Here is a 106,722-nt window from a genome sequence, read left to right on the forward strand (position 1 = left end):
CTTGGCCTCTCTCAGAATCACACATACAAACTAGACTGTTCAATCATGAGCTGAGTTTCAAATATCACGGGCGCAATTCTCCCATCGGGAGACTAAGTCCCGGCGCCGGAGTGAAAACCGGAGTGTTTCACTCCGGTGTCGGAGGCCGCTCCCAGACCCCTATTCACCAGTCCCCGGGGGGCTATTACCGGCGCCGCGTCATCTACGCGTGCCGGGCCTTGCCGCCGCGTAAAAGCGGCGCTGTGTAAATGACGCGGCCGGCGGCGCGTACGTGACATCATCCGCGCATGCGCAGGTTGACCGGCGCCAACCCACGCATGTGCGGTTGCCATCCTCACCGCGGCCGCCCCGCAAGAAGATGTCGGATGGATCTTGCGGGGCGGCGGAGGAAAGGAGATCCTCCTTCAGAGAGGCCGGCCCGCCTATCGGTGGGCACCGATCACGGGCCAGACTCCTTTTGACCACCACCCCCCCCCCCCCCCCCACTGGTGCAGGAACCCCCCTCCCCCCCCACAGGGCGCTCCCCCAGCGTTCCGGCGCTGTTCCCGCTGGCAGCGACCAGGTGTGGACGGGGCCGGTGGGAAACTGTCGTGTTGGGCAGGCCACTCGGCCCATCCAGGCCGGTGAATCGCCGCTCGCCCGTTGCAAACGGCGAGCGACGATTCTCCGAGCGGCCAACTGTGATTCTCACCGTGCCGGTTTGGGGGGCTGGGTGCCGGGGCGGCGTGGCGGGACACGTCGGCGCCCCGGCGATTCTCCCACCCGGCGTTGGGGTGGGGGGGGAGGGGAGAATTCCACCCCACATCTTCTCCAATGGGAAGTCTATGGCTGGATTCTCCGCAGCTTCACACTGAAATCGCGAAAAGTGATCGGCCGGAGAATCGGCTCCGATGCTGAAATCAGCGTTGACGCCGGTTTGGCGGTGATTTTCGATTCTCTGAACCCCCCAACACGACGGAATCGTGGAGCCCGCAGCGCAGACCGGAGAATCGCGTGTGGTGCCCCGACGGCCGATTCTCTGGGGCCGAAGCGATTCTGTGCCCCAGATAGGCCGAAGTCCCGACGGCGTTGTCAAAGTCAATATTTTCCCGCTTCTGTGGTAGAAAAATTCAACACACTCGTTAAGACAGAATAACAAGCTTTATTTTCAAAAACAACTGCCTGCAGTAATGGCTGAAACTTGAAGTCAGAGAGCAGTCAACAAAACTGCTCAGTCTTTCACAAATTCCGCGCTTTTCGCGGAGAATTAGATCAATATTTATACATTATCTTTATCAAGATTATGTGACAACAGTATGGTCAGGAGTTTGATCGGAAATACAAACGGAAGCAAAGACCAGACCATGTTTGGTCATATCACTCATACCATTATTTAGTCCTCAGAGGGAACATTGAAAGGTCAGAATAGACTTGTTTCTTCCTGAACTTATCTTTGTTTTAAATTTCTACGGCCCTGGGTTATGACGAGTTTTATCAGGAGTTGCCGAGGTCCGGTGTTTTGGAATGGCTCGACCTTCGCTGATCTTTTCAGACTTCAAGTTATACATAGTTGGCCTATGGTCATACTAGTCTGAAAATGGTTATGGCAGCATTCTTTACCTGGGCCTGGGGAGCTGGAATGAGTAGTTTCAGTCTTTGTTGTACAGTATCAAACCTTTTGACCAATCTTCCCATTGACCAGTTTTCCCATCATGCCATTACTTAATTCGTACCATATCACATTCCCTCCTTTTGTCATATCATGACAACTAGTTAAATAGGTATATCCATGACTCGTTTGAAAATGCATTTACACAAGCAACCAAGCAATCCTATCCCTAGTAGAATTAGGAGTAGTAGAATGAAGGCCTTAAAGATCCAGTCAAATAATTCGTGACCCAACCATCCTAGCCAACCCGACGGGTTATAGTCATGAAATTCACTGCCAATCTCTTGAATTTGAGCAGCCTGTCTCTTAATATGGTCGGCCAGGTTAGTGATATTTTCAGAGCCATCTGGAATATAAGTACAGCACTCCTGACCTATGATGGCGCACGTTCCTCCCTGCGAGGCTAACAGATAATCCAAAGCCAGTCGATTTTGTAATGCCACGGTCCGAACAGCTACTAGCTCAGCTGAGATCTCAGCCAGTACCTGTCCAGTTTCCCTGGCTTCTGCTGCCGTTACGTTCGCCAGTTGTTCCAATGCTGTGGCCATGTGGATCAGCTCGTCGGATGCCTTGCCCGTTCCGTACAAGGGAAAGGCCATCATAAAGAACTGTTCCATTTTAGAAATAGTCCTTTTTGCTCGCGAGGGGGTGTGCTTAAGGGTGGGTAGGTGACGCATTTGAGGTACAACATATCCCAAAAAGCAGGATCCTGTCCAATCAATGGGGAGCCATGGATATGCTTTAGTGCCGCATATGAAATAGGTTCCATTATAGGCCGTAAAATCATCAGCTGATGTCATCCAGGGGATTGGGGACGTCTGTCCCCATGAAATGTTAGAGGTTATATTCCACACCCTGGACCAATCACAGTTAAACATGCCCTTGTTGGATATGCCTGGTACCGGTCCTTGCCAGTAAACTGTAAGGTTGCACCTACTTTGCCCCATTAACTTTCCTTTCCCTGATTTATTAAAACACATGGAACCTTGAACATTATACGAGTGGACAGTGAGGGAGGGTGGAGTCAAGGCATGATTATAGGTAGGTTGATACGAAGCTGAAAATTTAGTCATGTCATAGCCAGCAGATCTCCATATTTCCAGATCCCCCCTATCTCCCCTGCTCCCTGTTTGATTTTGTCGTAAAATCCATTCAACCGTCTCTGCGATATGAAAGGGGAGGGATTGGAGAGGTATTCCTTCCCTCAAATGAACGGGGATGTGGGTACAAACCCAACACTTGCTTACGTTCAATTTTTCGGCATAAAGATATGACAGATATAAATAGGTATTGGAAGGCAGGTCTCGTTTAGGTCGTTTTTTTACTACCGAGTAGCCATTAAGGCTAAATAGTCCAGAGAGTCCAAAAATTAAAATGAAGATCTTCATCCTGTGTTCTCGTCTGGGTTGGAGACGATCTTCTTGCAATCGGATAGATGTATCCAACTTGAACGTCCTTCAAGTTTGACAGAAGTCGGTGTAGTCAGCAGTACGAGGAAGGGTCCGCTCCAGCATTGTCCTAGTTTCTTTCTGTCCCAGTTTTTCACCAACACGTGGTCTCCGGGTTTGATCACTGGATATCGATGGACGGCTGTCCCTGACGTTACTGGGAGATGTGCCTGTTTTACCTGTGAGTGGAGAAACTTCAGAGAAAGTGTTAATTGCTTCAAATAGTTCTGCATTTGCTCCCCCATCACATGTAGGTCTACTCCCTCTAGGGGTTTTTCATGGGCATCACAGGGAGTCCTCATTGGCCGCCCATAGACTATCGCTGCAGCTGACAGTCCGGTCGGCAAATGGGCAGTCACTCGCATGTGAAACAATGCCAAGGGTAATACTTTTAGCCAATTTAACCCAGTTTCTTCAGTTAATTTAGATAATTTTTCTTTTAAAGTTCCGTTGGCTCTTTCCACAATTCCTGCAGCCTGCAGGTGATACGCGCAGTGCAGTTGCTGTTTCATTACGAGTGCTTCGCACAATTCAGTATTGATCCGAGCTACAAAATGTGGTCCATTGTCTGAGCTCACCATTTTGGGTACCCCAAAACGAGGAATGACTTCCGTTAACAACAACTTCACCACTGTATGTGCCGTACAATTAATGGTGGGGAAAGCTTCAATCCATTTACTAAACACATTGATTATTACTGAACAATATTTATAGCACTGTGCTTTTGGCAAATCGATAAAATCAAGCTGTATACAGGCAAAGGGCCACCTGGCAAGGGAGTGGTTCCTGGAGGGCATTTAATGCCTTTACCCTTATTATGTTTCATACAAATGACGCATCGATCCAGCCACGTTTGCGCTGCTGTATTCAAATCTGGGTGCCACCAAGTTTTCAGGAGTAGCTGTACCATTCCCTCCTTGCCAAGATGGGTACAAGAATGCAAATAATCAATAAGTACCAGCAATAAAGAATTCGGAATACAAACGTGACCAACGGGAGTAAGCCAGAGGTCTTGTGTCAAGGAGTGTGAACACCCCATTGACTTCCATAGTGTGCGCTTGGAATCAGAGGCGTCCCTCTGTAAATTTTGAACTTCAGTTATGTCTGGCATGCTCTTCGTTCCTAATGCAGGTACCTGGTTCAGAGCCTGATTAGCCACTGGGAACAATCAGAGAGGCTGATATAGCCGCAGCCTTAGCAGCCGAATCAGCACGGGCATTTCCTAATTGAACAGGAGTGTCCCCCTTTGTGTGCGCAGCACATTTAATAATTGCCAATTGATGGGGAAGCTGAATAGCATCGAGGGGATTTTTAACCCAAAGAGCATTTTGAATGGGAGCTCCCGCAGAGGTGAGAAAGCCTCGCTGTTGCCAGAGGCGACCAAAATCGTGGGTCATGCCGAAGGCATACCTAGAATCAGTGTAAACATTAGTACTTTTATCTGTGGCCAAAATACATGCTCGAGTAAGGGCAAATAGCTCGGCTTTTTGTGCGGAGACAGGGGTCACGAAGGCTGCTGCTTCCTTAATGTCAGTGTTGGTTACCACGGCATATCCTGACTGTGGGATGTGTTTTTTAAAACTCACCACTATTCTTAGAAGTCTCCCTATACCAAAAAGGGACGACATTCTAAATGGTGATCAGGGATTCTCACTCCCCGACTCCGATGCAAGCTTCAGTGGGTGCTATTCAGGTCAAACTATGTTTTCAAGTTATCCCCCGGTATAACCCATACCTTCACCAAAGATTTCATCTACTTACCACTTAGTAGCATCGATCCTGGGTCCCGCATTGCTAAGTAAGTAAAGTAGACTAATAACCACTGTTTCAGGTTAAAACTTTTAAGTTATTTTATTATTTTTTTTTTCTCTTTTTAAAAGATGCAATCACTGTATTTACAGAAAAGTAAAAATATCTTGCTTCTGGATCCTTCTGGTTGGTTGAAGGGACCTTCAGGCCCAACTTGACAATCAATCTTCTTTAAAGTCTGGTCTTCTTTAGATGTATTCGCTGGTTAGCTTGGTTGCTGTGCCCTATCTTTCCCATGTATAGAGCTGTGAGAGCTACCTCTGAGCTGACTCTGGTTCCTCTTTAAATTCTAGTCTTCCTTAGATGTATTAGCTATTTTAGCTCAGCTGCTTTGCCCTGTCCCTTTCCCATGACCGAGCTGACTGTAATCTGACTCTAGCTGCTTGTTCCTTCTCTGCTTCTCTCTCTCTCCCTCTGAGTTCTGGTTCTTGTTCTTCCTGCCCTGGTCTCTTGGTTTATATTCTCTTTCTAACAATTAAGTTTCTTTGACGTTATTGTAAAGTAACTCTTATTTTCTTTGATTGTAAAAAGTATCTTTGATCTAAACCTTTTAATCCAACTAAGTAATCATTTTGACATGACTTCACCTCATTGATCTGATTACATTGTTTCCTTTGTGATGTTCAAAATGCTTTGACTTCAAGAGGTGTTACTTTTAATTCCTGTCATTTCTATAGTTTTATTTTCCAATTGTGTCCTCAGCTCATAATTTTGACTTTGATTTTGGCTTTGAATTAAGTTTCTCGTAGACTGATAAACCTGGTATTAGCAAATTTTCACACGTAGAATTATCACCAAATTCAACTGAACCTCATCCATTCTTTTCCAGATCCTTACTAAGATAGTTACTTTCAATGAAGGTGTGAGCCATTGTTTTTGGCTTCATTCAAAATCCTGTTTGTCTTGTTTGCTAAGCCTGCTTGACCAAGGATATCTGCATTTTACAATCCTACCCTGGCAGCTGCTGTTAACCCTTTGTGCGATCTTTCCCTACATTCTCTCATGTTTCTCTCAGACCAGATATTGCCAGACTTCCATGTTTCAAATGGCACATCTTTCCATATTTTCAATAACAGATGCTAGTGAGAGAAATGGAGGAACTGCCATCAACATAAAAAATTAGATCTGGATTATCAATAGGCCGGTCCGTTAAATCCGGGCGAGGCGCGGTAAGGAAGTGATTCTGAAGCAAACAATTGTGTGGCGGGTCCGCACGGTTATCGGGGGGCTGTTCGAGGAACACAGCAGGATTTAAGGTAGAACAGTAATGAAAAGAGAGGTAGGGGTTTTGTAATAATGAAACCTCATAGCGGCTCAAGCGGGCTTGAGTCAGATGCTGAGTTTGCTGAGACGTTAGGAGAGCCACAATAGAGTGCGAGGTATGCACTTGTACTGGCTGGTGAAGGGTCAGATTAGAGGCTTCCTGTGCTAACAAATGGACAGCCGTAAGAATTTGGGTGCAGGGAGGTAGACCGCAAGCTACAGGACCCAATTTTGTAGAATAGTAGGCGACCGGGCAACGCCGGTCACCGTGTTCTTGTGTCAGAACACCAGTGGCACATTCATCAAGAACATTAACGTACACCTGAAAGGGTCTGTCATACATAGGTCGTCTTAGCGCTAACAAAAGATTGTTTTGCTGGATCAGGAAGTTCAAACATAAGAGGAGCATTTTGAGAGGAGTACGGAGTTAAATCTTTAGTATGGACAGTAACATTCGGAATCCACTGTCTGCAAAAGTTCACCAATCCTAAAAAGGCTAGCACCTGCTTGGGCGATGTAGGAAATGGGGTCCGCAGTATAGGAGTAATGTGTTCCTGAGTAAGGCAGCGATCCGTAGCACTTATTAGGACACCCAAAAATTTGACCTGCCGTTGGCCTTTATGAACTTTAGTGGGCGGGATCACATATCCCCATGAATGGAGATGGATGAGCAGGTAAACGGTGTCACGCTGGTTAGCATTGAAGTCAGGGCTGGCAAGGAGTAAGTCATCAACATATTGGATGATGGTGGAGCCACCAGGAGTTAATGTCGCTAACTGGGAGTGCAATGCTTGTGAGAAAAGTGTTGGAGAATGAATGAAGCCCTGTGGGAGCCTAGTCCAAGTGTATTGGTTGACCTTAAATGTAAAGGCAGACAAATACTGTGATTCAGGGGCGAGGGGTATCGCTAAAAAGGCATGTTGTAAATCAACAAGGCTGAAAACAGTTGCTTCCGGTGGGACATTACTAAGGATTGTCGTCGGGTTTGGGACAAAAGGATGTAAGGGTTCCACTATCTGATCAATACGTCGGAAGTCTTCGACCAAACGCCATTCAGATGGTCTTCCTATCTTAGGAACTGGAAGAATCGGGGTGTTACAGGGCGATTGGCATGGTACCACAATTCCCTGTTGAAGGACCGATTGAATCATGACCGAGACTCCTTCTTCAGCCTCGGGGCGCAAAGGGTACTGTGAATCGAGGGCAAGGGCATGTTAGGTTTAACTTTACTAACAACGGGAGGGACATTAGTGAGACCAACTTTGTGTTTGGAGGCCGCCCATAAATTTGCGGGTAGTTCAGAAGTCATTGATTGGACTGAATGATGGTGGTGCAGTGTGCCGATGAGGACAAATGGGCGTTGAAAATATTCTAAAGTGCCTGCGAGTAGGATTTGACTTCCATTAAAGAAAGGATCAGCTTATCCTCGCAGTGAAGCTGCCAGAAATCCCAAGGACTTGGCACTGTAGCCTTCGTTCACAGAAAGGGTCACATGGGGTGACCCAAGTCCCGACTGACGCCAGAGGCCGTGGGGTAAATTGACAAGAAAGGCAGACCCTTCTTTTCCCTTAGCGAGGCCAACAAAGGAAACGGATTGTAGTGAACCGAGGGTGTCTTGGTAAGTGCTCTCCAAATCAGGCAAGCATCCTGTATGATCGTAGCAAAGAGTGACATGTGGATCGGGAATATCTAAGGGAGGTGAAAAGTGTGAGGGATCAAAATCAACCGACCACCACTGTGGAGTAGTGAAAAGGGGAAAATTTCGAAGTTAGGCCTGCGGGATAGCTGATTTAGTAATGCCGTTATCAAGGCAAACAATTTCCACCTGCAAGGGACACAGCAAATCACGTCCGGCCAGGTTGACACCGAGGACGCGGGTAACTGTGAAAGGGATGCAACATTCCCGGCCCTCAAATTGAACAGAGAGCGGCTTCGTAAGCGGATAAACAGCACCTTCCCCCATGAAACCAGCAAGTTCCACATGCTTATCAGAAAGGGGAAAGCAATGTTTCTGAATTAATGTCCAGCCTAGCGTAGAATGAGTCGCGCCAGTGTCAATCAGGAAGGGGATAGGCACGCCCTCTATGTAAATCGTAGCGGTGGGTTCGTCAGAGTGGTCTGTTGAGGGGACCAGAAAGTTCGATCTGGCTAGTCAGTAGGGGTTAGAGGTAGTAAAGGGTGTCTGCCGACGGGGTTGAAATCTACCTTGTCGTAGGGGTGCTGGACAATCCCTAGCGTAGTGGCCTGTACGTTGACAGTTGAAGCAAGTGACATTATACTTGGCAGGAGGGCGACGCGGAGGAGCGCTGTCAAAATCCTCCATGTGTGGAGTGAAGGGGTAAGGAGCCTGTGAGCGGTAACCAAATTCCGGAGGGTCCGTGCAATCTGGGCGATAGTAACGTGAATCTGTCTGAGAGTTTTGATTTTTAGGAGCTCTTCTTTGAGAGGGACGTTGGATGAATTTGGATTTAATTTTGGGCGAAGTGTCTTTGTAACAGGTCTCACGGTTGCGGTCATTGCTCCAATAATAAGACACAGCACGTTTCATTTGAGGTTTAGAATTGTCAGACCAGTCCATGTTATTAGTTTTAATACAGGATGCTACGCGGTCAGGCAAAACCTGCATTAATAGTGCATTAAATTGGGGAGACTGTGTGCCTGCATTGAAAGCAATGTCCCCGGAGTAAAGAGTGTACACGCCACAAAAGCGGTCAAAAAATTCTGGACCATCTTCCTTAGAAGTGGGGGTACATTCAAGGAGTTTGGCGATGTCAACGGGTTTACGGAGAGCCCGTTTTAGTGCAGGGAACATTAAAGTACGCTGCTCGTCCTCTGTTTGGTGTGCGGCGCTGAAGGCCGTCCACGTGTCCCCATGAAGCCTTAATTCATTTTTCCATCTTGCCCCTAATTCTGGGGGAAGGGACGAATAAATCAGAGAATATTGATCACGTGCGGCAGCATCGTACACGGTCGCAGTTCTCCTCAAAAACTCAGTGAACCCCTTTGGGTCCTCTTTGCAGGAGGGACATTGGGCCATGATCAAACATAGCTCATGGGGTTTAAAAGCCTGCCACACCTCAATGAATGGGTCGTCATTATCACCAGCGTGGGGGTTAATAACACTCCTAATGGGATAATTTGCAGGGGGAGGTGGTGGCGGAAAAGTTCCCTCCTTCTTAGGTTGGAGTGATAAATTAAGAAAAGCCTGATTAACAGAGGTGAAGGGTTGTTCCATATTAACGGCTTGCGTATGTGACCGAGTGCGTGTTGCTACGGGGGATGCGTTAGCAGGAGTTTCATTGGCAGTGGGACCATAAGGGAGAGTCTGGACTTGGGACAGTGGAATTGTAGAGTCAGGGTGTGCAGGATGAGGGTGGGGTCCAGGGGTTAAATCCTCCTCCTCTTCCGTATCGCCTGAATAGGGAAACATTGGCATGCCAGAGCAACTGGGAGGATCCTCCTTTCATTTAATCTGCTGGGCTAGCCCTCTTTGCCCATTGGTTGGAGATTTTTTATTTTCACCTTGTTGTTTATGCTTTCTATCCCAAAGTTCACATTCTAATTTTTAAGTCTCCCAATTTTTTGCTTTACCATCCACACAATCATCAATCCCTTTTCTACGGGCGTTATCTCTCCAACTCATTAATAGTGATTGTTTATGGCGCTTAGTGGACTGCTTTTTCCACTCTGAGATTAAAAACTTCTACTTAAAACCGGCGTTTCTCTGCCAAATGATTTTCTCAGCAGAAATGCAATTATTGTAGTTCCAAGTGCCCCATAGTGGCCAAATATCGATACCCAATTTATTGTTCAGTGCTGCAGATAATCTTCGTAAATTACGTTCATGAGAAGGGTTTTCAGAGCACATGAAAAATAGTGGGGGATTGCCCCCGGTTTTGTCTAAACTCTGTCCCATAATGTCAATAAAATGTGCCCCTGGTTCCAAATCAAATTGCAGGGTCTCTGACCCAAAGTTAAACCTGTAAAACAAGCAAGAGGTCCCTGACCTAAGGCTAACCACAATTGGGGTCCCTGACTCGCAGTACTCTACTAACAATTTAATAAGTACAATTTAGATTCGAGCACCGTCACCTGTTTAGTTACTTCCGTCAGGGATGAGGGGTCGAACCACTGATCCGAGAGAGTGAGAGAGACCAAGGTTAATCTTACCTTGTGCCGGCGTCTGTCTCTTTCCTCCGGGTCTGGCTCGATCACTTCTTCAGTCCCCCACGGAATTCACTCAGGATATTGGTAACTGCTGGCAGCGCCAAGATTTCAAAGTCAATATTTTCCCGCTTCTGTGGCAGAAAAATTCAACACACTCATTAAGACAGAATAACGAGCTTTATTTTCTGAAACAACTGCCTGCAGTAATGGCTGAAACTTGAAGTCAGAGATCAGTTAACAAAACTGCTCAGTCTTTCACAAGTTCCGCACTTTTCGCGGAGAATTAGATCAATATTTATACATTATCTTTATCAAGATTATGTAACAACAGTATGGTCAGGAGTTTGATCGGAAATACAAACGGAAGCAAAGACCAGACCATGTTTGGTCATATCACTCATATAATTATTTAGTCCTCGGAGGGAACATTGAAAGGTCAGAATAGACTTGTTTCTTCCTGAACCTATCTTTGTTTTAAATTCCTACGGCTCTGGGTTATGACGAGTTAGTTTTATCAGGAGTTGCCGAGGTCCGGTGTTTTGGAATGGCTCGACCTTCGCTGATCTTTTCAGACTTCAAGTTATGCAGAGTTGGCCTTCGGCCTTACAGCTCTGAAAATGGTCAGGGCAGCATTCCTTACCTGGGCCTGGGGAGCTGGAATGAGTAGTTTCAGTCTTTGTTGTACAGTATCAAACCTTTTGACCAGTCTTCCCATTGACCAGTTTTCCCATCATGCCATTACTTAATTCGTACCATATCACAGCGTGGTTCTAACCATGTATACAAATTTGTGAAGCCGGCGTGCTGGCTGCTGCGGCAGCGGGAGGAAGTATGGGGTTGGCGTGGGGAGATCTCGGGCTCCCGTGGCTGCTGCGGGGGGGGGGAGGTGAGGAAGGAAGTCCTGCCAGTGTCGGGGGAGAGATGGGGCAGGGGAGGAACAGGCTGAGCGGCCGGGAACTCCCTGCCATGACAGGGTGCTGCCCACACAACGGACGCTATTACGGTGGCCATGTTGATGGACAGCCACCCCGAGCGCTGGGTCACCGCAGGCTTCACAGCCGTATGGGTGGGTGCCGGTCCCCTCACCGGCCACTCCACCTAACCTGCAGCTCCCACAGGGGGTACGACCCAGGGCCACACCCACGGCGGCCCTCAGTAAGTGCAGTGCCATCAAACTGTGACCCTGGTAACAGGGGCAGGCTTCAGGAGTGGGGGCACTGATGGGGCAGGAGTGGGGGGGGCATGCATGGCTGGGGTGCTCGCTGCCAACTGGGGCGACCAAGTAGCCCATGGCACCTGGTTGGGCGCGGGTGTATGTGCCATGATAACATTTTGTGCACGTCACCTCTGCAGACCATAATGTTTGGGCACCACCCAGCGATGCTGGCCGCCGTATCGGGGGCCGCTGCCCTGCATGCAGCCCTGTGAGTGCATGTGGCTCAGAGAGGAGGCGGAAGCTGCAGCAGAGGAGCGGGCCGCAAATGGGCAGATGGCAGCTGCGCAGCTTGGAGGGCTGCTTGCCCGACAGGCCGAGGAGGAGGAGGAACAAGATGAGGAGGAGCAACAGGACGAGGATGAGGAGGAGCAGGGGGAGGAGGAGTTGATGCCAAGGAGGCACCTGATGAGACCCGTGTTTACCGGCACCGCATGTGTTTTCAGGAGCTCCCGGACCGGGCATGCTAGAGATGAGCCAGGAAACCGTCGCTCACATATGCCACATGGTGGCACACCTGGCACCGCGTGGGACTGCGGGCCTGACACCCGCTACCGGTGGCCATCAAGGTGACGGTCGCCCTCAACCTCTACGCCATGGGGTCATTCCAGTCGCCTAGTGGGGACCTGTCCAGCATCTCACAGGCATCGGTGCACAGGTGCATCCGCGCCGTCACAGATGCCCTGTATGCCCTGGCAGATCGGTGCGTACAGTTCCCTGTGGACCGCATACCACCCTTCCATTATATATACCTGGGGGCAGAGGGTTGCCAGTGACAGCGGGTCTAGTCCATGGGATGGAGGATGATGCTAGCCTGATCTGCGATGAGCTCTGAGCTCCATATCGTTAGACAATTTCTGACCCATGCCCACAGTAACACCCTCCATCTGGGTGACCCCTGCATGCGAGCTGGACACTGCATCACATGGCCCTGCCATTTCACTGGGGACGGGGTGATGGGGACATCCGAGGGGGGGTTGTTTGGGGGTCCCTGGGTGGCACGCATGACCGGCACCACTCCCTGCTCCTGCAAGCGGTTGGACTCCTCCACCTGCATCAACAGGTGCTGGAAGCCGTCCGCCGTCCCCTTCTCTGGTCCCTGGGTCGCTGACTGCACCTGATCTATGGGTGAGAGTGGATATTCCAGGAACCCGGGACCTGTCTGGCCGGCAGCTGTTGCTGGGGCCGGGCTGCCCACCGAATGTCCGGCCCCTCGGCTACTCCTACCTCCACCTGCTGTACTGGAGTGGCTGTGTGGTGCTCACCATTAAGTGTCCTAGGTGCCTCTTTTTGTGAAGATCCCAACGGAGGTGATAGTCTCTGCGATGGTGGAGGGTGTAGGAGATAGCAGTGACGGGAAGTCTATGTCATCATCAGACCCGAGGTCCGGGTTCTCCTGTGTCGTGTTATGCTGTGTGTTGGTTTCCTGTGTCATTGTGTGCTCTTTGTCCATCCCCTGTGTCGTTGTGTGCTCTGTGTCTGTCCCCTGTGTGTTGGTCACCTGTGTCGTTGTGTCCTGGCTCGCATCGGGTGGAGGGCTGTTGTGACGGCTGCCCTCCCCGTCGGTGCTTGCTTCGCTGGGGGGCACCGGCCTTGGCACTGGCTGGGGGCAGGGGGCGCGATGGCCCGGGACTATCACCAGCTGGCCCTGCAAGACACAGAACAGCATGTATGGTTGGACAGACGGACGGGGGTGAGGCGTTATGTGGTGAGGGGATGGGATGAGGGGTGTTATGGGCCAGGGTTTAGAGAATCCCAAAGTGTATCATGGAGTTCACCTGACCCACAACTTTTAATAGATTGTGGTATGGGGAGGACACGGCCCACTCTACAGGTGTGGTACAGCAGAAATGGAAAAGTATTTTTTAAAGCAAAACAATGTTTATTCTATGAACTCAAGCTAACCTTTCCAAAACATACAGTGAACATCTGAGCAACCATGAATTCAAAAACAACCTCCAAAGAATACAACACTAAGTAATTCTTTAAGCTTTCCTTTTAACATACATAAGACTTAAAACACCTATGACCAGAAGTTCACTACTGAGAACATTTATAATTCTGAATACACCAAATGATCAAGAGATAGTCTTTTGATGGCAGAGAGAACAGCAGTACACCTGTTCTGTCTGGCTTCAGCTCCAACACTGAAAACTAACCTAAAACACACCCTGCAGCAAACAGCCTAAAACAAAAGTAAAAATCTGGCAGACAGCCCAGCTCCACCCACTCTCTGGCATCACTGCAGTAGTAAACACCATTTCTTAAAGGTACTCTCATTACAGATATTTATATACACACCCATTTATAAAGAACCCATTTCTTAAAGGAACTCTCACATGAAAGGGGGTAGGGTGAGGGGGTGAGGGGGTAGGGTGAGGGGATGAGGGGATGGGGTGAGGGGATGGGGTGAGGTGGTGAGGGGATGGGGTGAGGGGGTAGGGTGAGGGGGTGAGGGGATGGGGTGAGGGGGTGAGGGAATGGAGTGTAGAGGTGGGGTGAGGGGGTGGGCACACATGTTTTGTGAGGGACCGCAACCAGGAGGGGGGGTCTCACTTGGGCACGCCTTTGATCCCGGCATCGGCAACCTCCCGCTCGTTGGGTCCTCCAATGATGTCCAGTGCCCTCTGCTCAGGCATGGTGAGGGGACGCAGTTCAGGTGCTCCCCCTCCGGTTTTCTTCCGCTCCCTGTGGTTATGCACGGACCTCTCCTGGGGCGGGTGTTGGGGGGACAGACAATGCAGTCCATCAGTTGGGTCTATGATGACATCAGTGCGCAGGGCAACTGGCCATTGCCGCTGGCATGGGTGGCTGCAGCCATGTGAGTCAGGGCGGCGTGGCACTGTCGCCCTGGAGAGGGGAGGCGGCCACATGTGTGGGGGGGGTTGGTGCCAGGGGCACAGTGCTGGGTACTCACCCTGGCTGCCCTGAATGGGCCGTGCAGATTCTTCCTGCACTCGTCGGCTGTCCTGGCCACCGGCCCGACTGTGCTGACGGCCTCGGCCACCTCCACCCTCACAAGGCGAACAATGGTGCCTGGTGTCCTTTGGCTGGGCCCGGGGTACAAAATCAGCCTCCTCGCCTCCATGGCGTCCAGGAGGGTGTCCAGTTCGCCATCTCTGAACCTTGGTGCAGCTCGTCTGGCGGCCATCATGCCTGCGACGGATGTGTGTTGGGGGAGAATGGTTTTCAGCTGCCACAGTGTCGTGTCAATGACGCAAACCGCATATCAGCGGCCGCTTGGTGACCGCTCCCTCGGGCGTTTCACGCTGCTCCCATGCTGGCCCCTTGTGAGGGGATGGGGTGAGGGGGTGGGATGAGGAGGTGAGGGTTGGCACACTTGTGTTGTGAGGAGTCAACACTTAGCCCCATTATCGGAGAATCCCACCCCATTTATTTTCATCTCTGCAATTACTCTCTCCTCAGCCACTGATGTCCTTTCTTTTACCACCTCCATGTACTAAATTATTTCCATGCTCTCCTTGCTGGTCTTTATATCTACACTCCGTAAACCTTAACTTTCCCAAAATATATCAGACTGCAGACTGCAATAAACTCCAGTTGACCGTCACTATTTTCCTTTTGGGTCAATGCTGGCTCCTGCATTATATTTAAAATCCTCATCACCATCTTGAAGTGTCTCCGAGGCCTTTCTCCAGTCTATCTTTGGCATCTCCTCCAATTTATTCCCCTCCCCTTCTGCCGTTCTGGCTTCCGCTATGATTAGTGCTGAATTACAGAAATTATTGACAGAGCAGGGCTAAGGTGCATTGCATATGTACAGTGAGCACCAATCAATTGATGTGTTATACGATCGCTGTCTTGAATCCCCTTGGAGCTCAACTGCCTTGACTGGAGAAGAATTATTACATACAGCAGACATTTCTCTGGCTTTGCTGTATGATAATATTTACTGAAATCAATTTGTGTTACTTCAACTGGGGAACTACTGGTTGCACCAGGGCAACACGGTAGCACAGTGGTTAGCACTGTTGCTTTACAGCGCCAGGGTCCTGGGTTCGATTCCCGCTTGGGTCACTGTCTGTGCAGAGTCTGCATGTTCTCCCCGTGTCTGCATGGGTTTCCTCCGGGTGCTCCGGTTTCCTCCCACAAGTCCCGAAAGACGTGCTGTTAGGTGAATTGGACATTCTGAATTCTCCCTCCGTGTACCCGAACAGGCGGCAGACTGTGGCAACTAGGGGCTTTCCACAGGAACTTGATTGCAGTGTTAATGTAAACCTACTTGTGACAATAATAAAGATTATTATTATTATTACCTCCCTGCATCCCCCTCCCCCCAGCAACAGCCCCCACTCATCTCACTGCCACTCAGGTACCCACCTCCCTTTTCCAACTTATCGTCCCCCCACAAACAAAAAGTAAACACACCCCTGCTGACGACTCTGTACTCCTTAAAGAAGTCGATAAATAGCTTTTGCCTCAAGATGAACCCCTCCTCCAACCAAATCGCCCACACATACCCCCGCACACCACCCCCACACTTATCCTCCACCTCTAAAACAAACCGACTCATCCTGGACACCATTATGTGAATTCACGCTCGCACACTATGAGGATGCATTCATCCTCCGCTGAACTTCCCTCTACCCTCTGTTCACCAATGCCCGCTCCTCCTCCCATTTGCGCCTGACGTCTCCCATGGGAGCACATTCCCTCTTCATTAGCTCCCCATACATGTCTTCAACCCTCCCTTCCCCAATTTCATCCTTGGACAGAAACTTATCCTGGGGACAGCCATGTCGGAAAGGACGGCACCTCTTTCCTAATAAACTCCCTTACCTGCAGATACCTGAATCTATTCCTCTTTGGTAACTGGTACGTCTCCTCAAGCTCTTCCAGGTCTGCAAACGTTTTTCCCATGAACAATCCCTGAGGTACTCTATCCCCACCTGCCACCACCCCCGGAACCTCTCATCCAACCCCACCGGCGCAAACCATCGATTTCGCAAATTGGCACCCACAATGCAAAGTACTGTCGACACTGGTTACAAACCCTCAGTGCTGATACCACAACCGGACACGTGGAGTACCGAACCGGCAAGAACGGAAGGGGCACCAACAACAGTGCCCTCAAGGCCACCTCCATCTGCCCCCAAACTGACTGTTCTTCCACCGCCCATTTATTAGTCATCGCAATGTTTGCTGCCCAGTAATGATTCAACAAGCTTGACAATGCTAATCCCTCCTGCCCGCCCCTCCATCAATCACTCTCCAAGAGCACCCTCCTCACACACGGAGTCTTCCCCACCCACACATAGCTCAAATACAACCCATTCACTTTCCTAACAGTGGACTTCGGAGCAAAAATTGGGAGGTTATGAAATACTAAAACTTTGGCAGCACCATCATCTTCACTGTCTGAACCCGCCCATTCCACCTAGCACATCCCACCTCTTAAACTCCACCTTCATTCCCTCCACCAGCCACGCCAAGTTGAGCTTGTGCAGCTGGGCCCAACTCCTCGCCACCTGTATCCCAATAAATGTGGTAACACAGCCCCTTTGAGGAGGGGTGGGGCTCCACGGACCACATGACTGACTCGGGCCAATCGCACAGGAACGCACAAACTCCAGCCAATGGTAAATGTGCACGAGGCCCTGGGTGCAGAACGCTGGGCAGTGTGAACCAGGGAGCCAAAGAGTTAAGCACTGTTTTCTGCATGTTACTTAACTGTCTTTGCCTTTCATCAATAAACCCTTTGTTAATTATTAGAAGCCCCCACTGTATGTCTCAAGACATCACATCATGCCTGACAAATACATTAGAATGCTTAGAGGGGGTAACAAGCAGGATAGTTAAAGGGGGGTAGATGTAACGCACTTGGATTTTCAAAATGCCTTCAATAAGGTGCCACACAAATGCCTACTTAATAAGGTAAGAGGTCATGATGTTGGGGATAGGGGATTGGCTAACTCATGGAAGGCAGAGAGTTGGGATAAGAGGTGTGGTGATATGCCTGTGAATAGTATTGTACATAGTTAGCAACATGACCTCCAATCGACTGGTGGCGTCAGACATTGGTCACGTGACATGGCACGCTCGCCAGTTGGTAGTGAGGCATACAACAAGACAGTCACACATAGGGTAGGTCCAGGAGAGTTCACAGAACTCAAATAGTAGCCTAGTCTGTATAGCATTCTATTTATTATCTTTCCACGTGTTAATCAATAAATCATCATTCTAGGTAAGCCACCAATTGTCCTGTGTGGATCATTGCAACAGCAAAACATTTCATTTAAAATGTCCACCAGTTGGTCCGTCGACCATTGGGCAGGTAAGGCAGCCCCTCCGCCATCTTAACCTGTGTCGCACCAAGATTTTTGTGCTCCAACTGCTCCCTTCTTCTCAATCCACTTCTTGTCCGTGGCTCCATCCACCAGCGGAGTCAAACTTTCCTCCAGCTACCACGACACCTTTTTTCCGCACAACATCCACCCTAGAAACAGGGAAACCATCCGAAAAAAAACAATCTCGAGCAGCAGCTACCAAATGTGCGACCACTCACAGCGTTGCCACCATTGTAAGTGAGGAATTTATTCACAGTGAATCTGTGGAATTCTACACTCCTGAGAGCTGTAGAGGCTGGGTCGTTAATTATGTTCACGGCTGAGATAGACAGGTTTTTAATCAGTAAGCGAATTAAGGGTCATGGGGATAAGGAAGGAAAGTGGAGTTCAGGATTATATCAGATCAGTGATGATCTCCTTGAATAGCAGAGCTGACTCGATGCACTGAAAGGCCTACATCTTAAGCTCTATGGTCTTATTTCCAGTTTTTCGAAGCCTTGTGTTCTTTCTTACGAAAAACATATTTATTGGGCTGGATTCTCCTTTTCAGCAGCTAAGGGTCGGTTCAAACAGAGAATTCGCAGGGGTTTTACGACCAAAATATCGGCGCAGACCCCTCACCGATTCTAGAACCCCAGCTCCCGCGCCAAAAACGGCCAGAGAATGGCTGGGTCCCTAGCCACGCTTGCGCACAGTTGACAACCTGCAGCGGTCGTGCCATATAACATGGCGCCGGCCATGTGTGCACCCAACCCGCCATCTGCGGCCCCACAGATCACCCCTAGCAGTCCCCCCTACCCTCGTGGAAGGCCCCCCCCCCCCCGACCAGCGGCATGGATCCCGGCCAAGTGTGGCAGTGCTGGACGCAGCTGCTATGTCGGATTCCCGACCACTGAGACTACACATGACCGCACTGTCGGGAACTCGTCCCATCGGAGGCAGAGCATCGGAGAAGGGCCTGCCGATGATGCGCCAACGCCATTGCAATGGCGCGCAGCATGCAACGCAATTACGTCATTTCCGAGGAGGCGGAGCATGGCTGACTGGCATCAAACCAGCACCGGCCCCGCTTTGGGCGTTGGAGTCGATTCTCCGCCCAATCGCCGATTACAATATTGGCGTCGGCCAACAGAGAATCCAGCCCATTGTCGTTGGGTTGAGTTTTCACTGTCATGTTTCCAATTACTGAAGCATGTTTCTTGCCACAAGAAAGATTTTGAGGTAAATAAATACAATGGCAAAAGTGGAGCAAAGAAATACAAGCAGCGAATTGAAATGCTCCCACTGTTAAATAAGAGCTCAGAGCTGCCCCAACAAGAAGCTGCCCTGATGTAATCCTTTATTCAGAAAAAAATGAAATAAAACCAAATAAATGCAATAAAGAAAAATTTTCAAGGCGTCTGATTTGGATTAAGTTGAGCCAAGGATCACGTACAGCATGAAACAGCCACCTGCAGTTAAACTGTCAAGTTCCAGCTGAGCAGCAACACAGAAGCAATGGTTGAGGTGACTGCGGTACTCTGCTGGGGTTAAAACCTGCTGGACTAGGGCCCAGAGGTCCCTAGAATCAGCTTGATAAACTGAGATGGTAGTTCTCAGATAGTCCACAAAAGCAGCAGGAGATTTCTTCCTGTCTGGGATTGCAGCCAGAATAGCCATCATCTCACTGGGTCTCCTTGGGAAATAAATGTCTATTGTGGGCTGGGCTGCTGCTGTTGCAGCATCAGTGTTGGGTATTTTCCTAATCGGCAACTGTCTCAGAGTCTCACTAGGGGGCGCTTTAGCAGATTCCCCTGGCTCTTCAAAGACTTCGACGTCCTTCCCTTCCGATAGGCGGAGCTCCAGTTCCTCAGAACCATTCCCGTCCTCTTTGCTCTCATACTTTTCTGTCGTACCATATCGGTCTTAAGAGATCTAGGTGGTATGCGTACTTGTTTCTGGATAGGATCAGGCCCCTCTTTCAATGGAAAAGGGAAATATCATCTACATCTGTAACCCCAACCAAACTACAAGGACATTTCACTTATGCAGAGGTGACGTTCTTCGCTGCCCCCATATACAAGGACATGGTATTGACTCATGGAAGGTCATCAGGTTAACGGACAATGCAGGACTCATGAAGCAATTGCAACTGTCCTGGCGATGGGAAGGGAACATTGCATGGACATTGCCTTGTTTTTGGAGTACATGTAAATTTGATTTTGGATGTGTTAAGATTGGTGCCATACAGGTAAAGTCAGACCGTGCGGAGAGGGTAGAAAGAGGTTGTGATGAAGAGAGGGGGACTAAAGAGAGGATAGAGCGTGTGAGAAGGGGAGTACAACTGGAATGTAGGTTATCAGGAGATATACTTAATTCATTTAGGACCCAGAATGAGGGCAACCTGGGTAAAATGCAGGGTGCACTGGAACAGATAAACGCCCCTAGAATCTTGGCTGTTAGGATCCACGAGGGTGCAGCGGATGACGGGGTGCTGCAACAGGAATTGGTAATGCAGCGACAAATCTTCTTCGATGAGGGGCCGTAGCTACGGGTTGGACAGATAGGTTATCATGAAATGATAAAAGGAGGAAATGAGGAATTGAACAAACGAATGTGATATAAAATAGTTTGTTCAAATATTAGTTACAGTAATGTAGATGTGAGCCAGCCTAATAGTAGTGAGTTCACCAAGGACAAAGGAATTCAGAAAGCATGGCAAGGAAAGGGGGAGGGGTGGCTGGTGGAGGATGGGGAAAAGGATGCTGGGTAACAAGAGGACCAGGGTTAAGGAATACGAAGTGAGCCAATCAGGATGTATTGCCAGGTCAGGCGGTGTATAGGATGACCTATGGGAATCTTGTATGTGAAACTTGATGCCATTTGAATGAATTTGCAGAGAACTCTTTGTTTCCGACCTCACTCGGTTCCGGAGCTCCAGGAGACAGCTCGTGTGTTCTGGATCTCTGTGAAGCGAGTCAGCCTTGCAAGTTGGTTAAAATAAATAATACTATACCTACAAATCCATCTCGAGTTTTATTGAGGCCAGACTGACGGGTAAAGAATTCAATATTGTCAAAATGGGACATGAGCCCAGTAGCTTGTTCTCTTAAAGCTAAATGAGGTTGTGCTTGAGATTCTAGTTATACTTGAATATTGACTCAACCATATCACAAGGAAACATAGAGTCACATGAATCACATACCTGGCTATCACATGTTGGGTTGGATCAACAATATCAGGTTGCGCAAACCACAACCTGGTAACATTTTGCAAGGATATCGCACAGTCAATATATTGATTGTGTGTTCAAACACTAAAAAAATCTGTTTCGGAATAGCCACTGTTACATGTTAATATCAATTTATATGGTGATAATAAAGTCACTATGTTTACAAAAACAACTTGGAATCCTATGGTCGTGTGGTTTGATTATATTTTTCAGGTGCATGCCATCAATAGTTTTGTGAAATTTACACTCTAGTTTGTGTTTGAATTTTTGTTTCTTCAAATACCGTCTGGCCCTTGATTCCTTTCAAAAACCTGAGAGATGCACAAACATATTAGCACTGAACTTGGTACCAAAGAGCATATCTAATCTGTTTATTTTGAAAGCATCAGAAACAATGCATTATAAAGCTTCTATTCATGATATAGCATATAGCACCAGCTCAGTAAACTTGAATTTAACAGTTAAATGAATTTACCATTTTGATCAACTTAATTAGCAGGCTTTAGGAAAAAAATGACCTGAGTGTATGATTAATGACTATTAGTATATAATGAATATGATCTATTACAGTGATTGTATTAACATCATCAATACACATCAATCAAATGAATCATTTTTTGCATTTTGGTTTATGCTGTTGCTATTATCTCTGCTTCTTGCATGTAAACATTTTTTTCTTCATAATACAGTAGTACCATTGCTTCAATAAACCACAATAAAATTCATTTATCTCACATATCATGGATTTAAAAATAAATATATATTTATTTTAGTTCTTTCCATGATACATTTTTCTATGCTAACGGGACCAGTACAAACATGCCGTCCGGGATCTCTGCCATCATTACTCCATAAATCAGCAATAGCCAAAGTGGATAGTGAATTGCTTTCAAATCTTCTGTGTTTCTGCTGTGGCGTCTGTTTTTAGCCTCTATCTGGTATATACCTGCAGGGCAATGTTAGAAATTGAGAACACACCATGCAGCAAACAACTGATGTAAACCCATACAGGGTTTAGGGGAGATGGTGGCATAGTGTGGCTGTCTTGTGGCGCAGTCGTAGAGTCTCTACCTCTGAGCCAGGTCAAGTTCAACTCCAGGACTTGATGGCCATGGAAGATGCATTCATAAGGTGGCCAAACAGGTTGATTATCAGCTTGTAAATCGTTCCATTATACCTGATGCCAAGCAGGAAGAGATTCCTGTTGAGCCAAACTGTAGAAGGCAACAGCAAACCACAGCAGTAGTTTGTCAAGCATAATCTGCATGATCATGGATGATCAATCCAATGGAGGTCCATGGTTATTGACACTCCTCTAAGAGATGATGCCTGAAAGAGGAGATGGGGTAGCGGTATTTTCACTGGCCGAGTAATACAGGGACCCAGGCTAATGCACTGGTAGAATTTGAAATCAATTAATGAACTTGGAATATAAAGTTAGTCTCGGTAATGGGGGCCATGAAGTTATCGTCAATTATTGTAAAAACCCATCTGGTTCACTACTGCCCTTTAGGGAAGGAAATCTGCCTCTTTACCTGGCCTGGCCTACGTGATTCTTGACCTAGAGTAATGTGGTTGACTTTTAACTGCCTTATGACAAAGCTAATCAGTAAGGATGGGCAGCAAATGCTGGTAGGACACACATTCTTTGACAGAGTAAAGAAAAACATTCTCTCAATCTGCTGTAGAGTTTATTAAAACACACTGTGACACTATATAGTAATGCAACTTTCTATTTTATCATTCCCCTGCAAAATGTTCTATCACCTAATACTGTGTGCTCACCTCGAGAACATAGAACATACAGTGCAGAAGGAGGCCATTAGATAGCTAGGGCCATACATGGTAAGGTGCACATCACATGCAAGGAGGTGCAAGAAATGTAGACAGCAGTGAAGAGTCTTCTTCAAAGGACACAAGACACACCAAACTCTGACATAAATATTCAGTCTTGGGAAGGGTGTTTGCATTGATGAAGGTGAGGGAGGGGGATCCCTGCATTGGCAAATGTGAGGGAGAGGATGCCGTCGTTGCTGGCGGGGGCGGGAGATGCCTAGGGTCTCTAATGCCCCAATGCCAACAATGATGGAAGACTTTGAACTTCAATTTGAGATCTGGGAGCCCTTTTAAAATGGCACCCTGATCACTGTAGAGCCAGGCTTGCTGACATTTTTAGCCCATGTCCCTCAGAAATTACAGCACAAAGCACACTCCCCTGCTTTTTTCTGAGAAAGGGTCACAAGATTTGGAGAAAACCTGCCTGTTTCTCTGGGGAGAAACATGCTGGTTTTCAGTCAGAACTTGACACTTTGCCATTTTTTGGAAAAATTGCACCCAACATCTTGCTATGGCCGCTCATCACATCCAGCATGACCTATAGGAAAGAGTCAGAGAGGCATGGGTAGCCTTCGCACTATTTTGTTTCATTGCTGTAAAGATGCCCGCAGACATTCCTATCCTTAATGGGCTCCCTTTAAATAGAAAACCTTCCTTTGAAAGAGTGCAGGCATGCAGGTCATCAGAATGCCCGCACTCTGTCACTGGTCGGAAAACCCAGAAGTGGGATGTTAATACCATGGCTAAGTTAATGAGCCACATTAAAGTCCAGTGATATGTGCTCCTGATCCACTTCCCCACAGCAAATGGATATTATACAACCCATAATTTCCATCCTTGACCACTCCATAATTCTTCCCTCCTCTTTGCAGCTTCTCTTCTCCCTAACCTTGCTTCCACTCCCATCAGGAACCTTGGATACAAGAACAGCACGAAACAGGGGAGGCGGTGGCATAGTCACTGGATTAGTAATACAGAGACCAAGGGTAATAGTCTGGGGACCCTGATTTGAATCCCACCATGGTAGATGGGGAAGTATGAATTCAATAAAAAAACAAATGAGGAATTAAAAGTGTCCATGAACAGATTATGTTGCTCTTATTAGCCTTAGTTTTATTAGCTCTAATTCTGTCACCTATGCTCATGAGTCGCCAGGTATCTTTCTGATACCGCCACGTGGTTCAAGCTCAAATAATGATTAATAATACAGCACACCGCTTAGTAAATGTTAAATCAACGATCATTTATTATATACAGCAATCAATACTTATACAATAATCCTACTTCTAGATTTTTGCCTACCACTAAAGACCAATACTTAACTTTGGTGATGGCCCACCAGGTCAGGGAAACGAATGGCTTATCGAATTGGGTCTGGCCTGTGGGATTCAAAAAGGCTGGTACGGGTCGATAGTCTGGAACACCTATCTGGTAGCGATCGCTGGAGTAAGACTTACTTGTTCTTTCGTTTAAGGGTCTCGAAGGTTGCGAGTAGGAGAAGAAGGGTTGATCTGAACTTGGCCCCTATCTTTATAGTTCCCAAGGGCTTCCCGCCTCTCGGGGCGGACCTTGACCCTGGTCCCAAGTGATTGGACTTGGTCCCAATCACTGGTTCGATATACTCCAATAATGGGGCAATTCCTTGATCGGGACGTGGTCGTTCACCTTTCTTTATCTCGGCCACTGCTGGCGCCGAGAGGTCTGGATCGGCTTTCAATTGCTAATTTGTAGCAATTGTTCCCGGGGATAGCCGATTAAGCTGCAGATGGCTGGGTTGATGTGCTGCTAATGGTTGCAGGTATCGGTCTGGGCTGACTTCCCCAGAGCTGAATACACTGTTCTGTCTGCAGCTGTCCGTTTGAGTCCTGTTGGCTGATTTTCCCATCAGCCTTTTCAGTTCACCATTTTACATCGGGGTTTGGCCAAATTAATCAGGAATCAGCCATTTTAGGTGGCTACATTCCCTCCTTGTGATCCTAACATGAAGTGTGAAGGATCACATAAATTTGTTCTTTCCATTCCCTGACCGGGGGCGACACCTCCTACATGGCCACTGTTCTGACCCTAGCTATGCACAAAATTTTTTTACCTAAACAATTCTAAGGGCGCTATGTCAGGCAGGGGCATGCATTTACAAAATTAAAAAAACTTGGAACCTCTAATTTTACCTAAATACACTATACTCACTAAATATTGCATTATCCTACTTTCCTAAAACATACAACAATAATCACAACATTTAATATACTCTTTCCTGGCTTGGCAGTCAAGCTCAGGATCATACATTTTGTTTTGTTCATGAAAAGTTTTGTACATCTTTTTATTTACAGTAAAACGCAAGTGCATGTTCTTTATTATTGTGTTATAGGTCACGGGGGTCTGGGGTCTGGTCATAACCGAATATAGGGAATCGGATCCGATATACCGGGGTTCGAGCAGGTTACGCTCTCCTTCTCCATTTGCGGAGGCGCATAGTCTGCACTACACAGCAGAGTATCGCCAACGCTAACAGTGCTTCAATCACAGAGGACAGGCACATGAACCTGGCACACCAGGAAGATGCAGTGTCGCTGGTGACTGGGCTTTGGGTACTGCGGGGCAGTGAAACATTAACGGCAGGGAAGTTTGAAGTAATGGGGTCCGCGTTCCCGCGCAACCAAATGTTCATAAAAAAGATGTTGAGCACGATGAAGGGAGTCCTCATGGCTGTCCTCTTTCCTTTTCCTTCTTGTGTTCTTTTGTTTTCTCCGGTCCTGGAGCCTCTGGTGTTCTGTGAAAAAAAGCATAATATCTGTAACTACCTTGGTTTAATATCCGGTGTGTTAGTGTGTCTGTCCTTTGTGGGGGCCAACCTTATAATTGGTCACTCATTTTTTTTCTCAAACAAATTTTAGGACACGGCACACTTCCCAATGACGGACCAGTGCTGATTTACCATCCGAATGTTCCAGGATGTAAATAGCATATGGCAGCAACCTAAAGGTCGCCTAAACAAAATAAAAACCTTTTGAAATGAAAAATGTCAAATGAGGTGCGTATGGGCCGCGACAGGTAAGATTTGGATGGAGTCCCCGGGTAGGATGGCTACCATAAGACCATAAGACATAGGAGCGGAAGTAAGGCCATTCGGCCCATCAAGTCCACTCCACCATTCAATCATGGCTGACTTCAACTCCATTTACCCGCTCTCTCTCCATAGCCCTTAATTCCTCGAGAAATCAAGAGTTTATCAACTTCTGTCTTAAAGACACTCAACGTCCCGGCCTCCACCGCCCTCTGTGGCAATGAATTCCACAGACCCACCACTCTCTGGCTGAAGAAATTTCTCCTCATCTCTGTTCTAAAGTGACTCCCTTTTATTCGAAGGCTGTGCCCCCGGGTCCTAGTCTCCCCTGCTAATGGAAACAACTTCCCTACATCCACCCTATCTAAGCCATTCATTATCTTGTAAGTTTCTATTAGATCTCCCCTCAACCTCCTAAACTCCAATGAATATAATCCCAGGATCCTCAGACGTTCATCGTATGTTAGGCCTACCATTCCTGGGATCATCCATGTGAATCTCCGCTGGACCCGCTCCAGTGCCAGTATGTCCTTCCTGAGGTGTGGGGCCCAAAATTGCTCACAGTATTCTAAATGGGGCCTAAATAATGCTTTATAAAGCTTCAGAAGTACATCCCTGCTTTTATATTCCAAGCTGCTTGAGATGAATGACAACATTGCATTTGCTTTCTTAATTACGGACTCAACCTGCAAGTTTACCTTTAGAGAATCCTGGACTTAAGACTCCCAAGTCCCTTTGCACTTCAGCATTATGAATTTTGTCACCGTTTAGAAAATAGTCAACAAAGAACAAAGAACAAAGAACAAAGAAATGTACAGCACAGGAACAGGCCCTTCGGCCCTCCAAGCCCGTGCCGACCATGCTGCCCGACTAAACTACAATCTTCTACACTTCCTGGGTCCGTATCCTTCTATTCCCATCCTATTCATATATTCGTCAAGATGCCCCTTAAATGTCCCTATCGTCTCTGCTTCCACTACCTCCTCCGGTAGCGAGTTCCAAGCACCCACTACCCACTGCGTAAAAAACTTGCCTCGTACATCTACTCTAAACCTTGCCCCTCTCACCTTAAACCTATGCCCCCTAGTAATTGACCCCTCTACCCTGGGGAAAAGCCTCTGACTATCCACTCTGTCTATGCCCCTCATAATTTTGTATACCTCTATCAGGTCTCCCCTCAACTTCCTTCGTTCCAGTGAGAACAAACCGAGTTTATTCAACCGCTCCTCATATCTAATGCCCTCCATACCAGGCAACATTCTGGTAAATCTCTTCTGTACCCTCTCTAAAGCCTCCACATCCTTCTGGTAGTGTGGCGTCCAGAATTGAACACTATACTCCAAGTGTGGCCTAACTAAGGTTCTATACAGCTGCAACATGACTTGCCAATTCTTATACTCAATGCCCCGGCCAATGAAGGCAAGCATGCCGTATGCCTTCTTGACTACCTTCTCCATCTGTGTCGCCCCTTTCAATGACCTGTGGACCTGTACTCCTAGATCTCTTTGACTTTCAATACTCTTGAGGGTTCTACCATTCACTGTATAATCCCTACCTGCATTAGACCTTCCAAAATGCATTACCTCACATTTGTCCGGATTAAACTCCATCTGCCATCTCTCCGCCCAAGTCTCCAGACAATCTAAATCCTGCTGTATCCTCCGACAGTCCTCATCGCTATCCGCAATTCCACCAACCTTTGTGTCGTCTGCAAACTTACTAATCAGACCAGTTACATTTTCCTCCAAATCATTTATATATACTACAAAGAGCAAAGGTCCCAGCACTGATCCCTGTGGAACACCACTGGTCACAGCCCTCCAATTAGAAAAGCATCCCTCCATTGCTACTCTCTGCCGTCTATGGCCTAGCCAGTTCTGTATCCACCTTGCCAGCTCACCCCTGATCCCGTGTGACTTCACCTTTTCTACTAGTCTACCATGAGGGACCTTGTCAAAGGCCTTACTGAAGTCCATATAGACAACATCTACTGCCCTACCTGCATCAATCATCTTAGTGACCTCCTCAAAAAACTCTATCAAGTTAGTGAGACACGACCTCCCCTTCACAAAACCGTGCTGCCTCTCACTAATACGTCCATTTGCTTCCAAATGGGAGTAGATCCTGTCTCTAAGAATTCTCTCCAGTAATTTCCCTACCACTGACGTAAGGCTCACCGGCCTGTAGTTCCCGGGATTATCCTTGCTACCCTTCTTAAACAGAGGAACAACATTGGCTATTCTCCAGTCCTCCGGGACATCCCCTGAAGACAGCGAGGATCCAAAGATTTCTGTCAAGGCCTCAGCAATTTCCTCTCCAGCCTCCTTCAGTATTCTGGGGTAGATCCCATCAGGCCCTGGGGACTTATCTACCTTAATATTTTTTAAGACACCCAACACCTCGTCTTTTTGGATCACAATGTGACCCAGGCTATCTACACCCCCTTCTCCAGACTCAACATCTACCAATTCCTTCTCTTTGGTGAATACTGATGCAAAGTATTCATTTAGTACCTCGCCCATTTCCTCTGGCTCCACACATAGATTCCCTTGCCTATCCTTCAGTGGGCCAACCCTTTCCCTGGCTACCCTCTTGCTTTTTATGTACGTGTAAAAAGCCTTGGGATTTTCCTTAACCCTATTTGCCAATGGCTTTTCGTGACCCCTTCTAGCCCTCCTGACTCCTTGCTTAAGTTCCTTCCTACTTTCCTTATATTCCACGCAGGCTTCGTCTGTTCCCAGCCTTTTAGCCCTGACAAATGCCTCCTTTTTCTTTTTGACGAGGCCTACAATATCACTCGTCATCCAAGGTTCCCGAAAATTGCCGTATTTATCTTTCTTCCTCACAGGAACATGCCGGTCCTGTATTTCTTTCAACTGCCACTTGAAAGCCTCCCACATGTCAGATGTTGATTTGCCCTCAAACATCCGCCCCCAATCTATGTTCTTCAGTTCCCACCTAATATTGTTATAATTAGCCTTCCCCCAATTTAGCACATTCATCCTCGGACCACTCTTATCCTTGTCCACCAGTACTTTAAAACTTACTGAATTGTGGTCACTGTTACCGAAATGCTCCCCTACTGAAACATCTACCACCTGGCCGGGCTCATTCCCCAATACCAGGTCCAGTACCGCCCCTTCCCTAGTTGGACTGTCTACATATTGTTTTAAGAAGCCCTCCTGGATGCTCCTTACAAACTCCGCCCCGTCTAAGCCCCTGGAACTAAGTGAGTCCCAGTCAATATTGGGGAAGTTGAAGTCTCCCATCACCACAACCCTGTTGTTTTTACTCTTTTCCAAAATCTGTCTACCTATCTGCTCCTCTATCTCCCGCTGGCTGTTGGGAGGCCTGTAGTGTACCCCCAACATTGTGACTGCACCCTTCTTATTCCTTATCTCTACCCATATAGCCTCACTGCCCTCTGAGGTGTCCTCTCGCAGTACAGCTGTGATATTCTCCCGAACAAGTAGCGCAACTCCGCCTCCCCTTTTACATCCCCCTCTATCCCGCCTGAAACATCTAAATCCTGGAACGTTTAGCTGCCAATCCTGCCCTTCCCTCAACCAGGTCTCTGTAATGGCAACAACATCATAGTTCCAAGTACTAATCCAAGCTCTAAGTTCATCTGCCTTACCCGTAATGCTCCTTTCATTAAAACATATGCACTTCAGGCCACCAGACCCGCTGTGTTCAGTAACTTCTCCCTGTCTGCTCTGCCTCAGAGCCACACTGTCCCTATTCCCGAGTTCTCCCTCAATGCTCTCACCTTCTGACCTATTGCTCCCGTGCCCACCCCCCTGCCATACTAGTTTAAACCCTCCCGTGTGACACTAGCAAATCTCGCGGCCAGGATATTTATGCCTCTCCGGTTTAGATGCAACCCGTCCTTCTTATACAGGTCACACCTGCCCCGGAAGAGCTCCCAGTGGTCCAGATAATGGAAACCCTCCCTCCTACACCAGCTGTTTAGCCACGTGTTTAGCTGCTCTATCTTCCTATTTCTAGCCTCACTGGCACATGGCACAGGGAGTAATCCCGAGATTACAACCCTCGAGGTCCTGTCTTTTAACTTTCTGCCTAGCTCCCTGAACTCCTGCTGCAGGATCTCATGCCCCTTCCTGCCTATGTCGTTAGTACCAATATGTACAACGACCTCTGCCTGTTTGCCCTCCCCCTTCAGGATGCCCTCTACCCATTCGGAGACATCCTGGACCCTGGCACCAGGGAGGCAACATACCATCCTGGAGTCTCTTTCACGTCCACAGAAACGCCTATCTATGCCCCTGACTATAGAGTCCCCTATTACTATTACTCTTCTGCGCTTTGACCCTCCCTTCTGAACATCAGAGCCAGCCGTGGTGCCACTGCTCTGGCTGCTGCTGTTTTCCCCTGATAGGCTATCCCCCCCGACAGTCCATGCCTCTATTCTTTTTTCCAAAGTGCAAGACCTCGTACTTGCCCACGTTGAATTTCATCAGCCATTTCTTGGACCACTCTCCTAAACTGTCTAAATCTTTCTGCAGCCTCCCCACCTCCTCCATACTACCTGCCCCTCCACCTATCTTTGTATCATCGGCAAACTTAGCCAGAATGCCCCCAGTCCCGTCATCTAGATCGTTAATATATAAAGAGAACAGCTGTGGCCCCAACACTGAACCCTACGGGACACCACTCGTCACCGGTTGCCATTCCGAAAAAGAACCTTTTATCCCAACTCTCTGCCTTCTGCCTGACAGCCAATCGTCAATCCATGTTAGTACCTTGCCTCGAATACCATGGGCCCTTATTTTACTCAGCAGTCTCCCGTGAGGCACCTTATCAAAGGCCTTTTGCAAGTCAAGATAGATAACATCCATTGGCTCTCCTTGGTCTAACCTATTTGTTATCTCTTCAAAGAACTCTAACAGGTTTGTCAGGCACGACCTCCCCTTACTAAATCCATGCTGACTTGTCCTAATCTGACCCTGCACTTCCAAGAATTTAGAAATCTCATCCTTAACAATGGATTCTAGAATCTTGCCAACAACCGAGGTTAGGCTAATTAGCCTATAATTTTCCATCTTTTTCCTTGTTCCCTTCTTGAACAGGGGGGTTACAACAGCAATTTTCCAATCCTCTGGGACTTTCCCTGACTCCAGTGACTTTTGAAAGATCATAACTAACGCTTCCACTATTTCTTCAGCTATCACCTTTAGAACTCTAGGATGTAGTCCATCTGGGCCCGGAGATTTATCAATTTTTAGACCTCTTAGTTTCTCTAGCACTTTCTCCTTTGTGATGGCTACCATATTCAACTCTGCCCCCTGACTCCCCGGAATTGTTGGGATATTACTCATGTCTTCTACTGTGAAGACTGACGCAAAGTACTTATTTAGTTCCTCAGCTATTTCCTTGCCTCCCATCACAAAATTACCAGCGTCATTTTGGAGCGGCCCAGTGTCAACTTTTGCCTCCCGTTTGTTTTTAATGTATTTAAAGAAACTTTTACTATCATTCCTAATGTTACTGGCTAGCCTACCTTCATATTTGATCCTCTCTTTCCTTATTTCTCTCTTTGTTATCCTCTGTTTGTTTTTGTAGCCTTCCCAATCTTCTGACTTCCCACTACTCTTTGCCACATTATAGGCTTTCTCTTTTGCTTTGATGCATTCCCTAACTTCCTTTGTCAGCCATGGCTGCCTAATCCCCCCTCTGATAACTTTTCTTTTCTTTGGGATGAACCTCTGTACTGTGTCCTCAATTACTCCCAGAAACTCCTGCCATTGCTGTTCTACTGTCTTTCCCACTAGGCTCTGCTCCCAGTCGATTTTCGTCAGTTCCTCCCTCATGCCCCTGTAGTTACCTTTATTTAACACCTTTACATCTGATTCTACCTTCTTTCTTTCAAATTGGAGATTGAATTCTACCATATTATGATCACTGCCTCCTAAGTGCTCCCTTACTTTAAGATCTTTAATCAAGTCTGGCTCATTACATAACACTAAGTCCAGAATGGCCTGTTCCCTCGTGGGCTCCATCACAAGCTGTTCCAAAAAGCCCTCCTGTAAACATTCAATGAATTCCCTTTCCTTGGGTCCACTGGCAGCATTATTTACCCAGTCCATCTGCATATTGAAGTCCCCCATGATCACTGTGACCTTGCCTTTCTGACATGCACTTTCTATTTCGTGGTGCATTTTGTGCCCCCGGTCCTGACCACTGTTAGGAGGCCTGTACATAACTCCCATTATGGTTTTTTTGCCTTTGTGGTTCCTCAACTCTACCCACACAGACTCGACATCATCTGACCCTATGTCATTTAGTGCTATTGATTTAATTTCATTCCTAATTAACAAGGCAACCCCGCCCCCTCTGCCCACCTCCCTGTCTTTTCGATAGGTTGTGAATCCCTGGATGTTTAAATGCCAGTCCTGAACCCCCTGCAACCATGTCTCTGTGATGCCTACCACATCATACCTGCCAGTCACAATCTGGGCCACAAGCTCATCTACCTTGTTCCGTACACTGCGCGCATTTAAATATAGCACCTTTAATTCTCTATTGACCGTTCCTTTTTGTTTTCTTAGTGTGGTGGACCTTGGTTTACTGAGCCTTTCCATACACTGTGTCATATTTTGTGGGATGGGGACTACCGTAACCTCTCCTGAGTTTTGTCTTTTCATGCTTTTTTGTATTCCTAAGCAGCTACGCTTCCCACTGATTACTTCACCTCTTGGTTCCCTGACTTTCCCTTCCCCCCCAATCTTTAGTTTGCCGTATCTCCCCTACCCGAGCGTGTTTGACCAACGGGGGGGTCCCCAGGCAGGGCGGGTCTCACGCCGTTTCTCCATTGCCTGAGCAACCGACAAGAACGGGCAAAAATGTAGTCATCGTGGTGGGGCTGCTATAGTGATTCTATCCTTGAATCAGAAGAGCAGTTACGATCGGGCGTCTGGTGAGCAGGTGTCTGCTGAAGTGTCTGCAGACAAGCTAGTTCCACTGAACAAGTGTCTGGTCTGTTGACCAGGTATCTGTAGACATGTTGGTACCACTGAACAAGCGTCTGGCCGCGGTGGGTCTCTGAGGGCAAGTGCTCAGAAGTTTCAGGTGAATGGGCGTGTGGCAGTGAGAAAGAATTCTCCTGTCGGACGAACAACACAAAACAAACGAACGAACAACATAAAACATCCTGCAGGTTCCATCAGGAAGGACAAGACTTCTCCCAAGTGTTTCCTTTAAACATCATGTGGACACCTCAGTTCTCTGTTGCGAACAGGGTCGCAAAGGGGTTGGCGGCTTGGGAGTCTGACTCAAGGTCATCCCCTTCTCCCGGGTGCCAAACTCTGGAGTGAATTAGGGCTGAAAGGGCGGCGTGGTGTGAGTTGGGGTTGCTTTCGTCATTGTGGACGAGTCTGTAGGAGTTGTCGCAGTGCCAATGAGTTGTGTCGAGTTATGTGGGGACAAAGTCAGGGTCATCCGTGTGGTTCGGTGGTCGCTGGTGGGATTTGTTTAGAAAAGTGATCATGAAGGGATCACTGGAGTTGAAATCGGAGTCGCTGGGTGTGGGTCCGGTTGTGTGGGGATAGTAGGGAGGCGTGCTGTGGCAATCGTCTGAGTCACAGTCGCTGTCTCTGCTGCTGCAGTCTGTGGGCGTTCCGGGGCGGAGTGTATATTTTGGGGGTGGAGTCGAGGGCGAGTCCGTGTCTGGGCTGGACGTGGTGGGGGTTGGTCGGGTTACGTTGGCTGTGGGCGGGGTGTGGTCTGCTGCGTCGAACATGACGTGGTGGGCGTGGTTTGACTGTGTTCCATAAGCCTTTAACTGGTTTATATGAAACCACGCAGTCTTGCCATTTGGGTATTTTATTTTTCTACCGATGGGCTTACTTTATCCGTAATGGAGTACGGACCCAAGTATTTTGGAGACAGGAATGTGCTGAGGTGATGTACAGACAACATCACTTGCTGTCCTATATCATACTCCGTTGCATGCACTGCCTTATCAAAACAGGCCTTGCTCTGTTTCTTTTTGGTGCCCAATTTAACTGCGGCTGCTAACTGAGCCATTTTTACATTAGCAACTAATTGCTCAACGGCTTTCTTGTGGGTGAGGGCCGTAACTTCAGGGCTGGTCAGGTCTAAACCTAACAAGTATTCTGTCCCTTTCATGGGGCGTCTGGTCATAAGAGTGTGTGGGGTGTAACCTGTGGAGGTGGAAACAGTGTTACGCAAAAACATCAGCGCAAAAGGGAGGACTGAGTCCCAAGTGGTGTTGTTCTGCTGGACCATTTTTCGGAGGGTGGTTTTTAGGGTCCGATTCATGCGCTCCACTATACCACTCGACTGTGGGTGGTACGCAATGTGGAATTTTTGGGTCATGCCAAATATCGTGAGGACGTTCTGCATGACCCGTCCCGTAAGGTGAGACCCTTGGTCCGATTCATTACTGCGGGGGAGTCCCCATCTTGTAAAGATGTGGTGGGTTAGGATCTTGGCTATGGTTTTCGTGGTGTTGGTGCGGGCTAGAAATGCTTCCATCCACTTTGTAAAAGTGTCTATGACCACCAGAACATATTTATAGCCATTCCTGCAAGGGGGCAATGGACCTATAAAATCAATCTGGAGGTTAGTCCAAGGGCCATTAATGGGTCGGGTGTGGCTGAGTTGGGCCTTTTTTGCATATCTATCGGGGTTGTTCTGCGCGCATATAAGGCAATTCTCAATGTAATGGCTTACATCTTCCTTGAGATTTGGCCACCAACAAAGCTTTTTGAGGTGGGCTGTGGTGGGATCGATTCCCTGGTGTCCTTGACCATCATGGAATAAACAAATCACTTGGTTCCTATCCTGCTCAGGAACTACATAAAGGGTGTCCCTTAACACCACACCGTCATGTGTGGTTAGTGTATTTCTGAACCTCTCGTAGGAGGCTGGAAACTTCCCTTTTACGATCTCAGTGAGAGCGCTATCCTGCTTCTGGGCCTCTACTAGATCTTCGATCCTAGTCTGCGTGACCTGAACTGCACTCACTGGCGCACTCACTGGCGCGCTTTCGGGGCGTTTCCAAAAGTACCCATGCCTGGATCCTGCCTTAGCCAGTGCGTCGGCTTTTACATTTCCAAGGGGGGGAGGAACGATGGTGGCTGCGGACTTTAATAATCCCAAAGGTCCTGTTCTGGGCTTTTTGTAGAATATGGCGGAGTAATGGGCCTGAGGGGAGGGGTTTCCCATCCGCGGAAACAAATCCTCTTGTTTCCCACAGGGGCAGATATTCTGTGAGGCTGTTGCAGACATATAGGCTGTCTGAGTATATGTCTGCTGGGCTGGGGAAGGAATCTGGGTGCTCTACAATGTACGCGATGGCTGCAAGCTCTGCCGCCTGCGCGCCTAAGTGTCCGGGGAGTTTTAATGCTATCTCCTCGAGGGCGCGTCCCTGTGCGTCCTCAACATAAATCCCGCAACCTGTTATGCGTTGCCCATCTAATACTGTGGAAGATCCATCCACATAAATCTTAATGGGGTCACACGTGTCCGGGTGAGGGGGGCTCTGAGATGGATTACCTAGTTTCCTGGGAGGGTGTTTTTGCTATAAAGGGGCCTGTGTTGTGGTGTGGAGAGATGATTTCACACTCATGGGGGGTTCTGGGGTACTGTAAATTGTCCGCTAAGTAGGTGTTGGTCTTTGTCCGTTTGACTGTGATGTCCCGTCCTTGCAAGAGAAGGGTCCACCTAGCAGCGTGGATTTGGCTGACGGTACCGTCCTTAAGTCGTCCATCCAGTAATAGTTGGGTGGGGGTGTGCTCGGTCAGAATGGTGATGGGGTTCAGTCCGGTAATATAGGAAAAGTACTGGACTGCCCAGAAAACTGCGAGCAGGTGCCTCTCACAGGCTGAAAATCCCTGCTCCACAGCGTCTAAAATTCGGGAGGCATAAGCCACGTGTCTTAACTGGGCGTGCCGTTCCTGCAGGAGCACGGCTGAAAGGGTTCGGTCTGTGGTCGCTACCTCTATGGCGTAAGGGGAAAGCGGGTCTGGAACTTGTAGTGCGGGGGCGGCTATGAGCGCCTGTTTTAATGATTCCACAGCCTCCGTATGCTGCGGAAGCCATTCCCAGGGGGTTCCTTTCTTTAGGAGGTCTGAGAGGGGTGCTGCCTTGCTGGCGAAACCGTCGATGTGGTTTCGGAAGTAGCCAACCAGTCCTAAAAACGACCGGAGGGCTGAAACGTTCTGGGGAAGGGGCAATTTAGCGATCGAGTCAATCCTTTTATGCTCGATCTCGCGTTTGCCGTGTGTGATAATTGTACCCAAATATACCACTTTTTCTTCCAAAATCGGGGCCTTTTTGGGGTTTACTTTACAGCCAATGGAATGTAACAATTCCAGGAGTTCGGACAGAAGCTCAATGTGCTCTTCCTTTGTGTCTGTCTGCAGTAGTGGATCATCTACATACTGTACCAGACATTCGGGGCGAGAAAATTTTGCTAGTCCACTTGCCCGCTGTCGGTGGAAAATGGAGGAGGAGTTGTGGAAGCCTTGTGGCAGGCATGTCCACGTATACTGCTGAGCTCTGAAAGTGAAGGCAAATTTATACTGGCACGCCTTTGCCAATGGAATGGACCAGAATCCATTACTGACGTCCAAAACCGTGAAATATCGGGAATTGAGTCCCTGCTTGAGCATGGTCTCGGGACTTGTTGCTACGGTGGGGGCTGCTGCGGGGGTGATATTATTGAGTTCCCGATAATCAATGGTCAAGCGCCATGATCCGTCGGGCTTTCTCACTGGCCAAATCGGGGCATTATTAGTAGAGGCTACCGGTCTTAGTACGCCCTGCTCTAATAAGCTCTCTATATCTTTTAGGATTTCTCCCTCTGCTTCTAGGGGGAATCCGTACTGTTTTTGGGGTCTAGGGTCCGGTCCTGTTACTTGTACGGAGCCAGTCATCCGTCCACAGTCGTGCTTGTGGGTCGCGAATGCTGCCCTGTTCTTTTGCAGGACTGCCCTAACCTGCCGGTCCGTGCTGAGTGTGGTGGGGTTAAACCAAAACTCGCCTACTGCGCTAATTTTGTTCATATAGTCCCCTATGTTGAGCGTTGCGGAGGCTCTAGCGTATTTCGCCATCTTCCAGACACACACTGGTTGACTGGATCGAAGGATAGGTGGTGGGAATTCGTAGATTCATAGAATTTACAGTGCAGAAGGAGGCCATTCGGCCCATCGAGTCTGCACCGGCTCTTGGAAAGAGCAACCTACCCAAGGTCCACACCTCCACCCTATCCCCATAACCCAGCAACCCCACCCAACACTATGGGCCATTTTGGACACTAAGGGCAATTTAGCATGGTCAATCCACCGAACCTGCACATCTTTGGACTGTGGGAGGAAACCGGAGCACCCGGAGGAAACCCACGCACACACGGGGAGGATGTGCAGACTCCGCACAGACAGTGACCCAAGCCGGAATCGAACCTGGGACCCTGGAGCTGTGAAGCAATTGTGCTATCCACAATGCTACCGCGCTGCTCATAAAGTCGATTCCCAGAATATGTTCTGCTGTGTGGGGCAGGTCGACTAAAACTATGGGGTGTTTTGTGGTAATGTTTCCTATTTGAATGGGTACAGGAACTGTGATGTGTCCCTGCTGTGAGTGGCCTGTAAAGCCGTTGAGGGTGATAGTGGCTGTAGTGGGCCACGTGTCCTGACAAAGGGTGGAGGAATTTATGGTGGTGCGGGACCCTCCTCTGTCCCAAAGAAACTCGATAGGCTGTCCCCGAATTTTCGCTGCGACTACGGGTCGTCCTGACCTATCCCAAAGGGTATCGCAGACCCATCTGGGGGAGCCTGTACACCGTCAGTCCGTTCCGGTCAAGTCTGTCTGATCCGAACGGGCGCTAACGCTATGGATGGGCTCTGCCTTTTTCTTACTCAGAGTGCCTGTCTGTTGGGCTCTCGGTGGCTTTTTAGGGGCATTGCACTCTTTTGCAAAATGTCCCAACTGTCCGCAGTTGTAACATTTTTGCGGTTTTGTTGGGGGGCTGTTCTTTCCCTCATTTACCCAGGCGGGGTTGTGAGGTGTGGCTTTTACTGCCTGCATGTCTGCGGCGGCTTGCTTTTCCTCTGTGGTTTTATCAGTGGGTCGATTGTGAACAGACTGCTCCCAAACGCGGGACAATCTTTTAACCACCCACTTCTCATTATGAGCCTCCTCCGAGGGATCATAATTACTACAGGCATTCTGTCCTGCCTCTGTGGCATGGGAGATAAGGGTGCGGGTCCATTTGGCCATATTGTCTGGGGACAAATGGGCACGGTCTACATCTCCAAAAACGGCTTCGAAGTGAATCCACAGGCGTCCTGCGAACGCTGTGGGGTGCTCAGACTTCTTCTGCCTACACTTATTTAGGCCATCTACGGGGTCACCCCGGTTATACCCGATCGCATCCAGGATCGCGGTATGCATTTCTGCAAGGGTGCCTCCTCCTACGTTCTGTGGGTCGGGAAGGGCTGCTGCTACCGATGGATCTAGACTTAGAACCATGAGCTTTACATGCTCTCTCTCATCCAGGCCGTACATGGTCGCTTGATGTTTGACGGTGGCAAAGAAATGGTGTGGGTCTGAAGCGGGGAGGAACGGTGTGATTTTGGCACATGCATCCCGTAATTGGGTCACTGTGAGGGGGGTGGAATATAGGAATTCCGCTTCGTCTGCTGTGGCTGTGCGGTGGGTTGTTACAGGGTTCATCGGAGCCTGAACTACCTGCTGTGTGGGGGGGTGGGGGTGTTTTTCTCCTTTGGGGCTTTCCCTGCGCACATGTTCCCTGAACATATCTCTGCGCTGTTTCCTGTAATTCTTCCCAATCAGGGCCGTCTTCCTGGTCTCAACTTTCCCCAAAGGTTTCTTGGAATCCCTTTTGGACAGAAAGCAGTGATTGCAGGTCTGCAATTTGCTTCCGGCACTTTGCATGGTCTATGGTGCTCTGTCTTTGTTCTGTGGTTGCAGCGTGAAGCGCTCTCAAGGCTGCCTTGAGATCACTACATTGTTTCTGTAGCGTCTCCACCTGCTTCTCTGTTTCTTTCTTTACCAGGACTGCACGCTGCATGTCCTGATAAGCCTTTTCGTACTGGGACTGGAAACTACTCAAATGCGCCAGACAAGACTGGTGACCCCGTTTGGCGTCAGCCACCTCTTCTTCCTTTGCTGCTAATTTCCGCCTTAATTCCAGATTCTCTTTCTCCACCTCGCATACATCGACTTTACTCATACGATGTATGCCCTCTACTTCTTTGCGGAGCGTCCTGACGACCTCCTCTGTGCCTCACAATTGTGCCAGACAGGACACAATTGCCATCGGCTTGCGAGCTTTTGCTAAATTCTTTTTGTGGATTTCACTCATGTTCTCCCACCAAGTATGCCCTATACTTCCGGGACCTGAGTTGTCATTATTACAGAAATCATTCCACATGGGCCATCCTTTGCCCTTGAGGTATTTCCGAATTTCCTCTTCCAAGTGGGGCACTGTCCCACTCTACTGCTGCTGGTCGCTGCAACCGCAAATTCCTCGGGGTTCATGAGGCGTTGCATTGCCTTCATGGCCATCTCTCCTATCTGCTTGCTTTGGTTAAATTTGGAACAGGGGGCTAAGGTGGTGTCGTAGATGCGGGTACGGCTTCCGCTAATTTCCGAAAATACAGACTTCCGACAGTTTTGACGCAACAAAATCTATCAGTTTTACCTTATAGCCCTGTTAGTTACGCATGCAAACACACAATTCTGAATTGTGAATTATTAATCAGAACTGCTTGAACACTTGTGTTTTTTTTGTTTCCAATTGGATTCAAATTCAAAATTTCTTGGGTTCTCCCGGAGTGGTTTTCCACTTCTAGATCGGGTCCCGTCAGGATGTCGCCAAAATGTTGCTCTTATTAGCCTTAGTTTTATTAGCTCTAATTCTGTCACCTTTGCTCACGAGTCGCCAGGTATCTTTCTGATACCGCCACGTGGTTCAAGCTCAAGTAATGATTAATAATACAGCACACTCTTAGTAAATGTTAAATCAACGATCATTTATTATATACAGCAATCAATACTTATACAATAATCCTACTTCTAGACTATTGCCTACCATTAAAGGCCAATACTTAACTTTGGTGATGGCCCACCAGGTCAGGGAAACGAATGGCTTATCGAATTGGGTCTGACCTACGGGATTCAAAAAGGCTGGTATGGGTCGATAGTCTGGAACACCTATCAGGCAGCGATCGCTGGAGTAAGACTTACTTGTTCTTTCGTCGAAGGGTCTCGAAGGTTGCGAGTAGAAGAAGGGTCGATCTGAACTTGGCCCCTATCTTTATAGTTCCCAGGGGCTTCCCGCCTCTCGGGGCGGACCTTGACCCTGGTCCCAAGTGATTGGACATGGTCCCAATCACTGGGTTCGATATGCTCCAATAATGGGGCGATGCCTTGATCGGGGGGTGGTCGTTCACCTTGCTTTGTCTCGGCCACTGCTGGCGCCGAGAGGTCTGGATCGGCTTTCAATTGCTAATTTGTAGCAATTGTTCCCGGGGATAGCCGATTAAACTGCAGATGGCTGGGTTGATGTGGTGCTAATGGTTGCAGGTATCAGTCTGGGCCGACTTCCCCAGAGCCGAATACACTGTTCTGTCTGCAGCTGTCCGTTTGAGTCCTGTTGGCTGATTTTCCCATCAGCCTTTTCAGTTCGACATTTTACATCGGGGTTTGGCCAAATTAATCGGGAATCAGCCATTTTAGGTGGCTACAATTGTCGTAAAAACTCATCTGGTTCACTAATATCCTTTAGGGAAGGATATCTGCCATCCTTCCAGGTCTGGTCCAAGTTGACTCTTAAATGCCCTCTGAGATGGCCCAGCAAGCCACTCAGTTCAAGAGCAATTAGGGATGGGCAACTGTCGGCGCAGCCAACGACACCCACATGCCGTGGAATGAAAAAGGCAAGTTACACACTTCATGCAGTGAGTAACAAAGAGCCCAAAATTAAATTTAAGTTGCCAATTTAGTAAATGGAACAGAGTTTGACTGATTGTACACATTTCCGACCAAAAGTATTTCATGTATCAACTGTGGTTCAGTTCAGTGCCTCTAAGTCACAAATGTAGCCGGATGACCAACAACTAAACTTCTGCAATGCATGATAGGTAGCTAACTTTACTCAACACAGGGGCTGATTCTCCGTTTCAGTGGCTAAGTGCCAGCTCGAACAGAGAATTCACAGGAGTTTTGCGACCAAAAACCAGCGCCGATCCCGAACTGATTCCAGGACCGATGAGGGGCTTGCAGCAGCGGCGGGTGAAACTCCCTGCTACTGCGCCGAAATCGGCCATGACTCTGGCCACAGATGCGTACGACTGATGACCTGCAGCAGTCGTGCCATAAAACATGGTGCCGTCCATGTGCGGACATGACCCGCCATCCGCAACCCCACAGGCCACACCCCCCACCAGCCCTCGTGGAAGCCCCCCCTGATCAGCGGCATGGATCCCGGCCGAGTGCGGTGCCGCTCGACACTGTCAGCAACCACTAGGCCGGGGTCCCAACTTCTGAGAACACACGTGTCCCGCGCCATCGGGAACTCGGCCCATCGGGGGCGCAGTATCATGGGAGGGCCTGCCGATAACACGGCAACGCCGTTGCAATGGAGCGTAGTGCTCGCCACAATTACATCATTTCTGAGGAGGCGGAGCATGGCTGACCGGCATCAAACCAGCATCGGCCCCAATTTGGGCATTGGAGTCAATCCTCTGCCAAATCGCTGATTACGACATCGCCGTCGGGCAAGGGAATCCAGCCCCTTGTTTTTCCAAGCAAGTGTGATAAGATGTGTTGCACAGATAGATAAAGAAAGCAAGGCCAGCAGATGGGAGCTATTTTTGCAAACTAACATTGAGGAAAATTAGTAACTCGTCAGCCGTGTCTAAATAACTTTACCGATGCTGGAAGAAACTGGATAAAAAGGGAGACGTTAGCAGCCTCAGCAGAGATCTGTGGGGCCAACCATCAGGCAAGGAGACCGCCCAGAGTTTCAATCAGTAGAATGAAGAGCAGTTCAGTGTTTATCTGGTGTTTTAAGCATTAATAAAGTGATTTGTGCAAAATATTTAAGAAATGTTCAGTGTTTATCTAGTGTTTCAAACAGTAATAAAGTTGTAGTTGAACTATCTTGTGGTATGTCTTTGTCCGCCATGTCAGCTGATACCTGTCTGAGGGCAAGGTAAGGTTCTGGATTCATGTCGGAATTCAGTACGAAATCCAAGGCTGACACTCGATGCAATACTGATGGAGTTCTGCTCTGTTGAGGGTGCTGATGTTTGGCTGAGATACTAAAACTGAAGCCTCATCTTCCTCTGGTAGGTCTAAAAGATCTCATTGCAGCTTTTAAAGAAGTGCAGCTGAGGGTTGTGATGCCCTGGCCAACATTCACCCCTCGGTCAACATCGCAGAGAAAGCTCCCGTCACACTGTTGCTTCCGGAGGGCGGGAGGGTGGGGCCAGGGGACGGGAGGGTGGGCGGGGCCAGGGGACGGGAGGGTGGGCGGGGCCAGGGGACGGGAGGGGCCTCGCGAATGGTCAGAGGTCGAGACGGAGGAGCCAGGGAGCGGGGGCTGAGGGTCTGACCGGAGCAGGTATCAGCCACCGGCGGTCTGCGAGGAGGCGCCGTCGCCGCACTTGTTCCGCAGCTGCTGGTTTGGCCGGGCCCGGGCGGGGCGGGGAATAATCCGCCCGGAGCTCTGAGTCCGGGCCCTGGCTTCATCTTGACTACCGTTGGCGGACGAGAGCTGGGACACCGGAGCCCGGGGAGGGCGGACGCTGCCGTTCCCCAGCCCTGCCTGTCCCAGGAAGGGCAGCGACAACAAGCCTTTCCGGAGCGGTTGTGCGGGGTGCGCAGTGGGTGTCTCGGGGAGGAGGAGCTGGTGCTCCCCCTGGACGGAGCAGCCCGGTGCTGGGTGCGGTGATCTGACCCTCCCGGGGGTGGCAGTGCCGCTAGCAGCCCCCCCCCCCCCCCCCCCCCCCCCCCCAGCACTCGGCTTCCTCAGCCGGGCGGCCGGGCTTTGTGGCCCAGGCCGGCGTCTCGGCCTCCGGTCGTCAGGAAGTGACTTGGCTTCGGGAGCCGGCGGGGCGCCGCCTTGCACAACCCCCGCCTCTTGGCAGCGACCGCCCGATCGCTCCTGCGGCGATGGGCAGAGTGGGGGTGGGGGGCGTCTCGGAGAAGCTAAACCCCGTGGGTCAGTCTTCGCCCTGGGGTTGATGGCCGCGAGATTAAGTTTCGCTTAAGACCTTCAGCACTAAATTCGAAGCTGGAAGTGTTTTCTTTCAGATCAGACCTAAACCGAGGCCCTGTCTGTGCTGTTAGGGCGACCTTAAAAACTCCCATGGCATTATCTTAAAGAGTAGGGGAGGTATCCCTCTCGTCCAGGTCAACGTTTATCTCTCAAATGATTTCCTACGTGACAACAGTGATTGCACTTCAAGCATACTTAAATTTACTTTTAGATGTTCTGAAGAAAGAACAGTACAGCACAGGAACAGGCCCTTCGGCCCTCCAAGTCTGTACCGGTAATGATACCACCCTTGGCCAAAACCCTCAGCACTTCCTAGTATTTTCCATGTATTTGTTGAGATGTCTTTTGAACGCTGTTAATGTATCTGTGTCCACAACCTCCCCTGGCAGCGTGCCCCAGGCACTCGCCACACTGTAAAACAAAAAAAAACTGCCTCACAAAACTCCTCTAAACGTTGGCCCATGGACCTTAAACCTATGCCCCCTAGTGACTGACCCCTCCACCCTGGGAAAGAGTGCCTGCCCATCCACTCTATCCATCCTCTTATCAGGTTGCCCCTCACCCTCCGTCGTTCTAATGAAAACAGTCCGAGTCGATTCAGCCTCTCCGCAAAGCTAACACTCTACAGACCAGGCAACATCTGGTTAATCTCTTCTGCACCCTGTCCAAAGCCTCCACATCCTTCTGCTAGTGTGGCGACCAGAATTGTGTGCAATATCCCAAGTGCAGCCGTACCAAGGTTCTATACAACTGTAGCATGACTTGCCAATTTTTGAACTCCATTCCCAGTCCAATGAATGCAAGCATTCCATATGCTTTCTTGACTACCTTGTCCACTTGTGTTGCCATTTTCAAAGATCTGTGGACCTGTATGCCCAGATCTCTTGACTTTCAATATTCCTAAGAGTTTTACCATTTACTTTATATTTCCCCTCAATGTTAGACCTAATGAATTACCTCACATTTGTCTGGATTAAACTCCATTTGCCATTTCTCTGCCCAAGTTTCCAACATCTATGTCCCGCTGTATCCTCTGCCAATCCCAACACTATGTCACTCCACCAACCTTGGTGTCATCCATGAACTTACCCATCAGATCAGGTACCTTTTCCTCCCAATCGTTTATGTATCCCACAAACAACAGAGGCCGCAGTACCGATCCCTGTGGAACACCACTAGTCACAACCTTCCATTCAGAAATACACCCTTTACTGCTACCCTATGCCTTTTGTGACTGAGCCAGTTCTGTATCATCCTAAAGTTATGAAAGGTGCTGTACAAATGAAAGTATTTCATTTTCTGAGAGGAAAAAAGCATGATGGAAATAAATGAATCTATTCTGGGGGCAGTGGGGGACTAGAGGAGAGATGAGAGGAAGTAGAACATTAATTGTCTTGAACTTCTGTTTTTTTAAATTCTGGACAGTGAGTTCGTACTTAGAACTGATATTTCTAATAATAAGGTGCCAGAAATCAGAGTTGAGTTGTAACAATGATATATTCTGCACAGTGAGGAAGCATTGATCTAAATTCAGTGTAGTTTGAGTGTCTTATAATGAACCCTTGATTAGATTGCAACATTGAGGGGTGGCACAGTGGTTAGCACTACTGTACGGTGCTAAGGACACGTGTTCGAATCCCGGTCCTGGGCCACTGTCCGTTTGAAGTTTGCAGATTCTCCCTGTGTCTGAGTGGGTTTCCCCCCACAACCCAAAGATGTGCAGGTTGGGTGGGTTGACCACGCTATATTGCCCATAATTGGGGGGGGGAATTATTGGGTACTCAAAATTTATATTTAAAAAGTAGTTTGCAACATTGAATCTCGTTCCTTATGTTTAACTTTCTCTTTAAATTTATTTCTGTCTATACTGTGCTCACAACAATTGTGTCTCAGCCCCATATTTTCAAAATAAGATGCATGAAATCTGAATGCTGGAAGCTATAGTGTTGCTAGTTGCAGTTCCTGACAATTGCGATTGGTAATCTTTTACTTTGTGTGCTAGGCACTTGTTTTATTTTTGAAGGTTTAAGATTTTTGGTTTATCTTATAATGATTAAAGTAAGTAAAGTTACCGTAGTCCCAGATGACCATAGGCTGCTTTGAGGGGGAAGAGATGACTGGTGGTGATTTAACCTGAGGATCACCACACCACAGGAAAGGGACAAGGTTGAGAACGCAGAGCCTTCATGAATAACCTCAGCCAGTATGGGATTTGGACCTGCGCTGTTGGCCTCGCAATGCATCACAAACCAACTGTCTAGCCAAGTGAGCTGAACCTGCCTCCGTTTTACTGATTATGCATTAATGATTGCCATAAAGACATCAAGATTATATATTTCAGGGCAGCATAGTGGCACAGTGGGTTAGCCCTGCAGCCTCACAGCGCCGAGGTCCCAGGTTCGATCCCGGCTCAGGGTCACTGTCTGTGTGGAGTTTGCACATTCTCCCCGTGTTTGCGTGGGTTTCGCCCCCACAACCCAAAAATATGCAGGCTAGGTGGATTGGCCATGCTAAATTGCCCCTTAATTGGAAAAAATAAATTGGGTACTCTAAATTTACAACAAAAAAAAATTATATATTTCAAGTTTTGTTTCTTTCTGTTGACAGACTGAAATTGACATATTGAACTTCTCTATTTGCATAATCACAGAAAAGCTCACTGGCCGCTTAGTTCAAAAAATTACATCAGTGCCATTTGGCAATCTATCCTAGATGTGTACAAAATTAATTTATCCATTTTTGAAATGGGCATCTCACTAACATTTAAAAGAGCTTCTTCAAATGGCATTCTTAAACTGGCAGGTTATGAGAGTAATTTGTGCTGTGTGCATGTCATGAGTCAAAGGTAGGGTTTGCGTTGTGAAATCTTGTCAAGGTTGTAGGTGTCTCCAAATCCACAACTGACTAAACTTTAAATGGCTTGAGGAACTGGCACCAACTATTTTATTGATGCAACTGGCATTTGTGTGTTTGAAATAGTTTGATTTGCTGATAGCTCTATATAGGTACAAACAATGCAACATTATAAATTCAACATCTATACAATATAAATCTTCTCCCTGTCTATATTTACTGTCGTCACTGCCCTTATTGGTGCCATATTTTGTATTTTTCCATTGTCAATGGATATGTCCACATGTTTAATTTGTTTATGTCAGCTATCGCTTGTCACAGCGTAGTGTAACAATGAGACTATAGCTAATAGGTGATCCTGCATTTTGAATATTGGAATATAAATTCTGGTCTTGAGTTTCTCATCATTTGTCAAATTTTTCAGAGATTATATTTTTTTCTTTTAAAGCTGTTCTACTTGTGATCTTTGGTAAATAATTTATGAATGAAATTAATTTTGTATGGTCTTTATTTATTTGCATGTTACTATCCATTTTTAAAACCCATCTTTCTCCAAGCAAAATACTGCAATTCTGGAATCTGAAATAAAATCAAGAAATGCTGGAAATACTCTGGTCAGGCAGCATCTGTGGAGAGAGAAAGTGTTAACAATTCAGGCTGATGGCTGATCATCAGATGTTCTGATTAAAAAGACAGTTAAGTGAGTTGTTGAAAGAGGCTGCAAAAAGATTTAGTCCGAAAATTATGTTTTTGCAGACAAATGAGTAACTCTGGAAAGAATGCTGCTAGATCTGCAATGCAGAATTATTGCTGGAGAAAAAATAAGCTTTTTTTTGTTAACAGTGTGAAATAGTAAAGTTTTTTGGGTGAATTCTTTAAGCATTTAAAAAAAATTGAAATGCCCAATTCTAAGGCAGCCTGGTGGTGCTGTGGTTAGCACTGCTGCCTCACGGTGCCGAGGGCCCGGGTTCTATCCCGGGCTGGGCCACTGTCCATGTGGAGTTTGCACATTCTCCCGTGTCTGCGTGGGTCTCGCCCCCACAACCCAAAAAGGAGTGCAGAGTACGTGAATTGGCCATGCTAAATTGTCCCTTAATTGGGAAAGAAAAGAATTGGGTACACTCTTAAATTTATTTTTTAAAAATCCAATTCTCTCTCTCTTTCCAATTAAGGGGCAATTTAACGGAACTGCTTTAATAATCAGAGTATCCTACCCCCCCCCCCCCCCCCCCCCCCCCCCACAATCCCGTACGTTGGTACTGAGAGGAGGGTACCCTGTTCCTCCAACACAAAATTAGTGTTTGTAACGTTTTTTTACATAGAACATACAGTGCAGAAGGAGGCCATTCGGCCCATCGAGTCTGCACCGACCCACATTAATCCCTTATTTCCACCCTATCCCTGCAACCCAATAACCCCTCCCAACCCTTATGGACACTACGGGCAATTTAGCATGGTCAATCCACCTAACCTGCATGTCTTTGGACTGTGGGAGGAAACCGCAGCACCCGGAGAAAACCCACGCGGACACGGGGAGAACGTGCAAACTCCGCACAGACAGTGACCCAAGCCGGGAATCGAACCTGGGACCCTGGCGCTGTGAAGCCACAGTGCTATCCACTTGTGCTACCATGCTGCCCACTTTGGCTTTGTATATCTTTTTTACTGTTTTAATAAAAAGATATGGCACATCTTTGGGTTGTGGGGGTGACACCCACACAGACACGGGGAGAATGTGCAAACTCCACAAGGACAGTGACCCGGGGCCGGGATCGAACCCGGGTCCTCGGCGCCATGAGGCAGCAGTAGAATCCTTTAAGTATTGAAGTATGGATGAAGGAGTGTTTGTCAGGAGAACTAGGAGCTGCTTAGGATATCTGTATAAAGTTGCATTCTGATGTAGAAAACCCTGGTGAGGCAAACTAATTTGAAATTTAGCACCACTTTAGATATATATGTAAAGTTTGAGTCAGAATTATTTTTTTGTGGAGGAAGGGAATGGCATTGTAGTGTCTGGAGGTGTACTAGGAAATCTATAATGCAAACTTGTTGCTGGTTGGTTCCCTTTTTCAGCAGCATGTGAAAGTATATTTTCCCCAAACACTGATTCTCAGCTGAAATTGACAACTGAGAGAAAATGTGAGGGGGAAAAATATGCGTACATTAAACTCTGAATTGCACAGTTGATTATGTGGTTCACATTTGTATTTGATCTAAACCTGCCGCCTTTCCTATTTTTGAGAAAGTGTATATCGTGGACATGCCTTTCTGTGAGCCACACACATTTGCATGTTTTGTAGCAGCTGCTGCCTGTTTCGGGGATTTGTTTACTGCAGAAGGAAGTATATTAGCTTCCTCTTTTTTGAAACGTGTTCCTTAAAACTGAGTTGTTTTGAAAAAATGCAAAAAGCCTTAACACCGTGAAAGACAAAGCAAAGGTGATAACATAAAACCTGAGTTTTTTTGTATTTCGTTTACTATCAATTGGATAATTTTTATGAAGCTACGCTTTTGTAAAAGTGAAATTTATGCATAAATCTATATGAGGTTATCTTTGCCATTTTTGGTCTGTGGGCAAACTGATTTGCACTATGGTAGTCAACTCTATGTAAGCGTGGCCTGGCATGGCTCGGGAGCCTCAATACGACATGGCAGTCTCTGCTGCATTTGCTGCAGGGGAAGACAGTGGGCTGAGAAAGTGCACGATTCACTGGCCTACGCTTTCTCTGGGCCCTCTTCTCGGCCAGCTGAGCTCTTCATTTCTGCTTGCCCTCATTACCCTTCCAAACAGTCTGCCTCCAGGGGTCCCGGCAGTCACAGTATTTCCGCCTTTATATGTCGCTTGTAGGTATCTTGTAGCGGAGGTATGGACGTTGAGGTCGTGATCCAGTGGCCAATTTACCATGCAGAAGATCTTTGGGTGTGCATACAGCGGTTATCCACCCGATGGACATGGCTGAACTAGGTGACCTTTTAATCTTTGCAATAATAATGACAAACAGCTGCAGCAACTTTGTGACAGCAATATTGGCCCTTTCCAATACAGTTGTTAATTGTTTGAGTGTCTTTAATTCGTTCCTTGTTAGATTAATTTAGTTTGACACAAGTTTCCCAGAAGTATATTTGTATTGTCTCTGACGACAATGTAAAGAGAAACTTTCAGATGGCATATCAGTAGCCACCTGACACTCAATTGATTTGGCCGTGTTGTTAATCCGAAGTCCAGCCTGTACATTTTGTTGTATTTTCTGTGCTTGTGAATTGTGCAATTCCGAGCCTGATTTGTCAGCCTGAAATACTGTCAGAATTGCAATGCAATTGATAAATTTAAAGGAAGCGGCCATCAACTGAAAGTTGGGGAGTACGGATGTTTCATGGTAGGACACAGATTTTCAATGTAATTCTCAATTTGGCAAGTTTCTGATACTTTGTGGGAAACCTGAACTGATGTAAGAAGTTTTCATTCTGTAACATCGGGTTATCTGTCTTGCAGCAAGTCTTTTATTATGCGCACAGTGGTTATTTTCATTTTGTCTTCCATTTGTTTGTTGCATTTATATACCACCTTTCATGACTTCAGGATATCCCATAGTACCTTCAGCCAGTAAAATGTTTTTGGTGTCATCACGGTTATAATAATGCCGGGGTAAGCATGGCACCCAACTTTCACAAAGCGGGTTCTTACAAACTGCACTGAGGTAACTGACTAGATTGTTGGTTTGTAGTGATGCTGATTGAGGAACACGTATTGGGAAGGATGCGAGAAGAGCTCGCTAGTTTCTCAGTTCCTTCCACAGGATCCTAAATGGTTAGATGGAGCCTCAGTGTAAAGTTGCATTTGTAAAACTGTACCTCTGGCCAGTGCAACATTCCCTTAGTAGTTACTGAAAACATAGAACATGGGATCCCCACAGTGCAGAACGACGTTATTCAGCCCATTGAGTTTGCACCAACCTTCTGAAAGAGCACCCTACCAATCCCCTTCCCTATTCCTGCAACATCTTAACCCGCACATCCCTGGACACCAAGGGACAATTTTTTTTACCTTGGCCAATCCACCTAACCACCACATCTTTAGACAGTTGGAGGAAAACCGAGCACTCGGAGGAAACGCATGCAGACACGGGGAGAAAGTGTAAACTCCACACCATCACCCAAGTACGGAATTGAACCAGGGTCCCTGGTGCTGTGAGGCAGCAGTGCTAATCACTGTACGGCTGCGCCACCCAAACTTTGACCTAGATTATGTGGCTGAGTTTATAGAGTGGGATTTCACTCTACAATTGGGGTGAATGTTATTACTGAACCTAGGCTAATGCCCAATGCAGATAAATTACAGAAGCTCTTTTTGTGTGTTTTCTTCATTTTACCACTTCTGGGAGTTCAGAAATTTCTTTTGAATTTTTCAAATGTTTAATTATATTTATGATCCCTGATTTTGAATTTCTTACAAGTGGATAGATCTTCTGTACCCTATTTAATCCTTTTCATAATTTAATATTAATATATAAATATTATTTCAGCTGTTTTCCAGGTGCCAAAAATAATCCACACGTGAAGGTTATTTGAACTTCTGATGCTGGTCAACTGAATCTCTCGCTGGAGTTTAACTTAACCTGATAACCAGTCATGGCTTCTGGAAGAAATGAAGGCAGTTACTTGGGAGAATCAAATTTATCTTCAGAAGCACATCAGCTTGCTCAAGTAATAAGTTCCAACATCCAGAAGATTGCACAAAATTGTAAGTTACAAACTATCTTCCTTTGTTGGAACAACTTATTTATTTCCAATTATTTGTCATTGTAATCTCGCAAGAATGAAGAAACAGAATATATTATAGATGGCTAGTAGTATGGAACTTGAATATCGCTGAAAAGAGAGCCAAAACTTTTCATCTTGCACTCATCAGGACAAATGCAGGAATGCAAAATTTCAAATTGTCACAACAGTTTATACCATAAGAGAAAAGGGCACTGATTGGTTGGCATGTTGACTCTGGCCAAGATGTTGCTATTGAGTAAGCACAAATGAACTATAGACTCCATTGGGAGAGCCTGGACAAAGAACCATATAAAAGATTGATTAACAAAGTTGAAGCTAATGGAATGGGAGGATCAGTGCTCAATTAGATTTCAAAAATGGGTTAAGAACAGAAAGCAACGAGTCATGGTACTTGGTAGTTCTTTGTACTGGACGGCTTTTGTTTTGCTGTATATAAACAACTTAGATTTTAGAATACAGAGTAAAATTTCAAAATTTGTCGACTATGTCAAGTTTGCTGTACTCTACCAGAGGTTTTTATAAATGTTCAGCGTAACGTCCCTGTCTTTGCACTCAATGCCTACATTTATGAAGCTCAAGGTACAATATGCTTTACTGGGCAGCACGGTAGCATTGTGGATAGCACAATTGCTTCACAGCGCCAGGGTCCCAGGTTCGATTCCAGCTTGGGTCTCTGTCTGTGCGGAGTCTGCACATCCTCCCCGTGTGTGCGTGGGTTTCCTCCGGGTGCTCCGGTTTCCTCCCACAGTCCAAAGATGTGCAGGTTAGGTGGATTGGCCATGGTAAATTGCCCTTAGTGTCCAAAATTACCTTTAGTGTTGGGTGGGGTTTACTGGGTTATGGGGATAGGGTGGAGGTGTTGACCTTGGGTAGGGTGCTCTTTCCAAGAGCCGGTGCAGACTCGATGGGCCGAATGGCCGCCTTCTGCACTGTAAATTCTATGAAATCTATGATCGCTTCCTCAGTATGTCCTGCCACCTTCAAAGATTGATGCACATGCCCCCCCCCCCTCAGTTTCTGTTCTTTGTTCAGAATTTTGCCATTAGGTTTATATTGCATCATCTTATCCCTTTTGCAAAATGTATAAATTTATGCTTCTCTGAATTAAATTCTGTCTACCACCTGTCTGCTAATCTACATGTCTTGTTGCAGGTGATTGGTATCATCCTCACTATTTTCACAGTAACTTCATTGCAGTGTTAATGCAAGCCTGCTTGTGACACAAATAAAGATTACTATTATTATTTGATGTTGCTCCAGGTTTTGTATCACTGGCAAGTTTTTAAATTTTACTCTATATTGGGACTCGGGGACCCAGTTTAAATTCCAGCCTTGGATGACTGTCTGTGTGGACATTCTCCCCATGTGTGCGTGGGTTTCCTCCTCCGGATGCTCCAGTTTCCTCCCACAGTCCAAAGATGTGCAGGTTAGGTGGATTGGCCACGATAAATTGCTCCTTACTGCTCAAAGGTGTGCAGGTTAGGGGTTATGGGGATAGAGAGGGGGAATGGGTCGAGGCTAGCGGCTCTTTCAGAGAGTCGGTGCAGACCTGACGGGCAAATAGTCTCTTTCAGCACTGTCTGGATTCTGTGGATTCCAGAATCACAGAATCTTCAGCCTATCGAGTCTTCGATGACGCATGAAAGGCCCTGGCCTCCCCACCTAATCCCACTTGCCAGCACTTGGCCCAGAGCCTTGAATGTTATGATGTGCCAAGTACTCATCCAGGTACTTTTTTAAAGGATGTGAGGCATCCCGCCTCTCCCACCCTCCGAGGCAGTGCATTCCAGACGATCACCACTCTTAGGGTAAAAACGTTTTTCCTCAAATCCCCCCTAAACCTCCCATCCCTCACTTTGAACTTGTGACCACTCCTAACTGACGCTTCAAATTAGGGGAACAGCTGCTCCCTATTCACCCTGTTCATGCCCCTCATAATCTAGTACACCTCAATCAAGTCACCACTCCGTCTTCTCTGCTCCAAAGAAAACAACCCAAACCTATCCAACCTCTTTTTATAACATAAATGTTCCATCGCAGGTGACATTCTGATGAATCTCCTCTGCAACCCCTCCAGAGCAATTGCATCCTTCCTATAATGTGGCGACCAGAATTGCGTACACTACTCCAGCTGTGGCCTCACCAAAGTTCTATGCAACTTCATCATGACTCCTGCTTTCGTAATCTGTGCCCCAATTGATATAAACGAGTATCCCATATGCCTTTTTCACCACCCTATTAACCTGCCCTTCTGCCTTCAGAGATATATGGACAAACACGCCAAAGTCTCTTTGTTCTGCCCAGTGTCAGACCTTTCATAGTATACTTCCTTGTTAAATTACTCCTTCCAAAGTGTATCACCTCTCTTTTCAGGGTTAAATTCCACCTGCCACTTATCCGCCCCATACCTTCCTGTAACCGTAGACACTCCACCTCACTGTTAACCACCCGGCCAATCGTTTTGTCCTCCGGAAGCCCCCACATAGTCATCAATGTCATTTATATCATAGAATTTCATAGAGTTTACAGTGCAGAAGGAGGCCATTCGGCCCATCGAGTCTGCACCGGCTCTTGGAAAGAACCCCCTACCTAAGCCCACACCTCTACCCTATCTCTGTAACCCAGTAACCCCACCTAATCTTTTTGGACACGAAAGGCAATTTAGCATGGCCAATCCACCTAACCTGCACATCGTTGGACTCTGGGAGGAAGCCGGAGCACCCGGAGGAAACCCACGCAACATGGAGAGAAAGTGCAAACTCCGCACAGACAATGACCCAAGCTGGGAATCGAACCTAGGACCCTGGAGCTGTAAAGCAACTGTGCTAACCACTGTGCTGCCATGCCCCCTGCCCCCCCCATATAATTGACAAACAATAGGGGAGCCAGCACGGATCACTGTGGTACGCCACTGGTCACTAGCTTCCAGACACTAAAGCAGCCGTCTATCATCATCCTCTGTCTCCTACCGCTAATCCAATTATGAATCCACCTTATCAAGTCACACTCTTAACCCATGTGCATTTGCCACCTTACTAAGTCTGGCAAGTGGGACCTTGTCAAAGGCTTTGCTGAAATCCATGTAAACTAAATCAACTGCACTACCTTCATCTATACACTTGGCTACATGTTCAAAAAATGCAATCAAATTTGTTAGGCATGACCACCCTCTGACAAAACCATGCTGATTATTCCTGATCAAACTTTGCCTCTCCAAGTGTAGATAGATTATCTCCTTCAGAATCTTCTCCAGTAGTTTCCAACCACTGACGTGAGACGCACCAATCTGTAGTCTGGCTGGTCTCTACAACCTTTCTTAAATAGTGGGACCACATTAACTATTCTCCAATCCGCGGCACCTCCCCCGTGGCCAGAGAGGAATTAAAATCTTTTTATATTGCATAAAAATTGTTCCTGGCCCTGACCCCTGGGGGATACCACTTTCTGCCCACATCCAGTCTGGGAAAAAAACTATCCACCATGACTTGTTTTCTGTCCTTAAGTCAACTTTTTTATCAAACTGGATGCTGACCCTCCTATTCATTTCCATTTTTGAAATTAGTACTTTGTCAAATGCTTTCTTAAAATCCATGTAGACAACATCCACTTAATTCCCTTCATCTACCTTCTTTGTCACTGCATCAAAAAGTTGATTTAGATCAGGAAAACATGATCTGACTTTTACAGATCTATGCTGGCTCTCGTTAGTTAATTTAAACCTCAACAAGTTGATCTGGAGCTTGCTGCCTTTGAGGCTGGTGGGATCTGAAACTATCAATGGTTTTAAAATAAGGGAGTGGGTATTAGTTGGCATGGATAGAGATTTGGCTATGGGCAGGAAACAGCGAGTGAGGAGAAGGGATTATTTTTCAGGATGGCAACTTGTAACCAGTGGGGTTCCACAGGGAGCAGTGCTGGGACCGCAACTGCTTAGAATATATATTAATGACTTGGAGACACAAAAATAGGTGGAAAGGCACGTTGCAAGAGAGATACAGTTTGTAAAGAGATATTGACAGATTATGTAAGTGGGCAAAAAGTTGTCAAATGGAGTATAATGTGGGAAAATGTGAAGTTCATTTTGGAAGGGAGAACAAAAGAACAGTATTAAATGGAGAAAAACTGCAGAAAGTTGCAACATAAAGGGACTTGGGGGTACTTGTGCACAAAACACCGAAAGCTAGCACGCAGGTGCAGCAGGTAATCAGGAAGGTTAATGGAATGTTGGCCCTTATTTCAGGAGTTGGAGTATAAGAGTCGGGAAGTCTTGCTGTAACTGTACAAGGCACTGGTGACACCACATCTGGAGTACTGTGAGCAGTTTTGGTCCCCTTATTTAAGGAAGATATTATTTCATTGGAGGCGGTTCAGAGAAGGTTCACTGGAATGATCCCTGCTTTGGAGGGATTATTTTAGGAGCAAAGGTTAGACACGTTGAAACTTTACTCATTGGAATTTAGAAGAGTGAGATGTGATCGCATTGAAACATATAGGATTCATAAGGGGCTTGACAGGATAAATGCTGAGAGGATGTTTCCTCTCATGGGAGAGTCCAGGACCAGAGGGCATAATCTCAAAATAAAGGAGTGTCAATTTAAGACTGAGATGAGGAGGAATTTCTTCTCGAGTGTGGTGAGCCTTTGGAACTCTTGCCACAGAAAGCTGTGGGGGCAGAATCCTTGTGTATATTTAAGGCTGAGATAGGTAGGTTCTTGACCAGGAAGGGAATCAAGGGTTATGGAGAAAGGGCAGGAAAGTGGACATGAGGGACGTCGGATCGGCCATGATTCTATTGAATGGTGCAGTAGGGGCTGAACGGCCTACTCCTGTTACTATTTCTCATGTCTATTAGCGAAGATTTTGAGAATCAAGAGATGTGGTGGAATTTGGGGAATGAATTAGAGTGAAGGGTTTTGAGGTACCTGAAATCGCAGCTACTCCAATGTAAAGAAACTATTTTACATACCTGCATCAATTTTAGTAGAAAATGCTTTGACATCATGCATGTAATGACTAACTTATTCCACAACAGTGAACCTTTTGAAAATAATTTGTTTAAAGGAAGCCATCAATTCCTGACTATTGAATTAATTTAAGTTTATTCCCAGTAATGATAAAACTTGTAATTTTTCACCTTTTGGTTTCATGCAAAGAACATCATGTTGAAGAATTTTAATTGAGCCTCAGGCCCCAGTATAGTATAATTCTTGCCTTAATTTTTAAAAATCTGATCTTTATTTAGTTCCAAGATGGAATAGTTCAGTCAGAGACTTTACCTCAAGACTCTACCAGTGCTTAGAAATCTAGTTGATAAGGGGTACATAAGAATGGACAAATATGTTTTTACTCTCTCTTGAGATTATTTACCTCTGTCGACATTTTTGCAGTATATGAATGAACTTTGAGTTGATGTGAAGTGGTTCCTTGTTCACATCAATGTAAAAGTGGCAGTATAGCTCCAGTCAGATTGATGATCTCGCTGAGCACATGATGTGGAGAAATGCAAGATCACCTTCAGTTAGCTTGTATTTGTATTTGGATAGTGTGGATATGAAAGGAAATAATAATTTTTCTTAAGGGCATGATAAGTTACTGGTTATAGTACCAGGTTAACAGCCCTGAGGCTGCATTCATATTCCTGCCCAAGGCAAATTATGAAAATAGAAAAGTAAAACTGGTAATTTATTCACTTAGATGAAAATATATCATAATAGAGCGGCAATTATAGTTTGAATAGAAAAAAAACTGGTTCACTAATGTTCTCCGAGAAAAGATCTGACCTCCCATCTCATCAAGTAGGCCTCCATGAGGGCGGCACGTGACACAGTGGTTAGCACTGCTGCCTACGACACTGAGGACCCGGGTTTGAATCCCGGCCCTTGGTCACTGCCGCTTGGAGTTTGCACATTCTTCTCGTGTCTGCGTGGGTTTCACCCCCACAACCCAAAGATGTGCAGGTTAGGTGGATTGGTCATGCTAAATTGCCCCTTAATTGGAAAAAAAGAAATTGGGTAGTCTAAATTTTTTTTTTTTTAAAGCCTACATATGACCCCAGTTCCACACTATTTAATTTACCCAATGACCCATGGCCAAAGAGGGTGGTCATGCTATGCCATTCTTGTTGACATCTCATGGAGAAAATATTTTTTATGAGAAAGCTAAAAGCTTTACTAGCACACTAGATATTGGATACACCAGTGGAAAGTGTAAGTTTATATTAACAATTCACAGCAGTTCAGCATCTTGTATATTATTGCTCATACCACCAGAGGGTGGTAATGGTATAAACTTGGCAATTATAATTACAAAGTGATGTAGAGGAAAAGAAAAGCCTGGAAATGCATTCTGGAAATGTTCAGCAAATTTAACAGTACTGACAAAGAGCAAGGATAGGTTAACATTTGTGGGTAGAAATCCTTTGTCAGGAGGTAGTTGTCGTATTGTATCTTCACACACTTCGCTTCCATGATGCCACACATAAATTGGCTTTATCATTGTATTTAGTAAGGTCAGTAGCATTACAGGACACGGACTGAAGTTTGCAGCACATGGCCATAGGCTAACCAAACAAACAATCTGCTTTTTGCCATGCGCAAAAATTAAAATGCATATGTGTAAACATGACAAAATACCAATGAATGGTAGTGTCAGTTACTTGTGTTTAAATTTATTAATCAATACAATTTTACAGACCTCGATTCACGATGTTAGACAGCATTGCCATAGGTGAGTACTTGGATTAACTCCTGGTGACCAGCCAGGTGTGTAAGATAGATGTCTAGAATATGAATGTGACTGGCACGTCGCAAGCTATCTTAGTTCGATCCTTCTATATTTAAAGCAGATGGCCATTAAATGGCTGAAGAAATTTGGGACAATGGGCAGTGGAGGTGTGTGAGCCCAGATTTGTGAACATGTATGGATATATGGGGCACAATTTAATGGCTACATCGCACTTGAGCGGAAGTGTGACACAGCCATTAGATTGCTGGAAAGGCCAAATCGGGAACCGTGCCGAGCATCGATCGATTTGTGATCTAAACCGTCCGCTCCAGGTGGCGAAATCAGGATACTGCGGCGTGACGAGAAACTAATAATCACCAATTAAAGCCGGTCTCCATACAATTAACGGGAACAACCTTCTATCTAACAGCCTCCCTTGATCTAATCGCCTCCTCAGTAAGTGGTCACATGGGCGCCAATTAATACATCTTTTTAAAAAAGGAGAAGCTGGCAGTATGGCTGCTGTGGGAATTCGAGGAAGTGCATAGCCATCTTCGCTCCCGGGCAATGAGCCCGGTTGCTGCCCTTGGGGTTTGATGGGGGGGGGGAAGAGAGGGGTGGTGCTGGTAGCCTCGGGTGGTTTGGGGGGGGTCCTGGGCTGGGGATTTGTTGGGTGCCTTAGGATCCGTGGTTCTGCCGTGCCATCACCTGGATTGTGCGCACCCATAACAGGGGGCGGGGGGGGAACCCCCAGATTCTGCCTTTCTGTCCACCGACCACCCATAACTCCCACTGAACGTGGAGGCCTTTGACCATGCGGCTGAAGGCTATTGCTAATAGGAAATTGACAATCGTAGTTAAGTGAGCACTTCACTCCTCACACTTCCAAGTGCATTCCGGTGTCGCAGGTGGAAGTTACTGCCTAACGTCCCAACAGATCGTGAGGCCTGGACACTGTGCCTGAACACTGCAGGAAGCAAGACCATTGATGCAGCGGCCAACATCTAAACACCCAGCACCGGGGATATTTCCGCAACCAGAGAGTGGATGTGCGCACCAGGGAGGGGACCAGTTCCCGGTCCACGTAACGTTAAGAGCGAGTGTCTGGGGTACAGGGTCTGGTGACCAGGGGAACCTGCTGCGTTGGTAGGGCGTGTTGGATGTCGCCCTGACAGGGGATGTTTGGAGGGAGGGCGGGGGGGGGGGCGGGGGCAGTGAATGGGAGCCACGGGGGACTGGAGGGTCACGGGATCAAAGAGATTGCTCGTCGCCAGACTCCTACCCTTTCCAATTCCTTACAGATATTACATGGGATGGACATTATCTTGGATCCCTCAACAGCTGCCCTCACCGTTTTAGAGGCAGGCCAGACGGCCCATGTGCAGGGCCCCATGGCTGAAGAACCCACACCCTGAGGACCTGGCTGCCAACCCACCCGTGCGGCCCGGTGGAAGCTGTTGATCTTCTTACGGCACTGGGTGCCAGTCCCCTTGCTGACGTTCCCTAAACTGACTGACGATTCCTCCCAGGGATATTGGCTGCCCTGTAGCTGACCCTCTGAGCCCCTCAGGGGCATCGGCCATCCCATCTGGACCGCATCCAACAATCTGGTCAGGTCAGCATCCCCTAATTGTGGGGATGGTTCCTCTGTGACATAGCTGAGAGCTGCAGATGTTTGCTCTGCAGGATAGGTTTAAGTGCTGCTCCCCCTTGTTAATGGGTGCGGTTCCAGTGAGTCAGCCGGCGGGACCATCATTTCCAGCGTGAAGCCTGTGGAGCCTTGTAAGTGGATCATTTAACATAAGAACAAAGAAAAGTACAGCGCAGGAACAGGTCCTTTGGCTCTCCCAAGACTGCTCCGACCATGCTACCTACCCGTCAAACCTAAAACCTTTTGCACTTCCGGGGACCACATCCCTCTATTCCCATGCTATTCATGTATTTGTCAAGATGCTCCTTAAATGGCACTGCCACCCCGACAGCGAGTCCCAGTAACCCACTACCCTCTGTGTAAACAAAAAAAAAACTTCCCTCTTGCATCTCCTCTAAACTTTGCCCCTCGCACCTTAAACCTTTGTCCCCTAGTAATTGACTCTTTGACCCTGGGAAAAAGCTTCTGACTATCCACTCTGTCAATGCCCCTCAGAAATATTTCTATCAGGTCGCCCCTGAAGCTCTGCCGTTCCAGTAAGAAAAAACAAAATTTAGCCAACCTCTCCTCATAGCTAATGCCCTCCATACCGGTCAATGACCTGTAAACCTCTTCTTTACCCTCTCCAAAGTCTCTACATCCTCCTTGTAATGTGGCAACCGGAATTGGACACTATATTCCCAAGTGATTGATACCGGTAATGGCCTCGTCGTGTTGAGTGTCGGGAAGCTCGCAAAAATTCCCACTCGCTACGATACTTAGAAAGTTTTCCATTCAATCAACTGGAGAAACTCCTGTTTGCTGTTTGGTTTTGGTGTTTGTTTGGTTTGTTTATACAGCTAATACTGCTCAGAGGTTCCTAATATCTATTGTCCACCAAGCAAGTGATTATACAAATGCTCCTTGGTGTCATACAAACAGCCAGTAACAATTCTTTTTCAGGAAAGGAGCGATGCTTGATTTCTGGAATTGAACTGACTGGTGGTATACAAATAGTTGCTTGGTAGCACAGAACTTGAGCATTGATTTAGGAGAAAAAAGGGAGATGCTGTCAATGCTTTTTAAGCCTTGCACTTATCGGGACAAATGCAAGAATGCCAAAATTCAGAAGGAGCAAGAGTTGAAGTGGGTGCTGATTGGTTAGCAAGTTGGCTCTGACTTGCCGAGGCGTTGTCATGGAGAATGCGCCTGTCTGCAAGCAGAAAGAACATGGCCAGGCATTACGTCTTTTTTGAATTAAATAAAAGTTTGGAGGACATTAATTCCTTGGTGCATTCTCTGTGGCAATGCTTCAAACACTCGGGGTTGACTTGGCAATCATCAGCTTTTCTCCAGCAGTACAAATTGTTGCTCTCTTTAAATTTTGTCATTTCATGCATCGGTTCTGATGAGTGCAAGACGAAAATATTCACAACAGCATATCTCTCTTTTTATACACTTAAGAACTGATTGCCTACAAGATGACATGCCTTGCAATGGGAGATTAGAATTATGTAGATCTTGTGATGAAATTGGTGATCTGATGTGTGAACCAGGCATCAGGATGACTGACATTAGACAAGTCTGCCTGCCTTTTAAAGGAGAGAACCTGCGATTCCCACTTTACCTGTAAGTCATTATAATTGGTTGGTTGTATCTGTTGATTCTTTGTGCCTCCTGTAAAACTAGTTGTTCATTCAAAGCTATAATTTGCTTGAAATTGTTTATTTTCTCTTAATTATCTTAATTCAATATTTGATAACTTTTCACTTCAGCTGCAGATATCCAAAAGATTTTAAGCTACTTTGGCAAACCTCAGGACAATATAGAACTTCGACACCAACTGTGAGTATTATGGATAGCTATAAAATCTAGCTTCTTTCATCACAGCAATGAAAAGGAAGATATCAGAAAGAGGCTTTCGCAATTGGGGAGTTTTCGCAAGTAAATGGGGAAAAGCTATTTTCTTTGGTTCATGAGTTGATAACACGAGTGCAAAGATTTAGGTTAGTCAAAATAAAGAAGATAAGTGGTTAGAATTATTTTTAGATAGGATTTGGAATGACTTCCAAAAACTGGAAGCAGATAATCCATTGCAGCTATTAAAAGAGAAATCGACGTATTTCTGAAAAAGATGCGTTGAAAAGACAGGAGAATGGATTAATTGGCTCTCAGAAAACTGGCGAGTACAGAGATAATGGGCCATTGGCCTGTTTCTGTGGTTTATAATTCTGAGACATAGTAGGACGTCCTATGACAAGAGATTAAGACGACTAGGTCAATATTCCCTGGAGCTCAGAAGAATAAAAGATTTGAATTGAAATTTTTTGACAGGATGGATGGTGAGAAAATCTTGCCCTGACTCAGAAATCCGGGACACAGCCTCAGAACAAAAAGGTCAACCATTTATGACTGAAATTAGAAACTTCTGCACTCAGGACAGCACGGTGGTGCAGTGGTTAGCACTGCTGCCTCACGGCACTGAAGATCTGGGTTCGATCCTGGCCCCAGGTCACAGTCCGTGTGGAATTTACACATTCTCCCCGTGTCTGCATGAGTTTCACCCCCAGAACCCAAGGTGGATTTACGACACTAAATTGCCCCTTATTTGGAAAATGTAAACACAAATTAATTTCTGTGCTCAAATGGCTGTGAATACAGGGCAGCATGATGGCCTAGTGGTTAGCACAGCTGCCTCATGGCGCTGAGGTCCCAGGTTCGATTCCGGCTCTGGGTCACTGTCCGTGTGGAGTTTGCACATTCTCCCCATGCAGAGTAGGTGGATTGGCCACACTAAATTGCCACTTAATTGGAAAAAATAATTGGTTACTCTAAATTTATTTTTTTTAAATTTTAAATGGTTGTGAATACTTGGAATTCTCTACCCTAGGGAGCTGTGGATGCTAAATTGTTGAGCATATTCAAGAGTGGTCAGTATATTTTTGGGTAATAAAGACATTTGGGGATATGCGAATATGCAGGAAAGTAGAGTTCCAAAAGAAGATCAGCCAAGATTGTACTACATGGCGGAGCAGACTGGATACCTGCTTTGCATTTTTTATGCCATTAACCATAACTATGAAGTCTAGGTTTGAATTTTCATGTAAAAATGTGAATTTAAAAAAAAAAAAGTTCTTTCAAATTCTAACTTTGTAGGTCATGCTTCTATAAAGTTGTTTCATCTTTTTTTTCAACATGATATAAAATACGCTTCAATCTGATTCCTGACCTGTCGTGTCTTCGGTTTATCTTTCTCGGACAGGGTTTGCTTTCGTTACTAAAATGATAAAGGATATTGAAGATTGTAATCTAAGTAATATTTGTGCTTCAGGTGACCTTTACAAATTGCTCGGCTTCAGCACAATTTATATATTATTTATCCTTTTTCGTTTCTACCTATAATTCCTTTTAATATCGTAAATATTTCTATTTTAAATATAAATATTCCCAATATTTCTGTACCTCAAAGCTATGGCTTTATAGCACCAAGAAAGAAGAGAGCAGCAATATCAGGAGCACTATCGCCTCTAAGGTTCATCCTGGTATTCTGACTTGGAAGTAAGCTGCTGTTCCTTCTATATTGATGGGAAAAATCCTAGAATTCCATACCTAATGTCATTATGAGCAACACAGGAATTTGCAATAGTTCAGAAAGAAAGCCCATTGGCCTTGCTACCAATGAGCAATAAATATAGCCTTGCCAGCATCGCCAAATCTGGAATACAAATAAAAAATTATTGGATAAAAGTGCAGCTTTAGTTCTGAATATTGCAAACCATGAAATATATATCAATCATTTTGTTTCTCTAACCAATGTCAATAGGACTGTTAACTATTTTCTGTCAACGATTGCTGCTGATCCTTACTACATTGTTAATTTGTGTTCAATATTTCTTTCCAATGCTAGTCAGCAGAAGCAACAGCTGGTCAATCACCTTGCTAAAGAAACTGAGAAGAGCATAAAGGAATTTGGATCACTAAAATCTATAAATGACCAGGTAAGAGGTTTTTTGCCACGATAACTGAATTTTCTGATCTGATGGACGTATCAAACACCTCCTTGACATTCCTCTGTTAATTCTCAGCTATTAACCGGAAAATAAACACAACAGTCCCAAGTTTACAAACTTCGAAAATTGATGATGACTAATTATAAATACATTGCAGTTTTATTGACTTGATTTCAATATTTGTAAGTAAAAGTATTTTAAAAGGAGTTCTAAAACATTTGATTTTACCACGAAATTCCAACAATTAAATAGTAGTGAAAAAGGCTTTATCCATTTTCTCTCTAGTAATTTTGCACGTGTCTCTTAAAGCAGTTTATATTGAAAATAGAATGTCTAGGCTTCTGTGTAAACCACACTCCACTTACAAAATGGATTGTTTCATTTATGACTATTTTCAGATATGCCTTTTTTAGTACACTATTTGTTTTCTTTTAGCAGCGACACAAAAAGCTAATGAAAGATCGTTTAGTAGCAGATTTCACTACAGCATTGACCAGTTTCCAAAGAATCCAACGCGAAGTTGCCGAAAAGGAAAAAGAATTTGTAGCAAGAGTACGTGCTGGATCACGTCTGTCTGTAAGTGTTCCGTTTACATTAGCACTAATTACGGAATGGACCAATAAGCCTGCTTGATCAAGACCCCATTCACCAATTTAAACAGTCACTCTCTCCACTACGTACCCACAGTGGCAGAAATGTGTACCACACAAGAGGTGCGCTGCAGCAACTCACCAAGCATCCTCTACCACCTGTCTGTCTGTGTGTGTGTCTGTCTGTGTGTGTCTGTCTGTGTGTGTCTGTGTGTGTGTGTCTGTGTGTGTGTGTCTGTGTGTGTGTGTCTGTGTGTGTCTGTCGGTCTGTGTGTCTGTCGGTCTGTGTGTCTGTCGGTCTGTGTGTCTGTCGGTCTGTGTGTCTGTGGGTCTGTGGGTCTGTGGGTCTGTGTGTCTGTGGGTCTGTGTGTCTGTCGGTCTGTGGGTCTGTCGGTCTCTCTCTCTGTGTGTGTGTCTCTCTCTGTGTGTGTGTGTCTCTCTGTGTGTGTGTGTGTGTGTCTCTCTGTGTGTGTGTGTGTGTGTGTGTGTGTGTGTGTCTCTCTGTGTGTGTGTGTGTGTGTCTCTCTGTGTGTGTGTGTGTGTGTGTGTGTGTGTCTCTCTCTCTGTGTGTGTGTGTGTGTGTCTCTGTGTGTGTGTGTGTGTGTGTGTGTGTGTGTCTCTGTGTGTCTCTCTGTGTGTGTGTGTGTGTGTCTCTCTGTGTGTGTGTGTGTGTCTCTGTATGTGTGTGTGTGTGTCTGTCTGTGTGGGTCTCTCTGCCTCTCTGTCTATGTGTGTGACTCTCTCTGTATGTCTGTGTGTGGGTGAGTGTGTGTGTGTCTCTCTGCCTCTGTCTGTCTGTGTGTGTCTCTCTGCCTCTGTCTGTGTGTGTCTCTCTGCGCATGTGTCTGTCGGCCCGTCCCCCTCCCCCTGCCCGTCCGTCCCTCCCACCTGCCCGTCCGTCCCTCCCACCTGCCCGTCCGTCCCTCCCCCCTGCCCGTCCGTCCCTCCCCCCTGCCCGTCCGTCCCTCCCCCCTGCCCGTTCGTCCCTCCCCCCTGCCCGTCCGTCCCTCCCCCCTGCCCGTCCGTCCCTCCCCCCTGCCCGTCCGTCCCTCCCCCCTGCCCGTCCGTCCCTCCCCCTGCCCGTCCGTCCCTCCCCCTGCCCGTCCGTCCCTCCCCCCTGCCCGTCCGTCCCTCCCCCCTGCCCGTCCCCCCCTCCCCCCCCTGCCCGTCCCCCCCCTCCCCCCCCTGCCCGTCCGTCCCTCCCCCCCTGCCCGTCCGTCCCTCCCCCCCTGCCCGTCCGTCCCTCCCCCCCTGCCCGTCCGTCCCTCCCCCCCTGCCCGTCCGTCCCTCCCCCCCTGCCCGTCCGTCCCTCCCCCCCTGCCCGTCCGTCCCTCCCCCCCTGCCCGTCCGTCCCTCCCCCCCTGCCCGTCCGTCCCTCCCCCCCCCCTGCCCGTCCGTCCCTCCCCCCCTGCCCGTCCGTCCCTCCCCCCCTGCCCGTCCGTCCCTCCCCCCCCCTGCCCGTCCGTCCCTCCCCCCCCCTGCCCGTCCGTCCCTCCCCCCCCCTGCCCGTCCGTCCCTCCCCCCCTGCCCGTCCGTCCCTCCCCCCCCCCCCCCCCTGCCCGTCCGTCCCTCTCCCCCCCCCCCCCCCCCCTGCCCGTCCGTCCCTCTCCCCCCCCCCCCCCCTGCCCGTCCGTCCCTCCCCCCCCCCCCCCCCCCCCTGCCCGTCCGTCCCTCTCCCCCCCCCCCCCCCCTGCCCGTCCGTCCCTCCCCCCCCCTGCCCGTCCGTCCCTCCCCCCCCCCCCCCCCCCCGCCCGTCCGCCCGTCCCTCCCCCCCCCCCCCCCCCTGCCCGTCCGTCCCTCTCTCCCCCCCCCCCCCCCCCTGCCCGTCCGTCCCTCCCCCCCCCTGCCCGTCCGTCCCTCCCCCCCCCGCCCGTCCGCCCGTCCCTCCCCCCGCTCGTCTGCCCGTCCCTCCCCCCGCCCGTCTGCCCGTCCCTCCCCCCGCCCGTCTGCCCGTCCCTCCCGTCTGCCCGTCCCTCCCGTCTGCCCGTCCCGCCACCCTGCCCGTCTGCCCGTCCCTCCCCCCTGCCCGTCTGCCCGTCCCTCCCCCCTGCCCGTCCCTCCCCCCTGCCCGTCCCTCCCCCCTGCCCGTCCCTCCCCCCTGCCCGTCCCTCCCCCTGCCCGTCCCTCCCCCTGCCCGTCCCTCCCCCCTGCCCGTCCCTCCCCCCTGCCCGTCCCTCCCCCCTGCCCGTCCCTCCCCCCTCCCCGTCTGCCCGTCCCTCCCCGTCTGCCCGTCCCTCCCCCCTGCCCGTCTGCCCGTCCCTCCCGTCTGCCCCCCTGCCCGTCCCCGTCCCCTGCCCGTCCCCGTCCCCTGCCCGTCCCCGTCCCCTGCCCGTCCCCGTCCCCTGCCCGTCCCCGTCCCCTGCCCGTCCCCGTCCCCTGCCCGTCCCCGTCCCCTGCCCGTCCCCGTCCCCTGCCCGTCCCCGTCCCCTGCCCGTCCCCGTCCCCTGCCCGTCCCCGTCCCCTGCCCGTCCCTGTCCCCTGCCCGTCCCTGTCCCCTGCCCGTCCCTGTCCCCTGCCCGTCCCTGTCCCCTGCCCGTCCCTGTCCCCTGCCCGTCCCTGTCCCCTGCCCGTCCCTGTCCCCTGCCCGTCCCTGTCCCCTGCCCGTCCCTGTCCCCTGCCCGTCCCTGTCCCCTGCCCGTCCCTGTCCCCTGCCCGTCCCTGTCCCCTGCCCGTCCCTGTCCCCTGCCCGTCCCTGTCCCCTGCCCGTCCCTGTCCCCTGCCCGTCCCTGTCCCCTGCCCGTCCCTGTCCCCTGCCCGTCCCTGTCCCCTGCCCGTCCCTGTCCCCTGCCCGTCCCTGTCCCCTGCCCGTCCCTGTCCCCTGCCCGTCCCTGTCCCCTGCCCGTCCCTGTCCCCTGCCCGTCCCTGTCCCCTGCCCGTCCCTGTCCCCTGCCCGTCCCTGTCCCCTGCCCGTCCCTGTCCCCTGCCCGTCCCTGTCCCCTGCCCGTCCCTGTCCCCTGCCCGTCCCTGTCCCCTGCCCGTCCCTGTCCCCTGCCCGTCCCTGTCCCCTGCCCGTCCCTGTCCCCTGCCCGTCCCTGTCCCCTGCCCGTCCCTGTCCCCTGCCCGTCCCTGTCCCCTGCCCGTCCCTGTCCCCTGCCCGTCCCTGTCCCCTGCCCGTCCCTGTCCCCTGCCCGTCCCTGTCCCCTGCCCGTCCCTGCCGTCTGCCCGTCCCTGCCGTCTGCCCGTCCCTGCCGTCTGCCCGTCCCTGCCGTCTGCCCGTCCCTGCCGTCTGCCCGTCCCTGCCGTCTGCCCGTCCCTGCCGTCTGCCCGTCCCTGCCGTCTGCCCGTCCCTGCCGTCTGCCCGTCCCTGCCGTCTGCCCGTCCCTGCCGTCTGCCCGTCCCTGCCGTCTGCCCGTCCCTGCCGTCTGCCCGTCCCTGCCGTCTGCCCGTCCCTGCCGTCTGCCCGTCCCTGCCGTCTGCCCGTCCCTGCCGTCTGCCCGTCCCTGCCGTCTGCCCGTCCCTGCCGTCTGCCCGTCCCTGCCGTCTGCCCGTCCCTGCCGTCTGCCCGTCCCTGCCGTCTGCCCGTCCCTGCCGTCTGCCCGTCCCTGCCGTCTGCCCGTCCCTGCCGTCTGCCCGTCCCTGCCGTCTGCCCGTCCCTGCCGTCTGCCCGTCCCTGCCGTCTGCCCGTCCCTGCCGTCTGCCCGTCCCTGCCGTCTGCCCGTCCCTCCCGTCTGCCCGTCCCTCCCGTCTGCCCGTCCCTCCCGTCTGCCCGTCCCTCCCCCCTGCCCGTCCCTCCCGCCTGCCCGTCCCTCCCCCCTGCCCGTCTGCCCGTCCCTCCCCCCTGCCCGTCTGCCCGTCCCTCCCCCCTGCCCGTCCCTCCCCCCTGCCCGTCTGCCCGTCCCTCCCCCCTGCCCGTCTGCCCGTCCCTCCCCCCTGCCCGTCTGCCCGTCCCTCCCCCCTGCCCGTCTGCCCGTCCCTCCCCCCTGCCCGTCCCTCCCCCCTGCCCGTCCCTCCCCCCTGCCCGTCTGCCCGTCCCTGCCCGTCTGCCCGTCCCTGCCCGTCTGCCCGTCCCTGCCCGTCTGCCCGTCCCTCCCGTCTGCCCGTCCCTCCCGTCTGCCCGTCCCTCCCGTCTGCCCGTCCCTCCCGTCTGCCCGTCCCTCCCGTCTGCCCGTCCCTCCCCCCTGCCCGTCCCTCCCCCCTGCCCGTCTGCCCGTCCCTCCCGTCTGCCCGTCCCTCCCGTCTGCCCGTCCCTCCCGTCTGCCCGTCTGCCCGTCCCTCCCGTCTGCCCGTCCCTCCCCCTGCCCGTCTGCCCGTCCCTCCCGTCTGCCCGTCCCTCCCGTCTGCCCGTCCCTCCCGTCTGCCCGTCCCTCCCGTCTGCCCGTCCCTCCCGTCTGCCCGTCCCTCCCGTCTGCCCGTCCCTCCCGTCTGCCCGTCCCTCCCGTCTGCCCGTCCCTCCCGTCTGCCCGTCCCTCCCGTCTGCCCGTCCCTCCCGTCTGCCCGTCCCTCCCGTCTGCCCGTCCCTCCCGTCTGCCCGTCCCTCCCGTCTGCCCGTCCCTCCCGTCTGCCCGTCCCTCCCGTCTGCCCGTCCCTCCCGTCTGCCCGTCTGCCCGTCCCTCCCCCCTGCCCGTCCCTCCCCCCTGCCCGTCTGCCCGTCCCTCCCGTCTGCCCGTCCCTCCCGTCTGCCCGTCCCTCCCGTCTGCCCGTCCCTCCCCCCTGCCCGTCCCTCCCCCCTGCCCGTCTGCCCGTCCCGCCCGTCTGCCCGTCTGCCCGTCCCGCCCGTCTGCCCGTCCCGCCCGTCTGCCCGTCCCGCCCGTCTGCCCGTCCCGCCCGTCTGCCCGTCTGCCCGTCCCTCCCGTCTGCCCGTCTGCCCGTCCCTCCCGTCTGCCCGTCCCTCCCGTCTGCCCGTCCCTCCCCCTGCCCGTCTGCCCGTCCCTCCCCCCTGCCCGTCCCTCCCCCCTGCCCGTTTGCCCGTCCCTCCCCCCTGCCCATCTGCCCGTCCCTCCCCCCTGCCCGTCTCTCCCCCCTGCCCGTCTCTCCCCCCTGCCCGTCTCTCCCCCCTGCCCGTCTCTCCCCCCTGCCCGTCTCTCCCCCCTGCCCGTCTCTCCCCCCTGCCCGTCTCTCCCCCCTGCCCGTCTCTCCCCCCTGCCCGTCCCTCCCCCCTGCCCGTCCCTCCCCCTGCCCGTCTGCCCGTCCCTCCCCCCTGCCCGTCTGCCCGTCCCTCCCCCCTGCCCGCCTGCCCGTCCCTCCCCCCTGCCCGCCTGCCCGTCCCTCCCCCCTGTCCGTCTGCCCGTCCCTCCCCTCTGTCCGTCTGCCCGTCCCTCCCCCCTGTCCGTCTGCCCGTCCCTCCCCCTGTCCGTCTGCCCGTCCCTCCCCCCTGCCCGTCTGCCCGTCCCTCCCCCCTGCCCGTCTGCCCGTCCCTCCCCCCTGCCCGTCTGCCCGTCCCTCCCCCCTGCCCGTCTGCCCGTCCCTCCCGTCTGCCCGTCCCTCCCGTCTGCCCGTCCCTCCCGTCTGCCCGTCCCTCCCGTCTGCCCGTCCCTCCCGTCTGCCCGTCCCTCCCGTCTGCCCGTCCCTCCCGTCTGCCCGTCCCTCCCGTCTGCCCGTCCCTCCCGTCTGCCCGTCCCTCCCGTCTGCCCGTCCCTCCCGTCTGCCCGTCCCTCCCGTCTGCCCGTCCCTCCCCCCTGCCCGTCCCTCCCCCCTGCCCGTCCCTCCCCCCTGCCCGTCCCTCCCCCCTGCCCGTCCCTCCCCCTGCCCGTCCCTCCCCCTGCCCGTCCCTCCCCCTGCCCGTCCCTCCCCCTGCCCGTCCCTCCCCCCTGCCCGTCCCTCCCCCCTGCCCGTCCCTCCCCCCTGCCCGTCCCTCCCGTCTGCCCGTCCCTCCCGTCTGCCCGTCCCTCCCGTCTGCCCGTCCCTCCCGTCTGCCCGTCCCTCCCGTCTGCCCGTCCCTCCCCCTGCCCGTCCCTCCCCCCTGCCCGTCTGCCCGTCCCTCCCGTCTGCCCGTCCCTCCCGTCTGCCCGTCCCTCCCCCCTGCCCGTCTGCCCGTCCCTCCCCCCTGCCCGTCTGCCCGTCCCTCCCCCTTGCCCGTCTGCCCGTCCCTCCCGTCTGCCCGTCCCTCCCGTCTGCCCGTCCCTCCCGTCTGCCCGTCCCTCCCGTCTGCCCGTCCCTCCCCCCTGCCCGTCTGCCCGTCCCTCCCGTCTGCCCGTCCCTCCCGTCTGCCCGTCCCTCCCGTCTGCCCGTCTGCCCGTCCCTCCCCCTGCCCGTCTGCCCGTCCCTCCCCCTGCCCGTCTGCCCGTCCCTCCCCCTGCCCGTCTGCCCGTCCCTCCCCCTGCCCGTCTGCCCGTCCCTCCCCCTGCCCGTCTGCCCGTCCCTCCCCCCTGCCCGTCCCTCCCCCCTGCCCGTCTGCCCGTCCCTCCCGTCTGCCCGTCCCTCCCGTCTGCCCGTCCCTCCCGTCTGCCCGTCCCTCCCGTCTGCCCGTCTGCCCGTCCCTCCCGTCTGCCCGTCTGCCCGTCCCTCCCGTCTGCCCGTCTGCCCGTCCCTCCCCCCTGCCCGTCTGCCCGTCCCTCCCCCCTGCCCCCCTGCCCGTCCCGCCCCCCTGCCCGTCCCGCCCCCCTGCCCGTCCCGCCCCCCTGCCCGTCCCGCCCCCCTGCCCGTCCCGCCCCCCTGCCCGTCCCGCCCCCCTGCCCGTCCCGCCCCCCTGCCCGTCCCGCCCCCCTGCCCGTCCCGCCCCCCTGCCCGTCCCGCCCGTCTGCCCGTCCCGCCCGTCTGCCCGTCCCGCCCGTCTGCCCGTCCCGCCCGTCTGCCCGTCCCGCCCGTCTGCCCGTCCCGCCCGTCTGCCCGTCCCGCCCGTCTGCCCGTCCCGCCCGTCTGCCCGTCCCGCCCGTCTGCCCGTCCCGCCCGTCTGCCCGTCCCGCCCGTCTGCCCGTCCCGCCCGTCTGCCCGTCCCGCCCGTCTGCCCGTCCCGCCCGTCTGCCCGTCCCGCCCGTCTGCCCGTCCCGCCCGTCTGCCCGTCCCGCCCGTCTGCCCGTCCCGCCCGTCTGCCCGTCCCGCCCGTCTGCCCGTCTGCCCGTCCCGCCCGTCTGCCCGTCCCTCCCGTCTGCCCGTCTGCCCGTCCCTCCCGTCTGCCCGTCTGCCCGTCCCTCCCGTCTGCCCGTCTGCCCGTCCCTCCCGTCTGCCCGTCTGCCCGTCCCTCCCGTCTGCCCGTCCCTCCCCCCTGCCCGTCCCTCCCCCCTGCCCGTCCCTCCCCCCTGCCCGTCTGCCCGTCCCTCCCCCCTGCCCGTCTGCCCGTCCCTCCCCCCTGCCCGTCTGCCCGTCCCTCCCCCCTGCCCGTCTGCCCGTCCCTCCCCCCTGCCCATCTGCCCGTCCCTCCCGTCTGCCCGTCTCTCCCGTCTGCCCGTCTCTCCCGTCTGCCCGTCTCTCCCGTCTGCCCGTCTCTCCCGTCTGCCCGTCTGCCCGTCCCTCCCCCCTGCCCGTCCGTCCGTTCGTCCCTCCTGTCTGTCTCTGTCATTCCTCTTCATGTGCTCATTCGGTAGCCAGTACGAAAAACAAAGCAGTAGAATCCCTAGAGGCGTATGGAATGTGAAGAGGGAACTTAAAAAGGAAATTAGGAGAGTAAAAAGAGGACATGAACGAATACTGCTAGATAAAATAAAGAAAAATCCGAAGTTGTTTTACAAGTACATGAAGGGCAAAGGATAACTAGGGAAAGAGTAGGGCCCATTAAGGACCACCGTAGTAATTTATGTGTGGAGCCAGAGGACTGACGGACATTCTGACAATGTTCATTCGTGAGAGGGAGTGGTGGGTATTGAAATCTGGGAGAAGGACTGTATTAAAATTCAAGAGATTAATATAGAGGAGGTTCTGAGTCATCTGGCAGGCTTAAAAGTAGACTGATATCCTGGGCCAGATGTAATATATCCCAGGTTATGAGTAGGGCAAGGGAAGCAATAATTTTCAATTTCTCTCTGTCCACATGAGAGGTGCTGGAGGACTGGAGAGTAGCCAATGTGGTACCATTATTTAAGAAGGAATGAAGGGATAAACCAGGAAAGTACAGGCCAGTCAGTCTTGATGCCTGTGGTAGGGAAACTATTGGAAGCAATTCTGAGAGACAGAATTAATCTGCATTGGAGAGGCAGGGATTAATCAAGAACAATCAGCATGGTTTTGCTAAGAGAAGGTCATGTCTGACCAACTTGATTGATTTTTTTGAAGAGGTGACCAGGTGTGTCGATGAGGGAAATGCATTTGATGTAGTCTACTTGGACTTCAGCAAGGCTTTTGGTCAGGGCCCATATGGGAGACCGATAGCGAAGCAAGAGCCCATGGCATCCATGGAAAATTGAATGTAAAATTGGCTGATTTGCAGGAAGCAGAGGAGAGGGTGTTTTTCTGACTGGAAGCCTGTGTCGAGTGGGGTCACGCATGGGTTTTGGACCCCTGGTTGCTTGTGGTTTCAATATATGATTTAGATATGAATGTAGGAGGTTTGATAAGTAAAATTGGGGATGATAGGAAAATTGGTGGGGTGGTAAATCGTAAGAAGGATAGCCTTCAATTACAGCAGGATATGGACAGGCTGGTCAGATGGGCTGATCAGTGGCAAATGGAATTTAATCCGGATAAGTATGAGTTGATGCACTTGGGCAGGACAAACAAGGCAAGGGAATATATGATAAAAGGCAGGACCCAGGGAAGCACCAATGATCAGAGGGACCTTGGTGTGCATATACACGCTTAAGCTAGTAGAGCAGGTGGATACAGTGGCTACAAAGGCATATGGTATACTTACCTTCATTAGACGAGGCATAGAATTTAAGAGCAGGGAGGTTATGCTGGTACTGTATGAAACATTGGTTCAGCCACAGCTAGAGTATTATGTGCAGTTCTGGAATCCACATTATAGGAGGGATGTGATAGCAATGGGAAAGGGTACAGAGGAGATTTACCAGGATGTTGCCGAGGCTGGAGAATTTTAGTAATGAAGATAGATTCGATAGACTTGGATTGTTTACCTTGGAGCAGAGGAGATTGGGGGGGGGGGGGGGGGGGGCGGGGAGGAGACATGATTGAGATGTATCTAATTATGAGGGGCAAATATAGAGTTGACAAGAAGAAACTTTTCCCCTTAATGGAAGGATCAGTGACCAGGGGCCATTGATTTAAGGTAAGGAACATAAGAACTAGGAGCAGGAGTAGGCCATCTGGCCCCTCGAGCCTGCCCTGCCATTCAATGAGATTATGGCTGATCTTTTGTGGACTCAGCTCCACTTTCCTGCCCGAACACCATAACCCTTTATTCTTCAAAAAAACTATCTGTCTTTATCTTGGAAACATTCAATGAAGGAGCCTCAGCTGCTTCACTGGGCAGGGATTTCCATAGATTCACAACACTTTGGGTGAAGATGTTCCTCCTGAGTTCAATCCTAAATCTACTTCCCTTTATTTTGAGGCTATGCCCTCTAGTTCTGCTTTCACCCGCCAGTGGAAACAAATTCCTGCATCTATCCTATCTATTCCCTTCATGTTTGTATAAGATTCTCCCCGCATCCTTTTAAATTCCAACGAGTACAGTCCCAGTCTACTCAACCTCAACCGTGGGGCAGCACGGTAGCACAAGTGGATAACACTGTGGTTTCACAGCGCCAAGGTGCCAGGTTCGATTCCCCACTGGGTCACTGTGCGGAGTCTGCACGTTCTCCCCGTGTCTGCGTGGGTTTCCTCCGGGTGCTCCGATTTCCTCCCACAGTACAAAGACTTGCAGGTTAGGTGGTTTGGCCTGATAAATTGCCCTTAGTGACCAAAAAGGTTAGGAGGGGTTATTGGGTTACGGGGATAGGGTGGAAGTTAGGGCTTAAGTGGGTCGGTGCAGACTCGATGGGCCGAATGGCCTCCTGCACTGTATGTTCTATGTTCTCTCCTTGTAATCCAACCCCCTCAACTCTGGGATTAACCTAGTGAATCTCCTCTGCACACCCTCCAGCGCCAGTACATCCTTTCTCAGGTAAGGAGACCAAAATTGAACACAATACTCCAGGTGTGGCCTCACTAACGCCTTGTACAGTTGCAGCATAACCTCCCTAATCTTAAACTCCATCCCTCTAGCAATGAAGGACAAAACTCCATTCGCCTTCTTAATCACCTGTTGCACCTGTAAACCAACTTTTTGAGACTCATGCACTAGGACTTATGGGGAGAAGGCAGGAGAATGGGGATGAGAAAATATCAGCCATGATTGATAGGCGGAGCAGACGCGATGGGCAGAGTGGCCTAATTCTGCTCCTATGTCTTATGGACACCCAGGTCCCTCGGCACAGCAGCATGTTTCAATATTTTAGCAGGAGGTTTTGAGGGGATATGAGGAAAAAGGTTTTTACCCAGAGGGTGGTGGGAGTTTGGAACTCACTGCCTGAAAGGTTGGTGGAGGCAGAGACCCTCAAGATGTGTTTAGATGTGCACTTGCGATCCCAAGGCATACAAGGATCACGCGCTGGAAAATGGGATTAGAATGGTTAGGTGGTTATTTATGACCGGCGCAGGTGCGATGGGCTGAAGGGCCTTTTCTGTGTTGTATGACCCTATAACTTAATAACTGCAATATCATCTGGAAATAATGTCCAATTCATTATGACATTAGCCTCCAAGATAGGAAGTAGGAAATACGTATGTAGCACGGGGTGAAATTTCACAGGTCTTTGAGCTCCATTCTAGAATTTTGTACTTTTTGTCAAGAGTTTGTAATTCAATTTGTTAAATAACTTGCAAGCGAATGATGCTGTTTCTTAGCTCGTGCTCCAGTAAATCTTATTACGACCCCAGATCAGGCCCCAACATTAGCTGGGATACTGGACCGAAACTCCAATATTTAGCTTGTTTGTAAGTGTGTGCAGAATGAATTTTTCACTCCAGGAGTGATTACATGATGAAACAGGGCTTTGGTATTTTTTTTTTATTATGGATACAATCTTAAACCTTTTTAACTGCACACCTGAAAAGAACAGCTTACAATTACCTCCTACACACTACTACTCAATTTCTCATTAAACAACAAAAAGATAAACATACAGCTCTCAATCTATCTTACTGTGGGAGAACTGTGGACTCGGCGCCAGGCAGATTCAGAATTCAATTCCTCTCTCCAAACCTTTCTTCAAAAACTGCCTCTCTAAAGCTTTTCACAATGTCTCTGAAGCATTCAAAATGTTTCTCTGCGTTCCTTGGCTCAACCCAGCAATGACCTCATCTCTCCCAAGCTGAATTATCTATGCAGGCTGCAAAACACATTAACTCCCCAGGGACTTTCCCAGTCAAACAACAGTCCATTAGCCCAAACTGAAAAACACATTCCTTTGTCAATTTCGCCATCTATTAATCTGTTACAAGTAGGCTTACATTAACACTGCAATGGAGTTACTGTGAAAAGCCCCTCGTCACCACATTCCGGTGCCTGTTCGGGTACACGGAGGGAGAATTCAGAATGTGCAAATTACCTAACAGCACGTCTTTCAGGACTTGTGGGAGGAAACAGGAGCACCCGGAGGAAACCACGCAGACACAGAAAAAACGTGCCGACTCCGCACAGTGATCCAAGTCGGGAATTGAAACTGGGATTTTGCCGCTGTTAAGCAACAGTGCTAACCACTGTGCTACCGTGCCGCCCCACTGGCTCTCAGGCCCTGCAAAACAGAATTCCTTTGAAAAACAATCACTGCAGTCAGACACACTCTAACCCCAGGCTTGTAACCCTTAAAATTGCCCAATACTTGGAATCCAATATTCCTAAAGTCTTCCAGTTGTCGTACCTCTCCCCTTAAAAGAAAAATGAACCAGCAATGGAAACAGCTATAATTTTTCTAATGTTAAACATTTCTTAAGGTAACATACAATTTGTACGTTATACAATATATCATTTTACATTTTTAAATAGCAAACATAAACATGAATATAGTCCATTTTAGCCTTCTCACATGTTACAGGTGTAATAAAGCATCAACAGTCACTTTCACTTTCTGCCACGTAAATTAAACGGTTATAATAATAAACTGCATTTGCATAGTCTCGCGTTTCGCGTTTTAAATTTGCCGAAGAATTTAAATGGATTATGGTCCATATACACAATTCTGTCAGATAAATTGTTACTAACATAAATGTTAAAATGTTGTCATGCCAATACCAAGCTCAGTGTCTCCTTCTCAATGGTTGAATGTTTCTTTTGGTGATTGTTGAGTTTCGTAGAAAAATACCTGATTTTTCAATCCCTTCATTTTCTTGCAGCAGTACTTGCATCAATTGCCACCATAAATAATTAGGTGTCATCAACACCAGTGCGGTGGTTAACACATTCTTCAGATTATTGAATGCCTACTGACGTCCACTGACGTTTTTTGTGTTCTTTTAGAAGTTCAGTCAGTGGAGCAACCACGCTGCTGAAATTTGACATGACTTTCCAGTAGAAACCACTCATGCCCAGAAATCTCAGTACTTCTCTCCTAGTTAATTGTATTGGAAATTCTCCAATAGCTTTTGTCTTCCCGTTCTGTGGAGTCATCTGACCATGTCGGTGGCATAGTCAAATAAGGTGTTGAGCTTCAGCAAATTCACTCTTATCCAAATCTACCATTAATCCAGCTTTTAATTGATCAAATATTTTTTTTTAAATGTTCCAAATGCTCCTTCCATGTTTCACTGAACACCACCGAATTGTCAATATATACTGCACAATTGTTTAGACCTGAGATGGCCTTGTTGGTTAATTAGTTTCAATTAGCCTTGTAATTGAAACTAATTCTTGAAATGGTTCTGTAGTGTGCATGGGAATTTAATGTTGGCTTTGAAGTGCTGTTAATTCTCTTGGCTCAAACTCCAAGTCACCCAGTAAAAATGTACTATATGCAAAAAATGATGACTTTCCATCTTGTCAGTTAAGTTTCCAGAACTTTAATTGATATTTTCATAATTTGCTAGAATCGAGCTAATCCATAATGGTGCCAAAGTGGTTTATTTATGGAGATAGGCTCCAGGTGTTTGGGCTATTTGAAGAAATTAGCTTGGAGGGGATCAGTGTTTCCTGTAGGCGGTGCTGCAATCTGTAAATTGTCACAGAGAAACATAGAAAATAGGTGCCGGAGTAGGCCATTCGGCCCTTTGCTCCTGCACCACCATTCAATATGATCATGGCTGATCATGCAAATTCATTATCCCACTTTCTCTCCATACCCCTTCATCCCTTCTTAAAGGGCCACATCCAGCTCCCTCTTGAATATATCCACCGAACTGGCCCCAGCAGCTTTCTGTGGCAGAGAATTCCACAAGTTCACAACTCTGAGAGAAGAAGTTCTTCCTCATCTCAGTCCTGACTGACTTACCCCTTATTTTTAGGCTGTGACCCCTCGAATTGGACGTCCCCAACATCGGGAACTTTCTTCCCCGATCTAGCCTGTCCTGTCATGCGTAAGTCAACCCCCTTAACTTATTGAACGTGCATAGCCATGCGGAAAGACTTAAAGGGACCGTACATTTAAATAAATCACTCTCGCACTCCCCAAAAATTAAAGGCTACATTAGAGATGTTAGGATATTTTCAAAGGAGTGAGCTTAAAGTATTTATTCTTCTTTGACTTTTGCTTTTATTTGATCTTAAACTCGTGCTGAACAATCTATTGAAGATTGACAGCAAGGGTAGAATCAGTAGACAGAATTGATTAGCTGCTGAGAATTATTGATTTTCACAAAGTGCATTTACCTCTACAACAAATTATTGAAATATTCACGAGGTATGAATTTGCGGTCTATTTAGAAGGAATAAGTACCTGAAGGAAAGAGACATTTCAAGTACTTAGTTACTTGATTGCCTTTAAAGAGTTGGAGAAAATTTGTGAGGTTTCTTGACTTATTGAGGTTTGGTTTTGCCTCTTTCAGAAGATTGTGGGGTGGCGTTGGATCAGTGATGTCTTTGGTTAGATCATTGTCATGGCATGGTGGACAAGATGGCTGCTTCTTGCCATTTTCATGTGTTAATTGGTAGCTGGGTTATTAAGGCTATTATGTGGAGGATCTCTGGCAGCTGTTGCCTTGGATTGGAAACGGATTGCGCACCTGTTGTAGTGGGGATGGTATGCCAAGGAAACGTGTAGGAAAAGCATTGGTTCGTCATCAACCAGTATTGGAACGTACAGAAACAGTCAGAGTATTCTGAAGCAAGTATCATCGTTGTGCAGGAAAGTTGTTATCGTAGATTAATGATTTCATTAATACCGTACCAATAATTACCTGGTTCTGTCCCTCGAGCGTTTAGATAATAGGTTTTCTCACCTCCTGTTAGGGTGAATGTAATTTTCTGTTAGGTGCTAAAGACGGTTTTAAAAACAGCACCAAGAGCCAAAGTGGAAAATCCTAATGACTCTCCTGAGGCAATTGGGGATTTCTGTCTTGTTTGCAATAATAATGGCCCAGTTACATTTGCCAGAATAAAACCATCAAACTTCAATCTGAATGGTTGATGAATGTACCTAAGTGTATGTAATGGCTGGTTAGATGTTTTAAATGTTTCCTTTGTAAAATGAGCATTGATGTTAATGGACCCTAGAAATGTTATAAACATCACTTGGCTCCATATGAACAGATGAATTAAGATCAGGTCTAGGCCACTCGGCCCTTTGAGCCAGCTCTACCATTCAATCGATCATGGCTGATCTGATTGTAACCTCAAACCTATATTCTTGCCTACCCCGGATAATCTTTCACCCCCCTGTTAACTAAGAATCTTGTTAATCAGAAATCTCATTAGCTCTGCCTTTAAAAAAAAAAAAAATCAAGCCATTGCCTTTGAGGAAGAGTTCCAACGACACTCGACTCTTGAGAGAAAATAAATTTTCCTCATCTCTGGCTTAAATGAGTGGCCCCTCAAATGGTGAACCCTAGTTCTAGATTCGCCCACAAAATGAAGCATCCTCTCCACATCCACCATGTCAACACCCTTCAGGATCTTGAAAGTTGCAATCAAGTCGCCTTGATTCATATTAGTTTGGCCTCCGATATCCCTCCTTCATGAATGGACCTAGCAGGTACAAATCTAATCTGTTTTTCCCCAGAAGACAACGCATCCATTCAAGTATTAGCCTAATAAACCTCTGACCTGCTTTGAACATGTTTATATACATAAGAACTAGGAGCAGGAGTAGGCCATCTGGCCCCTCGAGCCTGCTCCACCATTCAATGAGATCATGGCTGATCTTTTGTGGACTCAGCTCCACTTTCCGGCTCGAACACCATAACCCTTAATCCCTTTATTCTTCATAAAAGCTATCTATCTTTATCTTAAAAACATTTAATGAAGGAGCCTCTACTGCTTCACTGGGCAAGGAATTCCATAGATTCACAACCCTTTGGGTGAAGAAGTTTCTCCTAAACTCAGTCCTAAATCTACTTCCCCTTATTTTGAGGCTATGCCCCCTAGTTCTGCTTTCACCCGCCAGTGGAAACAACCTGCCCGCATCTATCCTGTCTTCCCTTCATAATCTTGTATGTTTCTATAAGATCCCCCCTCATCCTTCTAAATTCCAGCGAGTACAGTCCCAGTCTACTCAACCTCTCCTCGTAATCCAACCCCTTCAGCTCTGGGATTAACCTAGTGAATCTCCTCTGCACACCCTCCAGTGCCAGTACGTCCTTTCTCAAGTAAGGAGACCAAAACTGAACACAATACTCCAGGTGTGGCCTCACGAACACCTTATACAATTGCAGCATAAGTTCCTTAAATAAGGAGAGCAATACTGTACACAATACTCCAGATGTGGTCTCATCAATGCCCTGTACAATTGAAGCATAACTTCCCTACTTTTGTAATTCATTTCCCTCATTACAAATAATAACGTTCTATTTGCCTTCTGAATTACTTGCTGTACATGCATGCTAGCCTTTTGTGAATCCTGCACTAGGACACCCTTTTAAATCTCAGCTCTGCAATTTCTCACATTTAGAAACGTGGTTTTAATTCTTTGACCATTTCACCTTTTCCCACATTAATGTTTGCCAGATCTTTGCACATTCACTTATCTGTGTATCTTCGAGCCTCCTTATGTCCTCTTCGCAATTTAATTTCCAACCTATACGTACAAACATACTAATTAGGAGCAGCAGTAAGTCACTTGGCCCCTCAAACCTGCTCCGCCATTCAACAAAATTATGATTGATCTTCAACCCCACATTCCTGCTTATCCCTGATAACCTGTCATCCCTTGTTAATCAATAATCTATCTAGCTCGGTTCTAAAAATATTCAAAAACTCTGCTTCCACTGCTTTCTGAGGAGGAGAGTTTCAGAAACTCATGTTCCTCAGAAAATAAAATTCTCCTCACCGCTGTCTTAAATGAGTGACCCATTATTTCTAAATCATAGAATCCCTACAGTGAAGAAGGTGGCCAGTCGGCACTGACCTTCCGAAAGAGCACTCTACCTAGGCCCACTTCCCCTCCCTATCACCATAACCCCACCTAAACTACACATCTTTTGTACACTAACAGGCAATGTAGTATGCTCAATCCACTTAACCTGCACATCTTTGGACTGTGGGACGAAACCAGAGCATCCAGAGGAAACCCATGCAGGAGAACATGCAAATTCCACACAGACAGTTGCCCATGGTTGGAATCGACTCCTAGTTCTAGATTCCCTGAGAAGAGGAAACATCCTCTCAACATCCATCCTGTCAATACCCCTCAGGATCTTATGTTTCAATCAATTTGTCTGAACTCCAGTGGAGACAAACCTAATCTCTCCAACCTTTCCTCAAAAGACAACCCGCCCATTCTAAGTATTAGTCTGGTAAACCTTCTCTGAACTGCTAATGCATTTACATCTTTCCCTAAGGTGACCAATACTGTACCTGTCTTTGCAATGTCTGCAAATTCCACAACCATGAAAACTCAGCTGAAGAATTCAATATTAATTCAATTTGAATCCTGAACTGACCCAGGTTAATTTTTAGGTCCATTCATGGAGGAGGGATATCTGAGGCCAGACTAATTTGAACAATTTCATTGAATTTATTGTTCATATTGGGCCCGAAGCTGGGAACTTACTGGTTGGTGACAGAAATCACATCAACACTTTTGGGGAAAATTTGCTGGGGCAGTAGAGTGGGGAGCAACAGAAATTGCTAAAAGATTGTGTGTTTTAAGAGCAAAGTGGCTGGAAAATCCCACTGACTGGCACAAAGTGAAGTCAGAAACATGAGCCTGGGAAATAATGAGCCACACAGCATTCAACTTCTTGGTTAAAAGCCGTTGAAGTGGAATTGCTACAGCACGAGGTGAGCGTGGAGTGAAAGTAGTGCTGTTTGTTTGCTCCCCCACAAGAGAACAAGGCAGCATGTGTGGCAGAAGCTGGCTACTGAACTCTGTGGTCATTATCCATGAACTCTGATAACAAATGTGGCACATCTGCAACTTCTAGTGCACGCTTACCGTTAATTTCTTTTTAAAATTGGTGGATTTGCATATCTATGGGCCCATGCTGTAAGTTAACATTTTCAAAAGGCTTCCCCATACAATCTAGCTGCATGGATGTTACATGGCACCAGAATGGATTTAATAGCTTCAGCACAGCTGTCATTATGCGTGGGCTCTTCCAGCTTGCATTGTATTATGTTTATGCTAACAGGTGTTTTATGACTGGAAGGCTGTTTCCACTGGGGCTCCGCAGGGCTCAGTACTAGATTCCCTGCTTTTTGTCTTGTACATATAAATGATTTGGACTTAAATGTAGGGGCATGATCGAGAATTTGCAAACATAAATTTTGGTTGTGTGATTGCTAGTGAGGAAAAAAGCTATAGACTGCAGGAAGAAATCAATGGACTGGTCAGGTGGGCAGAAACGTAGCAAATGTTGTTCACTCCATAAATTGGAGGATACTGAAGTTGTAGAGGAGGTGAGGGACTTTGGATTGCATTTCCACAGATCCTTGATGGTAGCAGGACCGGTCGATAAGGTGGTTAAGAAGGAATATGGAATACTTGCTGGGTAACAAAATAGTAATGGTAACCAGCGTACAAACACTGGTGCACCAATGAATTTGGTCAGAGTAGGGAAATATAGCTTTAGACTAAGAACAAGAATTAAAAATCCAAAGATAAAAGCTGTGGTCGTAGGAAAGTATTGATGTGAGTAAAAACGAGCTGAATGGGACAGGAAATTTAAGAGTAATATTGCATTAGCGAGTAAGGTCCATGCAGTGAATAGTAAAGAGAAATAAAATTGAAGTCACTTAATCTGAATGCATGGAGCTTGATAGATGAACTAGTATAGAACTAGTAATAAAGATAAATGGCTCAAATCTAATCGCTGTTACGATCAGAAGATTACTATTTGAGAAAGTATCTATTTAAGTCTTATCGATGCACTTAGAAAAGCATAATATGATTAGAACAAGTCAACATAATAAAGAGGGAAGAGGGAAAAAATAAAGATTTTTGAGGATATAGCTAGTGGGAGAGATATAAGGAAATCAATACATGTAGTGCACTTAGATTTCCAAAGGCATTTGATGAGGAGCCACACAAATTTGATACACAAGGTAAGGGATCATTGATTTTGGGGGAACAGAGAGGCATGGATAGAGGATTGATTAACAGACAGGAAACAGTAGGGATAAACGAGACGCTTTCAAGCTGGCAGGCTGTGACTGGTGGAGTGTCTCAAGGATCAGTGTTGTGGCTCCTGCCAGCAAAATCCAACACTGTTTACAGAATAATCTGCATGCATTCATAATATAGAAGGGAAAAGAAAAGCTGTGAATGTTTAAAAAACATTGGAAATCCAAAATGTTCAAATTGCACAATACATCAGTTCAGCAAAAAAAAGGTTAATATGTGAATTATTTATCTGAATTTATATCTGAATTGATCATAGATTTACCTAATTCAAATACTATACAATCATTTTTTTCATTCTTGGTTTATTTTATTCTTTTTTAGTCAAGTGAGAACCAAAGAGATGGACATCTCGTATCAATTGAAAGGTAAGGAAAATAGAACATAGAACATAGAACAATACAGCGCAGTACAGGCCCTTCGGCCCACGATGTTGCACCGAAACAAAAGCCATCTAACCTACACTATACCATTATCATCCATATGTTTATCCAATAAACTTTTAAATGCCCTCAATGTTGGCGAGTTCACTACTGTAGCAGGTAGGGCATTCCACGGCCTCACTACTCTTTGCGTAAAGAACCTACCTCTGACCTCTGTCCTATATCTATTACCCCTCAGTTTAAAGTTATGTCCCCTCGTGCCAGCCATATCCATCCGCGGGAGAAGGCTCTCACTGTCCACCCTATCCAACCCCCTGATCATTTTGTATGCCTCTATTAAGTCTCCTCTTAACCTTCTTCTCTCTAACAAAAACAACCCCAAGTCCATCAGCCTTTCCTCATAAGATTTTCCCTCCATACCAGGCAACATCCTGGTAAATCTCCTCTGCACCCGCTCCAAAGCCTCCACGTCCTTCCTATAATGCGGTGACTAGAACTGTACGCAATACTCCAAATGCGGCCGTACCAGAGTTCTGTACAGCTGCAACATGACCTCCTGACTCCGGAACTCAATCCCTCTACCAATAAAGGCCAACACTCCATAGGCCTTCTTCACCACCCTATCAACCTGGGTGGCAACTTTCAGGGATCTATGTACATGGACACCTAGATCCATCTGCTCATCCACACTTTCAAGAACTTTTCCATTCGCCAAATATTCCACATTCCTGTTCTTCCTTCCAAAGTGAATAACCTCACACTTCTCTACATTAAACTCCATTTGCCACCTCTCAGCCCAGCACTGCAGCGTATCTATATCCCTCTGTAGCCTGCTACTTCCTTCCACACTATCGACAACACCACCGACTTTAGTATCGTCTGCAAATTTACTCACCCACCCTTCTGCGCCTTCCTCTAGGTCATTGATAAAAATGACAAACAGCAACGGCCCCAGAACAGATCCTTGTGGTATTCCACTTGTGACTGAACTCCATTCTGAACATTTCCCATCAACCACCACCCTCTGTCTTCTTTCAGCTAGCCAATTTCTGATCCACATCTCTAAATCACCCTCAATCCCCAGCCTCCGTATTTTCTGCAATAGCCTACCGTGGGGAACCTTATCAAATGCTTTGCTGAAATCCATATACACCACATCAACTGCTCTACCCTCGTCTACCTGTTCAGTCACCTTCTCAAAGAACTCGATAAGGTTTGTGAGGCATGACCTACCCTTCACAAAGCCATGCTGACTATCCCTGATCATATTATTCCTATCTAGATGATTATAAATCTTGTCTCTTATAATCCCCTCCAAGACTTTACCCACTACAGACGTGAGGCTCACCGGTCTATAGTTGCCGGGGTTGTCTCTACTCCCCTTTTTGAACAAAGGGACCACATTTGCTATCCTCCAGTCCTCTGGCACTATTCCTGTAGCCAATGATGACATAAAAATCAAAGCCAATGGTCCAGCAATCTCTTCCCTGGCCTCCCAGAGAATCCTAGGATAAATCCCATCAGGTCCCGGGGACTTATCTATTTTCAGCCTGTCCAGAATTGCCAACACCTCTTCCCTACGTACCTCAATGCCATCTAATCTATTTACCTGGAGCTCAGCATTCTCCTCCACAACATTATCTTTTTCCTGAGTGAATACTGACGAAAAATATTCATTTAGTATCTCGCCTATCTCTTCAGACTCTACACACAACTTCCCATCCCTGTCCTTGACTGGTCCTACTCTTTCCCTAGTCATTCGCTTATTCCTGACATACCTATAGAAAGCTTTTGGGTTTTCCTTGATCCTTCCTGCCAAATACTTCTCATGTATGCTGATTGTCAACTCCCCAGCAAATCTGATTTTGTATAACTCGCTATAACTAAATGCAGCAGTAAATGTACACTATCATTTTAACACTTGGCTTGATATTGATTCTGCAGAAAAAAATAAATTGGTTTATATACAGCACCATAACATTTCCTCAGCACGTCCAAAAGCACTTCACAACCAAATATTCTCTTTTAGAGGGCAATTACTTTTGTAGGTAAACCCAGCAGCTAATTTGTGTACAGCAAGGTCCCAAAGAAATGGCAAATAAGTATAACATTGCTTCTGAAGCATGAAAATGACATTTATCTGCAGCAAACCAATCTGCACGCCAACCCCATCCGCAACAGATTTCTTAAATCCTTCAAAATGAAGGCCATTCTTCACACATCTTGCCCTTTCCCAAGTACCCTCTGTATAATTTCCATGTCAGCCACTGGTGGATGTGCTGTCATGTTTTTTCCTACAAACCAGGGAAACTCCCTATTTTTCTTGAATAGTGTCGACGGATCTTTTATGTCTCCTCATTCAAACAGTAGAGTCCTTATTTTGTGCCTCATCTGAAAGGCAACAAATGAGTGCAGCACTTTCTCAATATTGCAGTGAAGGATCACTTAGTGTTTCATGCTCTCATCCTGGAATGGGGTTCAAAATCTCAACCTTCTGTTTTCAACAAGAGTTCAACCACTGATTCGGGTGACATTTAATGCTTGTTTGAGTTTGATCAGCATTGAACATTCTACCCAGTTATTTAAGAAGCTGAGAATTCTGAGATTTTCTTAGTAATTTAATACCTGGAGGAATGTGCTTATAAACAAGCTGGAAAGTAGTTTAAGGGAAGGAGAATGAACTTGAAAAGATAAATGCAAATTACTGTGGATGCTGGAATCTGACACAAATAGAAAATACTATACCATCTCAGCAGATTTGACAGCATCTGTGGAGAGAAATTGGAGCTAACATTTCGAGTCTGGATGACTCTTTGTCAAAGCTAGAGAGAACTGTAAATAGGATCAGATTTCTACTGTTATTTGGGGGTGGGGGTGGAGTGGAGTAGTGGGCCTGGATAGGAGGCCAGCGATAGGTGGAGATTGACAAAGATGTGTGGACAGAAAGACAAAGGGAATATAAATGAGGGCAATAAACACTAAGAAGGGTGCTGATAAAGTAGTTATAGTCTCAGATTACCATAGGCTGCTTTTCCCTTTGAGGGGAGAGCTGACTGGTGGTGATTTAATCTGAGGATTATTACACTTTAGGCGAGGGGCGAGATTGAGAAGGTGCGGCCTTCATGAATAACCTCAGCTGATAAGGGAATTGAATCTGCGCTGTTGTCCTCGCCTTACATCACAAACCAGCTGTCCAGCCAACTGAGCTAAACCGGTCACCTTCGTGAATCTGCATGCAGGACCCAGACCTTCCTTGCCATTTCAACTTGCCGCCCTGCTCTCATGTCCACATGTCCATCCTTGGCCGTCTGCAATGTCCCAGTGAAGCCAAGCACAAACTGGAGGAGCAGCACCTCATCTTCTGATTAGGCACATTACAGTCTTCAGGACTCGGCTCTGAGTACAACATCTTCCGACTGAGCTTTCTCCTCAACCATCACCCTATTTTTCTTTCCAGCAATTCATTTAAATTTTTCATCCATCCATTTTTCCCTCATCATTGTCCTTCCCCCACCCCACCCCACTTGGGCCACGTGTTCCCTGTTTCTAGTTTTCCTTTGGCACAGAGTTTACCTTTTGTTCTGTCATTAGCATATTCTGATCTCTTAATCTGCCACTCTCAGCACTATAGCCTTGATTAACTCCATTTATATTCCCATTGTCTTCTTGTCCACAACATCATTGTCAATCTTCACCTATCGCTGGCCCTCAATCCTGCCCTCCCCCATAACCTTCCACTTCTCTCCAACTTTGACAAAGAGTCATCCAAACTCAATGTTAGCTCCCTTCTCTCACCACAGATATAGCAAAAGATAAATATATCTGTGCTAATTAATTGAAATAAACATTTTCCATCAACCGAACATGTGAGTCACATGGCTTGCTGGAGGAAAAGTAAATTGAGACAGGTAGATACTCAGCGAGACCTTGGTGTCCTCGTGCATTAGTCGCTGAAAGTAAGCGAGCAGGTACAGCAGACAGTTAATGCAAATGTATGTTGGCCTTCATAGTTGTGTTACAGTCGGGGGAAAAAAACAAACAGGCAGACAGTGCAGGGATCCCTCGTGGCTGTTCCCCTTCAAAACAAGTATACCGTTTTGGATGCTGTTGGGGGGGGATGACCTACGGGGGAAGGCCCTAGCGGCCAGGTCTCTGGCTCTGGGGCTCAGAAGGGAAGGGGGGAGAATAGAAAAACAATAGTGATAGGAGATTCAATGGTTAGGGGAATAGATAGGAGATTCTGTGGTCGCGAGCGAGACTCCCGGAAGGTATGTTGCCTCCCGGGTGCCAGGGCCAGGGATGTCTCGGATCGTGTCTTCAGGATCCTTAAGGGGGAGGGTGAGCAGCCAGAAGTCGTGGTGCACATTGGTACCAACGACATAGGTAGGAAAAGGGGTGTGGAGGTAATAAACAAGTTTAGGGAGTTAGGCTGGAAGTTAAAAGCCAGGACAGACAGAGTTGTCATCTCTGGTTTGTTGCCGGTGCCACGTGATAGCGAGGCTAGGAATAGGGAGAGAGTGCAGCTGAACACGTGGCTGCAGGAATGGTGTAGGAGGGAGGGTTTCAGGCATTTGGATAATTGGAGCGCATTCTGGGGAAGCTGGGACCTGTACAAGCAGGACGGGTTGCATCTGAACCAGAGGGGCACCAATATCCTGGGAGGGAGGTTTTCTAGTACTGTTCGGGAGGGTTTAAACTAATTTGGCAGGGGAATGGGAACCGGATTTGTAGTCCAGCAACTAAGGTAGCCGATATTCAGGACGCCAAAGCGTGTAATGAGGCAGTGTGGAAGGGAACACTGACAAAGGAGAGTACTTGCAGGCACGGAGACGGGTTGAAGTGTGTATACTTCAACACAAGAAGCATCAGGAATAAGGTGGGTGAACTTAAGGCATGGATCGGTACTTGGGACTACGATGTGGTGGCCATCACGGAAACTTGGATCGAAGAGGGGCAGAAATGGTTGTTGGAGGTCCCTGGTTATAGATGTTTCAATAAGATTAGGGAGGGTAGTAAAAGAGGGGGCGGGGGGGGGGGGGGTGGCATTGTTAATTAGAGATAGTATAACAGCTGCAGAAAGGCAGTTCGAGGAGTATCACCCTACTGAGGTAGTATGGGTTGAAGTCAGAAATAGGAAAGGAGCAGTCACCTTGTTAGGAGTTTTCTATAGGCACCCCAATAGTAACAGATGTGGAGGAACAGATTGGGAAACAGATTTTGGAAAGGTGCAGAAGTCACAGGGTAGTAGTCATGGGTGACTTTAACTTCCCAAATATTGAGTGGAAACTCTTTAGATCAAATAGTTTGGATGGGGTGGTGTTTGTGCAGTGTGTCCAGGAAGCTTTTCTAACACAGTATGTAGATTGTCCGACCAGAGGAGGGGCAATATTGGATTTAGTACTTGGTAATGAACCAGGGCAAGTGATAGATTTGTTAGTGGGGGAGCATTTTGGAGATAGTGACCACAATTCTGTGACTTTCACTTTAGTAATGGAGAGGTATAGGTGCGTGCAGCAGGGCAAGGTTTACAATTGGGGGAAGGGTAAATATGATGTTGTCAGGCAAGAATTGAAGTGCATAAGTTGGGAACATAGGCTGTCAGGGAAATGAAATGTGGAACTTGTTCAAGGAACAGGTACTACGTGTCCTTGATATGTATGTCCCTGTCAGGCAGGGAAGAGATGGTCGAGTGAGGGAACCATGGTTGACAAGAGAGGTTGAATGTCTTGTTAAGAGGAAAAAGGAGACTTGTGTAAGGCTGAGGAAACAAGGTTCAGACAGGGCGTTGGAGGGTTACAAGATAGCCAGGAGGGAACTGAAGAAAGGGATTAGGAGAGCTAAGAGAGGGCATGAACAATCTTTGGCGGGTAGGATCAAGGAAAACCCCAAGGCCTTTTACACATATGTGAGAAATATGAGAATGACTAGAGCGAGGGTAGGTCCGATCAAGGACAGTAGCGGGAGATTGTGTATTGAGTCTGAAGAGATAGGAGAGGTCTTGAACGAGTACTTTTCTTCTGTATTTACAAATGAGAGGGGCCATATTGTTGGAGAGGACTGTGTGAAACAGATTGGTAAGCTCGAGGAAATACTTGTTAGGAAGGAAGATGTGTTGGGCATTTTGAGAAACTTGAGGATAGACAAGTCCCCCGGGCCTGATGGGATATATCCAAGGATTCTATGGGAAGCAAGAGATGAAATTGCAGAGCTGTTGGCAATTATCTTTTCGTCCTCACTGTCAACAGGGGTGGTACCAGGGGATTGGAGAGTGGCGAATGCCGTGCCCCTGTTCAAAAAAGGGACTAGGGATAACCCTGGGAACTACAGGCCAGTTAGTCTTACTTCGGTGGTAGGCAAAGTAATGGAAAGGGTACTGAAGGATAGGATTTCTGAGCATCTGGAAAGACACTGCTTGATTAGGGATAGTCAGCACGGATTTGTGAGGGGTAGGTCTTGCCTTACAAATCTTATTGAATTCTTTGAGGAGGTGACCAAGCATGTGGATGAAGGTAAAGCAGTGGATGTAGTGTACATGGATTTTAGTAAGGCATTTGATAAAGTTCCCCATGGTGGGCTTATGCAGAAAGTAAGGAGGCATGGGATAGTGGGAAATTTGGCCAGTTGGATAACGAACTGGCTAACCGATAGAAGTCAGAGAGTGGTGGTGGATGGCAAATATTCAGCCTGGGTCCCAGTTACCAGTGGCGTACCGCAGGGATCAGTTCTGGGTCCTCTGCTGTTTGTGATTTTCATTAATGACTTGGATGAGGGAGTTGAAGGGTGGGTCAGTAAATTTGCAGACGATACGAAGATTGGTGGAGTTGTGGATAGTAAGGAGGGCTGTTGTCGGCTGCAAAGAGACATAGATAGGATGCAGAGCTGGGCTGAGAAGTGGCAGATGGAGTTTAACCCTGAAAAGTGTGAGGTTGTCCATTTTGGAAGGACAAATATGAATGCGGAATACAGGGTTAACGGTAGAGTTCTTGGCAATGTGGAGGAGCAGAGAGATCTTGGGGTCTATGTTCATACATCTTTGAAAGTTGCCACTCAAGTGGATAGAGCTGTGAAGAAGGCCTATGGTGTGCTCGCGTTCATTAACAGAGGGATTGAATTTAAGAGCCGTGAGGTGATGATGCAGCTGTACAAAACTTTGGTAAGGCCACATTTGGAATATTGTGTACAGTTTTGGTCGCCTCATTTTAGGAAGGATGTGGAAGCTTTGGAAAAGGTGCAAAGAAGATTTACCAGGATGTTGCCTGGAATGGAGAGTAGGTCTTACGAGGAAAGGTTGAGGGTGCTAGGCCTTTTCTCATTAGAACGGAGAAGGATGAGGGGCGACTTGATAGAGGTTTATAAGATGATCAGGGGAATAGATAGAGTAGACAGTCAGAGACTTTTTCCCCGGGTGGAACAAACCATTACAAGGGGACATAAATTTAAGGTGAAAGGTGGAAGATATAGGAGGGATATCAGAGGTAGGTTCTTTACCCAGAGAGTAGTGGGGGCATGGAATGCACTGCCTGTGGAAGTAGTTGAGTCGGAAACATTAGGGACCTTCAAGCAGCTATTGGATAGGTACATGGATTACGGTAAAATGATATAGTGTAGATTTATTTGTTCTCAAGGGCAGCACGGTAGCATTGTGGATAGCACAATTGCTTCACAGCTCCAGGGTCCCAGGTTCGATTCCGGCTTGGGTCACTGTCTGTGCGGAGTCTGCACGTCCTCCCCGTGTCTGCGTGGGTTTCCTCCGGGTGCTCCGGTTTCCTCCCACAGTCCAAAGATGTGCGGGTTAGGTGAATTGGCCAATGATAAATTGCCCTTATGTCCAAATTGCCCTTGGTGTTGGGTGGAGGTGTTGAGTTTGGGTAGGGTGCTCTTTCCAAGAGCCAGTGCAGACTCAAAGGGCCGAATGGCCTCCTTCTGCACTGTAAATTCAATTATTAATCTAGGACAAAGGTTCGGCACAACATCGTGGGCCGAAGGGCCTGTTCTGTGCTGTATTTTCTATGTTATAGTGAGGAGATTTGAGTATAGGAATAGAGATGTTTTACTGTAATTGTATAGGGCATCGATGACGCCACACCTGTAAAATTTGTGCAGTTTTGGTGTCCTTATCTGAGGAAGGATGTTCTTGCTATGGAGGGAGTGCAGTGAATTTTTACCAGGTTGACTCCTGGGATGGCGGGACTGTCATATGAGGAGAGACTTAAGTAGGTTCAGATTATATTCATTGGAGTTGAGAAGAGTGAGAGGGAATCGCATAGAAACTTACAAAATTCTAACAGGATTAGACGAGGTAGATGCAGAAAGAATGTTCCCGATGGTGGGGGAGACCAGAACAAGGGTCATAATTTGAGGATAAGAGATAAACCTTTTAGGACTGAGGAGAGGAGAAATTTCTTCACCCAAAGTGGTGAATCTGTGGAATTCGCTAGCACAGAAAGTAGTTGAGGCCAAAACATTGTGTAATTTTAAGAAGGAATTAGATATAGCTCTTGGGCTAAAGGGATCAAGGGATATGGGGGAAAGGCAGGATCAAGGTATTGAACTTGATGATCAGCCATGATCATAATGAATAGCAGAGCTGGCTCGGAAGACCCGAATGGCCTCCTCCTGCTTCTATTTTTTATGTTTCTATGTATTGATCCAAAAGCTTGATTTCATATTTGACAAAAAGGTTTATGTTGTTAGAACAAAAGCTTGATTTCAGATTTGATAAAAAGGTTTATGTTGTTAGAAAAGTCAGCATTAGGGGCAGCACGGTGGCGCAGTGGATTAGCCCTGCTGCCTCACGGCGCTGAGGTCCCAGGTTCGATCCCAGCTCTGGGTCATTGTCCATATGGAGTTTGCACATTCTCCCTGCGTTTGCGTGGGTCTCGCCCCCACAACCCAAAGATGTGCAGGCTTGGTGGATTGGCCATGCTAAATTGCCCCTTAATTGGAAAAAATGAATTGGGTGCTCTAAATTTATTTAAAAAAAAGAAAAGTCAGCATTAAATAACTTGTAAGCGTGACCATGAGGGACAATTGGGAATATGAGGAAATAGCTTTCATATTCCTAAAACTGAAATGCTTTGACATTAAAATTAAGTTATCTCGTCTCCACACTAACAATTGGTTTCCATGTTATGTAGTTCGGGACAGTTTGACGATCAATTAGAAGATGGAATTACAATCGATGACTTGGAGCTCATCAAAGAGCGAGAGTCTGCTATTAAGCAGCTGGAGGTACGTATTATTTTTTTTTTAAAAATAATTTTAAATAAAGGTTTTCATAAAATATCAATAACAAAATGAGAAAGAAAAAAGAACCCAACAGGGTTAAGTACAAAACACAATCTAAAAAAGCAACCCCCCAAACCCCTCCCTCCCTGTACATAAATAATAAATTAACATTAACACCCCGACTTAACACAACAGGTGTATACACCCCCTCAGACCCTCCAGTGTAAATAACCTAAACAAAAAAATAAAGTAAACCCCTCCCCCCCCCCCGAGCTGCTGCTGCCATTGACCAATGTCTATCGTTCTGCCAGAAAGTCTAAGAACGGTTGCCATCGCCTAAAGAACCCTTGTACCGACCCTCTCAAGGCGAATTTCACCCTCTCCAATTTAATGAACCCTGCCATATCGCTGATCCAGGATTCCATGCATGGGGGCCTCGCATCTTTCCACTGAAGGAGAATCCTTCGCCGGGCTACCAGGGACGCAAAGGCCAGAATTGCGGCCTCTTTCGCCTCCTGCACTCCCGGCTCCTCTGCCACCCCAAATATTGCGAGCCCCCAGCCCGGTCTGACCCTGGATCCTACCACCCTCAACACCGTCCTCGCTACGCCCTTCCAAAATTCCACCAGCGCTGGGCATGCCCAGAACATATGGGTGTGATTTGCTGGGCTCCCTGAGCACCTCACACCCCTGTCCTCCCCCCCCCCCCCCCCCCCCCCCCAAAGAACCGGCTCATCCTTGTCCCGGTCATGTGTGCCCTGTGCAGCACCTTAAACTGTATGAGGCTGAGCCTCGTGCACGAAGAGGACGAATTCACCCTCCCTAGGGCATCTGCCCGCGTCCCCTCTTCGATCTCCTCTCCCAACTCCTCCTCCCACCTACCTTTCAACTCCACCACCGAGGCCTCCTCTTCCTCCTGCATCACCTGGTAGGTTTCCGAGATCTCCCCCCCCCCCCCCCCCCGAGAGCCCCCTGTCCTGTACTGTGTGTGGCAGTAGCCGCGGGAATTCCACCACCTGCCATCTGGCAAACGCCCTTACCTGTAAGTACCTGAAGGTTTTCATAGATTATCATAGAATTTACAGTGCAGAAGGAGGCCATTCGGCCCATCGAGTCTGCACCGGCTCTTGGAAAGAGCACCCTACCCAAGGTCAACACCGCCACCCTATCCTCATAACCCAGTAACCCCACCCAACACTAAGGGCAATTTTGGACACTAAGGGCAATTTTTATCATGGCCAATCCACCTAACCCGCACATCTTTGGACTGTGGGAGGAAACCGGAGCACCCGGAGGAAACCCACGCACACACGGGGAGGATGTGCAGACTCCGCACAGACAGTGACCCAAGCTGGAATCGAACCTGGGACCCTGGAGCTGTGAAGCAATTGTGCTATCCGCAAGGCTACCGTGCTGCCCCGTGTTCCCCAGGAGGAGCCCGTACTTCTCCTCCAGCTCACCCAAGCTCGCAAACTTCCCGTCCACAAACAGGTCCCCCAACTTTCGTATCCCTGCCCTGCGCCACCCCAAAAACCCTCCACCTGTTCTTCCTGGGGCGAACCGGTGGTTCCCCCGTAACGGTCCACTCCGAGGCACCAACTTCCCCCCCCCCCCCCCCCCCCCCCCCCCCCATGCCGCCTCCACTGCCCCCAAATTTTGAGGGCCGGCACCAACGCCGGGCTCGTGGTATACCTCCTTTGGAGGGAGCGGCAGCGGCGCCGTTGCCAGTGCCCCCAGACTCGTACCCACACAAGACGCCGTCTCCAGCCTCTTCCATGCAGCCCCCTCCCCCTCCATCACCCACTTGCGCACCATTGTCGCATTGGCGGCCCAGTAGTACCCATAGAGGTTGGGCAGCGCCAGCCCCCCCCTATCTCTACTCCACTCCAGGAACACCCTTCTCGCCCTCGGAGTCCTTCGCGCCCACACAAACCCCATTATACACCTGTTAACCCGCCTGAAAAAAGCCTTCGGTATAAACACGGGGAGGCACTGGAACAGGAACAAAATCCTTGGGAGCACCGTCATTTTGATTGACTGCACCCTACCCGCCAAGGACAGCGGCAATGCGTCCCACCTCTTGAACTCCTCCTCCATTTGCTCCACCAGCCTTGTAAAGTTAAGCCTATGCAGGGCCCCCACAGCTCCTGGCCACCTGGACCCCCAAATATCTGAGGCTCCTCTCCGCCCTTTTTAGTGGGAGCTCGCCAATCCCCCTCTCCTGGTCCTCTAGCTGAACTACGAACAGCTTGCTCTTCCCCATATTGAGCTTGTACCCCGAAAAGTCCCCGAATTCCCTAAGGATCCTCATTACCTCTGGCATTCCTCCCACCGGGTCCGCCACATACAGCAGCAGGTCGTCCGCATAAAGCGACACCCTATGTTCCTCCCCACCGCCGCACCAACCCCCTCTAGTTCCTCGACTCTCTCAGTGCCATAGCCAGGGGTTCAATCGCCAGTGCAAAGAGCAGGGGGGACCCCTGTCTCGTCCCTCGGTGCAACCGAAAGTACTCTGACCTCCTCCTATTTGTGGTCACACTGGCCATCGGGACCTCATACAACAGCCTAACCCACCTGACAAACCCCTCCCCAAACCAGAACCTCTTCAGCACCTCTCACAGGTACCCCTACTCTACCCTATCGAAGGCTTTCTCAGCGTCCATCGCAACCACTATCTCCGCCTCCCCCTCCCCCGCGGCATCATGATAACGTTCAAAAGCCTCCGCACATTCGCGTTCAACTGTCTCCCCTTCACAAACCCCATCTGGTCTTCATGGGTGATCTGCGGCACTCAATCCTCATGGCTAAGACCTTCGCCAGCACCTTGGCATCTATATTTAGCAAGGAAATCGGTCTGTAAGACCCACATTGCAGGGGATCCTTGTCCCGCTTCAGGATCAAGGAGATCAGTGCCCGGGATATCGTCGGGGGTAAAGCCCCCCCTCCCTTGCCTCATTGAAGGTCCTAACTAACAGCGGGCCCAACAGGTCCATATATTTTTTATAGAACTCGACCGGGAAACCGTCCGGCCCCAGTGCCTTCCCCGCCTGCATGATTCCTATCCCTTTGATCAGCTCCTCCAGTCCAATCGGGGCCCCCCAGTCCCGCCACCAGGCCCTCTTCCACCTTTGGAAACCTCAATTGGTCCAGGGAACGGCCCATCCCTCCCTCCTCCCGTGGGGGCTCGGATCGGTACAATTCCTTGTCGAAGTCCCTGAAGGCCCCATTGATGCCAACCCCACTCCGCACCACGCTCCCTCCCCTGTCCTTAACTCTCACGATCTCCCTAGCTGCGTCCCGCTTCTGAAGCTGGTGCGCCAGCATCCGGCTTGCCTTTTCCCCATACTCGTAGACCGCCCCCTGGGCCTTCCTCCACTGCACCTCCGCCTTCCTGGTGGTAACCAGGTTGAATTCGGCCTGGAGGCTGCGCCTCTTCCTCAACAATCCTTCCTCAGGCTCTTCCGCATACCTCCTGCCTACCCTCACCATCTCCCCCACCAGCCTCTCCCTCTCCCCCTGCTCCCTCTGCTCCTTGTGGGCCCTAATGGAGATCAGCTCTCCCCTCACCACCGCCTTCAGTGCCTCCCATACTATCCCCACTCGGACCTCCCCGTTGTCGTTGGTCTCCAAGTACCTCTCTATACTTCCTCGGACCCGCTCGCTCACCTCCTTGTCCGCCAACAGCCCCACCTCCAAGCGCCACAGTGGGCGCTGGTCCCTCCTCCCCCATCTCCAAGTCCACCCAATGCGGGGCGTGGTCCGAAATGGCTATTGCCGAATACTCGGTATCCTCTACTCTTGCTATCAGCGCCCTACTCAAAATGAAAAAGTCGATTTGAGAATAAGCCTTATGGACATGTGAGAAGAATGAAAATTCCCTAGCCCCCGGCCTTGCAAATCTCCACGGGTCCACCCCTCCCATTTGGTCCATAAATCCCCTCAACACTCTAGCCGCCGCCGGCTTCCTACCCGTCCTAGACCTGGAGTGTTCCAGTGCTGGATCCAACACCGTGTTAAAGTCTCCCCCCATTATCAGGCCCCCCACTTCCAAGTCTGGGATCCGACCCAACATACACCGCATAAAACCCGCATCGTCCCAGTTCGGAGCATACACATTGACCAATACCACCCTCTCTCCCTGCAACTTACCACTTACCATTATGTACCTACGGTCATTGTCTGCCACAATGCTCGACGCCTCGAATGACACCTTCTTTCCCACCAAGATCGCCACTCCTCGATTTTTGGCATCTAGCCCCGAATGAAACACCTGACCAACCCACCCTTTCCTCAGTCTTACCTGGTCTGCCACCTTCAGGTGCGCGAACACGTGGGCCCGCTTAACCGGCCCATTCAGCCCCCTTGCATTCCAGGTTATCAGCCGGATCAGGGGGCTACCCGCCCCCCCTCCCCCGCCGACTAGCCATGACCCCTTCTCGGCCAGCCACACGCCGCACCCCACACCCGGCCCGTTCCCCACAGCGGCTTACCCCCGTCTCGCCCCCCCCCCCCCCGCTCGCTCCAGCTCCTCCTTGACCTTAGCAGCAGCTACTCGATCCCCCCCCGGGCCCGCTAGGACCCATCCTAGCTGGTTTACTCCCCCCCATTGCACGTCCGCAAGCCAGCTGACTCCTGCTGACCCCGGCCACTCCCGCCTCCCCTTCGACTCCTCCCATCCCATTGTGTGGCACTCCCTCCTCTCCCGCTCCCCATCCACAGGCTCTCCTCCGCCCCCCTCCGTTCTAAGCGCGGGAAACAATCCTCGCTTCCCTCCCTGCCCCCCCCAAGTATTCGGCGCGGGAAAAAAGCCTGCGCACTCCACCTACCAGGCCCCGCCACCAACCAAATAAATGCCCAACCCGCCCATCCACCCTCCCCAACCCAAAAGAGAAAAAGAAACAATCCCATCCCCCCCCCGCCCCCCCCCCCCCCCCGAGACCAAAAATAGGCATAACATATCCACCGCAGCCCCCAATCGCCCATCCCGACCCTCAGCCTGCGTCCAGCTTCTTGGCCTGAACAAAGGCCCACGCCTCTCCAGAGACTCAAAATAATGGTGCCGGTCCTTGTCGGTAACCCACAGTCGCGCAGGCTGCAACATGCCAAACTTCACCCCCTTCCTGTGCAGCACCGCCTTCGCTCGATTGTACCCGGGCCTCCTCTTCGCCACCTCCGCACTCCAGTCCTGATATATCCGAACCTCCGCGTTCTCCCACCTGCTGCTCCTCTCCTTCTTGGCCCACCTGAGCACACACTCCCGATCAGCGAACCGATGAAACCGCACCAGCACTGCCCGCGGAGGCTCGTTAGCCTTGGGCCTCCTCACCAACACTCTATGGGCCCCTTCCAGCTCCAGGGGTGCCTGGAAGGACCCCGCTCCCATCAGCGAATTCAACATGGTGACCACATAGGCCCCCACGTCCGACCCCTCCGGGAGGCCCAGAATCCACAGATTCTTCCGCCTCGACCGATTCTCCATCTCCTCGAACCGCTCCTGCCATTTCTTGTGGAGCGCCTCGTGCGCCTCCACCTTTACCGCCAGGCTAAGATCTTGTCCTCATTGTCGGAGATCTTTTGTCGAGCCTCTCGGATCGCCACCCCCTGGGCCGTCTGTGTCTCCAGCAGCTTATCAATAGAAGCCTTCGTCGGCTCTAGCAGGTCCGTTTTAATCTCTCTGCGGCAGCGCTGGATACCCTCCTGTTGCTCCTCCGGCCACTGCCTCCATGCTGCCTGGTCTCCGCCCGCCGCCATTTTGTCCTTCTTCCCTCCCTTCTTCTGGTCCACCACCACCTTTTTTGTCGCCCCGCTCCTAGTTAAAGCCATATACTGATGGGGAGCTGTTGTAGACTCCTTCCCACATTGGGAAACGTCGAAAAAGTGCCCTTGGGGAGCCCTGAAAAGAGCCCAAAAGTCAGTTTTTGCGGGAGCCACCGAATGTGCGACTTAGCTCCGCATAGCCGCAACCGGAAGTCCGTATGCTTTGTTGCATAACAATTTATATAAAACTGCACATTTCATAATGTTTGTATTCTTTCTTCACACCTTCAGATATTAATTTTCATTCACCATGCAACATATGCTAAGTAGTGGTGCCCAGGAACAGGGGTAAGGCCATTTAGTCCCTTGAGCCTGTTCTGCCGTGAGATCATGGCTGATCTGAAACTGGACTCCCATGTACTGACCATTCCTCTATCGGCTAAAAAGGAACTATTAGTCTCCGTTTTAAAATTCTCACTTGATCAAGCTTCAGCTGCTGTTTTCAGAAGATAAACTCCAAACTTCTGTCCACATTCCATGAAAAGGTGTTTCCTAATTTCACTCCTGAAAGGTTTGGTACTTTTTTTTAGAAGGCTATGCCCCTTGTACCGACATTCCCCTCATCAACAGTTATCATTACTAGCTATCTCCATAATGTACTGTGACTCAGTCTGCAGATGTAAAGGCAAGTCTTTGATTCTTCTCTACAGTCCAGATTAAGTAGAGTCGAGAAAGCCTGATCCAATTCTCCTCATCTTTAATCAAGTAAATAAATTCTAAATCCCGAAAAAGCTCAGAAGGGCATAAAATCCAGTGGGTAAGGTCCATTCAGCTCCTTAGGCCTACACGTCATGTATGATTATTCTATAACTTGGCTTTCCTCTCATGTCATCGATTGATCTTTGAAAAGAACTAGTTTCATTTCTATTACTCCATTGAGGGAATAAATCAAATAGCGGTATTAAATATATTTTTAAAATCTGTTGCCAACTAAGCTACAAATGTTTGATATTCCAAATGAATTTTAATCAGTATTCTATGGAAAGAAGGATCCTGCCCGCAATCTGGCACATAATAGTAACATCGTTTTGATGTCACATTTTAAAATTAATGGGTTAATAGATTTATTTCAGAAAATATTATTTAGGGTTTTTCTGCAAATGATGTCCGCAAACCACGTTCATATGTTTTGGTCCTGTCCAAAGCTGGAGGATTACTGGAAGGAGATGTTTAAGGTAATCTCTAAAGTGGTGCACGTGGAATTGGGCCCAGGCCCTCGGGAGGCCATATTCGGGGTTTCGGACCAGCCGGGGTTAGAAACTGGCGCGGAGGCAGATGTTGTAGCCTTCGCCTCATTGATCGCCCGAAGGCGGATCCTGTTAGGGTGGCGATCAACCTCTCCAACCCTGTGCCCTGGGCGTGGGCAGGGGGAGACGTGCTGGAATTCTTATCGCTTGAAAAGGTCAAATTTGAACTGAGGGGAAGGATGGAGGGGTTCGACAATTCATGGGCGTTATTCATTATGCACTTTCGAGAATTGGATCACATCGAACATTAGGGGGGTTGGGGGTTGGGGGGGAGGGGAGGACTGTATATGTTAATGGTGACTATGGGTGATTCCTTTTTGTAATTTGTTTATTAGTTACAGGCAGGCCAATGTCTGGGGTTTGGTGGAAGGATGGGATCGTTGTTATTGATATGGGGATTGACATTACATTCGTTACTGATTATTGTTTATTGTTGGGTGTAAATTTGCGAGAAAATGTGAAAAAGGAGAATAAAATAATATATATTTTTTTAAAATTTAAATCATAAGGTGATGCAATTAAAGCCCCTGGGAGAAGTATCAACTTTTCCATTCTCCTTCATCATCCACTTCAGCTGGCATGATCAATACACTGAAAGCATGTAATAATATAGTCTGAGGAGTACTAAATACAAAGCAAGTTATATTAATTATTTTTTGTGTCGGAATGTCAATTCTGAGAGAACTCTAAACTCAAGCACACTAAATCTTTATTAACTATACAACATAGTCAGAAAATGCTCAATGAACAGCACATTTGAAGTGTAGATAAGATGATGAGGGAGGAGAACCTCAATCAGAAATTCCCCAACTGGGCCAAATAAATCATAGATCATAGAATTTACAGTGCAGTTACAAATAGACTTTTAATCAACTAACTTTGTTGGGACAAATGACTGATTGATTGAAACATTTCTTAGTATTTGTTTTAACTTGTAAAATAAGTTTCTGTTATTCATTTCAGTCTGATATCCTGGACATTAATGAAATATTTAAAGACTTTGGGAATGATGATTCATGAGCAAGGAGACCTGGTTGGTAAGCATCTTGTGTTCCAATAGTGTCCTTAGTTGTGCTCTGGGGTCAGGTACAGCAATTTGAAAACTGCTGCGAGTGGCAATGTCTTCTAACTAACATTTTGAGATGAGGGTAGTTATTTGTAGGCTTTCCAGAAGCTAATCAAATGAGACATTTTGGTTTGCTGTACACTCTTTCAGAAGTCATGGATTTTGTTCCTGTTGTGTAAGTAACTAGATTTAATGAAGTAACTCAAGTATCCATTAGATATTTGGTCAAAAGATTTGACTTGCCTTTTAGGTTCTTTTGAATCCGGAAAAGGATTTTGAAATAGGAAAAGTACATAACTCTGCAATTTTCTGATGAAAAGTGGTTGTTTTTAAATATATAATACATAAAGTAGGGTGCTCTTTCCAAGGGCCGGTGTAGACTCGATGGGCCAAATGGCCTCCTGCTGCACTGTAGAGATTCTAGTCCATTATAAAGGGTTAGGTAAAGTAAAGTTGCCATAGTCCCAGATGACCAATAGGCTGCTTTCCCTCTTTGAGGGGTAGAGCGGACTGGTGGTGATTTGACCTGAGGATCACCACATCTCAGGTGAGGGGCGAGATTGAGGAAGGTGACGTCTTCAATGAATAACCGCAACAGAGGCTTAAACTAGCATTATGGTTACTTACGGCCATAAACTGCAATTGCATTGTGACAGGTAACCTAGTCGAATTAAGTAGGAAATGTTCGCATCACAAATTACAGTGGTGAATGTTGCCAAGGTCATGATGACAACAGAAAGTATGCATTCTAAGTAAGGTATTTAACATTTATTGATGAATTTTGTATTCATCTGGTGATTACTGTTGTTGCGTATTTCTTCTTTTCTGCTAATTAATGCCAAGTCAAAGTAAATCAATTGCAATTTTAAATAGAAGAAAAGCATTGTCTTTTCATTGATTACATCAATTAAATCTAGTAATTTATGCGACCAAAACAAAATCCATGACTTCCGAAAGAGTGTATAACAAACCACAATTACTCTTTTGATTAGCTCCTGGAATGCCTACAAATTATAAACTTATCTGAAATATGTCTAATAGAAGATACTGTCAGCAGTTTATGTTCATTACAGCTTAATACAGCTTCTAAAGTTTTGCTTGAAGCATCATTGTGGTTCTTGTCTCTATTATGCATGAGTATTGCACTGTACTTGCACTTATAGCAGCATAAATATGGAGCAAGAATCCAAGGATGGCTCTTATGAAATAGGATGGCTGTAACCGGCAGACAGTTTAATTCCCAGTATTCGCTACAATATTTCATGATTCAACATGCAGTATGGTACTGCATAAATGCCTGTGCATATGGAATGAAGTAATGAATTTAAAGATAGGAGGGTATTAATTGGGAGGTGTTTGGGTATAATAGGTGTGAAAGCGTGATTCCATTACTGAAAAATATTGGGTGATTTGATCCAAAGAAATTGTTTTAACTCGCAAACAATCCGAATCAGATCATGAAAGTTGAATTTTGCTTTTGTTCAATATGTATATTCTGAAATGTACCTATCATCACATTGGAAGAAGGTCTAATTAGCCCAAGGAGACTGTCCTTTTAAGAAATTGCATCCATATGTATTCAAGGTCGACATATTTGTTACTTTCCCATAATGTTGTTGTAATTACGGTTAGCTTTACTTCAAATGTTGTCTGATATCAGGTTTCTTCCGATACCATTAGAATATAGACACCTTCGAGCTGCTTCAGAGGCCTCATAAAATGCTTTTGTTGACAGATCGTAACTTATTTCCCAGAGTTGCACACCAATATACATGATTTGGTTTTGGATTTTGTTTATTGTCACGTGTAACGAGGTACAGTGAGAAAAAGTATTTTCCTGTGAGCAGTTCAACAGATCATTAAGTGCATGAAAAGAAAAGAAAATACATAATAGGGCAACACAAGGTACACAATTGTAACTACATAACACCGGCGATTGGGTGAAGCATACATGGATGTTAAGGGAATAAAGGGGAAATCCAGGACTTAACACAGTCTTCATAGGGTTGTTAACACCAGTGAGTGTTAGCTGATAAGACAATAGAGGCTTCATTATTTTGGGTTGATGGACCTTATAATGAATTGAATGTGTGCATAGCTGGCCTTTTTTATTCTACAGTAATGAGGGAATTGGTGACTGATTCACAGCTTGTGCAATCTGTAGTCAATCAGTTTAAGATAGAGACCTTCACATGTAAACATCATTTAACACTGCCCTCCATCCATTCACTATTTCTGCTTGGTCTTTTATATTTTCTGGAAAGGAACTACACTAACCCTAATGCAAAATACAATGAAGTTGAAGTTGCTGCTATCTAGATGGTTTAAGCATGAATTGTACCAATTTGTGATCTTTTTGTCCTGGACTTGTACGTGGTTGAGTCGTAATAGTTTGCTAAATTTAACTTGTGCCATATTTTGTACACTGATCTGTCACCTTATATGATAATTGGTCTCTAGGTTGACTTTGTTAATTTAGTCGATGATGTTTCTAGGGTTTTTAAGGGTGTGTGCACAGAGATAATCCAAAAAAAAAGTCATTCTCTATTTTGGAATGTCCACTAAATCATCTTGATGAATGTTTATGATGGTAGAATGCTTGAGAACCTCTGAAATTGTAATTTTAATCATATAAACAAAACAAGTTGAAGAAAAGTTCATTTTGGCCTCGGTGACTTCAAAGGTTATGCCTTCCTTATCAAGAACTTTGTCCAGAGGATATGAATAAATATAGGTTAGTTCTTCACATTTGAAAACTTCCTTTTGTTTTAGAGTGATAATGTCAATTTTCCTACTTATTTCTGTAGATAGCATAGAAGCTAATGTGGAAACTGCTGAAGTACATGTTCAGCAAGCAAACCAACAGCTGGGCAGAGCAGCTGATTATCAGGTATGTTGCATTTTTTGGAAAGTTTAGTGGTTAAATTGCAAGGTAGATGGAATATTTTAAATTAACAATAAGTTTGGTTTTCATTCTCATTGTCCTTGCCCAGTGCCCATTCTCTCGCATTTGGCCACTGGACAAGCAAACGTTTGATATAAAAATTTGCATCTTTGTTCACCTTCCTATCTTGTTAATTTCTTTCAGCCCCGCAACCCTTAGATTTTGCATTTGAATATGTTTTCTTCTAATTTTGGCCTCTTCTGATCCCCAATTTTAATTGCTCAACCAATGGTGACCATTCCTTAATTTGCCTAGGCCCAAGCTCTGCAATTCCTCTCTGCCTCATTTTCCCTCCTTTACAACACTTATTAAAATCCACATCGTTGGCCAAGCCTTTGGGTGATCTGACCTGATGGGTGCGATCAACCGGCCATGTCGACACGCAAACCGGAGTGTGACGGCTGCCCGGAGAAGCCTCCCGCGGGGTTTCCCGGCAGCCAGTAAGCTTCGCAAGATCTACCCGGACAAGGGTGTGAACAAGCCGCGCGCCCCTAAGTAGATTTTGAACCTACTAAGGCGTACTCACCCAGCATTTATTGACCTTCCGGGAGTCTCCAGGCAGGCGCCGTTGTAGACCAGGCAAAACGGTACTCTGGAGGGGGGTCCTCCCGGGGATGTCCGGGATGGTGCAGGGTGGTTCCCTGGCCCTTCCTCTGGCACTCTAGCGATTGCCACCTTGACACTACCACCGTCGGTGCCTGGTTGGCGCTGTAAAGCTGGCAGGGGCACTGCTAGGGTGGGAATTGCCAAGGGTCAGGGCCTGAGTGGGCCATACCCATGAAAGGAGGGTGAAGGGTGGTATGAAGAGTGAGAGCGGGTATGAAGTAGCCTCTGGAGGATTGGGGAATGGTGCGGTTGAGATAATGCCCATGTGTGTGTGTGGGGGGGGGGGGGGGAGGGGGGGGGGGGGGGGGGGGCGGGGGGGGAGACACATTGCCAATGGATGGGGGGGTGTGGGGGACCCATAAGCCCACTTAGAGATCGGGGTACCATTTCAAAATGACGTCCTGGTCTCTGAGGTGTTGGTCTGACCAGTGAGTTCAGCTCCCTAGTGATGAAAATAATTCTTTTTTTTTTTTTAATGTTTCCAATTAAGTGGCAAGTTAGCAAGGCCAATCCACCTGCACATTTTTGTGGGCTGTGGGGATGAGACCCATGCAGACACGGGAGATTGTGCAAACTCCACATGGTGACCTGGGGCCGCGATCGAACCCATGTCCTCTGCCCAACGAGGCAGCAGTACTAACCACAACGCCATCGTGCTGCCCAAAAATAATTCTACGGCGCGTTTTTTTTGGACACACCTGACGCAAGATCGCCACAGACAGGACAGGGACCATGTAAAGGTCAAATTGACCTCTGGCGGGAATTTCCGGTTGCCGGGCGAACACACTGAAAAATCCCGACCTAAATGTGGGCTAAACCTGTGAGAAGCTCCCCAGGACCCCAAAAAGTGACCGTGTTAGATAGCAGTGGCGAACTCCCAGCAAAATCCACCACAAATGACACTTGGAATCTTTTCTGTTGGATCGCGTGCAATATCTATTGGCTTGGTGTCACACTTTATAATGCTTCTGTGAAGTGCCTTTAGACGTTACATTACTTTTTAGGTGCTAGTTGTAATTTACTTCAAAATGATTACATTTTATTGGTGAGTTATTTAATCATCATGCGGAATTAGCTGTAGAGTGCCGCACTTATCTTGTAGTGGAAATCTACCTACTGGTAGATTTAAGTGTATTTTTATTTGCCTCCATTATATTTAGAAATAACTAGATTTACCTTTTGTTCCCACAGCGGAAATCTCGTAAGAAGATGTTCATCTTAATCATTGTATTGGTAGTCTTATCTGTGGTAGTGGGAGTCATTATCTGGGCTTCCGTGAGAAAATAAATTCTGAAGATTTAGCATAGACATTGCACTCGAAAACAGGCATAATGTTAACATTAAGAGAATTGGAGTTATTTTACTGAAGCCTAATACTTTATTCAAACAAATAATTTAGAAAATTAAACATCTCCAAAGTGGCTTTCTAGCAATATAATCAGAACATGTAATTTATAATTTAAAATGCCATGCTTCACAAATTCAAGTGTCACTGTTTTAATAACATACAACTTTAAGTCTCTTAATGGTTGGGACAACATGTCTTAAGATGTTTTTTTTTCCATGCCGGGTTGCCACATCCTAATCTTCAAGCTTTGCTGACTATTGTCAATTTATTTATGTTTGACCTAATTTCCAGCAAAAGGCATTCCATTTGGTAAAAGTGTGTCTGGACCTGTGCCGAAATTGATTTTTCAGTTTTGATTTAAAACGGTGCCAGTTTAACCTTTTCTATTTTGCTCATTTGTTGGTAGCTTTGATTATGTGCCCGCCCATAATAATCTCTAAAAAGGAACAATGCACTTGTCATATTAACGTATATAAGACTTCTTACTTCAAGTTAACTTGCGATTATCTGGTGTTTGCAATATTTGCACTAAATGGAACTAGTCTGACTTTGTACCATATACATCCCTTTGTATTGCGTGTAATATGAACAATACAGAAAGGACTATATTTATATTCCTCGGGGATGTATTATGCATTTTAATACAAGTTGTGCCATTGAGATTGTATGTTTCCATATGGTTTTTCAGATTTGGATTAAAATTAGACTGAACAAAATGCAAATATGCTGCTTTAATAAACTATTTGCCAATATCGTTGTGCTATCATGACTGTCAAGCAACTTTAGACAATGTACATTTTATAAGCCACAAATGTTGTTTGTGAGGTTCGACGTAAACACCAATGAAAGTTTTATTTATATTATTTTGAATATTTAAATTCAAATGGAATGCCTCAGACTGGTAACATAGCCACAACAAAACAGTGTGTGGGAGGAAGGGGGGGAAATGTTACTAAATACAAGCTAATCAATAAGCAGAAGACAACTGAATTTATTAATACTATTTGCACTCGCAGTAAGGATCACCATACCTGGCATTTTTATATTATGGCAGAAAGCTAGCATGTTACTGAAACACCGTTCCCAGTTTTTCCACATCTTTGCTGTAATATTAAGGTTGTGTTCAGAAAAATTCTGTTTTAAATAAATATATATATATATGTCTAATAAATACTGATCACCTTCAACAGAAATCGGATCGCAGTCTTGTATCATAGTGTTTGATAGCATACATGACACCCTTCCCTAACGAGTGACGAGTTGTCGTAAAAATTGGGATCTCGTAATATGTAATCTATGGGGTTTGGGTAGGGAGAGGAGTTCTATTGTCAGTATCTTGTTTCTGAAAAATCTTAACTACCCTCAAATGGACGAGGCAAAAAAAATGCACTACCATCTAAGAAACAGATTCTGGATCCCTGTCCCAGAATATATTTGCTCTTAAAATTAATTTTGTAACCAGACATCTAATAACATTTTGTATCCTCTACGGAAGTCTGTAAAGCATGGGAACATCAATCATTGACTTAAAATGCAGGTTGTTCAGGCCGCAGTTTTAGCTCTTTCTCTTGGCACTGTAATTTCCAGTAGGTAGAGATTCTGCTTTGATTAAAGGCTATTTGTGGGGTGGCGAATGTGATGTGTGGCCAATAATTCC

At 48.1% G+C, this 106,722-nt stretch overlaps 1 protein-coding gene across 1 annotated transcript; it reads left to right on the forward strand.

The window, feature by feature from the left end:
- Positions 1 to 42,511: 42,511 nt before the first annotated feature.
- On the forward strand, positions 42,512 to 105,817 carry LOC140410705 (syntaxin-7-like). Its single transcript, XM_072499143.1, is given in 11 exon segments — positions 42,512 to 42,603; positions 50,637 to 50,854; positions 61,024 to 61,093; positions 63,156 to 63,246; positions 63,697 to 63,834; positions 82,751 to 82,794; positions 91,947 to 92,040; positions 100,065 to 100,100; positions 100,102 to 100,138; positions 102,975 to 103,057; positions 104,909 to 105,817. Coding segments are annotated over 10 exon segments (801 nt in total). The 5' UTR covers positions 42,512 to 42,603; positions 50,637 to 50,742; the 3' UTR covers positions 105,005 to 105,817.
- Positions 105,818 to 106,722: the final 905 nt, after the last annotated feature.

This window comes from Scyliorhinus torazame, chromosome 4 (assembly GCF_047496885.1).
Source record: "Scyliorhinus torazame isolate Kashiwa2021f chromosome 4, sScyTor2.1, whole genome shotgun sequence".
Taxonomy (NCBI): Eukaryota; Metazoa; Chordata; class Chondrichthyes; order Carcharhiniformes; family Scyliorhinidae; genus Scyliorhinus; species Scyliorhinus torazame.